The sequence below is a fragment of the Cryptomeria japonica genome, chromosome 1, assembly GCF_030272615.1.
Source record: "Cryptomeria japonica chromosome 1, Sugi_1.0, whole genome shotgun sequence".
Lineage (NCBI taxonomy): Eukaryota > Viridiplantae > Streptophyta > Pinopsida > Cupressales > Cupressaceae > Cryptomeria > Cryptomeria japonica.
Genome location: NC_081405.1, coordinates 64,990,766 through 65,134,944, shown reverse-complemented (window position 1 = coordinate 65,134,944; position 144,179 = coordinate 64,990,766). Strand labels below are relative to the sequence as shown.

At 34.4% G+C, this 144,179-nt stretch overlaps 2 protein-coding genes across 2 annotated transcripts; both read left to right on the top strand.

Annotated features, from left to right (window-relative positions):
- Positions 1-110,019: 110,019 nt before the first annotated feature.
- Positions 110,020-110,838, top strand: LOC131065280 (putative receptor protein kinase ZmPK1). Its single transcript, XM_057999744.1, has one exon. The coding sequence runs from the start codon at positions 110,020-110,022 to the stop codon at positions 110,836-110,838; it is 819 nt and encodes a 272-aa protein (XP_057855727.1).
- A 382-nt stretch (positions 110,839-111,220) lies between these two features.
- Positions 111,221-112,492, top strand: LOC131065273 (putative receptor protein kinase ZmPK1). The gene has a single exon (XM_057999739.1). It carries the CDS (start codon positions 111,259-111,261, stop codon positions 112,360-112,362), a length of 1,104 nt encoding a protein of 367 aa, XP_057855722.1. The 5' UTR covers positions 111,221-111,258; the 3' UTR covers positions 112,363-112,492.
- The last annotated feature ends 31,687 nt before the right edge of the window (positions 112,493-144,179 follow it).

Sequence of the window (144,179 nt, the reverse complement as noted above, 5' to 3'; positions counted from 1 at the left end):
ATACCATGTTGTTATCACACCACGTGGCAAGTGGTAGAACTAGTCAGCTGCACCATCAACTAGTGATTGAACAAACAATCTCATAGCTACATCCTCATGCTTCACGGCTAATATCCCATAGGCCACATTGAAGGCATTCAAATGTTCATCAAATGCAATTTTACCATCTCCACTAAACTTGGGTTATACATCCCTTGCCCCTTTAGGAAGATTGTTATTTTCTACAAGATTCAAAGGTCCCACTACACCTCCCCATGGATTATTAGCCATCTGTGAGTTACCTATTGAAAGTTTATTACAATTGGCAAAACTATACCATGCAAGGTTAAAGCTAGGCAAATTGGAGATTTGGCTTGCTTTGGAGGAGGAGATGCGGGTCTACTCCTAGATCTACGCGAGGGAGAGGATTTTGAAAAATGAAAGTTGTAATTCTTGAAAGATGGGATCCACCCAACCTTCTCTCCTTTGTGAATGAGTATAAGGTCTAAATTCTAGTGTAAACAACAAATCCTATGAGGAATCAAACTTAAAAAGAACTCATGGCATCAACTGTCTAGGATTTTGATTCTGAACAACAAGATTTTGTACAAAGAAAACCCTCGGAAGCACTACTCACTCAAGCACTAACACTGGATGATTTTCTTGTCCTTCCTCTTCTTCAAGAAACAGACTAATCCACACATACTCAGCTCGGCTACGCCTACTCCTCCAAGCCAATGTGTCTAACTCAGAAATAATATTACCCTGCTCTTCTTGTATCAAGTTAGGATTTGGTTGCAGTACTAGTAAGAAACCTTCATGAGGTAACACCATTTTCTTATATTTCATAAAAATGTAAAAAGGCGACTGCTTTATGCAAAGTCAATAATCAGTTTCATTCCTCACCAGAGTCGCCAAAAAATATGTTAGTTAAAATATTATGCTTCTTTGATTTTTATTCAATTAAACTCCATGCTCTCACGAAGTCACAATTGTAAAGTAACAAATTGGGGAAAAACACAGTTTTTCTTTTCCCTCAGAATTTTAAAACAGGTACAGCTCCCTTATATAATATTCAATGAATTATTCAATATAAATTTGTCCCCACTTTTAACCAAAAAGCAGTAAGGCAATACATTCATTCATAAACGTGCAATGAACATAACATACGTAAATATTTCCTTTGATCGTGAAAACACAGTTTCACAGATTTCAGACTTCACATAAACAAGGAATTGGAAAATCACTATTGCTAGATAATGTTCTTTCTTTGATAAATCATTCACATAAATAGATATGGTTCAGTGATAATTAAACCCACAAAGAGGCAAATTCTCAAGATTGAACACACAGATTCAAGTCTTTCAGCCAATATTTGTTTTCTTCATTCATTCAAAGATAAATAACGATTCAACATGATTATCTTTCTGAAAGAAACATACAACAAACAGTACTAAACTCAAAATGTTATGGATTTCACCAAAAATCCGAACCCTTCTTCAGTTTCAAAACCTTCCTTAAATAAAATCCCTTGTTTTTTTTACCCTTACTGAGTAATTTTCTATGGTAAATAATTACCAATAGAAACAGTTTGAAAATATAACTGTAAATAACAAAAAAAGTCTTTTGAGTGAGATAAAAGAGGACACGTCCTAGAAACGAAAATAAATCCTAACTAGAAGTTGGGGATCTTTGAGTTGCGCCACCTTCCATTTCTTGTATGTCGTGATGAACTCCTGTAAAGATGGAACATTGGAAATTTTAACAGATGTCATCCTCTGTTTCCATGCCTCTTTCTCTAGCCGGATCTTCTTGATTTTATCCATGTAGTTAGTTAACTGATTTGTGTAAATGTATAATATAGCTTCAACTTTGGCAACCTTTGTGAAATCAGTTGTTGTGAGTGCTGCATTCTTCTTAACTTCGTTCATAGAATCATAGAAAAGTTCTACAACCACATTCATGTTCTTTTCTACTTGGCCATCACCACAAACATAAGTGGTATGAATATGTCTTAATTTAGTTGCCAAATTCTTACATATTCCCTTTAATTCTTTCTCCCACTTGATGAATTCCACACATCCTATCTTGAATGTTGCATTCCTCCAATCAATATTGCGCTTACCAATGAACAGGAGTGATTCATCAACTATTTTAAGCAATTTTTCAGTTAGAAACTTAGCCACTCCATACCTTTGAATTTCATAAATCTATAAAAAGGCAAACATCCATTTGGTTTCTTCAATCTCCCACATTTTAACTTGTGACTGAATGTTTTCTATTAATAGTGAGGTTTCATCAAACACTTTTCTGAATTCGCGAATAAATTTACAACCATCATTAATGACTCCATTCACCCAATTGTCAAAAATAGTTGTGATGGCCTTTCCCCTTTGGATTTGACTCAATAATTTTGATTGGCAGGTTATGTGGGATCAAAAGATTTGGAATCTTGAGCTAACAGCTTAGGAGAAGAAAATACACCATTGATTGCATCAATGTAATCCGCCAGCAGTCTGATCATCTGTTTCAGCTCCTTCTTATTCTTCCCATCCTTTGGCGAGCGGGTTATCATGCATTTTGCAGAAAATTCACAGTGATGATTATATGTATCCCTATCAGAAACTCCAAGCTCTACTTTATCCATGTGGTAACTATCGACAGAAAGCTTAGATGCTTCTCCATCAACCTTTGGCTTTGCAACCTCCACCATGCATTTACATGTTTTATCATCAATCCCTAACCTTGTCATTTCCTTTGACCTTTTCTGCTGAGGTGTTTTCGTCACAAATTTGCTCACAACATCACCGATTGGCAAGGCAATGGGAACAATATTTTTCCTTTTGTTTAGAGAAGACACTAGCCATTGGGGAGAACTAACAACAAAATCCATTAAGATTAAGGACTTCTCCTAAGTCTGTTCTTAAAAACCAAGAGAAGTGTCAAGGTTTTCAACAAAATATAGATCAATATTTTCACCAAAATGATCCATCTTTGACAAGTTACTTTCTTTTGGCTATTTATTCTTCTCACCTTTTTTACTCGGGTTTAGATCAATAAAGTGTTATGTAACCTCCAGTTCACTCATACTAGTTTTGGCCCTTGATCTAATCACACGAATAGAAACAGGTGATCTGATAGCCTCTTTAGCTGTAGAGGTGGGTTTCTTATGGTGAGAAGATTTCTTGGTTTTTGTTTTTGTTCCTACAAGACAAATATTTTCAGAAATGTTAGCATCAGCAGCCCTAAAAACAACTTATTTAATCATATGTGATTCTGAACTCTGAGCATCCAATCATCTCTTTCTAGAAAGCCAATGCACGGTTCTTTAAATCATGGTTATTGCCCTGACATCGATGTCATCCTTTTCATACTCAATCCAACTTATCTCATCTAAAGGCTTTGATTTGATTCTATCAAATTTAGGATCAAGGATGTCTTTGTCATGATCTGTAACCCCCTCAACATTCACCTCTAGGTTCCAATAAATAATTTGTTGGATCCTCAATCTGCTACAGTCTCTTAACGCGACTTCAAACTCATCTTTACAGTCCTTTCAAAATAGTTCCAAATGGGCAGAGGGAACATAACTTTTTTCTAATTTAAAGGTCTGAACAACAAAGAGTTTATTATTAGACCTATTTCTAGCTTGATAGAAACCAAAATTGAAATTATTTAAATCAACTCCAACACTGGCTACATCTACAAATGACTTGCAAGAAAAAGAACCTATTTCAAGGGGAAAGAGGGCTTCACGATCACTTAAATCTGCATACTTTTTAATCACATGGGCCAATTGTTTACAAAGCTTTGCTAACACAAAACAATCAAAAGCATACCAAGGCAATTTCATGGCTTCCTCCTTAAAACCACCCACCCTAAGGTAAGTGAAGTGGTGATATTGAATATAGTATCTCCCATATACTTTGATTAATTGTTGAGCCTCTTCATTAATCCTTCTTTCCATATTTCTTGACAATTCTGCAAACATTCTTCTAGTAAAAACATCGTGAGCCCGCCTATAGTTTTCCAAAGCCTTTTCACTCTAAAAACAGGGATAGAATTCAAAAACCTGAATTCCTTCAAATACTGGGGCTCACGGTACTCCTTGCAATTATATTGTGCATGCCAAACAATATATAAGATATGAAGACATGTAGAAATCCTTATCCCTGAAGCGTGCTTGTTTTAATTGATCCTAGAGCACTTCTGCAATAACCTCTCCCCAATCAATGTAGCAGACTCCTTCTAAGATGACTTGGACGAAATGATACATCCATTCGGTGAACAAATAATAATCATCTACTCTATTAACCTTATGCAAAAAAACTATCAAATCCCTAATGTAGGGTCTCACATGATCTCTATTCAAGGATTTTGATAAGCAAGAACCGCCTCTCTGAGGTTTAATCAACCAACTTCTAGCAATAACATTTCTATGCTTGTCTTCCTTCTCATGAAATCTTGTAAGAGAGAGAGAAGGGGTAAATTCGGAGTATGCATCCCTCTCAGGAATTCTAAATATTGAGATGATTGTTTCTTGTTCACTGTTAACAAGACCTGACCATCATCTTTCCTTATACACTGGTGTCTAATATCAAACCTATTGATGCATTCCCTCACCAATTTTGGACAAATGATCACTAAAGGAAAGGTTTCAGCTTCCACCAAACCACTATTTACTATCTCAGTCGTGAATGGTTCTGACATTTGACTTTTTAACCTCTCTAAGAGGTTGCCCATGTCAAAATCTCTTAGGACAGTATCGCTGAATTCAGGATGCACACATTCTAGACTAGCAACATTTCCAAATAAATAAAATGCAGACTTCACTTTCACTAACTCAGCCATTAAAATATAATTCCTCAAGCAGGAAAAACCCAGAAGTAAAAGCCAACAAGAAAATGGAAGAACTGAACTGAAATCCCTATGCTTGCAGAAAATTTTTGCCTCTCTCTACCTCGAGCGTCTTATCAAAAACTGACTGAGTTGTTGGTAAAATCATCTCTTATAATGGTGCCATATATCAAGTTTAAATTCATTGAGAAACAAATCTTCCTCACACATGCCGAAGATTTTGATATGACAAGCATTAAATGCAATCTCTTAACTTTCGTCACCTCACTCATTCCACTCATTGCAACTATTTTGACGCGTGTCATTAACTTAATTTTTGATGATTACAAACATCCAATCATGTGCCTTAAAAAAGTCAGCGCCAGCTCTTGTCTTTGAAAGAAGAGTCCTGGGCATTCAAAATGAATCATAGCATTCCCTTATTGAACACCACAAACCCATTGAACACAAAGGTTCAAGTCAATTCACACATGTTCAACCATATTTATATATTTATCAAGAAAGACTCTCGACTATATTGAAAAGAAAGGAAAAATAACTGACTTGAACGAAAATGAAAAGTACAAGGCATTTCTTGCTGGTTCAAATAGGTTCACACAAGTTCAATAAGGTACACATTTTAGAAACGGCCGACTTTACATTTAAAAATGAGGATACAAATTACCATAGAACTAAATTGCCCAAAATGAACCTTGATCATGACATGAACTAGAACACAAAAATTGAAAGATGACGACAAACCCTAGGATATAGGGAAACTTGTGCCAACATTGGGTTAAATAGTAAAGATTAGATCCAACGAGTATGAATGAAGTTGATGAGATCTGAATATCATTGTTTTCAAGACGAAGCTTTACTACCATGTTTGAAGTTGTAAGAAGATCGCAAATAAAATAAAAATGATTTGCATGTTGAAGATCATTTTTTTTTAGAACAAAAAGCAATCCACAAGAAGCCATGAGAGGATATTGCAAAGATCACAAGCCATTTTTTATGATATTTTTAATATGGGAACCTATCCAAGTTGCATGTGCAAATTATTTTCAAAGCCATCAAATCCAAACCTACTACCAATGTAGAAGCCACCTGTTAAATGAGGTGAAGCTAACCCTCAAGATCAAATCAAAGAGACCTAGCATAATTTGTCAAGTTTGAAATTGCCAGTGAAAAAGGTGAAGCACTCAATTTGTGAGGAAGTCAAATCAAAACCTTAGAAAAGGCCATGGTTTTTTTTTTCTCAAAATAATTCAAGCCCTATATATAGGCGAAGAGAAAGAATGGACTCTTGAAGGAATCATAGTAAATAATTTGTCAGATGGAGATCATCACTATAGTAGGAGAGAATTTTGTTGAAGTCGGATGAAGTCATTGTTTCTTTATGTTCAATCCATTAGTGGTTTAAATTAAGGGGAAGATTGTAGGAATAATTAATTTCTCCCCACTTCACATGTGTTTAACTGAATGAGAGCAATTTTCTTGTTTGTGAATAAAAATAGATTGTTAAACTTTTAATATCCCCCACATGCATGGGAAGATCTATAGTTTGTAGGAATTAAAAATAATTACTCTAAAAATAGAATTTGCAAGAAGATGCTAACTCTAGTTTTCAATGAATGTGCATGAAATTATCTCTATTTTTTGTTATTCCTCATTTTGTCAAGACCTCTATATAATGAGGCTATTGTAATGCATTTAGCAACTCTAATCTTTCAATCATTTGATCCTTGTGTTGGCATTTCAATAGAAGGAGATTGTTGATATTCATTAAGGATATTGAGAAGGTTGTTGAAGATTATTTGATATAACTGAAAAGGGATGATAACTATCTTTATAACATAATTTTGTCATTGATCTCAAGAAATTGATTTTTTGATTCAGTATGATGTTGCTATATCTTAAAAATATTGATTTGAAGAGAATTAAGTAGTCGGTAAAAGACACAGAAAGAATGTGATAAGAAAGGGGAGAAATAAGTTATTCAATGGGCAACTATTACCGAGTTAGACAATGATGAGATCTTGATGTTTAGATTGTTTTGATATCCTACATATGTTGTTGATTGTAAGGTTAATACAATACTATGTCATCGAGTAAAGAACCTAGTCGGTAAACCCTAAGGTTATCAATATCGGTTAATGAAGGTAGAATGTCTACCCAGTAAAGTTTAGTATTTACCGAGTTGCAACCGAATTATAAAAGATCGCATTGCATGGATAAAAGAATTATCTAATAAAGGACAATGATGAGATGGAGATGTAAAAATGATTGGTATGTCGTGCATGAAGTTTGTTAAGGATCTATGGCAATAGAAGATCGGTAAGAAGATCTACAATGTAGATTGAACCGCAATAACCTTGTGCAAGTTCCAAGAAAGGAATGCAAGTCCCTAGGCAAGGTAAAACATTTTCAGATCGAAGGATGCATTGAACCTAGTCAAGATTGAAGATCTGATGGCTAAGATTGATCATGGGAAATGTGATCAAGGAGATTCAGCTGTTAGAAAATTGTTTATAAATAAGAAATTATTAATGAACAATGTATGTGGGCAAGTGTAAGCATAGGGATGCTACATAGTGATTACCGAGAATAGAAGCTTGAAGACCTATTTGAATAACAGAGTAAGGAGCCCAGCAAAGGGACAAGATAAGTCCTATGATAGGATTGTTTTGAGGAAATAAGAATCTGCTTTAGCATTTTAGATGTGAAGTTGCAGATATATTTTTTACTATTATTTTGTAAGTGACAGAAAATCTCTTAACTGAGTGGACTTAACAGTCTTATTTGTAAATCCTCTAGCAAGGTGACATTCTAAATGAGTGTTTGAAATCCTTTAACAAGGTCACTTCTAACAAAGTGAAGATCCTAACAGATTTGAGGGAAACTCCTTAACCGGGTCACATCTAGTAATGTGTTTGTAATCTTTAATAGGATTTGCTTTCAACCAAGCATACTCTAGAAGAGTATATTTCCTAGTGGGTCCAAAATCCCATAGTGGTTTTTCCCTATTTGGGTTTCCACATTAAATCTGGTGTTATATGTGTTGTGATGATTATGTGTTTATGAGTTTGCATGTTTAGCAGTTTTTGGTTATATTCCTGAAGTATAAGTTAACGAGGTTGAATCTGTTGATTTTATGGAAGATTAAGTTTGTATGATTCACCCCCCCTCTCATCTTGTTAGCTATTGGCATCAGAACTTTACAATTGGTATCAGAGCTTTGGAATCCGGAGGAAAAGTTTAAAGGTACTTGAGGCAAAGATCCAAAGATGTATAAAAGGGATGCACCAAAGCTGAACAAGTCAAGTTTCTCCACATGGTAGAAAAGGATGAAGCTGCACCTATCAGGAATTGGAGAATATGCAACATATAATTTAGAGAATGATTTCATACCACCAAGCACCAACCCGATGACCTTGGAAGAGAAAAGGGCAAAGCAAGAACATATTCAAGCTATGATTGAAATAACATCAGCATTAACCGACTCAGAGTTTAATAATCTAGAAGGTTGTAATGATGCAAAAGCAATGTGGACGAAGCTCATATCTGTGTATGGCGGTGATGAACATGTTCAAAGAGAAAAATTAGATAGTCTAAGAGGACAACTTGAATCCATGAGAATGAATGAAGGTGAGAACATAACCCAATACAGTACAAGGTTAAAAGAGACTATCAATCAAATTAAAGGACCAGGAGGAACTATTGAAGAAAAGGATGTAACAAGTAAGTTGTTGAGAACCCTTCTACTTGCTTATGCCATTCAAGTCTCTACAATCAATGAATTAAGGTCTGTACCTAACATGCTAGTTTCTTTGGATGCTACTATTGGTAAGCTACATGCATTTGAGCTAAGTAATTTTTGATAACAGTGGGTCTTCGGTAATTAAAGTAGAATCTGCATTTAGTTCTTTTCATATTGGTGAATCTGATGATTACAATGATAGAATGAGTAAGTACTCTGAAGGGAATCACAGTGGAGCAAGTGAAAGATTTCGCAAGAACATGGAAGAAGTGCACAAACTGTATGAGGAAATCAAGAAGCAGGAAGAGTTTGAAGCATTATTAGCCAGAAGGTTATCGAGAGGAAAAGGTAAGTATAAAGGAAAGCTACCTTTAAAATGTTTTAATTGTGATAAAATAGGACATATGGCTTCTAACTATCCTAAAAAAGAATCTAGTGAAAAGAGAGAATACCGAGATAATAGGCAGAGTGACAACCAATACAGAGGACATCGAGACTTCAAGAGGAGGGAAAGAAAGACATTCCTAGTAGCTGATGAGAAATCCAACGATGATAAATCTAATGAAACTAATACTGGGGAAGTTATTTATGTGGCTATTAAAGATGGATCAGATGAAGAAAGGTATGAAGAAAAATCCCTAATAACTCACATAAATAATAATGATTATTGGATCATAGACAGTGGATGCTCACATCACATGACAGGTGATAAACACAAGTTTGTTAAATTAGAAGACTATGATGGAGGCTATGTAAGATTTGGTAATGATGCACCATGTTCGTTGAAAGGTAAAGGATCCATAACACTTCTTGACAATGCTAAATGTGATGATGTATACTGGGTTGAAGATTTGAAATACAATTTGTTGAGTGTAGCATAGCTAAACAATACATGATACCGAATAGAATTTTAGAAAGGAATTGTCAAAGTTCATGACAAGCATGGAAAGTCAGCTACTACTGAGACACAAACCAAAGGTAATACATTTCATCTTGACTCAACTCGAAACAAGTGTCTTTATGCTAAGATAGATGATACCCGATTATGCCATAAAAGGTTTTGTCATGTAAATTTTGATAATCTGATCAAAATAAGTAAGAAGCACCAAGTAAAAGGTCTACCGAGTCTTGAAAAACCTAAGAATGCTATATGCTAAGGATGCCAGATGGGTAAGATGACAAGATTAAGCTTTACAAGTAAGTCCTACACTTCTAAAGGAATTTTAGATCTAGTACACACTAATCTTTGTGGTCCCATGAAAGTTCAAAGTTATTATGGTGATAAATATTTCATATTATTTATGGGTGATTACTCAAGGATGATGTCAGTTATGTTTTTAAAAGAAAAATTAGAAGCTTTTCAAATGTTTAAATGGTACAAGGCAAGAGTTGAAAATGAAACAGGAAGACAACTGAAATGTCTTAGATCTGATAGAGGAGGAGAGTTCACTTCTGATGAATTTAACTTATTCTGCAATGATCATGGTATAAAAAGACAAGCATCTACACTAAGAACACCTCACCAAAATGGGATAGCCAAGAGAAGAAACAGATCAGTTGTAGATTGTGCCAGAACCCTAATGATAGAAAAGAGGGTACCTCAAACATTTTGGAGAGAAACAATCAGCACTGTAGTTTACACCCTGAACTGAGTTCAACTGAAGAAAGGAACTATGAAGACACCATATGAGATCTGGTATGACAAGAAACCTAATGTAAGTCATTTTAAAATCTTTGGAAGTAGATGCTATGTTCACAAAGATGACAGAAATGAAAAGTTTGATCAGAAAAGTGAAGAAGGAACATTTCTTGGTTATTCTTCTAGAAGTAAAGCATTTAAATGTTTGATCAAATCATCTAACAAAATAGTAGAAAGTGCAAATGTGAAAATTGATGAATTTTCATAAAGAAATGATGAAGGAAATTCCAAAGAACCAGAAGATTATGAAGAATTTGTTTATGTTCAATCGAGAAGTCCTACCGAGAAAGTTGTTGCAGAAAATGAAGATAATGTCCAGTTACCGAGTGATGGAGAAGATCATACAGAACCTACCAAGCCTATATTAGCCAAATATGTCAGAAGACATCATGCATCAAGTCAAATTATAGGAGATAAGGATGATCTAGTGATGACAAGGAACAAACTGAGACAGAACACATGTCTGATATTTGAATTTGAACCGAGAATAGTAAAAGAGGCATTTAACAATGAAGATTGGGTAAATGTATGATAGAAGAGATTTATCAAATCAAGAAGAATGACACATGGACACTGATCCCAAGACCAAAGGACAAAAATGTAATCGGTACAAAGTGGATTTTCAGAAACAAGCTAAATGAAAAAGGTGAGGTCATTCAAAACAAAGGAAGAAATCATGATTTAGTTCTTTTAATTTTTGGCATTGTTGTTAAACGGGGAGAAGACTAAATGGTAAAGTCCTAAATGAAGAAGATAATAGAAGACTAATGACAGGGGGAGAAGACTACAAAAGAAAGAAGACTTCAGGAGATTTTAACAACTCAAAGATAATAGGATAAGTCTAACAACAATTTGAATCTGAATCAATTTGAATATCTTGTTGGTATTACCATTTAAAAGTTGGTTTTGCCATCAATTCCAAAGGGGGGATTGTTGGCATTTCAATAGAAGGAGATTGTTGATATTCATTAAGGATATTAAGAAGGTTGTTGTAGATTATTTGATATAACTGAAAAGGGATGATAACTATTTTTATAACATTATTTTGTCATTGATGTCAAGAAATTGATTTTCTGATTCAGTATGATGTTGCCATATCTTAAGAAGATTGATTTGAAGAGAATTAAGTAGTTGGTTAAAGACACAGAAAGAATGTGATAAGAAAGGGGAGAAATAAGTTATTCAATGGGCAAATATTACCGAGTTAGATAATGATGAGATCATGATGTTTGGATTGTTTTGATATCCTACATATGTTGTTGATTGTAAGGTTAATATTATACTATGTCACCGAGTAAAGAACCTAGTCGGTAAACCCTAAGGAACCTTGTCGGTAAACCCTAAGGCTATCGATATCGGTTAATGAAGGCAGAATGTCTATCGAGTAAAGTTTAGTATTTACCGAGCTGCAACCAAGTTATGACAGATTGCATTGGATGGATAAAAGTATTATTTAAAGAAGGACAATGATGAGCTGGAGATGTATAAATGATTAGTATGTCGTGCATGAAGTTTGTTAAGGATCTGCGGCAATAGAAGATCGGCAGGAAGATCTACAACGCAGATTGAACAGCAATAACCTTGTGCAAGTTCCAAGAAAGGAATGCAAGTCCCTAGGCAAGGTAAAACATTTTCAGATTGAAGGATGCATTCAACCTAGTCAAGATTGAAGATCTGATGGCTAAGATTGATCATGGGAAATGTGATCAAGGAGATTCAGCGATTAGAAAAAATTTTATAAATAAGAAATTATTGATGAACAATGTATGTGGGCAAGTGTAAGCATAGGGATGCTACATATTGATTACCAAGAACTGAAGCTTGAAGACCTATTTGAATAACAAAGTAAGGAGCCCAGCAAAGGGACAAGATAAGTCCTATGATAGGATTGTTTTGAGGAAATAAGAATCTGCTTTAGCATTTTAGATGTGAAGTTGCAGATATATTTTTTACTATTATTTTGTAAGTGACAGAAAATGTCTTAACTGAGTGGACTTAACAGTCTTATTTGTAAATCCTCTAGCAAGGTGACATTCTAAATGAGTGTTTGAAATCCTTTAACAAGGTCACTTCTAACAAAGTGAAGATCCTAACAGATTTGAGGGAAACTCCTTAACTGAGTGACATCTAGTAATGTGTTTGTAATCTTTAACAGGATTTTCTTTTAACCAAGCATACTCTAGAAGAATATATTTCTTAGTGGGTCCAAAATCCCATAGTGGTTTTTCCCTATTTGTGTTTCCACATTAAATCTGGTGTTATATGTGTTATGATGATTATGTGTTTATGAGTTTGCTTGTTTAGCAGTTTTTGGTTATATTGTTGAAGTATAAGTTACCGAGGTTGAATCTATTGATTTTATGGAAGATTAAGTTTGTATGATTCAGCCCCTCCCCCCCCCCCCCCCTCTCATCTTGTTAGCTATTGGCATCAGAACTTTATTCCTTGATCTTATGATCAAGACATAATATTGTGATCTCATTAGAAAGAATGAAAAAAATTATCTATTGTTGAGCATGTTTTGTGTACTTTTTTGAATTCTTCAATTGGTATCAAAGATATTTTATTCTTCATAGTTTTCATTTCCTCTCTAATCTCTACAAATTTCCTATTCTAGGTAAAGAAAATTATGTACTTCGTCCTTGTTCTTATTTCTTTAACTTTTGTGATTTAGAATTCTCTACATTGAGCTTTTGGTTAAGCCTTTTTTTAACATTCAAATTCTCTACAATTATGCTGTCAAGATTAGTAGGAAATCCCCTCTTATAATAGTGTACTTTAAATAATAAGAAAATTTATTTTCTTTTTTATGGATACTCCATCGACTTTTGTTTGAATATTATGTATACATTTAAATATGTAAAATAATGTTATTCTTTTTCAATTTCATTTTAATTATTTTGTCCTATATTTTATACTAATATTTAATCTAGATATTTTTATAATAACCACTTTTTATAAGAATTTGATATGCACATACACATACACATACACATACACATACACATACACATACACATACACATACACATACACATACACATACACATACACATACACATACACATACACATACACATACACATACACATACCCATACACATAGGCATACACATATGCATATGCATACACATACACATACACATACACATACACATACACATACACATACACATACACATACACATACGCATAGGTACATATATCTATAAATGATTGTTTTTCCCTTATATTTGTATATTTATAATTTTTTCAATAACAATTTCCTTTGTTTTTAAATCAAATTATATATCAACTATTATGATTATGTCCTCTATACTTTTTTCTTCCAATATTTTTTATACAATTGATTTTTCCATTAAAATGAATTTTAATGAGTTGTGCATAGAAAGTGTAGTAGTCCCTATAACTACTTTCTTATTCCCTAAATTTTTCAAGAGAAAATAATTAAAATATTTGAATGAAATATTTAGTTCTTTCACTTATATCATTTATGTAGGGCTAATTAACATCAACCCAAGAGGAACCTCCTAGTTATATCAAAATTAGCAATATTGATGGGGAAACCAAGGGGAACCTTGGGCCCACTAGCTGTGGGGGAGTGTCTCAAGATGACAATGGTAGGCTTGTCTCAGCAGTGGCACTCCCTTTCTGAACCCAGACAAACCACTATGTTGAGGCTATGTCCGCCTAAATTGGTATAAAGATGTCTATGAGGGAAAACTACAGAAGAATTTGGTTGGAAAGTGATTCCTTGAACATTGTTAAATGCCTTCTTGGGTCAAAAATCCCTAGTTGGACTATAAAGACCGTAATTGAAGATTGATTTGGGATGCTTAAGTCCCTTGATAATTTTAGAATTTCCCATGTCTTTCAGGAAGGAAATAAAGTGGTTGATGATTTAGATAATCTTGGAGTCAAATAGACTAGGAATAAGTGGTGGGGGACCTATGATCTTATCCCCATTGAGATAAATAACCTTATTTATGATGATAGACATATGTGTTACTTCAAAGGCTAACCAAGTTTTAATTATGCAGTACTTTTGGCATAAGTGGAAGGAAGGGATGAGGTGTCCATATCACAACAACATTGGGAAAAGGCAAGTTTTCTTCTCTTGATAATTCTAAAATATTTTTTTTTCTTGTTCTCTATTATATTTTGTGGTCTAGTGGCCTTTTGTGGGGTGCTCATGATAGATTTGTTTGTATGCCCAATATGGGAGGAAATCACAATATAATTGAACCCACTTCGTATGAGAAATGGAGGAATAAGACTGAGGTGTGGGACAAGGTTTGACGTGAATGCAAAACCCCCTACATTGAAAAACTTCACAGCCATGACCCTAGGGCTACTAGACAATTCATCTATAGTTTGAAGAATGGTACCTTACAAGCATTTGGAGGGAAATTTTTGGTTGATGAAACCCTCATTATCAAGGTTAATGGGATTCTCATGGATGGGATAAAGTTCTATAGGGATAGGAAAGCCACAGAGGATTCCGTTGAAATCTTTTTCTACAAAAATGACAACGATAAAATTCACCACACAAACGATGGAGTATACTTGATCCTGAGGATCTCAAGTCTTCGTGGGTAGATGTATCTTAGGTGATCTTGAGGTACATAACCTTGGATGGTTGTTATAAGAGTATTTTCACCGATACATTTATTATTTTGAGTCTCTTCAGGGATGATAGGTGTATTTATATTCCATTTTACCTACATTCTTCTTTGAACAATAGTCTTAAAGCCTATTTGAAAAAGTAGAATTCCCCTATTCTTCATGAGGGTTTAATTGCTCTGATAATAGAACATGTTAATTCTCTCAAGATTAGGTTGCACCCCTCAACTTCTAAAAAACAATAATATTCATTATGTTCAAAATGTTCATTGGCATTACACTGATGAATCTACCTAGAGTCAAAGTCTTTTGATGAAGAGGCTTCCTTTTACCTGGGTATTTTTTAAAAACCTAACAATTACTTTTCTTGAGGTATTAATGGGTATGAAATTGACAAGGAGAACTCATATAAGGTGGGATTTGACTATACCCTATCTATGGAGTTCATTGCCGACTCCTTAAGACCTGACTTTGTTTGGATTGGTAGAGAAAGAGTGTCCTTGAGATCTTTAGGTTAGAGTAAGAAAAAAGAGAAGAGCTTTGTTTCAAGACGGAAAAGGAAATTAAATTCCCCCCCTACAACACTCAATCAAGAAAATATGGATATAAAACATAAGAAACAAGAGTGAAAAGAAGATAATAGTGAACCACCAATGATTAATGGCGAACAACATAACAGGGATATCTGAATTGAAATCCCATTTGATGTTGAAAAGGGGTCCCTAGTGGGTAAGGACATGGGATCCTCAATGATGGATGCGGGGGATGTGGAAAAAGTGGTGAAGTAAGTGGTGGATGGACAAAACTTTTTTTTGAATGGGTGGTGTTAGAGATTTTGAAGCTAAAATGTAGAATCAATGATTTGACTCTTGGATGGACCATTATGAAAACCCCTTCCTTGGATAATGTGGATAAGCTGCTAGACCTTCATAAGATGCTAGATATGGATGTGAAGGCCATGAAAATTTACCATGAGGATAAAATAAATAACTTGGAGATGGGGATGGAAAAGATTAATGAAAACCTGAGAGCAGTTATTGCAGTCAATAGGATGACCATGACAAATAGGATGGAGGAACTTCAAAGACTAAATGAAAAAGTTCAATCCCTTAATGTCTCCCCCTAGGCTACTAATGCCTCCCTCTCCATATCAGTTTGTGGTAAAGGAAGGAAGGAAAAGGCACTTAATCTAGAGATTTAAATTGGGGCCATTTTGGGATCATCGACTTGCACCTGTAGCAGGGATGAAGGTAAGCTAGTGGGTGCAAGCTTTATTAACTAATCTAAGATTAATAGGAATTTTATAGATAAAAATGATCTCTATCCAAATGTGGAATAATATTATGTAGTTTCTAGGTTGTTGGACACTATTTTGTTTTTTTGTTTTTCTATTGACCCATTGTGGCTTAGTATTTGACTCATCCTCATGACTATCTTTTCTTGGGGGGTTTTCAGGTCCCCCTAAAACTTATTTTACTTAATTAAAAAATATCAACTCAAATTTATTTCATTCTATTATAATAACTCATTTTATGAAATTAGAACACATCCATTATAATGGCTATCTAACTCTCATAGTTTTAAATTCTTAGGTTTGCATGCTTACATAAAGACATAATGAAATTAGAGAGCTTTAATATATTACAAAACCTATATATCTAATGATCTTTAATTAAAATAATGTGTATTGATAGATATATCTCTTGCATGAAACATGGAACTCTATTGAAAATATTTAGGAGTGTGACTAAATATATTTATATATTTAAATGTTCACTTCATAAACTTTGTTTTATCATACAAGTGATCGTATATTAAAAAAATGTTTTATTATCCACCCATGTAAAAATGAAGAATAATTAAGAACAATGTCTCCTTGTAAGTATAAAAATTTATTAGATTTTTTTGAACACCCTCAATAACCTTTATTCACCATTATGGATTATAAGATGTCTTTCATGGTTATACCAATAAAGTAGGTTAAATACATTACAATAATCTTTGTCACCAAAATCTTGATGTATTTAGCAAATAAAACTGCAATCAACACTACAAATTTTCAGCTCTAACAACACTCTTTGTGATCAATTCTACAATTTTTCAAATTAACAACTACCAATTGCACATTGGTGTCCAATGGGTACGTCAAAAAGGTTTGGAAGGTCAATTAAGAAAAAATTTGGTCATTTTTATGCATTCATTTGTGTAGCATACGATGTCGATTAATTTGTCATTTATAAAATGATGTTGTTTATGCAAAAAATGTCTTAGTGGAGAATTAGTAGTTTTAAATCAACTACACATTAGTTAATAGGGATTTAAACATGATTAAAAGAAAAACCTCTAAATTAGAAAGATAATCAAATTTTATTAGCAACCAGATCATGCTATGTTTGTGATATATATATATATATATATATATATATATAGAGAGAGAGAGAGAGAGAGAGAGAGAGAGAGAGAGAGAGAGAGAGAGAGAGAGAGAGAGAGAGAGAGAGAGAGGGGTTGGGGGGGCATAAGAGAAAAAGAGAAGGGGTTTACAGAGAGAGGTATAGATAGAGAGGGAAGAGATAAAGAGAGAGAGAGGGGGGGAAGGAGGAAGAGAAATAGAGAGAGGAGAGAGGATAAGTAGAGAATGTGGAAAGCACAAGTGATGGGGAGAGAGGAAGAGATATGAATATGAAGAGATAGGGATAGAAAGAGGGAGACATAGGGATAAAGAGATGTAAATTGGAGACATAGCGATAGAGAGATTTGGACATAGAGATATAATATTATTTATTATATTATTAAATTTAGTATATTATATTAGTGTTATAATAATTAATGTAATATTACTAATATATTATTTATTATAATATTAAATTTAATATATTATATTAGTGTTTGTAATAATTAATATAATATTACTAATATATTATATATAATTATTATTAAATTATATAATGTAACAACTTTTATTGTATATTATATAATTAATTATATTTGAATTATAATAATTAATGAAATAAAATAGTTATTACTAACATTTTAATGAATATATATTTTATTAAAAAAAACAATGAATACAAATCTATATTTATTAAATAAATTAAATCATAAAATATAATTGAATATAAAAAATCTTATACAATATGTTTTTAAGTTTAATTAATTTAAGGAAGATAAAAATAAATGTGGAACAAATTATGACCACTTGGTTAAATTGTGGTTTGATAAATCTACCTTGTAAGAAGAGACTTATGTTTTCATCCAACTATTGGCATTTATTGTATTTCTCCAAAACTATGAAAATTTGCATATGCTATGGCCTATAGTTATTTGTTTGTTAAAAAAAATTATGTAGATTTCTTTTTGTGTTTTCTCATAGGTTACTAAGATCAAACCCATATTTTTGTGCTTTTCCATTTCAAAATTGTCTTCTACCAAATAAAAAATTACGCAAAGTGAAAATTTAAATGGTTTCTTATGTTTTCCCACTTAAATATCAACAAAGAAGGGAAGTTGAGGGGTTTTTTGTTATCAGTGTATACAATTTATTTGGCCTATATCCAATTTGACCATTGACAAGTTTGGTTTCCACCCACAAACTTGTACATATCATAACCTCTTGCCCAATACATAAGAGGATCATAGATTCAAGTTGTTCTTCATCCAAATTTAAGTACGTTAGTCCCTTAAGTTGCTCTAAAGTGGATAGGGCAATTAGATTTGCTAAAAATAACATGTGTCTTTTATAGAGTAGCACCATTTTATTTGTTGCAAATAGATGTATAGAAGATAAGAAAATAGATTGCTCTTCTGAAATGGAGCAAAACTTGATCATGACACTAGAAGATCTTAAAATTGTAGGCTCAACATTCTATAGACTTGAGAGAAATGCACATAATTTAATTTGGGTAGGTTCCTCTCCAATTTGATGAGATATATTCTTCATCGTTATAAATTTTCTGAAGCTACTCCATGGTGTTACCCCATAAGAAGTTGAAGCATATATTGGAATTTCCTTTACTGGTGGTAGTTGCCCCAAAACACTTAAGGTCATGATTGAGTATCCTCCAAATAAGATGTGGTTATGGATAAGGAATGCTTCATGCAACCTAATATCAATTTGTTGTAGCAACTTTTGACCAATGAAGCTCATTTCATTTATTACGATGTATTGAATGAAGTACATGCTTTCTTGGAAGGTTGCGAGTGTTTGTCCTTATAAGGGAGTCATTCCTTTGATCGGTAGTTAGAGGGAAAATAAAATTTCCAATTCTTGTAGTTGAATGATGTGAAACCTATTGTTGGAAGAAGAAGTAATGGTGGTTGTCCATTTAGTGCTAACCTAATGAGTCCAAACTTTATGCTTGTCATCAAGTGTGATTTTCTTGTGCCTGTAGATCCTTGAACAAACATGTTTAGTGGTTATTGTAAAGTGTTCGAATATAGATGTGAAAGAACTATATCATATGTTTTTTGTTGATAAATAATTAGGTTACTTGAGTATGTTTATTGAGAACATGGTGGACTTGAAAACAAATTTTGTCATACATCAAAATAACTCAACATATGTTGATATATATGTTTATTTGAATTTGATTAGCTTTACATATATAAAAATAGGATCAAATAACTATTTTATGATGATAATTTACATAAATGTTGAAACATAATTTGAAATAATACGGGTAACTATTATACATAATTGTAGGAGATAAAAAGTTGTTAAAATTCATCTTTGGACATAGCAAAAAAGGACATGTCTTCATATATATGTTTTTTTTATGGATAATTGTTTGTCTTGACATATATGAACAATTGAAATACATAATATTGAAGAAGATATACAAAATGAATATATTAATATAATATAAGATGATATATATCTATATTAAAAAATAAATATATATTAAAAAAATAAATATATATGAAAAAAATAAATAAAAATTCATATGAGGATACAGGAAGCTGGCATATGTAGAGTAAAAATAAAATGCTAAAACACTGGTCAAAAGTGAAAATAAAACAATAATAAATATCCCATCCTGAACATGCAGAGTCTAACAGTCAAGGAAGCTACTTGTTTGAGGGCATCCTTGAAAAACTCGTTTGTGCATATACCACAAACATTGCCATGTTTAATATTTTTTATTTAATATATATCATCGAGCAAGGACACAGATAGGGGAGAGGAAAATTCCAACGCTAGCAAATAGATCATCCCCACCACATATCTTACAAATCAATAACAACATTCAATTACTCCCACTAACACCCAGATATCCATATATTTCATTATTTTCACTGTTTTTCAGATTCCTGTCATGATTTGAAGAAATATTTTTTGAGAACTCAGTATTTCTTTGACTGATTTAGTTGTAATTAGGTATTTGGATTTTTTTTCTCTTTTTAGAGAAAAAATTCAGATTCCTGTTCAGTTTTCCATGGCTGCAAATCGAAAATTCCAATTTATGCACGTATTTAAAAATATTGATGGAGACAGAGGAAGGGGATCCACATAGAAGGTGGACATTTGTTTCTCGGCATTTTTTATATTATTGTCCCTGTTCACTCCATTGCTCTATTAATTGACGAGAATTCTTATCTTTACAGTCAATATTATAACCTTTTATATTGAACAACACTTTATATGATTAATACTACTTATTTCACGTGTATAACTTTTTCAACTAAAAATATCACACCTCTACATGGGGCGAATTTAAGTGGCCCTTATAGCTGTCCAAAGTGATGCAGAGTAATCTATATGTTTTTATGATGAAATCTACTCTTGCATGCCTTTGATATTGTAATAGCACCTTCCTTCAAGAAACAAAACAAAACAAAAAAGAAAATAAAGAAAATTTGATATGTTGAATGCAAATAGGTTGGTTAAAATAGTCAAATCATTAAATTATGAGGTGTATCCTGTTACAAGTTAGGGTTGCCGTTGCACCAAAAGATCGACTTGTCAATGCCTGATACAACCACTAGACTTATAGAATCCACAGGAGGTTGTTAAACCATGTCTCGGATCTCTATGAGGGACGCAAACCCACTACCAACACATCCAACTAGTTGATTTTTTAATAAATAAATACTATCGATATTATTTCTTATTATTGATATTGATTTTGTTTAAATATTTGTAGTTCCTAAAGGTTGAGCCTAGATCAATCATGAGTGGTTAAGATTGTAGGTTCCCTTATACCACAAAATCTGGATAGTCTTTTAAAATTATTACAACTTTATGAAATAATCAAATGTTCTCCTCTCTAATAAGTTTTAACCTCCAAACAATTGAACATGTTTACCCTCTTTGTTTAAATATGATGCAAGCTATTTAATTCTTGATAAAATGAATTTCTAATTTACTTCAATACCTTCCTCAAATTTTAGCATTAACTACTTTAACATCCCAAATTATCTCCTACATGTTCAAACATATCCTTTCATACTACTGTTTTGAATATATCAATCAATGGATCTTATTATTAACAAAAATTCCAATAGATTTCTTCAATATTTCAGAAGTTGTCTTGATGAAATGAAATGTGGTATTATTATATTTCCTTCACTAATAACATATATGGCAAGACAATTTTTACACCTAATTCATAGGAAATAGTCATCTATCATCAAAATCAATCATTCAATCATTGAGCTAAGATATGTAACAATGTACAATATACTTGCTTATAAAGAAAAGGAGAGAGAGGTGAGCACCAATAAGAGATGGGGTAGGTATAACCACCTGACAACTAATGACACAATGATCTAAATGGAGATAGGAAATAAAATAAACCTTACACACCTAAGAAGATACTATGATACCGAAGTAAAATTAAGCACAAAGAGTAAATAAATATTTATTCTAATAGAGAACCTGTGATTCAAGTGTCAAGTGAATAATTAAATAAGATAGATAAGGAAATGGAAGGCTTCGAACAATTTATTAGTACAAATTAGATTGATACATGGTAATTCACATGGTGTAGATGTTCTATGTAACATATCTCACATAGTGGATGCAAACACTATGATGATAGCCAGTTGCCCATAAGTACTTGGATATACGTCTCATAAAAACCAAACGGGGAGACAGGTATTGATATTGATGATGATACCCTCTATTACTACATTCACTTCTTCTATCATGTCTAATACTACACAAAATGGTAATGCCACTCACATTATTTTTGGGGTAACATTTGGGAATCCTATTAATCAATATGCTTATGTCTCACCCTCCTCTACTCTCTATTTTGTTTCTCAAATTCTCATCCTTCAATATCACACCATACCACTATCCAATCCCCTCCACCTCTAACATAGCATAATGTTCCACCACTTTTTGTTAGTTCTATTCCACCCTCACATTTGATCTTTTCCTAAATCAATTCACCTTCTTATTCCGTCATAAACAAATTATTACAAATTATATCATTATTTCATCAATAATTACCCAACATAAACCAAAGCCAATCTCAATCAACCCTTACATCATATTGTACTTATAGTCCACTGCCATAAACCATTTTGTAAACCCCCATCCCACAAAACATTGAGATACCACACTTTTGGAAATATAATGGGAAAGGAAACCTTAACACACATGTCTTACCTTTAACCTCATTAATTAGTGATTTCATTTTTGACAATTTAATCCTTGTAAAAACAATTCCTAGCTCATTGAAAGATACAGTCTTAGATAGGTTTTCCTTATTACCTAACAATTCAATTCACTCCTCACAACTTGTTAATGGATTTTTATAATATTTTCAAAATAACATTGGACTTGAAATAACATTAACTAATTTATTGCATTGTAAACAAGTAGTGAAATTAAAAGTGACCTCACAACTTGTTAATGGATTTTTATAATATTTTCAAAATAACATTGGACTTGAAGTAACATTAACTAATTTATTGCATTGTAAACAAGTAGTGAAATTAAAAGTGACCAAATTTATGAGATTATATAAAACTCTTTATTTGCAAATTTTGTATTCTCTTCTAGATACTATTGTAAAATGGGTTTTCATTGGGAACATATAGTCCTAGATACGAGATAAAATCTTGTTCATGAAACTTTCTTCATTTACATATTTGTGGCACAACTCGTAGTGATTATAAGTATCGGTTAGTCAATATGAAAGTTCTTCATCATCAACATCAGTTGATCAATCTGAAGTTGTTCCTCCATCTTATCCACCATTTAAGATTCAAGAATCAATTTTTTTTTATTAAAATAAATTCTTTTCTTATAACAATATCTAAGCACAAGTTGCACTTGCAACATCTCTTCCAGCCCACTTTTCATCTAGAGCAAAGGATCAATATTTTTCGCAGCTTCATCGGTCCTTATATTCCATTTTGATTCAATTTGTAAACACTAACTTAATTAGGCTTCCTCCCATCCATCCGATAGATACTTCCAAATCCTCACCTCTGGTGTTTGACTTGAAGGCCTTTTGTTTGTTTTATCAAACTCATGGACATCATACTTAGCAATGAATGCATCTAAGACCTGAAGTATAGGATCGACCTTGTTCCTTGAATAAGAATGCCTCACTGGTTTGTTTAGTAACCAGAATAATTTAAAAAAATCATACATTCTCTTCATCAGTGGATATCTGAAAATGGGAATGATAGAATTAAATCTAAAAGCTAATGCTGCACTCTGTGGTTCTAAGAAGATCTAATCGAGTTCGGTGAACACTAGAGCAAGATCAAGTGTTCAATGTTTAAAAATAAGGCTAAGTACCTCTGCTAATGTCCTTTGGCAACATTTTTACTTCAGCGGCTTCTTTACTTGGCGGTTTCATCCCTTTCAACTACAGCTCTCTAATACTTGAGTAGCGATTCTCTTTCAGCACTTGCAGCTTCTTTACACTTGGTTATTGGGCTTCTTTCCCCCTTGAATTTCTGCGACCTGCAATGACAGTTATCTCTTTTATCAGCTGTGGCTAGTTTAATCCTCTTAAAAACACAGCGATCCAGGTCTTCTTCTTGATACTCTTTGGCATTGTTCTTATCCTAGTTCTGATACAAAACTCAAAAAGATACAGCTTTCAATGACTTCAATTTTCTTGCTTCCCAAAATCTGTTTACGTGTGCCTCTATTTGTGGAAGACTTCTAAAAAATTACAAAACCCATTCTAGGAAATAGTCCGACTTAACAATTTTTAAAAAAAAAATGTTAAATGTGGAACAATCCTAAACCTTATCTCTATTCTAATTTGTAGAAATTACTAAAATATTCTAACATGTCTTGGGTGGCAAAGTATGGAGTGAAACCTCCATGAAAATTCCAATCTCAACCAAGTTTGTCAAGGAAGAGATTAGTACTGCAAACACGGAAAGAAAGGACAAGTTGAATGACGCGGAGAATAGTCGTACTAAACACAGTTTAAGAGAAAATGCGGGTCAGAGGAGGATTGCCATTTTGTGGCGTGTTTGTTAAAGTCAGGAATTCTATACGAGGGGCCCGTCGATAGAAATTAGGTAGTTAATACTACTTGAGAATAATGTCTTAGATAACTGTCACGCTGATTGTGAAACTATTAACTGTTTGCAATGACGTCTTGTTCGGATTTTTGTTTTACGTGTGGAAAGACAATAGATGCGTATTAGTCCTGCCATATTTTGTAGTGGCCTCAAATTTACTTTTTCCTTCTACGCAATTCCGACGAAGTTTTCAAATCATGAATCAGACTGGACCAAGCTTATTCTGCGAAGGAATCTTTTACTATCTCTGTATCTAGACGATTACAATCACCATGTCACTGATTTCAATTTCTTTACTAACTTCAATCAAATCTTAGAGTTTGAACACATTCGTATTCTACCAACTTGATCCTTGACTAAATGATCAAGAAGTAATTTTGTAATCTCATTTGAATGAATGGAAAGATTTTTTTTACTGTTCAGCTAGTTTTGTGTATTTTTTTGGATTCTTCAATTCATATTAGAACTCTTTTATTCTTCATATTCTTTATTTGGTATTAGACCTTGGTTAGTTGTTTGTTGGGTTAAATACTAACGGTGAGATCAAACCAGTAAGAACGAAGGTTAATGAGATCCGAATATCATTGTTTTCAAGACAAAGCTTTACTGCCATGTTTGAAGTTGTAGCAAGATCGAAATCAAACAAGCATGATTTGCATGTTGAAGATCAATATTTTTTAGAACAAAAAGCAATCCACAAGAAGCCATGAGAGGATATTGCAAAAATCACAAGCCATTTTTTGTGATATTTTTAATATGGGAGCCTATCGCAGCTGCATGTGCAAATAATTTCCAAAGACAACAAATTCAAAACTACTAACAAGGTGAAGCTAACCCTTGAGATCAGGTTAAAGGGACCTAGCATATTTTGCCAAGTTTGAAACCACTAGTGAAAAAGGTGAAGCCCTCCATTTGTGAGGAAGTCAAATCGAAGCCTTAGAAAAGGCCATGGTGTTTTTTTTTTCAAAATAATTCAAGCCCTATATAGGAAAAGAGAAAGAATGGACCCTTGAAGGAATCATAGTAAAGAATTTGTCAAATGCAGATTGTCATTGTAGAAGGACAAAATCTTGTAGAAGTCTGATGAAGTTATCATTATTTAATGTCCAATCCATTAGTGGTTCAAATTAAGGGGAGGATTGTAGGAATAATTAATTTCTCCACACTTCACATGTGGTTAACTAAATGAGAACAATAGTACTCTTTGCAAATAAAAATATATTGTTAGAATATTAATTTCACCCACATCCATGGGAAGAACTATATAAATAAGAGCTCTAAAAATAGAATTTTCATGAAGTTGCCAACTCTAGTTTTTCATGAATGTGCATGAAATTATCTCCATTTTTAGTTATTCCTCATTTTGTCAAGACCTCTATATAATGAGGCTATTGTAATGCATTTAGCACTTTTGATGTTTTGATCATTTGATCATTGATCTTTTGACCAAAATATAATAATGTAATCTAATTTGAAAGATTGGAAATATTTATGTATTGTTGAGCAAGTTTTGTGTACCTTTTTAGATTCTTCAATCAGTATCAAATCTATTTTATTCATCATAGTTTTCATTCCTCTGTAATCTCTACAACTTTCCTATTCTAGGTAAAGCAAATTTGTGTACTTCCTCCATGGTCTTATTTCTTTGACTTTTGTGATTTAGAATTCTTTGCATTGAGATTTTCGTTTAAGCCTTTTTTTAACATAAATCCTCTAAAATTATAATCTCGAGATTATTATGAAATCCCCTTATAATAATGTACTTTAAATAATAGGAAAATTTATTTTATTTTTTATGGATATTCCAATGATGGAATAATATGTATACTTTTTTATATGTAAAATAATGTTATTGTTTTTCTATTTCATTCTAATTATTGTAACATATTTCTTCTAATATTTAATCTAGATATTTTAATAACAGCCACTTTTTTAAAGAATTTTATACACATACACATACACATACACATACACATACACATACACATACACATACACATACACATACACATCCACATGCACATGCACATGCACATACACATACTAATGCAGTCATGACTCAGAGGATCCTCAAAGAGAACAATCTGGATCATGCATTAAGAGTAACACAATGGAAGCAACACAACATGAAGTTGAAAATGCACAATTCAACTTTCACAATATCATAGATTCATTAAAATGATTCTGACAACTTGAAGCCTTATTACAACTTACATTCTAGAAAATGATCCATTTAGATCTCCTAGGAGGTTCAAATTAAAAATCATAAATCTCAATCATCATCTATCATCACTTGTCTACCAAAGGATCAAATACAAGAATCTATATAGCATCCATGATACATCTGGGTCGGCCACAAAAGATTACATTCTCCAGGATAGGAAAAAGAAACGTGTAAAATAGGTCCATCCAAAATCCAAAGATCCCCTCTGCCAAGAATGTAAATGAAGTGCAAACCACCAAGAAAGGTCGCCCAAGGGCCTAAGAACATCGAATGTGGTGCCAAATAGATCGAAAACCCAAGAAATCGCTGCATATGAGAAGATACCTCTAACTAGTTATTAAGCTCAAAACTACTCCGGTAACGAAGAAACAAACAATCCAGAAGCAATAACTTACTGGAAAAGAATCCAAATGAACTCAAAATATGGAATAAGAAATAAGAATATGTCTAAAAGTGAATAATATGATCCGTAACAAAAAAGGAACAACTACTGGAGAATTCCAGAAGTAGCACAAAAATTTCAACACAGAACAAGAATAAATGAAAAGTAAATATATATTTTTGGTTGATGATGTTAATGTTTTGTAGCTTCTGTCAGATAATTCTGATCGTCAAAATTAACTGCTTAAGTGGCCAATTTGGCTTAAGAATTTGATATTTTCTTTATCCTTGCAAGTTATGTTAAATTACCTTATATGTATTGTCACTGAAGTATTTGTAATTGATGATTGGATTTAATACTCATATATTAACATATATTACAAATGTATATATGTATCTATATATCTATATATACAATAATGTTTGTGATTTACATTATTGATATATTGCTGGATATTTAAGGCATATGATGAAATGACATGATGATATGACGATAATGTATGTTTTCATTGATGTCAATAAGTGAAAGTGAACTGGTATGAAGATTTATAAGTGAATCGGTGTCAGGGCTTCACTAAGTGTGACTACCGGTTGGTAGTCTGACCTCTAGGGTTTCCAGTTTGGCAATCCAGCCTGTGCGATGCAACCAAAGACATCTTGTGATGAGTTAGCTAAGAGATGAGAATGAGATCGAGGTGCCATGTCAGTTTTGTGCACGTGAAGGATTTCCTTGAGGATCTTGCATGTGAAGATCAATTGCATTAAATTTCTACCTTGGGAATGATCATTCTTCTTAGTGGTATCAGAAGAAAGTGTGATGGGTTATTGATTCCCATATGCGGTGAAGAATGAACGATGTAGATTGTCTTGTGATCTATTTAAGATTGTATTTCTCTATGCAAAGTGTTTTGGACGGTTAGGATTGGACCGCTTGTATTGTAAACCTAAATGCTTAGGGTTTAGTGTTTATGCTACCGACCTAAGTGTTGTCTATAAGGTTGATGATGTTTGTTATTGTTTGTTGGAAAATGTTGTGTGTGTATTCGAGTGATGAGATACTTGTCAGACCAGTAAGAGGAAAACTACAGAGTGATTGTAGAAGAGAGGAATTAAAAAGGATATGCCTTGGCATGTAGTGTTGTTATCAGATCAGAGTTTTACCTGTTGTCTTCTAACCTTTTCAATAGTTGGAAAATCCCTTTATCGGGTAGCTTTACCAGGCTTATTGTAAATCCTTTAACCTTGTGACTCAAGATCACTGAGTTCTTCAAATCCTCTAGCAAGGTAACCTTTAACAGGGCTTCAACCTTTAACAGGCTATATTGTCATCTCTTAACCAGGTGATCTTTAATAGGATCAGTTCCTAATAGAACCTTATTGTAAATTCTTTAACAGGACTAGGCTCCTAATAGAATGAGCTTCAAAAGAGTTCAAAAACAAGCTTGTGGGTATTCATCCCCACCGTGGTTTTTCCCATTTGGGTTTCCACGTGACAAAAATGTATGTGTCATGAGTTGTGCATTTTTCATGTGTTGATTATGTATTCTTTATTTGAGTGATTATGCATGAAGAGTTATTAGGTTATGGTATTACTGTTATACCACATTTATATGTTTATGGGTGAATTTGTTATCAAGTATTGAATGTATTTTTGAAGTGTTCAGACTTATCAATTTATGTTGTCTGAAGTCTTACTCTGTTTAACCGGTATTGCCATGGTTAAGTTCAGTAATGAAGACAACCGGTTGATATTGCTTTAACTTAAGAAGTTGATTGAGAAAGTTTTTGTTTGTACTGATTCACCCACCCTCTCAGTACCAGTTAGGGTATCTCTTGTTCATCATTATTCATCATATATATGTATATATAATATATACATACATTTTAAAGAATACATGTTTAAAGAAAAAGATTATTAAATATGTTTATTAAAACCAATAGTTGATATAATCGACTTTTTACATTTAATCACTTGACAAAAATTAGTTGACTTAAAGTCGAATTGGTTAATTATACCATCTTGCATCTTAGCATATTGTCTTTAATGTTTATTGGTCTAACCCTCATGGGTTCGTGGAGACATGTCTCTGTAGAGACAACATGGATGATATTCCACGTAGAGGGATGCCTCTACATAGGCATGCCTCCAAACCATTGTATATATGGTGTATAGATGTGGTTAAGGGACAATATAGAAATTGGAAATATTGAACCATCCGACCTGCACAAAAAATGAACATTGTTGTTATATATTCATTCAAATACAAATCATAAATTCTAATTGTCGTTTCTTACTTGCTTATATTCAAAATAGATCAAATTAATATATTATAAAATAATTACTTTGATAAATAAAATAACCCTTACCATTCTCAAATATGATAAAATTAATATGGTATCAGAGCCAGTTTGGTAAAGGAGCACCTAGTTTTACCTAGTTTTATTGATGCATTTTCAAAATTTTGGAGTGATTCATCATGTTTGGGATCTATGAATGAATAATGGAATTTTTATATGTTAAAAAGTATTTTTTGGATTAATTTGAAGTGATTTTGTCACCAATATTTTCTTATTTTCTCAGTTTTGGCCAAAGTGCCTTTGTAAGCCAAAAATTGGCATCATTTTGCAAAATAGTGTAAAACTCTTTGTAAGGCCTCATAAGGATTTTGGACATTTTATTTTGATGTTAGGGAACCATCTTAGAGGGTTTAGAACCATCTTTGGGGGTTTAGAGTGAGTAAAATGCACAAGTTGAAAAAATACAAAATGGAGCAAAAAATGTCATTATTGCTTTACAACTTTTTGCAACTTTTGGAGCAACTTTTAAAAAATGATCAAATCGGTAGTTGAGGAACCGATGGGTGGTTGGTTATGACCAAGGAGGAATATATAATTCTTTTTTAAATCATTTTAAATGGGTTGGAAGATCCATAAGAAAATGTTCAATAATACTTGAAGGCAATTTTTTCAGATTTTTGCATAAGATTTTGTAATTTTGGGTACAGCAGTCCGTACCAGATGGTTTGATCTTGGTACTGTCCTTTCATGGTAGTCTAATATACATTTTTTTGAATCTTAGGATGTTATTTTACTCTTCTTCTTAGTGTTGGTTTAGTTCTTGTTTACAATTTTTCTTCAACTCCACTACTCTCGTCTTGTGCAAGGGATTAAGACCCTAGCTATGGCTCCAACTTGAAATTTCATTATGTTTACTTAATGGCCCTTGGGATTAAATTCATGGAGACTATTTTTTAGTGTAAATATTCTTCTTAGTGTCCCGGAAGTTTCTTTGAATTCATTTTCCATCATATCCTAGGCGAGCTCTGCCATAGCTCGGCTAGGGATCATGACTGTTATTTTTATCTTTGCTTGTAAGGAAGATCAAATGTGGTTGTGCCAAGTGTTTGGAAGGGAATAAGTAATACTAATGGAGTCTTAGTAGAAGCAAGGAGGTGTGATAGGGTATGGAAATAAACAAACCCTATCGGACAAGTCTCTTAGACCCTTAAACCCTCAATAAGAGCCATTTTGGGGTCCATACTGGTACGGTCATACCGGACAACCTTACCTCATGATTCTCGAAGAGTGTCCAAAAGGGTGTTCAAATCACAAAACATTTTAGAGGGTCCTTTTGGATATTTTTGATTAATTGGGAAAAAAATGGGACGGTAGGGCTAAAAGGGGTTCTTAGGGCTACTAGGCCTAGAAAATAGGAACTAGTGAAAGCGATGGAGAAATGGAGTGAACCCAGTCACAAAACCACATGATGGGAAATGATACACCATTTCAACATCCTCCTAGTCCCTTTCAAGTGAAGGTTAAAATTTTTGACAACTTGATGGGTGAACTTACTCTAGTGAGTTCTAGCCTAGATCTTGAGAAATTGAGCAAACTAGTTGATAGAGAGTTTCCCAAAAGAGCCAAGGTGTTGGAATTGGTTCATGAATGAAGAGTAGGGTTTGAAAAAATATGGGAGCGGACTATTACACCTCTTTATAACCTACAAACTAAAATTTCAACTCTTTTGTGAGATCCTCCCTATCAAATTGATATCAGAGCAAGTTAAGATTTGGGAAGATACCAGTTGATGTTAGAGACTGAGTCAGTAGGTGAAAATAGCCTCATAATGGTGACCAATGCAGAGTTAGCCAAAAGGGTAGAAGACCAAGAAGAAGAAAATAGGCTCCTCAAGGTAAGATTGCAACAAATGGAGAACAAACTAGGTGAAGTAGAATACAAAACTGAGAAGGTAATTATCAAAATCAATGAAGAAAAGCATAAAGAAGTGGTAGAAGAGGATGTCACACCTGAACCAAATCTTATTCTTCCTAAAGAACCTTTCCTTAGAGCCATCAAACCCTTAGGAGGGAAGTCCCTAGGAGTGCCACTTTTTTGAGGAAAAAAGGAACCAGAAGTGGTCATGGAATGGATTGAAGGGTTAGAGAATCATTTTGAATGTGTTGGAATTAGTGAAGCACAAAAGGTGAAGGTATCCAAATCTATGTTGAGAAGAGCAACCTTGACTTGGTGGAAGTTTATCCACGAGGAGAGACAAAAAGAGGGTAAGAACCCAATTTCCACTTGGAAAGGAATGCTAGCCAAGGTGAGAGAAGTCTATATTCCTTAAGAATATGAAATTCAATTAAACAAGAGGAGACAAAATTTGAGACAAAGAGAACTAGATGTGAGGATCTACATTGGAGAATTTTAGAAGTTGTGTTTGAGATTCAAGGTGGTGGAAGATGAAAGCATCAAGGTAGCCTGATACTTGAAATGTTTGTGGAATATCCAAGAAGGGCTACACTTGTTGTGTCCCAATACTGTCCACAAGTGGTATCAACTGGCACTCAAGGTGGAAGAGAAGAGAAAAAAGAAACAAGACCAAAGCAATAGAGGTAGAAGTAGGGGAAGAGATGGCAGAGGTTATAGAGGTAGATATGGTGGAAGAAGTGTAGACAAGATATCCCAAGGGGAATCCAAGTTTGTAGAGAAAAGTGGGGATTCCAATAGAAAGAGCCGCTATGGAGGAAAGGGATCTAGAAACTCTAGCAGAGGAAGGTCCAGTGGATTAGGAAGACGGTTCTATTTCACCATAATGAAGTGCTACAATTGCCATCAACTTGGACACCCAGCCTATAGATGTCCTGAGAAGTATTCTTCATCCCAAGATTGTGAAAGGAGAGTAAGTTATATTCAAGAATATGCAACAAATGTGAAGACATCAGAAGTAAGTTTAGATTTTGAGGTTCGAGAGAATCTCATGATAAGGAGAGTTATGATCAAAGAAACAGTAAAGGAGGAATCTAGTCAAAGAAGATCCTTGTTTAGGATAAAGTGTAAGATCATGGGTAAAGTGTGTAGAGTGGTGGTGGATTCAAGTTCCACTGATAACATAGTATCAGAATAAGTAGTAAGAAAACTCAAATTGCAAAGAATCCCACATAGTGATCCTTATAGGTTTACTTGGCTCAACAAGGGGCAACATGTTTTGTCAATGAACAAACTTGGGTGGAGTTCACTATAGGAGGCTAAAAAGACAAGATCTTGTGTGATATCTTTCCAATGGATGCATGCCACCTACTCCTAGGTAGGCCTTGGCAATTTGATAGGAAAGCAATACACCATGGAGAAAAAACTTCTTATACCTTTCAAAAAAATGGAGTTAACTATAAAATTCAGTCCTTAGGAGATAAAGAAGAGAGTATATATAAAGGTTCCAATGTGATACTAATTGGTGAGAAGGAGTTCATAAACACTCTCAAAAAAGGAGGAGTGGGGTTTGCACTTGTTGTGAAACAAAAAGAGGAAAAGAAGGACAAGAAGGTTTGTATCCCGGTTGAAGTGCAACAGATACTCAATCAGTTGAATGAGATCATAAGTGATGGAATACCTGCAACCTTACCTCCTCAACGTGCCACTAGTCACCAAATTGACTTCATACCTGGAGCCTCATTCCCTAATAAAGAATCCTACAAAATGACACCGGAGTAGAATAAATAAGTATCTAAACAAATCCAAGAACTCTTGGACAATGGTCTGATAAGGAAGAGAATCAAACCATGTGTCGTTTCTAGTGTTTTGGCACCAAAGAAGGGGGGTACTTGGAGACTTTACACTGATTCAAGAGCCATTAACCAGATCACAATCTGGTATAGGTTTTCTATTCCAATAATTGAAGATTTGATGGATTGTTTATAGGGTGCTAAGTATTTTACCAAGATAGACCTCAAGACTGACTACCACCATATTAGAATCAAGGAGGGAGATGAGTGGAAGACAACATTCAAAACCACAAAAGGACTGTATGAATGGCTTTTTATGTCATTTGGACTCACAAATGCCCTTAGCACATTCATGATACTCATGAATGAAGTACTCAAAGATTACATTGGTAAATTTGTTATTGTTTATTTAGATGACATCTTTATTTTTAGTAATTTTAAAGATGAACATCTTAAGAATATTGAGATTGTATTGAAGCAATTATGTGATGAGCAACTAAATATCAATTTGGAAAAATGTGAGTTCATGAAACGGGAGCTAGTATATCTTGGGTTTGTAATCTCAAGTAGTGATTTGAAGATGGATACCTCAAAGGTGGAAGCCATAAACAGTTGGCCTACACCTAAAACAACAAGTGAAGTGAGGAGTTTTCATGGTTTGGCACAATTTTACAGGAAGTCCGTCAGAGGGTTCAGTGAGATATGTGCACCTATGCTTGATACAATCAAAGGAGGTGTAAAGACTAATTTTTAATTAACAAAAGAAGCACAAAAAGGATTTGATCTTTTCAAGACAAAGGTGGCTACTCAACCTGTCCTTGTTCTTCCAAGCTTTGATAAGCTCTTCACCATAGAATGTGATGCAAGCAACATAGCAGTTGGAGCGGTTATAAGTCAAGACAATAGACCAGTTGTATTTTTCAGTGAAAAGCTTGATGAAGCCAAGAAAAGGTATTCTTCCTATGAATTGGAGTTATATTTATCATTCTATGTGAAGTGTACCTGTACTTGCAAACATAATGCACTCAACAAGTTATTACAAGCAATGGTTAGTGAATTAAATCAAAGAAATGTAAAACCATAACTAATAGACTTATTGCCTCCTAGTAAATGCAAGTATGAAAAATGCTCTCAGATCTGATTATGCATACTCCAGTGACTTGACTACACTTAGATGGAGGATTTAAATGATGAAAATGCATGATCTAGCAAGAATAGCATGATTAAGCCATATGCGTTCATGATTATTCTAGAAAATAGGCTAGAATGAAGATGCAATTAAGCTAAAATTGAGCATGATAACATTGCTAAAAATGATAAACTAGAAGCTAGATGCCTATAGTAACAATGCATAAGATGAGAATGAGATGGGATCAATCGATATACAAAAATGATATGAAATTGGGACCCATATTTCTCCAAAATGAGGTCTATTTATAGGATTTTCCAAGGGTAGGGGTGAGGTGGCAGGAATCAATGGTCAAGATTGATCTGAAGATATCAATGGTTAAATTGGAGGAGGTTGGCAAAGGGAGTTGGATTAAAGGGAACATTTGTCATCTCTATGGTGACAAGTGTCTAGAGGCTTCTAGAAGAGGTTGGATGAAAGGGAACACTTAGTGACAAGTGTCACAAAGGTTCTAGAAAAGGTTGGATGAAAGGGGACATGGTGGGTAGGTAGAATGTGTTAGGTTTAGGAGTGGTAGAAGTTAGGAGAATTTGAATTTAAAAATTCAAATAATAAGAAAAGGCTAATTAATCTCAACAACTCGTGAATTTGATTTCTTTTAATTAATTATGGGATTAGAAGAAATGATTTTGATGGAAGGGAATTAATTAATTTGAATTAATTAATTAAAGGGGTGAAATGAAGCTATTAAATAAATCCTTAGTTTTATTAATAAGTATATGAAAGGGGTTATTTAATCAAATTGGTGATGAATTCAATTAAATTAGGGAGGGGTATGAATTATATAATTGCTTATTCAATAAATTATCTTTAGACCACTTTTAGACATTTTGCCCCTCTTTGAAGCAAGGTGTGATGACACGTTGATTCAAATAATAATCTCATTTTGATGATGGTATTGATTTGATAGGATACCCCAGCTCTTGATTGCTAAATTTCGGTATGATGATGCCCCCTTGGGAGACCAATTGAGATAATTGGTCTTCAGAGTTTTTGCGAAATTGATATCTCCATAGATTTGATTTGATTTCTGCAACTATATTTTGATGAAAATGCGAGTTCTCCGATTTGCTTGAATGCTTAGATGGATAAATTTGAAAAATCTTAATTGATTAGATTGATAAGATCAAGATTCAGTTTGGTTTCAGGAAGGATTCATCCTATATAAGAAAATGATGATCAAAGCGTCTGATTTTAGGAAGGATTCATCCTGTATAAGACATGATCATAATGTATGGTTTCGGGAAGGATACATCCTGTATAAGACATGAATCAAAATCAATTAGGTTTGATTGATTTATTTGATTTGATAAGGTTGATAGATAAAGAATTGATTGTTTGTTGATATCAAGTTGTAGAAATTTTTGGATATGTTGATTGTTGATTCTATTGAGGGAGATAACATAACATTTTTGTTGGATCGACAATATCTTAAGAGATATGAGTCATCATTTTGATTGCGTATAGACTTGTGATGATACTTTGATGATTCCTGCGATAGATTTAACCTTGAATAAAAGGAGATTTTATGATCCCATGCAAGAATGAAATGCAAGCTAAAATGCAAATGAAAAATGCAATGGAATGCAAACTATGACCGGACTACTCATAGGATTATTTTGCATTTTTGTCATCATTGAGCTTTTGAAATGTGGGAAGTGAGTGAAAACATCGATGGTATAATTAAACCATGATGACCTGAGCACTTCTTTCCTTAATTTTGATATAGAAAGTTAACACAAGCATCGAGGTATAATTAAACTGAGATGACCTGATTGTTGCTTGCATAAAACAGGCAATATTAATCATTTCAATATGCAAATCAGAAATGTCTTCAATGATACTTTGATGATCATGTCCAGAGACAAATTTGCACATATCATGTTTCTTCTTTGTTCCTCTAGTCAAAGACATCCTGGAGTCACTCAAAAATAATGATAGTGAAAAGCAATTATAGAAAAGTTGAACAATCATGTTACAATCATTATCCAATAGATATTATCTAGTGAAAAGTGTGTGATGTGCTTAGATTGATTTCATGATAGCTTTATAGTTGATAGTTTGATCTCATGTTCAATGTTGGATGTGTCTCAGTTTTCGCTTGATAAGAGTTGTCTAACTGTTTGGTCTACCTGTTTGATTAAGCTCAAAATTGATCAAGAGTTTTGCACCCAGCTAGGTGTAGGATTTTGCCCCAAGCCTAGAAACAAAGTCATTATGATATATCCAATGATCCAAGCCATGGCAAGAAGCCACCTGGGATTGCCTACATATGTACAAAGGCTTATGATGGATATGGATAGCGCTGATGGAAGATGAATGCAAGCGAAAGGATACATGAACTAATAGATGGAAGAGCTAGCAGATAGATAGCATCTGTTTGTCAGGTTTTCAGCGTCTATTTTTATTGCACTTTTTCTAATATTTGATTTTTTTCTTTTTTCTTTTTTCTTTTTTCTTTTTTCTTTTTTTTTAAGGATTTTTCTGCTTTTTCCCTTTTTTTGATTTTTCTGATTTTTCACTGTTTTTTTTTTTCTGCTTTTTCAAACATAGAAATTTTTCAGATGCATGCTATTGATGGGTTCTTCAAGTTGATCGTTGTCTTGTTTTGATAGTTGATATGCTCCTGATCTAAATACTGTTGTGACCACAAATGGACCTAACCAATTTGGTTCAAACTTTCCTTTCTTTTTTCGATCTGCCTAGTTGCGTGGATTTTCCTTTAGCACTAGTTCCCCAATTTGAAAGATTTGTGGTTTAACCCAGTGATTGTAGCTTCATCACATTCTTTGTTGATATACCTTTAGATGATCAAAGGCATTTTGTCTTCATTCATGGATCAATTCTAACTCTTGCAGTCTAGATACTCTTTGTTCTTCATCTGGGATGAGACCTTTTAGTGATACACGTAGAGAGGGTATCTCTACCTTGATTGGCAATATGGCTTCTGATCCATATACAAGAGAGAAAGCTATGGCACCTGTCGGTGTGCAGATACTAGTGTGGTAGGCCCATAGAGAAGGGTTGAATTGAATATGCCAATCTTTCCCGCATCGTTCATTATCTTTTTAAGGATTTTCAGAATAGTTTTGTTAGATGCTTCTGCTTGCCCATTTTCCTGTGGATAATATGGTGTGGAGAATCTGTGCTGGATTTTGAACTTCTCACATAGCTCTTGTACATCTTGATTCTTGAATGGTCGCCCATGGGTATTCCATAACGACGGATGATATAGTTCAAGATAAATGTTGCAATTTGTTTTCTTGTGATATTGATGAGAGGTATAGCTTCAATCCATTTTGTAAAATATTTTGTAGCTACAAGGATGAATTTGTGACCTTTAGATGAATTTGTGACCTATAGCATGTAGTTCTTGTGCTGGTGCATGGATCAAATTCCCATGGATTTGACATTGTTTGCATGTTCTTGCTATTTTAAAAGAATCTCGTTCCATAGTCGACCAATAATACCCCAAGCGTATGAGTTTTTTCAAAAGGGTAAGACCACTTGAATGAGTGCCACAAATGTTGTTATGGATTTCATGTAAGGCCTTCTCAGATTCTTCTTGTTCGAGACATCTTGAGTACCATCTAGACCGTATTTAAATAGGGTATCCGCAACCAGAGTAAAATGAGAGAATTGGTGAATAAAGTTTCTCTTTTGGTTTTTTGATAAGTCAGGAGGTAGGATATTATCTTTCAGGTATGTGCAAGTTTAGCCATAGTGGGAGGAATCGTGTCCAATAAGTTGACAGATGGTTTGGGAATTAGGACAATTAAAGGTAGGATGAAACAAGTCTTCAACCAGGAATTCATAATGTTGTTGATTTTCCCATGTGTGCAAATAGAGAAGCAAGTGTAGCCATAGCGTCTGCTACTTTGTTGTCATTTCTTGGAATCTATTCAAAACTTATTTCTACAAAGTGTTTCTTGATATCATCCACCATCTTTTTGTAAGGCATGAGTTTGTCATCTTTTGTTTGACAATCATCATTGATTTGATTAATGACAAGCTGAGAGTCTCCAAAGACCTAAAGTTGTTTAATGTTCCATTCTACAACCATTTTGATACCTATTACCAATGCTTCATACTCTGCTATATTGTTTGTGCACGGAAAGATTAATTTGTATGCTTTTGGGATTGTATGCCCTTGTGATGTGATGAATAGAATTCCTGCTCCTAATCTATATTGTGTTCCTTTATTGATGCTTTCTCTTGGACCGATATTTGGGTGATGTATTGTAAGATAAGGATCGAACCCTAGAGCGTTTGTATATGAACAAGTAAAATTGACTTGCCACCTTTTGAATGGTTTCAAGTATTTTTGTCTTGCTAGTTCTGATAGAGACATTGTTGGATGTAGATTAGTTGTGCCAATGATAACTGCCTATGCTGGTTCTATTAGGATATATGACCTTTCTTGATAAAATTCAGGTAAAGTGTCAAATCTCCCATCTTCCGGTGCCTCGAGGAGGTTTTCACCATTAGATGCGTCCTTTATTTTTACTTTTTCTCGGTCTAATGTTGCCAGTAAATTGTTTTCAATATTAGACTTGATATTATTTTCTTTATTTTCAATTATGCGTCTAGGAGATTTGACACCCACTTGACTCAAAGATACATTAGTGGAATCCCTGGTGAAAGTTGTTGCGGGTTTGATTTCATCAAGATATAAGGGTATGTCATGATCATTAGGTAAGGTATCAATGTCAGTATGCTCTTCATTTTCCCAGTCCATTGGTTCAGGATAGCTTAAGGATAAAGGATCTTTAGGTTGAATAGTTTCAAAGATATTAGGGGTCATGATAGAGATTCCACAACTTTCAATATGTATTTCCATATCTAGAATGATACTCTCTTCAAAATGACCTCATGTAAGAAGTTCATGATAGTCCTTGGTTAAGTCCATGTCAGTCGAATGTGATTCTTATTCAAGTGGGATAGTTCCTAACATTTTTCCTGCATACGTGTGAACTATATTGACTTCTACATCTTCTTCTTCCCTTTCAATTTCAAGTTGCTCTAGTTTGTTTTTTCATGATAGCAAATATTCTCTGGTCCCTTGATCTCTTAGTTGTATTTTGTTTTTCCATGTTTGACAAAATTGATGCAAATGATTGTTACTTGGATTGTGTGCTTGAAGGTGTTGCCTCTCTGTTATGTGAAATTATGATCTATTGAGCTGATTTCAGATTACTACAACACTACAATGGATTTGAGTATGTTGATATTGTGATTTCCTGTCCATTGTAGGTAAACTTTAAGCACTGATGACATGTTGATGGAATAGCTTGTATGTTGTGAATCCATGATCTCCCCAAGAGTATGTTGTATGGTAATTCCAAGTCTAGAACTTGGCATGCTATGTCTTTTTGCAAAGGTCCTACTCTGAGGGGTAATACCACAATTCCTTTAGAGTAATGTGATCTTTTTTGGGGGATCAACTGCATCTTCTGAATAGCCTAGAGCACGGACAAGATTTATAGAGAAAATGTTCAAGCCAACTCCCCCATCTAGTAGGACACATTTAACAAGCATTCTATGAATGAGGAATTCAATTTGCAAGGAAGAGCTATAGGGATGTTGCAAGGAATAAATTCTTGGATATGAAGGAGATGAGCTTTGAATAGGATAATTTGAAATAGGTTTGATGGAAATTATGGATATCCCTTGGGGAACTTTAGCTTTGGATGTATTGTTTGGCAAGGATGCTTTAGAAGGTTCTTGCAAGCTTTCAAGAGGTGTAGGAATAGATGCCTTTGGAGGATCAATTTTCTTATAGGGGGATGAGCCATTGCTAGACATAGGTGCACGATTTTGATCTTCTTTAGCCAAATCCTTTAGGGATCTTTTTAAGAGGTGCATAAAAGAGACAACTTTCTTTTGAGATGTATTTGAATCCTTATGAGGTTTAAACATAGTTGGATTGTGATTTTGAAATCGTTTGATTGCTCTGATATGTTGGTTTTTTACTTGTATTTTGCTTTGGTATTCCATGTTGATATGATCTTCAGCTATTTCAAATGTTTTTGTTTCCATTTTTGTTTTAGGGGTTTGATTGTCTAAATGTTGTTTTGATAAGTGATCAACTATCAAGGTAGATACGCTAGAATGATAGGACATGCAAAGATAATTCAAGTGTTTAAAAGTTTGCAAGTTTTTCGATCTTCGATTTAGGAGTGCAATGGTGATTTTCAGATAAGAACCAAGTCCAGTAGGAATGATATATCCTACAATGTGGGACAAGATTATCCTAACCAAATGTTTTAGTTTCGTGATAAAGGATGATCAATCCTGATGAGAAACTATGTTTGAGTGATCAATTTATCAAAGAGGGTGATAATGCACTTTGAGATGTTTAGATCCTAAACTTGTTGGGGGTGAGAACTTTGAAAATGTTGAGGTGTTTACCTTCTAGAGTCTGATTTTGACGGGTGATAACTTGACCAAGCAAACCAAGCGGACAATCTAAGAACAGACTGACAAATAACAAGTGTTTATGTTTACTGCAAATTGATTAGGGAGAAATGATAAATCTGAAACAGGCATGCAGGACACAGCTCTGGACTGACAAATGAAGAGTTTCGTACGGTAGATTGTAAAGCCTAAAATGACAAGAGATATACTACAGAACGATAGACTAGTGATTTCATGTGGAAAGTAGTATTTCGTAGGACATAGAATCTTGACTCATATGACAGAAGATCAAGAAATACGACCAAGAATCCTGACTCGTACTATAGGTATTTGAGCAGTGATAAAAAATTGTTTCCTTGTTTGAGTTTTGATCACTGAATTTTGATATTTTACTTTGGTTTTCCAGTTTTGAGTGTCTGATTTATCAATTTAGGGATGAATACATAGAAAACACATGATGTGATATGTGACTCTAAATCAAGCTAAACCCTAAGGAAGTTGGCTGAGAATAAAAACCTTTGCTTGCTAACTTATGTATACACTCAATAGCTAATCAGAATATGGTCACTGAGTCTCATGCAATGGATTCTCAACTTCGTATTATCCGACTCCAAACGCTAATGGGGGCATGATATGGCAAGTGTCCTGGGAGAGTTACTATCTCTCTTGCACAAAGATTATCACCCTTTCAGAGGTGAATTGGGTAGCTTCTATTTTAATCAGCACTAGTAAGGGATCCATTCAGCACGTCAGGGAATAAACTCAAATAAGAGGTCTCCCGTCCTTGAAAATCAAGGTTTGATATACTCGAAGGTACAAAGGGGAGCTATTCTTGAGCACTATCGTTGCTTTGATTTTCATCAAAAATACATTTATTTTATAGTGGGTTGGATTACTTGGCATTAGCCGTTCCCACTTAGGTCGTTCCCCTCTCACCAACCTTAAGGGCTAAGAGTTATTACACCTCGGGAGGATAGGCCTACTAAAGAAATGCACGAAAGAAAGCAAAAGATGAGTCTAGCTTTCTGATCACCTAAGAAAGGCGAGAGCATACTCGCCTATCATCAAAGACATGAAATACATGATTGTTCATTCCTTTAACAAAATTGAAGTGTGCCTAGAAAACTTTAATGAATACACAAAGTTTAGCCGGATTCATAGGCAACCTACAAAATAGATCCATTTGTAGTCATTTGTGTTTTGAATTATGTCTTTGACAAGCATCCTACAAGAAAGAGTTAGGTTGTCAAAAAGCTCACAAACAGATCAGGGTTAGTGTTAGAAAATCTTGGATTAAACTCAGAAAACCCTAAAATGCAGTCTCTTAAAAATTACAGAGACAGAGATTTGTACGACACAATTTTCCACTTAGTACAACAGAACTTTAGATTTCTGACACAAGCCAAAACCAGCTCATATGACACAGAATTACGCTTAGTATGAGTAAAGAATTTGTAAGAAATAGACTCGTACGACACATCTTTAGACCTAGTACGAATAAAGAATTTGCAACATAAACCTCATACGACACAAAATTATACCTAGTATGAGTTAGGATTAGGTGTTGTCCTAGGCTGAAAGGAAGTTCGTACAAGCTAAAAAGGCAACTCGTACGAATTTTTGAACCAGAGTCAGACAAAGATGAAGTTTGCTGAAGATTAAGAGGCCAAAAGTAATGATCCCGACCCCACGATGGGTGCCAAAATGTCATGCTCTGTGAAGTGTACCTGCAAACACAATGCACTCAATAAGTCATTACAAGCAATGGTTAGTGAATTAAATCAGAAATGTAAAACCATAGCTAATTGACTTATTGCATCCTAGTAAATGCAAGTATGAAAAATGCTCTCAGATCTGATTATGCATACTCCAGTGACTTGACTACACTTAGATGGAGGATTTAAATGATGAAAATGCATGATCTAACAAGAATAGCATGATTAAGCTATATGAGTTCATGATTATTCTAGAAAATAGGCTAGAATGAGGATGCAATTAAGCTAAAATTGAGCATGATAACATTGCTAAAAATGATAAACTAGAAGCTAGATGCCTATAGTAACAATGCATAAGATGAGAATGAGATGGGATCAATCGATATGCAAAAATGATATGAAATTGGTACCCATATTACTCCAAAATGAGGTCTATTTATAGGATTTTCCAAGGCTAGGGGTGAGGTGGAAGGAATCAACGATCAAGATTGATCTAAACATATCAATGGTTAAATTGGAGGAGGTTGGCAAAGGGAGTTGGATTAAAGGGAACATCTGTCATCTCTATGGTGACAAGTGTCAAGAGGCTTCTAGAAGAGGTTGGATGAAAGGGAACAGTTAGTGACAAGTGTCACAAAGGTTCTAGAAAAGGTTGGATGAAAGGGGACATGGTGGGTAGGTAGAATGGGTTAGGTTTAGGAGTGGTAGAAGTTAGGAGAATTTGAATTTAAAAATTCAAATAATAAGAAAAGGCTAATTAATCTCAACAACTCATGAATTTGATTTCTTTTAATTAATTAGGGGATTAGAAGAAATGATTTTGATGGAAGGGAATTAGTTAATTTGAATTAATTAATTAAAGGGGTGAAATGAACCTATTAAATAAATCCTTAGATTTATTAATAAGTAGATGACAGGGGTTATTTAATCAAATTATTAATGAATTCAATTAAATTAGGGAGGGGTATTAATTAAATAATTGCTTATTCAATTAATTATCTTCAGACGATTTTGAGGTGTATACAATATGCACTTGTTCAATCACTTAGGAAGTGGAGGCATTATTTATTACCTCAAGCATTTTTGGTTTATATGGATAATCAAGCTCTTAGTTTTCTCAACTCTCAAGAAAAGTTGAATTGTAGGCATATCAACTGGGTAGAATATTTGAAATCCTATACTTTTACCATTAAAATTTATAAAAGGTCAATGTAATAAGGTTGTTGATGCATTAAGTAGAAGGTTGCTAACAGTTCAAGAAGTGTAGCTCAAGAGTATTGTGGTGGATAGTTTCAAAGGCCTATATCAAGATGAAGATTTTTCCGCCATCTACAAGGTTTGTCAAGAGTTTAGGAATCACTTTCATGGTGAATATGCATATTTTACCTTACAATATGGTCTTTTATTTAAAGGAGGACAACTTTGTGTGCTAAGAGGGTCCATGAGAGAAAATTTGATGCAAGAGAAGCACAATGGTTGCTTAAGTTCTCATTTTGGGTTAAATAAGACTTTAGAACTTGTTCAAAGATTATACTATTGACAAAGGATGCAAATGGATATCAAAAAATATGTGAAGAAATGTGTGGTTTGTCAAAGGGAAAAGGGAACCTCTTCTAATGCTAGACTCTATCAGCCATTACCTATTCCAAACCGGACATGGGAGTGTGTAAGTATGGATTTTGTTGTTTGTTTACCCAAGACCAAATCAGGATTTGATAACATCTATGTTGTGGTAGATAGATTTAGCAAAATGGCCCATTTCATTACATGTAAGGTGACTCATGATGCTAGTCATATTTCTCATTTATTTTTCAAGGAATTCATTAGGATTTATGGCTTACCAATCAGTATAATGTCAGATAGAGATACCAAATTGATTGGTCATTTTTGGAAAATGTTATGGTGAAGATTGGCTACTAACTTTTCTTTTAGATAAGCCTACCATCCTCAAACGGATGGCCAAATAGAGGTGGTAAATAGGAAACTTGGGAACCTTCTTAGATGTTTGACAAAGGCGTATGGACAAGCTTGGGATCACATCATCCATCAAGAAAAAATTGCTTATAATGACAGTGTGAATAGATCAATCGGTAAGAGTCCTTTTGAAGTAGTGTATGGGATTAATCCAAGAAGTGTGTTGGAGCTTAGAGATATTGGTAATATGGAACAAAAGAGTGTACATGTTGTTAACAAGGCTCAGTCCATGAAAGAGATTAATGAGCAGGTTAGGCAAGCTTTACTAGACAACTCTCAAAGAGTCAAGGACAAAGTGGATGAAAAGAGGAAGAATGTTCAATTTTTTGTTGGTGAATTAGTAATTGTTCATTTGAGAAAAGAAAGACTTTAGAAAGGTGTCCCTATCAAGTGTCAAATGAGGAGGATTGGACCTTGTAAGGTCTTGGTTAAGAATGGGCAAAATGCCTACAAACTTGATCTACCCAGGGACATGGCTTTATCTCCTATTTTTAATGTTGCAAACTTGGTGCAATACAAAGGAACACTTCTAGAGGAATTCAATTGAGTCTCAGAAGTCTCTCATTCACTTTTAGACCTACCTCTGCCCCCTCCACCTATGCTACAAGCCGAGAAGGTGTTGGATTCAAGAATCCTCAAGAAGACTAGACATACCGCCTAAATGGAGCATTTGGATACTTGGGTAACTGAAGAAAAATTTCCTAAACTTGGAATTTCCCTCTCTTTGTTGACTAAAGGAGTCACTTGACTTCTTCCTCATTGGGGGAGTATGGTGCAGGAGCACCTAGTTTTATTGATGCATTTTTAAAATTTTGGAGTGATTGATCATGTTTGGGATCAATGAATGAATAATGGACTATTTATAGGTCCACAAGTATGTTTTTAAGTAATTTTAAGTGTGTTTGTTACCAAGGTTTTCTCATTTGCTCAGTTTTCGCCAAAGTGCCTTTGTAAGCCAAAAACTGCATCATTTTGAAAAATAGTGTGAAAATATTTGTAAGGCCTCATAAGGATTTTGGACATGTTAGTTTGATGTTAGGGAACCATCTTAGGGGGTTTATAGTGAGTAAAAATCCATAAGCTGCAAAAATGCAAAATGGAGCAAAAATTGTCATTGTTGCTTGACAACTTTTTGTAGCTTTTGGAACAACTTTTTGTAGCTTTTGGAGCAACTTTTAAAAATAGATCAAATCGATAGTTGAGGAACCAATGGGTGGTTTTCTATGAGAAACGAGGCATATATAATACTTTTGAAATCATTGTAAACGGGTTGGAAGATCCATGAGCAAATGTTGACTAATACTAGAAGGCAATTTTCAGATTTTTGCATAAGATTTATAATTTTGGTTATAGTAGTCTATACCAGATGGTTTGATCTTGGTACTGTCCTCTCATGGTGGTTTAATAAATATTGTTGTGGAGATTAGGAAGTGATTTTACTCTTCTTCTTATTCTTGGTTTAGTGCTTGTTTACAAGTTTTCTTCAACTGCACTGCTCTCGCTCTAAGCAAGGGATTAAGACCCTAGCTATGGCTCCAACTTGAAATCCCATTGTGTTTACTCAATGGAACTTGGGATTAAATTCATGGATCCTATGTATAGTGTACATATTCTTTTTAGTGTCCTGGAAATTTCTTTGAAGTCATTTTCCATCATATCCTAAGCGAACTCTACCATAGCCTGGCTAGGGACTATGAATGTTACTTTTATCATTGCTTGCAGGGAAGATCAAATGTGGTTGTGCCAAGTGTTTGGTAGGGAAGAAGGAATCCAAATGGAGTCTTAGTAGAATCAAGGAGTTATGACAAGTTGTGGAAATCAACAAACCCTACCGGACAAGACTCTTAAACCTTTAAACCCTCAAAAAGAGTCATTTTGGGGTCTGTACCGGCACGATCGTACTAGACAACCTTACCTCCTGATTCTAGAAAAGTGTCCAAAATGGTGTTCAAATAATAAAATATTATAGGGGGTCCTTTGGGATATTTTTAAGTAATTGGGCAAAACCCGGGAAGGTAGGGCTAAAAGGGGCTCTTAGGGCTAATAGGCCTAGAAAATAGGAACTAGTGAAAGTGATGGAGAAATGGAGTGAAACTAGTAATAGAACCACATGATGGGAATTTATAAACCATCTCAACATCCTCCTAGTCCCTTGCAAGTGAAGGTTAAATATTTTGACAACTTCATGAGTGAACTTACTCTAGTGAGTTCTAGCCTGGATCTTGAGTAATTGAGAAAACTAGTTAATAGAGAGTTTCCCAAAAGAGACAAGGTGTTGGAATTGGTTCATGAATGAAGAGTAGGGTGTAAAACAAAATGGGAGCCCACTATGACACCTATTTTTAACCTACAAACTAAAATTTCAACTCTTTTGTGAGATCCTCCCTATCACAGTCTAAGGAAGATCATATCAGATTTAAATCAAGAATAGAAGTTATATTGAAATCACATATAAACTCCCCTATATCTTACTTACATCAAAATGGAAAATAGGGGTAGATTTGAGGACTATCTTGGAGGGGCATCAAATTTCGTTTCATGGAAATTTAGAATCATGACTACACTAAGAGAACATGAATTAGAAACCTTGGTGCACAAAGATTCATCCATGCCAGAAGATGAAGATGAGAAAAGAATATGAATTAAAAAAAATAACAAAACTATGAATATATTGGTATGTGCAGTGAAAGATCACATAGTTCCTATCATCTCCAAATTGGATACAACAAGCAATAAATTTTCAATATTGGAAAACATGTATAAAATTAACAACACCAGCAGGGTACTATCCTTAAAACAAAAACTTCATCATATAAAGATAAATAAGGGTGAATCTATCACCTCATATTTCATAAGAATTATGAAATTAAAAGAACAACTCTCTAAAATTGGTCATGCCGTATATAGTAAGGAGCTAATCATGTTAGCACTAAGTGGACTACCATGTTCATGGGAAGGATTCATACAAGGAATCAGTGCGTGTGCCAAACTACATGATTTTGATAGATTAAAGACTGATTGCATCCAGAAGGATTCAAGACTTATTGTAAGGGGAGATAATCAAACCACTTCAAATGAAGACATTTGTGTTCTAAATTCTTCCTCACATAAAAAGGGAAAGAAAAGAAATTTTAAAGGGAAGGACAAAGAACCTAAAGGAAATAAAGGAAAATATTCTCACAAAAGGAAACGAGATATGACCAAAGTCCAATGTTTTAGATGTGATGAATATGGATACTATGCCATTAGTGCCCAGACAGATTAAAGACTCAAGTCTCCATTGCAGAAGTTGGAAAATCAAGGAAAGATGAAAAATCAGGAAAGCTTGTTCTCTTCCCTTTCAAGTTAAGTTTCAACTAACCCTAATACTTGGGTAATTGACAGTGGAGCATCCAGGCATATTGAAAGATTTAAATAATATCTCGATGACTTAAAAGAAAATTCAAATGAATAAGTAACCATTGGGGATGATTCAAGCTACCCTGTGAAATGGATTGGGACCTGCACCATAAATATGAAATTGGGGATTTCTCTTTAACTCTCAGGAGTACTATATGTACCAGGGATAAAAATAAATATAGTGTCCATTTCAGCACTTGAAGACAAGGGTTATAGAGTCACCTTCATGGAAGAAAAAGTCTTGGCTTGGCCAAAGAATTCAGCCATAAAGAAAGCCTACACAATTGGAGTAAGGCATGGATGCCCTTATAAACTATGCACGTCTCTCCCTCAAGACTTGTTACATGAATCACAAGACTCAAATCAAATTTGGCACAAGAGGTTAGGGCATCTACATTTCCGAGCTTTTCCCACAATTGAAAAGTTGGTGACTGGTCTACCCAAATTAAAATAAAATTATGAAGGTATGTGCAAAGGATGTGCTCTTGGAAAGAACAAAAAATATATGTTTCACACTAGCACTAGAAAAACTACACATATATTAGAAATTGTTCATTTTGATTTATATGGACCAATGTCTATAACATCCTTAGGAGGATTTTTATAAATTACATTATTTTTGTTGATGACTATTCTAGGAAGACATGGATCTATTTCCTAAAATGTAAAGGGTCAGAAAAAATCCTTATGAGATTTAAGGAATTAAAATCCCTAGTAGAAAATCTATCTTGTAAGAAAATAAAAATCTTAAGGATAGACAATGGGGGGGAATACAATTCAGAAATATTTAAGATTTTATGTAAAAATGCTGGGATTAAGAGGGAATACATTGTTCCCTAAAACCCCCAACAAAATGAGGTAGTAGAAAGGTAAAATAGGTCTACTCTAGAAGCTGTTAGAGCCATAATGTATGACCAAAATTTAAACACCTTCTTCTGGGAAGAAGCATCTAGAACTGTTGTATATATTCAAAACAGGAGCCCTCACTATCTCCTAGAATATAAAACCCCAGAACAAGCCTTCTTTGGTGTTGATCCCGACATAAGCAATCTAAGAATCTTTGGTTGTCCTATATATATTCATATACCAAAAGAAAAGAGGACCGAGCTAGATCGCTCGGGCAGAAAAGGCATTTTTGTAGGTTATAGTGAAACCTCCAAAGCTTATAAGATTTATATTCTAGGTCAAAAGAAAATTCAACTAAGTACCGATGTGATATTTGAAGAAGATATTTCCTTCATGAAATCTAAAAGCTCTCAAGATTTAGAAGACCCTCATCCTCCTCAAAACATGAAAGAAGATCTAGTTCTTGGGATTCAAAAGGACACTCCAGAAACTATAAACAATGATGATAATGAGAATAACTCAGATCCTTAAAATATTGTCCCCCTTGAGAATTGCAAAAGGCCTCTTTGGGCCAAAAAAATGATTCAAGAAGCAAAAGACTATGCAGCACCGCTAGGGACATTCAAGGAAAGAAAAAGATCGGCCCCATTAGTTCTCCAGCTATACTACACTAATGAGTGAAATCATAAACTCAAAACCATCTAGTGTAAATGAAGCCTTAGAAAGACAAGTGTGGAAGGATGCTATGTATAAAGAATATTAGTCTATCATTAAAAATGATGTATGGGCTATTGTACCTCATCCCCAAAAAAAATCAGTAGTATCCTACAAATGGCTATTTAAAATCAAGCATGCAACAAATGGCAATATTGAAAAATATTTAAGGCAAAATTTGTTGCCAGAAGATTCTCTCAGAAAGAGGGAATAGACTATGAAGAGAATTTTGTCCCTATTTCCAAATATACCTCTGTGAGAACCATCATTGCCATAGCAACATCCAATGGATGGAAAACTCACTAGATGGATCTGTAAACATCATTTCTAAATGGTATTATTGAAGAAGAAGTTTACCTAGAACAACATGAAGGGTTCATTATACATGATGAAAAATCATATGTATGTAAACTAAAGAAAGCCTTGTATGGGCTCAAACAAGCTCCCTGAGCCTAGTATGAAAGGATTGAAAAATACATCTTGGGTCTAAACTTCTTCAGGAATGATGTAGATCCAAACTTATACTTCAAAGTAATGAATGGAGAAATGTTGATTCTTATTCTATATGTTGATGACTTGTTAATCACAAGGGAAGATCACTTGATTGATGAATGCAAGAAAGACCTTACCTCAGAGTTCAACATGAAAGACTTGGGTCTTTTACATTACTTCCTTGGTTTGGAAGTTTGGCAACAGTCTGACAGTATCATCTTAAATCAAGGAAACTATACTATTAATATTTTGAAGAGGTTCAGTATGATGGATTGCAGGCCAATGTCCACACCTATGGAAATGAACTTACACAAGTTAAGAGAGGCTTCTTCAGAATCAGAATTTGCGGATCCTACCTTGTATAGGAAAATTATTGGATCTGTAATGTATTTGGTTATTAACAAACTAGAAAAATGTTACCCAGTTAATGCACTTAGTTAGTTCATGTGTGAACCAAAGGAGATACATTTGATGGCTGCAAAATATATTCTAAGATATCTTCCAGGCACTATTGGTTATGGACTTAAATATGCTAATGTTGAACTAAATCTACATGGATTCACATATTCAGATTGGGCTGGAAGTGTGGTAGATAGGAAATGCACATCAGGGTGATGTTTTAGTCTAGGATCAGCTATGATATCCTGGATAAGTAGGAAGCAATCTTCAGTGGCTCAGAGTTCTACAGAAGCCGAGTATATTGAAACTTCTATGGGGACCAGAGAAGCGCTATGGTTAAGGAAACTACTTGTGAGCCTGTTTGGTCAACCTCTGAATCCTACTCTTATTCATTGTGACAACCAAAGTTGTATAAAGCTATATGCTAATCCAGTATTTGATGATAGATTCAAACATATTGAGATTCCTTATCACTATGTTAGAGACATGGTTGAAAGGAATTCTATCCAGCTAAAATATGTGAGTACAGGCAAGCAGACTGTAGACATTCTCACAAAACCTTTGTCTAAAGAAAAGCTTGAGTACTTTCATAAGAAACTTGGCATGGTTGAAAATGTAAGTTAAATTGAGAATGTAATTATTGATTTGTTCTACTAGTTCTTATCTGTCATGTGTGAAACTATATGACTATTTAATCTTTGTGTGACTTTGAAAGATGACGATTTTTCAAAGTTTCACTTATTTTGGTTAATATTGTAGAGTGACGAATTCACAATACTCTAACCTCACTATCATGAATAGATGTCATGAGACTTGATATCTGCAACTTTGTCATGATAGTCTGCATGTTTGCAAGCATTATGATTGATATCACGAGACTTGATATCTTGAGAAATCATAATGATTGAGATTATTGTGGTGAATATTATGAGACCTAATATTCATGGATAGGTCATTATTTATATCCCCATGATAGGTATCATGCGACTTGATACCAATGGACATATCATGGATCTTGGATACTCTTTGAGAACCATGATAAAATATCATGAGATGTGATATTTGTGGTTATGTCATGATTCTTTGGTATCAAGAGAAGGTGATGTCACTTTTTTGGGATAGAATTAATCCTCCCTAGCTAAGAGGGGGTGTTAATGTTGTGTAGCTTTGGTTAGATAATTCTGATTGTCGAAATCAAAATTTTAAGTGGCCAATTGGCCTTAAGCATTTGATAGTTTCTTTATCCTTGCAAGTTATATTAAATTAGATTATATGTATTGTCACTAAAGTATTTGTAATTGGTGATTGGATTTAATACTCATATATTAATATATATTACAAATATATATGTATCTATATATCTATATATACAATAATGTTTGTGATTTAAATTATTTATATATATGTATATGTAATATATACATACATTTTTATAATAAAGAAAAAGTTGATTATTAAATATGTTTATTAAAACCAATAGTCGATATAATTGGCTTGTTACATTTAATCGCTTGAAAAAAATTAGTTTACTTAAAGTCAAATTGGTTAATTATATCATCTTGCATCTTAGCGTATTGTCTTTAATGTTTACCAGTCTAACTGTCGTTGGTTTGTGGAGACATGTCTCCGTAGAGACATGTCTTTATGTGGATGCTATTCCATGTAGAGGCATGCCTCCACACCATTATATATATGGTTTATAGTTGGCGTTAAGGGAAAATATAGAAATGAGAAATATTGAACCAATCGATTTGCAAAAAAATGAACATTATTGTTACATATTCATTGAAATAGAAGTCATAAATTTTGATTGTTGTTTCTTACTTGCTTATATTCAAAAGAGATCAAATCAATATATGATAAAAGAAGTACTTTGATAAATAAAATAACCCTTAGCGTTCTCAGATATGATAAAATTAACAGATGCAAGATTTCTCATCGGTCGGGAATGCTCCTGCATCAAATACCCTAGGTAGAAAAATATGTTCCATGAAAGGGAACTCATGAACATCGAAAAGGATTCAAGATATAGATCTCATGCTCATTTATGATCTAAATTTCCTCTTTGTCTATAAATTTCTTCCTCCTTACCCCTTCCAGTAACCTAGTTGAATTCTCACTTCTTTTCCACTTATCCTCTTTCCCCATTTTTCACACTAGTACTCTATCTCTTATTACCACTCTCTTTCTTCTGCAAATCTGATTAAATTCTTTGACCATAATTCATCTTGTTTGCTACTATAACTCTAACCTTATTGTCATCTAGTACTACCTTTCTAATAGATCCATCCATAAGATCCTTCTTCAAATCTATACCATCATCTTGTATAACCTCTCCAACCTATTTCTGAGCACTACAAATCTTCACAAGACTCAAATTCTTCACTTCCTTCTCTTTCTCATTCAAAGAAACCAAAGTGAAATTTTGCCCATTCTTCTCAATAGTGACTAGGTTTCTTCTACAATCATAAATAGCTCCTATATCATACTACCAAGGTCTACCTAGCAAAACATGACAAGCACTCATATGCACAACATCATGCAAGACTTTATCTTTGTAAGGCCCAATATTAAAATTTACCAAATGCTTCTCTCTCACCTCTTCTACATGATTATCTTGCAACCAAATTACCTTGTAAGGAAAAGGATGCTCAAGCCTCTTCAAACCAAGTTTTTCTACCATCTCCTATGATACCAAATTTTAGTACTACCACTATCTACAATAACCTTACAACACTTACCACCTGATTTGCAAATAGTCTAGAATAGATTCTTTCTTTGAGTAGGTCTAGTTTCTTCTTTTCTTTGCTCCATCAAGACTCTTCTAAACATAAGGGATTCTCCCTGCCCCAGTGCTATCATTCTCTCACCACCAACTCCAGCATCCGGTTCCTCACGTGCCATAAAATTCCTTTCCATTCCTTTGTTATCCTGAGAACACTCATAATATCTATGTCCGATTTCCCCACACTTGAAACATGTACCCAAGAAATTTTTGCTGCTACTACCATTTCCTTTTATTTATATCTTCTGCTCCAGTTCTCTACTCTATTTAGATTTTGGTCCCTCAGAAGCCTGCTTCTCTATACTGCAACTCATATGCTCTCTATCCACTGCATATGCTCTCTATCCACTGCATGTCTCTCTCTTCCCTTAGGGTTATTCTATTGTCTTGTCTTCAATTTATCTTCTACCTTCAATGCATATTGAGAAGGCTTCTCAACTATAGAAATATTTAGCATGTACTCATCTCACCCTGGATGTTAAATCAAAGTCCCATTTATGTATCTAGCCACCACCTCCCTATCCATCTCTTGGTGACTAGATCTGATCATTACTTTGTATAATTCATCAGTATACTCCTTCACACTCATGTCCTTCTACTTCAGGTTCTATAACTAGTTGAACAATTCCAACTCATAGTCTCCTCGAATGAATTTAGCCTTTAATCTCAAAACCATCTACATCCATTGAATGATTTTTGTTTCAGCATTCTCCACTATATCTCTCTACAACACTCTCCACCATAAAGCAAAATGCCCATTTAACTTAGTTTATGATAACTAGACTCTCTATGGGTCCTTAACATCTTCAAAATCAAAAGTATTCCTCCAATTCTTCGATCCAATTTATCAAATCTTCCAGATTCAACGAACCCAAAAAGTTAGAAACCTCAACTTGATGAATTTTACTTACTTGCACCACTTCTCTAAGAATTATTTCTTCTCCCTCACATGTCATTCCTTCAACTTGTTTATCATCTATCTCTTCTCCTGCATCTTCATACTCATCCTTTGATTTTGGATTCCTCCACAAACCAGCCAACATGTTTCAAATCTCATTGCTCATCTCATTCTTGAAATCCTCCATAATCTTCTCTACCCTTCTAGGGTTCATCCTTCTCCATGACATCTCCTCCTTTGATCTGGTGCAACTGCCTCAACTCAATGATATGAATACAAGGTTTCAATTGCCTCTACTCGATGATCTATTGAACACACAAGTAGTCTTCCTCAAATCAGTGATTTGTTCACCCAAAGGAATACCTCAAGGTTTGCAACCATCTCTGATACCATCTAGCATAGCTATGATCCAGAGGACCCTCAAAGAGAGAAATTTGGATCATACAAAAAAGAGTAACAAAATGGAAGGAACAAAAAATGAAGCATAAAATGCATAATTCGACCTCTACAATATCACAGGTTCATTAAAATCAATTAGGCAACTTGCACGCAACATACAAGGTTACAAGACTTATTACAGCTTACATTCCAAAAAATGATCCATTTGAATCTCCTGAGAAGTTCAAATTACCAATCATAAATCTCAATCATCATTTATCTTCACTTGTCTACCAAAGGATCGAATAAAATAATATATAGAATCTAGAATACATTCAGGTCGACCATAAAAGATTACATTCTCAAAGATAGAAAATATTAAAACATGTAAAATAGGTTGGCCCAAAACGTGAAGATCTCCTCTACCAAGAACATAGATGAAGTGCAAACCACCAAGAAAGGTCAGCCAAGGGCCTAAGAACATTGAACATGGTTCCAAATAGACCCACAAGCCAAGAAATATATCTACACGAGAAGATATGTCCAACTAGCTCTTAAGCTCAAAATTTCTTTGGGAACCAAGAAACACACAATCCGGAAGTGATAAATCAATGTAAAAAGGAATCCAGATCAATTGCAAATATGGCGTAACTAATAAGAACACTACTGGAATCAAAGAATCTGATCTGCAACTGGAAAGGAACTATCGAGGAATTCCAAAAGTAGCACAGAAACTGCGAGTCAAAATAAGAACAACTAAAAAAATATATATATATATATTTAGTTGATGCAAGATTGCTCATTGACTGGGATACTCCTGCATCACACACACACACACACACACACACACACACACACACACACACACACACACACACACACACACACACACACACACACACACACACACACACACACACACACACGTACATGTACACATACACATACATGTACACATATATGTATGTGTACACATACACATAGGTACATATCTATTCATGATTCTTTTTCCATTATATTTCTATATTTATAAATTTTTTGATAACAATTTGTTTATTTTTAAATCAAATTATATAGAAACTATTATTATTATGTATTATATACTTTGTTCTTCCAATTTTTTATGTTGTGGATACAAATTGTAGTAGTCCCTATCACTATCTTCTTATTCCATAAATTTTTCAAGAGAAAATAATTGAAATATTTGAATGAAATATTTACTTTATTCACTTATATCATTTCTTCTAGTTAGATTAAAATTAATATTGATGGGGTGCCCAAGGGGAACTATGGGCTCACTAGATGTGGGGGAGTGGCTCGAGATAACAATGGTAGGCTTTTCTCAGTAGTGTGACTGCCTTTGGTAACCTAGGCAAACCAATATGCTTAGGCTATACCGGACTACATTGATATAAAGTTGGCTATGAGGGAAAACTACACAATAATTTGGCTGGAAAGTGATACCCTGAACATTGGTAAATGCCTCCTTGGGTTAGAGATCCCTAGTTGGACTATAAAGACCTTAATTGCAGATTTCTTAGGCATTCTTGAGTTGCTTGTTAATTTTAGAATTTCCCATCTTTTAGGAACGAAATAAAGTGGTCAAGCATTTGGCATATCTTGGAGTCAAATAGACTAGGAATAAGTCATTGGGGACTTGTGATCTTATCCCCATAAAGAATAATAACCTCATTTATGATAATAGATGTGCATGTTAGTTTAGAGGCTATCTAGACTCTAATTATGTAGTAATTTTTGTATAAGTGAAAGGAAGAGATGATGTCTGCATCATAACAACATTGAGAAAGCCAAGCTCTATTCTCTGGCCAGTTTCATAATCATATTTGTTCTTGTTCTCTATTATATTCTAGGGTCCAGTGGCCTTCTGTGGGGTTCTCACATATCTCTTTGTAGGCCCAATATGGGAGATTGCAATAGACTAGAACCCATTTCGTATGAGAAATGGAGGAATAAGATTGAGGTATGGGATAAGGTTTTTGGTGAAGGGATAACCCCATGCATTGAAAAACTTTTCAGCCATGACCCTTGGGATACTAGACAATTTATAAAGAGTTGGAAGACTAATACCTTACAAGAATCTAGAGAGGAATTTGTTGTTGATGAAACCCTCATTATAGAGGTTATTGGGATGCTTATGGATGGGATAAAATTCTACAGGAATAGGAAAGCCATAGAGAACGCCCTTGAGATTTTTTCTAGAAAAATGAGAGTGATAAAGTTCTCCACTCAAAGGATGGAGAGTACAATAATGAGGACATCTAGTCTATGTGGTGAATTTTGCTGAGGTAATCATGAGGTATGTAACATCAGACAATAATTATAAGATTATTTTCACCTATCACATTACTATTTTGAATCACTTCAGGTATGATAGGTGTATTTCTATTCCATTTTATCTTCTTTCTTCTTTGAACAATAGTCTTAAAGACCATTTCAAAAACCACAATTCCCTTGTTCTTCATGATGGTTTAATTCCTCTAATAATGGAGCATGCTAAGTTTCTTGAGATTAGGCCGCACCGCTCAACTTATAAAAAGAATAGTATTCATTATGCTAAGAATTTTCAATGTCATTACACTGAGGAATCCATGGAGTTGGAATCTTTTGATGAATAGGATTGTTTTCACCTGGGCATCTATAGAAAACCTTACAAGGACTCTACCTGGGGTCATGAGTGTGAAATTGACAAGGATAAGTTAGATAAGGTGGACTCTTACTATACCCCATGTGTGGAGTTCATCGCTAACTCCTTAAGTCATGGCTTTGTTAAAAAATGCAAGGAACAGATCTCCTTGAGATCTTTAGGTTAGAGAAAGAAAAAAGATAAGAGCTATGTTTTGGGAGGGAAAAAGAAATTCAATTGTCCCCCTCTAGTGCTTAATCAAGACAATAAGGCTGTCAAAAAGAAGAAATATGAGGGTAAAGAAGATAATAGTGGTCCACCAATGATTTATGACAACCAAAAAGACATGGACATCTAAATTAAAATCCCGAATGATGTTGAAAAGGGTTCCCTTTCGGGTAAGGACATGGGATCCTCAATGGTGGTTGCAGGGGATATGGAAAAAGTGGTGAAGGAAGTGGTGGATGGACATAAGAACTTTTTTGAATGGTTGGTATCGGAGATTTTGAAGCTAAATTATAGAATCAATGATTTGACTCCTAGATAGGGCACTATGAGTACCCCTTCCTTGGATAATGTGGATAAGCTACCAGACCTCAGTAAGAAACTAGCTATGTATGTGAAGGCCATGAACATTGATCATGAGGATAAAATCAAGAACCTAGAGATGACAATGGAAAATATCAATGAAAACCTAAGAGTGATTATTGTGGTTAGCAAATCAGCCATGACAAAAAATATCGTGGGACTTCAGAGACTAAATGAGAAATCTCAATCACTTAATGTCTCCCCCTAGGCTACTCATGCCTCCCCCTCCATATCAGTCTGTGGTAAAAGAAGAAAGGAAAAGGCACTTAATCTAGAGAATGAAATTGAGGCCATTTTGGGACCGTTGACTCGCACCTATAGCAGGGACAAAGGTAAGCTAGTAAATGTTGGAATTATTGAGAACTTATCTAAGATTAATAGAAATTTTATTGATGAAAATGTTAATTCTATCCAAATGTTGAACAATATTATGTAGTTTCTAGGTTGTTGGACCCTATTTTGTTTTTTTGTTTTTCTATTGGCCCACTGTGGCTTAGCATCTAGTTTGTCCTCGTGACTGATTTTTTTTGTTTGGGATTCAAGCCCCTGTAAATCGTATTTTACTTTAATAAAAAATTATTAACCCAAATTTATTTTGTTATATTATAATACCTCATTTTATGAAAGTAGAACACTTCCATTAAAATGTCTATTCAACTCTCATGGTTATAAATTCTTAGGTTTGCATGCTTACATAAGACATAATGAAATTAGAGATCTTTAATATATCACAAAACATATATATTTGATGATCTCTAATTAAAATAACATATACTGGCTAATATGTCTCTTACATGAAACATGAAACTCTAGTGCAAAAATTTGGGAGTGTGATTAAATATTTTTTTTTCATATTTTAATATCCACTCCATAAACTTTGTTTTATCACACAAGTTAATTATGTGATGAGGGTGATATATAAAAAATAGTTTCATTATCCACCCACATGAAAATGAAGAATAATTAACAACAATGTCTCTTGTAAGTATTAAAATTTATTAGATTGTTTTGAACACCCTCAATAACCTTCATTAACTATTATGCATATTAAGATGTCTTTCATGGTTATATCAATTAAGTAGGTAAAATACATTATAATGATCTTTGTGAGAAAAATCTTCAAGTATTTGCCAATAAAATTTGCAATCAACACTACAATTTTTCAGCTAGATAGCAACAATATTTGTGATCAATGCTACAATTTTTCAGATTAACAATGAACTTTGTAGTTAAAGCTACAATTTTTTAGATTGAACAACAATATTTATGGTAAACACTATTATTTTTTACTTAGAGATGGTCTCTATGATCAATGTTATAAATTTTAATATTTATTAGTTATCTCCACATTCAATATTATAATCTTTTATATTGAACAACACTCTATTTGATTAATGCTACTTATTTCACATATATAACTTATTATCAGTATTATTTCTTATTATTGATAAAGGTTTTGTTTAAATATTTGTAGTTCCTAAAGGTTGAGCCTAGATAAATCATGAGTGGTTAATATTGTAGGTTCCCTTATAGCACAGAATCTAGATAGTCTTTTCAAAGTATTACAACTTTATAGAATAATGAAATGTCCTCTTCTCTAGTAAGTTTTAACCTCCAAATAATTGAAAATATTCACCCTCTTTGTTTAAATATGTTTTCCGTTATTTAATGCTTGATGAAATTAATTTCTAATTTACTTCAATAACTTCCTCAATTTTTACCATTAACTACTTTAACATCCCAAATTATCTCTTATATGTTCAAACATATCCTTTCATAATACATTTTTTAATATATGTACCAATGGATCTTCTTATTAATGAAAATTCAAGTAGATTTCTTGAATATTTCACAAGTTCTCTTAATAAAATGAAACATGGTATTAATATATTTCCTTCACAAATAACATATATGGAAAGACTTGGTTCATAATAGACATCATCTACCATTAAAATCAATCATTCAATCCTTCTTTGATTGGTGTTTTGTTTGGATTAGAATATCAATGATTCTACAAGTTTTGTAACATATTTGTGACTTTTTACTAATTTGATACATCAATCCATCCATAATTAATATGTATACTATCATTTATATGTTTTTATTTACACTCTATACTCCAATATTCTTTTTCCAAAATGATTCTTCAATCATTAAATGGTACAATGATGCAAATCCCAATATATCTCATTTCTATGTCCTCTTCTATTTTCATGAGAATAGTGGAAGCACTGCTTTTCTTGAATTGAATTATTTGTGACTATATTGTCTCTACCATAATTTATATTTTCTTTACTTAAAATATGTCTAAGGCCTTCATTCAATACCCTCACATGATTGAATGGGATCTCTAATTTATTGTCCATTCTTTACCAAACCATTGTCATCATAGTCCATTATTTTTTAAACTTAAAACCAACATTTTTTTGTAAGACATCACTTTTTAGCATCATTGTAACTAAAAATATTTATAGATGAAAGAATATTATTCTCCAACCTTACACTCTTTATATTTACCTATATTACATATATCAAATGATTCATCAAATGAATAACACAAATCTCTATATCACATGAGGCATTACATATTTTAGGTTTACACCTTAGGTACACATTTTCCTTTTAGGTATGCTTAAATTAATTGATATATTACACTTCTCTATTCTATCAATTTATATATTTCATGTTTTTTTATTACTATTATTTTCTAATTCTTCTATTTTCTTTTTAACTTTCACTAGTTATTCTTTTAAAATACCTTTTTCATGAAATAAATAAATAAATAATTCTTCTCTATTACAATATTTTTCTGATAGAAAAAATGATTTTTTCTTTTAAATTAAACCTTTCTCTCTTGAAATAATAATTAAAAAAATCTCACCTTCTAAAATGATCATTTTCTTCCTTTATGATGCCATTAACTTCTTTTGAAAGGGAACATAGGATATTTATTTTGAAATATAGAGATATATGCCAAAATTAATTTCTTAAGGTGATTTGAATAAATAACATACCTAACTACAAGCAACATAGTTGATAGGAAATTGTTACAAATTTAATGGTAAGAAAATATTTCCTTGAAACTATAGGTACGTGGATCTTTCATTTTGGTGACAATTGATATAATATAGAGGTATGAAAATGATTGAATTCGTGATCTTGTGTCTTCTATAATGAGAATTTATCTTATATCATTACTCTTTAGAAGGAATGGTTACCAATAACATATATAGTACACACACTTAAGGTAGATGAAATAACACTTTCTCCATTGATATATGACCTTAGATTTCTACAAGTCATTATTTTCTCTTGTGTTTCATGGTTTGGGATTGGTTGATAAATAATGGAGTTAGCCATGTTAAAATACACTTCAAAATCTTGCAATAAATATCTATCTTATAATTTTTAATCTTCTTGAAAGAGGCTCATATTCTATCAAGCATTTTTAAAAGGATTATGTAAACACCCTTCAAGCTCTTAAAACAAAATCAATATCATACACTATTTGGCTTCTTTAAGACCTTCATACTACTTATCTTGCAAATGAACACTTTGCAACCCAACTTGACATATCTTGGATTTTATTCTTCTACACTCTCAATGGTTTGTAAGTAACATTATTTTCTTATAATATTTTCTACAACAACCAAGATCTAATATCAATTATTAAAATTAGAGAGCTTGAATTCAATCTCTCTATTAATAAACTTATATATATTGTAATATTTAAATAGATAAAATTTGTAGATAGATATGTATCCTACATGAAACATGACAATTCATAACAAATATTTTAAAGCTTTATTAAATATAATTAATAAAAAAGTGATTAAATTATTAATATTTAAAAATAATTAATCATTTTATAAAATAGATCAGTAATATTTTGATATTATTGTATATTGTTTTCATTTTATTTATTACATCTCACCAAAAATAATGGTATCTCTAATATTCATGTACAATTACTCCATAAAATCAATAAAATAAAATAAATGTCATGACAAAACATCATCAAAATTTCAGCCTTGTATTTGGTGCCAAATTATATCTTCCCATCCAAACATTAGCTTGAACAAAAAGCTTTCATAAAATTGGTTATTAATTGTCCTATGAAGGCAAAAATAATGGCACTTGAATTTCTCAATCAAATCATCTTAGAATTAAAATTTTACTATGTAATGGATAAAATTTTTAGTTTATGCCTTTTCTTTCACATCTTATAAGGTAGCAAAGCATAAAATTATGTATGCTACCATGATTTCGTATAGAATCTATATGATTCTAGTGAAAAAAAGTGCTATACTTCAATTTTAACTGACATTCAAACCTAAATGTTTTTATTCACTTTTCTAAATATGATTCTTTTTTTAATTAAAATAAGTGGAGAAGGGCCCTAACTCATTACAATTCTGAGAAAAACCATCGAAAATAGAAAAGGAATAGAACTAGATAGAGAAACTAAAAAAGAGAAACCAATAAAGTAAAAACAAAGCTAGATAAAAATAGCTTACATCCTTTTATAAATCAAAGCTTTGGTCTTTCTTATGTAATATCTTAACCTAAGAAGGTGAATACTTAATAGTGGAATATTTCTTCTTATCTTAAACAACTATCTTGGTAGATCCATTATTATAATTAGAACAATGCCAACCCACAAAACAATGTGGGTCAATAGAAATATAGTTAGAAATTACAACATCATTAGTGAAGACAACACTACCAATAAAAACAAAAAAATAGACTTTGGATCCACTATGATCTTAAAAAACATTTTCTAAATGAGAATTGCCTGGAAAACATCGATTGGATAAATAATAGAAGAAACGAATAACCTAACATCAATAATTTTTATTGTCAAAAGTAGATTTGGACTATTAAACAACACCAACAAGTAACTTTGTAGCAGAATGGAAAGGAGCAAAAGTAATCAGACCAATAATACTTAGGAAAACAAGTTATGCCACGACGATAAGAAACAAGAGTGGGTGGTTCTAAATCTTTTGAAACAACCTTGTCCATAGAAGCACCATAAAGAAAATAGTAAGGTGGTCATGAGTAACATTCTTCCACAAAGTTGAGGAAGAGTGTTTGCGATAACTATGGAAGCACTCATAAGCCAAATGTAGAATAGAAAAACAACACCTATATGAAAAGGGGATCTACTCATAGTCCACTAAAAAATATATATATCACTAAAATGTAGAATGACCTCACAAATACAACTTTTTAAATGTGAACTTCAAATAAAGTGGGAGAAAAGGAATGTTAGATTCAATGATAGTCCCAAAGAAACTGAGAGGGTGGGATGAACCAGTGTCTAACCAGTTTGCTAAATATTTAAACGTATTTATAACTTTGCAATTCAAAATAGTGTATCGTGTGAGGCCCTACCCCGACTCATCCTAGCATTTAAGTGATTTTCATGTTGAGACTATTATGGATGCTTTATTTTTATGCAGTATGGATTTAGAACATATGATTCCATGATTTGGATAACATTGATATATATTGATGCTTCATTTCTATGCATTATAGATATAGAACTCTATATGATTGTAGAATAGGATAACTTTGTGATGATGTATGTCATTATTGGATTTACAAGACTTTACTATGATGATAGAAATAGGATGCATGTCTTCTATATGGATCAAAATTATGAGGATTATGATAATTAATTATGTGGATTTATTTGGATATAAGATAGATTGATTTGCTTAATGTCAAATTGTATGCAGAGTGTTTGATGTGTATTCTTACTCATGTGTTTAAATATTATATGAGGTTATTTGGAAGTACTAATGTGTAATTGAGATGCTCAGGAAAATTATCCATGTGACCATGGAAATATTATGGAGAGCCAAACCTAGACCTATGTATGTTCGTAAAACTAGGGGTTGTCTATTTGGAGAGACAACACCCCATATGTATCGTATTTTATTTGTGAAAGTAAATGTTGCATGTGTGTTATATTGAATTATTAATTTGTGTAAATCCGACAAGACACAAATTTCATGTGTAATTTTGTAAAGTATTTTATTGTGTCACTTGACACGTGTTGATTTATGTCTTGATGTTTGACTTGTCTCTTGGAGGGAGTTTTTTAAACCATATATTTTTCAAACATTTGAATGTTGTTCTAAATTTTCCTTGGGTAGAGAGTCTTTGGAGTAGTCAACTTAGGTTTGACCTGAAAGTTAACTTCAAATGGGTTTATAAGGGGTCAAATGGACTCCTAGGGGTAGTTTAAAGGTGTTTCCTAAAGTCCATGTGTCTACTTCCATGGGTTAGGAGTATTTTTAGGCATGTGTCTACTCCCATGTGACTTTTTAGTCACCTCAAAAAGTGGGTTTCCTAAGGTGAGCAAAAATTAAAAATTAGAAGGTGCCATCTAGGTTAGATAACCTTCCCTTTTGATGTGAGATCCTTTTTCCACTTTCTCTAACTTTTTCCTTTTTCAGTTTTAGAAACTTGTGAGAACTCTCACTGAGGTCTTTTTAGGCAAGGATTAGAGATTTTGTGGGTAATCACCCACTCTCCATTTTTGGAGATGATGTAATTTTGAAAAGAATAGTTTTGGGGATAGAATTTTGGCTAAGTGTAGAAGGAAGAATTGTTGGAATTGGGCTGTTCATCCTCAAACTAGTTCTAGCAAACCTTTGGGAAGATTGAAGGTTGGTTCTTTAAGTTGCATGTTTATGTTGGAAAGATTGTTTGAATGAAAAAGTTGTTGTCTTGTATTTTCTTTTGTAAAAAAATTATTATGCGACCTTTCTTTTATTCTTTTATGCATTTCCTGTGATTTGGGAGTAACCGAGGCCTTCTACTCTTGGGAGAGTAGGATGGTCTTGCGGGTGGTAGGAGTTTGAAATCCCTCAAGTGAGAGACTCTCATTATGAGAGCGAACTCAAGGGGTGTATATGTGACCCTTGCTGCATGGCCTGGTTTATGCATTTGGGCGTCATAAGGGGAGAAAGTATGGCATGAATGTCTTGGGGGCGCATAAGGATGTGGGGTTAATGAACTATGACTATATCTTTGTTTTCCATGAGGTGGATTTGTGATCTACCATTTTTGCAGTCTCCTTAGGGTATTTGGTCCACTCCCACCCATGTAAAAACATCACATTTTGTGATGAAGTGTAGCCTTGGTTGGGCAAGTGTTTGCTGTATGTTTTTTTTCCTTGCTTGTTGTGTTTGCATGTCTATAACCTATCTAGAGCTTGGTTCTCCAAGCTCAGGGGTGCCTTTTAGTAAGCCTAGGCTGGGTGGTGAGCACTCCATGGTCAAAACAGTATGATTTATTTGCAGGTTGCTTGGAAAGAAAAGAAAAAGACAAGCTAGGAGTTGCTAGTTTTTGTACTTGATTTACAAAAAGAGAAAAAGAAAAGGGATGCTATATTTTCTTTTGTAGAAATGTGAATAAAATGTTGCATGTTGTATTTACTTTTAAAAAAAAATGTATCTATTTTTTTTAAGGTCCTCATTTAATAGAAATGAGCGACTAGTTGGGCATCCCACCCACTTGTAATGTTGACTATATTGTATTCTTAATATATTCTAAAGAAATGCATTATTTTATTAAGTTATAATTGCCAAAAAAAATAAAAAATGTGTATTTCTGGATTTAGTTCATATAGTTTTGAAAATAATATTTGTTGTATATGTGTTATTTTGAAAATCAAGAAATTCATTTTATCCCCTCATGCATTTAAATATTGGAAAATAATGAAATATAAAAGCATGTATGTTAATCAGCTGGAAATAAAACATTTAGTCCTATTTAAGGAAGTGCTAAATGCAAATATAGTTTAAAGTTATCCATCTAGTATGAAGCACTAATGTTGCATGTGGTAGTTTAATTAATTTTGTCTTGTTTTTTTTTTCCTTGATTTATTGCAGAAAGTAAATCTAAAAGTGACATGTCTATCCCTAAGATTTATTTCATTGATTTCTAGTCTAATATAGTTGTTGTTTAAATTTATTTAATTCTGTCATTTTACTTAATTGCAGAAAATAAATCTAAAGTCAAATAGTCTATCTCTAATTTTAGCTACATGGTATTTTAAAAAAAAAAAAGAAATACATTGTTTTAACTCTGAAAATTTTGATTAATTTGTTTAAAACCTCAAAAAAAAATATATATATTTGCATAGTAAAGTTATCCTTAGATATCATATGCATCTAAAATATATATATATATATATATATATATATATATATATATAAAATAACACAAACAAAAAAGGGGTTTAAACTTTTTTTTTTTTTTAAATATAATAAGTAAATGGGGAAGCCTTGGGCCCCCCGCGCTGTGGGTGGCGACTCCCAGCGGTGGCCGTAGCCGCCACTATGGGTCGCAACCCATAGTCAGGGAGGCTTCGACCCCCCTGTGGGCAGCGCCCCATAGCAATGGTGCAGTCGGGCTGCAAGGTGCAACTCACAGCAACGGCCAAGGCCGCCTTTGTGGGTCGCGACCCATAGGCACAATTGCGGCCATTCCTACGGGGAGACCCCACAGTCACCACCACCGCACCCCTTTCAGAACCTACGGCTGCCTTGAAACCCTCCACCACTACCTGCGTGAAACCTCTACCATGCCTTCGGCCCTCCTCCTTGCATTAAACATAAAACCCTAACCCGACTTGGGTTAGGGTATTCTGGGAGATATAAAAGAAATAAAAGAAAAATTGTTATAGTTTCTTTTATTTATAACATTTAAATTTTAGGGTTCATGGTTAATTTAAAACTTTAAAACTTTAAACAAAAGATATGTATTGGATATATATTTATACATATATATATATATATATATATTTATATTTATATATAGATATGTATAGTCGAATATATGAATGTATAAATCTAATTACAGTTTAATTATTTTATTTATACATTCATATTTTATATACGATTATTTAAACATTTAAATATGATGTTTTAAATTTTAATTCTTTTGAAGCGTTGCATTTTAGAAAATTATAACGATTGCTTTTGTATGATTTTTGGCCATAGGGGATTAACTTTAGTTCACCTAAATTTAGGCTTGGCAAGAATAAACTTTATAGGGCAAATTTTATTACGGAATTATTTAGCCCTTTAGTCAAATTTTAGCCACTTTATAATTATTGTTAAATTAATCCGTGGGATATAAAAACCTAAGTGCTAGAGTTAATTTAATTAATTCCCATAACGATTAAAAGATTAAATGAGATTGTTAATATTTTTGTCAATTTAATTGAGATTTTTTCTTTATGAATTTATTTCATTATTAATTGTTGTGATAAATATAATTCTTTTGGAGAGTTAATATTCCGCATTTAATTTAAGTTAGTTTCGCTTACTTGAGTTAGTGGTTAGAGTTAACTCAAAACATAGTTAAGACAAAACTTGATTCTGCATTATTTTAATCAACTTAGCTTCATTAGGTTATGAGCTAAAAAAAAATTTATTCCGTTTGTGCCCAAAAGTTTGGGCATGACATATCGGTAAATAAGAATTAATGCAATAAACATAATTAGCAGACACAACATAGAAACACACCATAACACAAGATATTTTACCAAGGAAACTTGGTGTCGAAAAAACCTCAGTGGGATTTGTGACCCACAATATTTACTCACTGGCCAATGAATAAATACTACTTACAATAGGGGCCTGCACATGTAGGAAGGCCAATAGCTTAGAGCTCACTACCCAATGAAGAGTCACACTGACTACAAAATGGATAATTAAATCCAATACAATGTACTTCTCCAAATAGCATGTCTAATGCCAGGTTCAGTATCGGTTTAAGCTCAGATAGATACCTTATATAAAAACCTTCACTGTCACTAAACAATTATTCTCTACCATACATATCATATCCTATCTCTCAAAATGACCTATAAGATCTCATACATATATGAGTCTTTTATAATAGACCATGTCGGCTTACAAAAGATAATTATATTACAATAAACAAAAGTTCATCCCATGTTGGCTATGGTGTCGGTGTCTGCCAGTGTATGAAGTTTGTGATCCCGGGTATGTAGAAACCAATTGCCGGTGAGTTGCCATTTGGTTGCCATCAATGAAAACATCAACTATTCTCATAAGAGTGTAGAATCCCAACAATCTCCCCCTTTGGCATTGATGGCAACACTCATGAGAAAAATCAAAACTGTTATCCCAAAAACTGAAATCTAAAAAAAAAAGCTCCCCTAAGCAAATGATCTTCTTTGTACATGCAGTTTTCTCACTACTACTCCCCCTTTGACATCAATGACAAAGGAAGTCATAAATAATCAAAAGAGTACAAAAATTCTACCTCAAGGTCTGTAACTAGTGTTGGCAATATTACAAGGATATTGAGAAGGTTGTTGATGATTATGGACATAACTGATTAAAGATATTTTACTATCTTGATATTATTATTTTGTCATTTATGTAAAGAAATTGATTTTCTAATTTAGTATGATGTTGCCATATCTTAAGAAATATGATATGAAGATTATAAAGAAGTCGGTAAGGACACAGGAAAGAATATGATGAATAAAGGGATAAGTTATTCAATGGGCAACTCTACCGAGTCGGACAATGATGAGATCTTGATGTTTTAGATTGTTCTAACATCATACATATGTTGTAAAATGTAAAGGTTAATACTATACTATGTTATCAAGCAAAGAACCTAGTCGGTAAACCCTAAGGTTATCACAGTCGGTTAATGAAGACAGAATGTCTATCGAGTAAAGTTTAGTATTCACCGAGTTGTAAACGAGCTATAACAGAATGCATTAAATGTTTACATGTGATATTTAATGAAAGATGCTAATGAGCTGGAGCGGATCAATGATTGGCAAGCCGTAGAAAAAGTTTGTTAACAAATCTAAGGCAATGGAAAGTCGGCAAGAAGATCTATAGCTCAGATTGAACTGCATTACCCTAACACAAGTTCCAAGATGAATGTGCAAGTTTTGAGGCGGGGTAAAACATTTTCAGATAGAAAGATACAATGAACCTGGACAAGATTAAATATCTGATGGCTATGATTGATCATGGGAAATGTGATCAAGGAGATTAAGCGGTTAGAAGATTGTTTATAAATAAGGAACTGTTGATAAACAATGTATGCGGGCAAGTGTATGCACAGGGATGCTACATAGTTATTACCAAGCATAGAAGCTTGAAGACCTATTAGAATAATAGAGTATTGATGCCCAGCAGATAGACAAGATTAGTTCTATGTCTAGAATGTATTTAACAAATAGGAATCTGCTTTAGCATTTTAGATGTGAAGTTGTAGATAGATCTTCATTACTATTATTTTGTGAAAGTGATAGGAAATCTCTTAAACGAGTGGACTTAACAGTCTTATATGTAAATCCTCTAACAAGGTGACATTCTGATTAAGTGCTTGAAATCCTTTGACAAGGTCACTTCTAACAAAGTGAAGATCCTAACAGATCTTAGGGAAATCCCTTAACCGGGTCACATCTATCAATGTGTTTTGTAATCTTTAACAGGATTGGCGTTTAACTGAGCATACTCTAGAAGGGTATATTTCTTAGTGGGTTCGAAATCCCATAGTGGTTTTTCCCTATTTGGGTTTCTACATTAAATCTGGTATTATGAGGTTTATATTGTTCATATGCTTTTGAGTTTGCAAGTTTGACAGTTTTTTATTATATGACTGATATATGTTACCGAGGTTGAATCTGATGTTTTTATGGATGAATAAGTTTGTATGATTCACCCCCCCCCCCCCTCTCATCTTATTAGTTGTTGGATCTGTACTTATAGTAAGTATCAGAACTATCAATTGGTATCAGAGCTTTGGACTCTGAAAGGAAAGTTTAAAGGCACTTGAGTTAAAGATCCAAAGATGTATAAGAGGGATGCACCTAAGCTAAATAAGTCAAGTTTCTCTACATGGTAGAAAAGGATGAAGCTACATCTATCAAGAGTTGGAGAATATGCTATATACTATCTAGAGAATGATTTTGTTGCACCGAGCACCTATCCATTGACTATGGAAGAGATAAAGGCAAAATAGGAACATATTCAAGCAATGATTGAAATAACATCTGCATTGACCAATTCTGAGTTTAATGATCTAGAAGGCTGCAATGATGCAAAGGCAATGTGGACTAAGCTCATATCTGTATATGGAGGAGATGAACATGCTCAAAGAGAAAAAGTTGATAGTCTAAGAGGACAACTTGAATTTATGAGGATGAATGAAGGTGAGAACATAACCCAATACAGTACAAGACTAAAGGAGATTGTAAATCAAATCAAAGGAGCAGGAGGAACTATTGAAGAAAAGGATGTGACAAGTAAGTTGTTAAGAACCCTTCTACCTGCCTATGCAATCTGAGTCTCTGCAATCAATGAATTGAGGTCTGTACCTAATATGCTAGTTTTCTTGGATGCCACTATTGGTAAGCTACATGCATTTGAGTTAAGTAATTCTGATAACAGTGGGTCATCGGTAAATAAAGTTGAATCTGCATTTAGTTCTTTTCATCTGAATGAATCTAATGATTACAATGAGAGAATGTATAAGTACTCTAAAGGAGATCACAGTGGAGCAAGTGAAAGATTTCGGAAGAACATGGAGGAGGTACATAAACTGTATGAAGAAATCAAAAAGCAAGAAGAATTTGAAGCACTATTGGCCAAAAGGTTACCGAGAGGCAAAGGTAAGTATAAAGGAAAACTACCTTTGAAATGTTTCAATTGTGATAAGATTGGACATATGGCTTCTAACTCTCCTGACAAAGATTTTACTAAAAAGAGAGATTATCGAGATGACAGACAAAAAGATAATCATTACAGAGGACACCGAGACTTCAGAAGAAGAGATAGAAAGACATGCTTAATTGCTGGTGAGGAATCTGAAGATGATAAATCAGATGAGACTGATACGGAGGAAGTTGTTTATGTGGCTATCAAGGATGGATCAGATGAAGAAAGGTATGAAGAAAAAGCCCTAATATCTCACATAGACACTAATGATTCTTGGATTATAGATAGTGGATGCTCACATCATATGATAGGAGATAAACACAAGTTTGCTATGTTAGAAGATTATGATGGAGGCTATGTTAGATTTGGTAATGATGCACCATGTCCGTTAAGAGGTAAAGGATCCATAACACTTCTTGATAATGCAAGATACAATGATGTTTATTGGGTTGAAGGTTTGAAATATAATTTGTTAAATGTAGCACAACTAAACAACATAGGTTATCGAATAGAATTTCAGAAAGGAATTGTCAAAGTTCATGACAATAATGGAAAGTTAGCTGCTACCGAGACACAAACAAAAGGTAATACATTTCACCTTGACTCTACTCACAACAAGTGTTTGCATGCAAAGATTGATAATACCTGGTTATGGCATAAAAGGTTTTGTCATGTTAATTTTGATAATCTGATCAAGATAAGTAAGAAGCACAGAGTAAGAGGTCTACCGAGTCTTGAAAAACCTGAGAATGCTATGTGCCGAGGATGCCAGATGGGTAAGATGACAAGATCCAGCTTTACAAGTAAGTCCTACACTTCTAAGGGAATTTTAGATCTTGTGCACACTAATCTTTGTGGTCTTATGAAAGTTCAAAGTTATTATGGTGATAAGTATTTCATATTATTTGTGGATGACTATTCAAGGATGATGTCAGTAATGTTTTTTAAAAGAAAAGTCAGAAGCTTTTCAAATGTTTAAGTGGTACAAGGCTAGAGTTGAAAATGAAACAGGGAGACAACTAAAATGTCTTAGATCAGATAGAGGAGGAGAGTTCACATCTGATGATTTCAACCTATTTTGTAATGATCATGGTATTAAAAGACAAGTCTCTGCACCAAGAACTCCACAGCAGAATGGAATAGCTGAAAGAAGAAACAGATCTATTGTGGATTGTGCTAGAACACTGATGATTGAGAAGAAGGTTCCACAAACATTTTGGACAGAAGCAATAAGCACAGCTGTTTACACCTTGAACCGAGTTCAATTGAAGAAAGGTACTTTGAAGACACCTTATGAAATCTGGTATGGCAAGAAACCTAATGTAATTTATTTTAAGATCTTTGGAAGCAAATGTTATGTTCGTAAAGATGATAGAAATGGCAAGTTTGATCAGAAAAGTGAAGAAGGAACATTTCTAGGATATTCTTCTAGAAGCAAAGCATTTAAATGTCTGATCAAATCATCTAACAAAATAGTAGAAAGTGCAAATGTGAAAATTGATGAATTTGCAAAAAGAACTGATGACAAGAATTCCAAAGAACCAAAAGACTATGATGAATTTGTCTATGTGCAACCGAGAAGTCCTACCGAGATAATTGTTGAAGGAAATGAGGAAGATATCCAGTTATCGAGTGATGAAGAGTATCATACAGAGCCTACTGAGCCTGTATTAGCCAAACATGTTAGAAGACACCATGCACCAAGTCAGATTATAGGAGATAAGGATGATCCAGTGATGACAAGGAACAAATTGAGACAGAACACATGTTTGATATCTAAATTTGAACTGAGAATAGTGAAAGAGGCATTTAACAGTGAAGATTGGATAAATGCTATGACTAAAGAGATTGATCAAATCAAGAAGAATGACACATGGACACTCGTCCCAAGACCGAAGGATAAAATGTAATCGGTACAAAATGGATCTTTAGAAACAAGCTAAATGAGAAAGGTGAGGTCAGTCGGAACAAAGCAAGATTGGTTTGCAAAGGTTATGCCCAAGAAGAAGGAATTCATTATGGTGAGACTTTTGCACCTGTTGCTAGACTTGAAGGAGTTAGAACATTGTTGGCATATGCTACTTTCAAAAACTTCAAGGTATATCAAATGCATGTCAAATCTACATTTCTAAATGGAATATTAGAAGAAGAAGTTTTCATTGAACAACCTGAAGGATTTGTTGAAGACAATAATAAAGATCAGGTATGTAAATTGAACAAAGCTTTATATGGTCTAAAACAAGCACCTAGAGCATGGTATGAAAGATTGCACTCTTATTTGATTAAGATTGGTTTTATAACGACAAGTGAGAACAACAACATGTACATGAAGAATGATGAAAATGGAATACTAATCTCAGCCATATTTGTTGATGATATTATATTTTGTGGAAATGACTCTTTATGCAAGAACTTTGGAAATGAAATGAGCAAAGAATTTGAGATGTCATTAATCGGTGAGATAAAGTATTTTATAGGCTTACAGATACTGCAAATGAAAAATGAAATTTTCATTACTCAATCCAAATACATAAAGGAAATCTTCAAGAAATTTGGAATGGAGGATTCAAAGCCAGTAAGTACTCCTATGACTACAAGCTACAAACTATCAAAGAATGATGAATCTGCATTTGTTGATGAGACACTCTACCGATCCATGATTGGAAAACTACAATATGTTGTTCACAGCAGGCTAGATATAGCACATGTAGTAGGTATTGTTGCAAGATTCTCTACAGATCCTAAAGAAATACACATGATAGCAATCAAAATAATTTTCAGATACTTGAAAGGCACTGAAAATTATGGCTTAGTATATCAAAAAGGAAATGATTTTGATTTAAAAGTTTATACTGATGCTGATTGGGCAGGCAACATTGATGATAGAAAAAGCACAAGTGGAGGAGCTTTCTTCTTAGGAGAAAGACTAGTGAGTTGGCTTAACAAGAAACAAGGATGTGTTTCTCAGTCAACAGCTGAAGCTAAATATGTTGCTGCAACACTGAATTGTACCAACATTGCATGGATCAAACAATTGTTGGAAGGTATAAATGAGAAAGTTACCAAGCCAATAACTATATTCTGTGACAATACTAGTGCCATTAATATTTCAAAGAACCCTGTTATGCACTCTAAGACAAAGCACATATCTATCAAATATCATTATCTTAGAGAAGAAGCTCAAGAGAAGAAAGTGGTGTTGGAATATGTTAACACAAAGGAACAAATAGCTGATATCTTGACCAAGCCACTACCAAATGACACTTTTGAATATCTTAGAAGTAAGTTAGGGGTCCTACCCCTATCTTTTACTCACTGACTGAGATCGGTGAAAGCATCACTTCGATGAATCTATTGAATATCTTTTAAGGAGCCGATGCTGGAGTGATACACTTTAGAATGTTTTTCTGAAAGTGTACTAGAAATAATACTGGGATAATACAGAAAATGATACAGGGAACAGGAATTGTAAACAAATGCTCTGACCGAGACTCAATTGATACACAAAACAACAGGAAATAACTTGTTAAAGAAAGAAATTATGTTTTAGTTCTAATCTTTTTGGCATTGTTGTCAAAGGGGGAGAAGACCAAGGAGAAGACCAAGGAGAAGACCAAGAAGGAGAAGACCTACCCAGCGGGAGAAAACTGAGACAAGACTATAGATTGAAATAAAGACTGAAAACAAAAGAGAAGTCTGATGTATGGGGGAGAGCATTTCAGATTTTCAGAATCACAGCAATCTGAATCTTTAAAGGTCAAATCAATTGGTTTTTCCATCAATGCCAAAGGGGGAGATTGTTGGCAATATTACAAGGATATTCAGAAGGTTGTTGATGATTATGGACATAACTGATTAAAGATGTTTTACTATCTTGATATTATTATTTTGTCAATGATGTCAAGAAATTGATTTCCTAATTCAGTATGATGTTGCCATATCTTAAGAAATATGATATGAAGATTATAAAGAAGTCGGTAAAGACACAGGAAAGAATATGATGAATAAAGGGATAAGTTATTGAATGGGCAACTCTACCGAGTCAAACAATGACGAGATATTGATGTTTTAGATTGTTCTAACATCATACATATGTTGTAAAATGTAAAGGTTAATACTATACTATGTTATCAAGCAAATAACCTAGTCAGTAAACCCTAAGGAACCTAGTCGGTAAACCCTAAGGTTATCGCAATTAGTTAATGAAGACAGAATGTCTACCGAGTAAAGTTTAGTATTCAGTGAGTTGTAACCGAGCTATAACAAAATGCATTAAATGTTTACATGTGATATTTAATGAAAGATGCTGATAAGCTAGAGCGGATCAATGATTGGCAAGTCGTAGATAAATTTTGTTAACAAATATAAGGTAATGGAAACTCGGCAAGAAGATCTACAACTCAGATTGAACTGTATTACCCTAACACAAGTTCCAAGATGAATGTGCAAGTTTCAAGGTGGGGTAAAATGTTTTTAGATCAAAAGATACAATGAACCTGGACAAGATTGAAGATCTGATGGCTATGATTGATCATGGGAAATGTGATCAAGGAGATTAAGCAGTTAGAAGATTGTTTATAAATAAGGAACTGCTGATAAACAATGTATGCGGGCAAGTGTATGCACAGGGATGCTACATAGTTATTACCGAGCACAGAAGCTTGAAGACCTGTTAGAATAACAGAGTATTGATGCCCAGTAGATAGACAAGATTAGTTCTATGTCTATAATGTATTGAACAAATAGGAATCTGCTTGAGCATTTTAGATGTGAATTTGCAGATAGATTTTCATTACTGTTGTTTTGTGAAAGTGACAGGAAATCTCTTAAACGAGTGGACTTAATAGTCTTATATGTAAATCCTCTAACAAGGTGACATTCTGATTGAGTGTTTGAAATCCTTTGACAAGGTCACTTCTAACAAAGTGAAGATCTTAACAGATTTGAGGGAAATCCCTTAACCGGGTCACATCTAGCAATGTGTTTTGTAATCTTTAACAGGATTGGCTTTTAACTGAGCATACCCTAGAAGAGTATATTTCTTAGTGGGTCTGAAATCCCATAGTGGTTTTTCCCTATTTGGGTTTCCACGTTAAATCTGGTGTTATGAGGTTTATATTGTTCATATGCTTTTAAGTTTGCAAGTTTGACAGTTTTTTATTATATGACTGATATATGTTACCGAGGTTGAATCTGATGTTTTTATGGATGAATAAGTTTGTATGATTCACCCCCCCCCTCTCATCTTGTTGGTTGTTGGATGTGTACTTATATTAAATATCAAAACTATCAACTGGTTGGTTACAATCTAAAAGATGTCTGCCAAAATCATATTCAGACTCTGCATAAACGTGTTGTTGTTAGTTAAAGTTGCCTCTGTCTGCTGGATCATACCAGTGAGATAGTGCATTTGTTGCTCCGATGATCACTCTCCTTGAACTGTTGCTTTAGATAGTTCAACTCTCTGAGTAATAAGATTTTCCAACCTCAGACCAAGTTTATCCTTTAGTTCTCAAGCATTACACCTTATTCTTGCCTTCTCTTTCCCAAGTTTTTCCAACTTCTCAAAAACTGCCATTTCTTGCTCAAAAGTTGATATAAGTCCAAATGAACCTATAATATTATCCCCAATGTCATCAATTTGTTTTTGTGTCTTTTTGATCTCCTCATCCATGTCCTCTATCAAATAGTGAGGTTTACATGCTTCCCTATATAACTCCTTATACTCGAAAATTATAGAATTGAGTACTCGTAAAATTTTATCCAAGTGATCAATACATTTCTTTATTGTGTTCTTAAAGAATGTGTTTTTCTCTTTTTCAACTCTCTCCTTTATGGTGTGCTCATTCACCTTATCTATGGTTATTACATTATCTACAATGAATTTGGACAATGTGTCCAATTTCCCTAAAGAATCATTAATGTGATCTATCTTACAATTAGGTGCAATCATCTTCAGAATAGGTAATGTGTTATCAATTGCCTTAAATGTTAAGGCATTGCAATCAGTAATCCTTTTAATTGAATCCAAAATTACCTTTGTAATATTGGTAGGTCTGAATTCACCTGTAGATGTGCTTGATTCTACTATAGGTTTCTTCACAATAGATGTCTGACCAATCACCTTCACTATATCCTCTTTACTCCCATCAAATGCATCTACTTTACTTGCATTTTCTTTTGGTGGATTAGTTTGTGTCTGTACCTCTACCTTTAATAGTTTCTCAAGTTGGTTAAGCTTCTCTGCAACTGTCAGTGTTACAGACTCATTATGTACCTCTTCTTCTAATTGTTTCTCTATCAGTACAACTGCTGGTTGCTCAGATTCTAGTGGCCATGTGCCAGTTGTCTTCTCCTCTGTAGGTTTTTCAGTCTCTGGTTGCTCTGTTTGAGCTGGTATCTCAGTGTTCTGAGAATCTACTGTGTGTGTTGGTTTCTCTGAATTCTTGTTGTTCTCAACACTATCTACCTTAACTTCTGCAGATTCTTTGTCCACAACAATGTTTACCTCCTGAGTATCTACATTCATGATGAAAAGTATCTTATATTTTGGGTTAGTATCATCATGAGTTAAACCTTCAATAGCTATATCTGGTGGATTAGCTCTATGAACCGGTGATGAAGGTGCTAATGGAGGGGTGTCTTGGGTCGGTGGAGGGATGTTATATGTTATCTTTATAGAGGGTACACCACCTATTTTACCTTTTCCCTTGTCCTTTTGATATACCTTAAATGTCTTTTTCACTTTTGGTATTCTTCTTTCCTCTTGCTTTTCCTTCTCTACAAAGAATATGTCCCATTTATCTGCAGTCTCATCTACAATTTCTTTAACTCTTCCAACCATCAAGATCACTTGCTAGTGTCCACTAACAAAATACTGACTGGTTAGCTTCATAAATAAAATCATCTATTTCTTCCTTGGAATTTACCGGATGCACAGCTAAGAGTGCTTCAACTTTCAACTTCTTGTCTAGTTCCATTACGAATAGCCTTTTAGTTTCAAATCTCATGTATAAATCATTTGATAACTCATCAATCACTTCTATCAATACTTTCTTATAATTGTCCAAGTGTAAATTTATGCTTTCTTCAATGGTGTTTTTGTCAGAATCGTTAGACGAATTATACCATTTATTTACATTAGACAAATTACCTTCCTCTATAATCTCATTCAATAGATCATTCAGTGTGGGGGTAACTGGTGTCTATATCTTCTTAGGTGTAAGTTTCTTCTTTGGTTACCTAACTTCTTGTTGCTTCTTCCTTAGTGTTATGGTTTTCTTAGGTGAAGGAGAGGGTATCCGTGAGGGTTTTCTCTCCCTTTCTACTCTCTTAAACTCAACATCCTTACCACTGTCAGTATCAGAATATGTTACAACCGGTGAAACATGTGCTTCAGGTTGCAGTCCTTCAAGATCACTTGCTGATATACCACTAATATTCATGATATTTTCTTTGATTTCTTTGACCTTTTTGGAGGCATCTCATATAAAATTTTCTCTTCTTTGTTTCCTCTTCTACATAGATATATTACTCTCAATAGTTTCTGCATTTCCAAACAATTTCTCAGATGGCTCCCTTGGTGCATCAAGTAGAGCTTTAGGATATGTCTCCAGAACAGATAGGTCTACCTCATAACCCATCTCAGTAACCCAAATATTTATAGGGTTTACTGCTTCCATCCAATTTTCATCATGCTTAATGATAAAACAAATTTTCTTATCATACTTATCAATTATGCTTTGCGGTAGTCTCTCTCTTGCTCTCATCTTAGATTGAAATGTTTTGAAGTAGTGTGCGATGTCCTTAACACTGTCAGTGCTCATATCGGTGAAAGCTTCCTGTATTTGTCTTCCTACCAGGATGTCATAACAAAAATCCTTGTGACCTATGTCGGGTATCTCTTTGGTAAAGTATAGCATTCGGGATACTAGTAGGTATCCAAATGAAAAGTACCTTTCTTGTCTCCCTTAATCTTCTTCAAATTGTCAATTAATTCTTCTTTAAGCCATTCACACACATCCATCTTAGCATTATTGTTCACCATCTCATATGAACTGTAAATACAAAGACTAGAAACAAAATTAAGTCTATTTGCATGAGTTGCTTTGTATCCTAGTACCATACTCACATATCTCACATTTATATCCTTAACATCATTCACTCTAAGTGATCTACAATCAGATGTGGCTCTGGTTAAATACATAACTCCCTTGTTAGGTATCTTCTTGGTTTTATCAGGCCTACTAGCGGTTGAAGGTAAACCAGTAACTGCCTCAATGGATTGCTTGGTTATCATGCAAACTAAATCTAACCATATGAACTCTCCATGGACTCTCCTTAGTACAAGTCTTACAACTCCTTTTGGAAATTTGGGAATGTTCAAAATTTCTACAAAACCTAAGTCTTCCACAAACTTATGTTCAGGTTTAATTATACCATTTCCATTAGTAATAAACTCATTAAATATTTTCTTCAAATCCTCAGTCCCTAGGTTTTCTATGTTGCAATGTATGTAGATTCTAGGGTCTTTAGCAAATGCTACACCCTTTGGAATTTTTAAAAAAGCTCCAACAGTATCATCCTGCTTTGGAATCTTGGGGATAATCTTAAATACGGGTCTAGGGCATTTGACATTTTCCACAATAAACTTAGGAACAAAAGATGAGGATACCATTTCAAAGATAAATACCTCTTAACCAAAATTTTGAATGTCTGAAAATCACTTCGCAGCTTTGCCTTATGATTCCCTTGCTCATTTTCACGCTCTCTAAATAGTTGAATACTCGGTGAGTTAAAAATGAGGGTTCTTCAATGTTATATAATTAAATATCTTTCAACAACTGCATTAAATGCTCGCCAGTTAAGTGAAAAATTAACACATATGTTGGCAAAGAGGAAACATATCTTCTCACCATCAACCGAGGGTAGAATGCATAATTTTCAACTTGCTGCAATACCCCCTAAGGATTATTCCTTAGTTTGATGAAGTATCTCCTTCTGGTGGAGGATTACTATTTTCTACCAGTGCACAGATAGTTTCATCAACTTTTGGATCCACCTTCTTACCATTGTTTTTAAAATTATTACTTTACTTCATCTACCTTTTCTTTGCCCTTCAAACTAGATCCTTTATTGTTCGCCAGTGCATTATTGCTTCTACATAATTTTGCAATATGTCCAATCTTGTTACATGCATAACAAGTTACATTATTCTTCTGAATAGTCTTTCCATATCCTTGACTGGTTTGTGATCTACATTGATTAGATAAATGCCCAAATCTACTACAAACATAACATTTTACATTCATTCTGCAATTCTCTGAATTATGACCAACTTTGTTGCATTTGGAGCATTGACCAGTGGGTGAGTTTGTATTCTAATTATTTCTAAATCTATACTGATTTTCTCTATGACCATATTTGTTGCAGTTAAAACATTTCCCATTAAATTTATAAGCATTAGGTTGTGTTACCGGTTTGTTATGATCATGATTATTTGTAGTATCGGAACTTTCTCCATGTTCAAATCCAGGTCCATTTGTATCTCAATCAAGTTTCTATCTTTTAAGCATGTCATCAAGTTCTTCTGAAATGTTCTTGAATTTGTCTTTGTGTTTGTTTATAGTAACCAACTCATTTTCCAGAATTCCAATTTGTCTCACAAGCTCATCTTTATCATGTTGCATGTGAAACAGATTTGTCTTTAGTATATCATTTTCATGACCAAGTGTGGGATTTTCATTTCCAAGATCATGAAGACTCCTAGCCAAGTCTTTTTCATTCTTCTTTTTGTCTTCAATATCCTTACATAACCTTATAGTCATATCTTGCATTTCATTCTTCATATTAGTGTTCTCTTGTCTTAACTTATTTGCAATGTCTCTAAGAGTTTCCTTTTCATCATCGTCATTAGGCATCTTCTCATGAAGTTATTTTCTTTCATTTTGTGCTCTAACAAAGTTCTCCTGAAGTCCTTTAATGAATTCCTGTGCAAACCTCAGATCATCTTTAAGTTTGATATTCTTTAATTTTTTTGCATCAAAATCTTCAAGAGCTCCTTCCAACTGTTTTCTTAAGTTCTCCATTTATACCTGTGTCAGAATCTCCCTCGAGTTGTTAGGCTTTTGCAAATAGAGGACCAGGCAGTAATACCAATTGTTAGATTCAATGACAGTCCCAAAGACACTGAGAGGGGGGTGAATCAGTGTCTAACCAGTTTGTTGAATATTTAAACTTATTTATAACTTTACAACTCAAAATGGTGTAAATGTAAATAAGAATTAATGCAGTAAACACAATTAGTAGAGGCAACATAGAAACACACCATAACACAACATATTTTAACAAAGAAGCCCGGTGTGGGAAAAAAATCAGTGGGATTTGTGACCCACAATATTTACTCACTGGCCAATGAATAAATACTACTTACAATAGGGACCTGCACATGTAGGAAGGCCAAGAGCCTAGAGCTCACTGCTTAATGAAGAGTCACACTAACTACAAAATGGATAATTAAATCCAATACAATGTACTACTCAAAATAGCATCTCTAATTCTAGGTTCAGTACCAGTTTAAGCTTAGATAGATACCTTATACAGAAACCTTCGTTGTCACTAAACAATTATTCTCTACCATACATATCATATCATATCTCTCAAAATGATCTATAAGATCTCATACATATATGAGTCTTTTGCAATGTACCATGTCAAATTACAAAAGACAATTATATTAAAATAAACAAAAGTTCATCCCATGTTGGCTGGGGTGCCGATATGCTTTGTTGCCGATGTAATCTGAATGCAAGTGAAGTGCCTGTTGGTGCTGGTGTCTCCCAGTGTATAAATTTTGTTATGCTGGGCATGTAGAAACTTATTGCCGGTGACTTGCCAGTTGGTTGCCATCAATGACAACATCAACTATTCTCACAAGAGTGTAGAATGCCAACAAGGAAGTATGACCAAAGATGTTAGTCACAAATTCCAACTTCATGAATCCACCTAACTTATTAATTACCAACAACCTCATAGGCTTCATCATACCATACATGAAAGAAAATGTAAGTCAAGCTTACCTAAACAAATAAAACATTTGTTGAATATTTCAAAGGATTAAAAGAAGAAATGCAAGAGTGCACAAAGAGGGAATGTGAATCCCTCCATCAAGCATAACCTACCATCCATCTTCACAATTAAGGAAACCTGCAAAAAAACCTTGGCAAAAAGGAAAAATTCCATTTTACCTTTGACTAGAGGAGACCAAACCTCTTGAATCCAATAGTGCAAATCAAGCAGAAAAGACCAAAAGTAAAAAAGCCTATAGATTATGTACTATTTAGAAAATAATCCTCACATTCTAGCACTAATTTTCCCACAAGTGTCACAAGTTTTGTAGAAACACAAAGGACTATTGATTCTACCAATCCCTTCAATTTTATGAAAGCACTAGCAGTGGTAGTAGATGACAAAATTTTCATTTACAATTTTGTTGTGGAATTTAAAATACAAATGATGGTTCTCAATGCACATTAAAATATTTTATTCAAAATTCATTACACTTTTTATACATTTCCAAAAATTACAATTGGTAACTTTTATAGAGGCTACAACCTCTAAAATTGATTGTATCAATTAAAGGAATACAAAAAATGCATTACATAGATCTTTCTCCCAACTCATTGAAACTGGTAGATGAGCATGCAAAACTGAGTCTTCTAATAATTACTTGAAATTTACACTATCTCTAATCTAATTGTCTAAGCATTGCATGTTAATGAACATGAACATGATGTGAAAGGTCAAGCACATGGAAAATCTATGATTGAAATAATAGGAGGATCAACATCAGTTCCCAACATACTCACCCTTAATGCTGAGTCTCATAATTTAATTATGAAGTCTTCAAAACTATAATTTTGGAACTTGATGTGATATACATCCACACATTATTTTGGCCACTATCAATTTTAACACAAACAATTAGGCTTGTACAAACTTTTGAAAATATTTGATACCTTTTGCCAAATAGATCCATCAATCCATGCATAATCAATTTGCATACAATATTTCTTAGATTGTCCATTCCACTCTCTATTCCAACATGATTTTGTAATCCACAAATTGAAGAAGGGTAGAGATCTCGACACTTCTCTTCTTTTAGTCCTTCCAAATGACAATGAAAACACAACATTCTTTTAGCTGATCTGTATGAAACAATAAAACTAGTAACATCGGATCTATCTTTCTTACCAAATCAAAGTTGTTCACTTTGTCCTCATAACTATTTGAATGGACTCTCTTATACCTTGCATATTTTTTCCTAGTCTTTTTTCTTTATACCTCACTTTTGCATGATCTTAAAATCAATATCATTTTTAAACCAACCTTTGTCAATAACATCCAAGATTACACTTGTACATACAAACACATATTTATCTTCAACTTGATACTCTTTCTCTAAAGAAACTTTAGCTACATCATCTATATCAGATGGACATAATTCACTTGTATCACATGCAACACCAAACATTGAAGACGTTCACCTTAGATTTTTATTTTCATTTTTGCATACTACAAGAACTTGATCTAACTCTATCTTTTGTTATTTCAACTTTCCAATTACACCTTTTTGAAAACTATTTTATTTTACAAGAAATTTCAATTTTTTCTAATTCTACATTTCTTACTCTGCCATTATCAATTTCTTTCTCACGATTCTAAATTTCACATAAATATTATCATCTATCTTTTGCAAACATTTCTAAAGTTTCTACCAATTGTGAATTACATTTTATTTTACCAATTTTCCCATTTGAAACAAATTCGAATTTACTTGATACTCTATTGGCTATGTCCTCAAAATTTACTTTCACCTCATGAATTTTTTCATACTTGTTTGATCTATTGGGTAGGTTGGGAAAATTGTTTCTATTTAATCAAATATATGACATCCCAAATGTTATATTTAACTTTGAACAAAAATTCAATTTTTCATGAAATTGAGAAAAACCAATATAGAGATTACATTTGATTTTTTGTATAATGCTTGTATACAGTAAAGTATGATCTCATTATTAAAAATCAAAAGCTTATACTATACAAAATGAACATGGATCCCTCTTTGCATGTCATATTGGGAAATTTAAAAGATCATGATTTAATTTTTGCAATAGCATCCTCTAATGAACAATGACTTTGTTTATGAATGTATCTATTTAATCTCCAACTTATGGGATATTTAATTCTCTTATTTGTGATAACTTCTTTATCTTGTCTTTATAAAAAAAATCAATCTTGTTACATCTTCATAATCTTCAATATTGGTGGCCAATTCTATTCATAATCTCCAAATCTCTTGCCAGTGGATTCATCCAACATTTCTACAAGCTACTTTACAATGTTTAAATCATTCTTTGCAGTGACCTAGTTCCTTTAGTGCAAAATCAAATTTTCTCTTCCTTTCACAATAATTTTTACTCAAATAAACCTTTCTTGTAAGGAGCCTTAAGAACAAAGACAATGATCTACAACTCAATCTACTTTCTGCAAACACAATAGACTTTCTCCTTCAAGGATTCCACCACTCTAATACAAATTGAAGAATATAAAACACAAAAAATTATTCTCAACAAATAAAAACATTTTATTCAAAATTTATCAAAGTTTTTAGACATTTTCAAACATTACAATTGGAAATTTTTATATAGGTTGCAATCTATGAAACTAATTGTATCATCTAAAAGAATACAAAATATACATTACATGCATCATTCTCCCAACACAATGAAACTAGCAGATAAGAATAAAAAATAGTCTGCTAATATTTATTTGAAATGTAAAATATCTCTAAACTAATTGTCTAAACATTCAATGCCAATAAATATGAACATAATGTGCATGGTCAAATGCATGGCAAATCTTTCACTTGAAGAACTAGAAGAACTAGAGATGATCAACATTAATTCCTAATATCGAGATAGAATGTTGGTTGTTTGGAGCTAGAGGATTTTGGAGTTAATCTCTGAATTCCCCATCTACTCCTCTACCATAGATTGACTCTCTCCTACCACTTACTATCTTGTCTACCTCACCTTGCCCTCATAATCACTCCACACCAGACAATTTTTGAAATGGAAAAACTTGTTTCATAATCTCCTTTGAAGATATTTTATACAACCATTTAATATTTTTTATATTTTGTTGTTGTCCTACATTTTCTGGGAATACAAATAGAGGGACGATACTTTTGAATGAAATCTTAAAAAAAAAGGAGAAGAAGAGTCTAGAGTCTATATGGCAAAGGGTAGTTTTTATATGGAGATATATGTAAGAAATTACAAGTTTGTAGTGTCTTTTATGGGATGTGAAAATAGAGAAAACAAAAAAATAAAGGATGTTTCTAGGTATAGCAATAAAAACAACAATCTCAATATTATTACCTGTAAAAATAGAGGACTTTTCTTATAATCTCTGAGTAACAGTTTAGTTTATGAATCAAACAATTGTATGTTTTTTGTTAAGAATAAAGAAATATAAATATTATTTTTTATTTATATCTCTTTTTATTTTCTATGTTCTGGTTTAATTGTGTTCCTTTGTCTCTCTCCTACAAGTGGTATCAAAGCTTAAGGTTATTGAGTGAAGTATTTGATAAATTTTCAAACGGTTAGAAGGGTTATTCATAGTCAATATTGGCAGCTCCAAGCATAAGTTTGACAAATCTAATGACTCCATAGTTCAATGAGAAGAATTATGATTACTAGACAATCATAATGAAGGCATTGTTTTGCTCTCAAGATTTATGGGAGTTTGTTGAGAATGGCTACCCCAAACTAGCAGATGCAACAACATATTGTTGGATTGTTGGGGAGATTGTTGGATTTGGTTGTTGTCATTGCTTCTTCAAGGATATGTTGTGATTTATTTTGGTGAGTTTGGAAAGAGTTTCTGATCCAGTTTTGAATTTTTGTGTTGCTAATCACTATTTTGCAAAATCCGGTATTTCCTCTGGTATATTCCGGTGTGATCAGATCTTGTGTTAAGGTTTTGGGATATTGTTTGGGATGATCTTGTGTATCTTCATTTCTCATGGTTCATGATTTCATGCTCGGGAACTTATCTTTCTTCGTGACAGTTATCGATTGTTTGTGTTCTTGAGCCTTCTAGATATTGATTGATTAAGATTTGAAAAGTGGTGTTGGTGCAGCTGATCTGAATTGTTCTAACATTCTTGCTAGCATTTACTTGTCATTTCCTCTTTGTTTTGGTGATTTGAATTGATAGTTGTGTGCTTTTGTGGTGATTTCTATGAGCCAATGATGATTTTCATGTTATGCAGTAATTCTAGTGGTGTAGCATGTTGCGGTTGATCTTTGCATGATTTTCGGTGGATGTGATCATTTGGGAATTTGAATTAGGTCCATGTTATGTAATGAAAATCATTATATTGGTCCATTGATTGATCTTTGTATTGCATAATATAATTTTTATAATTATGAGTTGAGGGTTGAGGATTTAGCTGACCTTGTTATCAAGGTTGATGATTTATATTTATAGGTGAGATACTTATCATTCAATGTGGTGTTGAGGTGAGATTGGTGTTGCAGAGAAGACAATTATGCTTAACCGTAATTGTCATCACACATTTGTAGATGCTATCATTGCAGTTCATTTCTTTTGGATTGTAGTCTGAATCATATTATAAGCCAGTGATACTTCCCCGAGGGTTGTAGCCTTTCGGGAATATATATTTTGAGTAATGAGCTCTAGGTAGTGTGCCTGAATGCATGTGCATTCCCCATTGTACTATTTTCACATACTACTACAGAGTATCATCTTACTGTCAGTAGGTTCCCACCATGGTTTTTCCCTCACCTAGGTTTTCCACTTCAAAATCTTGGTGTTGTGTGTTGTGCTATGAATTTTCTTATTTGTTCATTTCTACAGTTTATCAGTTTTGTTTTGGAGTTTAATTTTGTTGATCCAGTGAAGACTAATTCACCCCCCTTTCTCAGTCTTCCTTCTTAATTGCTACTAAGAATTGGTATTAGAACTAAATCCTTCGGTAGAAGCTTAATTGCTTGAAGAGATTTGGGATGGCATCTCAAGGTATTCTTTTCAAGAAGGATAGTTTGAGGTTTGATGGAAGTAACTATACTATATGGAAAAGTCGAATGGAGGTGCATTTGAAATGTCCTTGAGAATATTACTAGAAGATTGCTAAGAATGTCTATGTTGTTCCTCAGAATGGACTAGTCACTCTTGGTGAGGTTAAGGAAGCAGAATATAACATTAGAGCGAAGGAAGAATTTCTTAGTGCCCCGACTGATTCTAAAATGACAAATATTATGGGACTTCAAACCACACATAAGATCTGGGAAAAGCTTGAGATCATGTATAAAGGTGATAGCCAAGTGAAAGTTGCTAAGTTGCAGAGATTGAAAGGAAAGTATGAGACATTGAAGATGGGAGATGATGAGAACATACATTCATACATGGCTAAAGTGAATGAACTTGTCCTTAGTATCATTAATCCAGTGGAAAGAATGAGGAAGCTGATATTGTTGCTAAGGTGTTGTGATCTTTGCCTCCTGCTTATAAACACAAAGTTGTTGCTATTGATGAGATCTGCAATGTGACTTCAGTGACAAGAGATGTGTTGGTTGCAAAACTTGTTACATTTGAGCTATGCAAATTTGAAGAATCACATGGAAAGTCTGAGACTGCCTTTAGAGCATCAACATTGATATCTGGTAAGTAGAAGTATGATCTCGAGGAATGTGGGATATCTAAATATGATAGAGAAAGAAGAGAGATAATAGAGCAAGAAAAATATCTTGATGAGCTTGAAGCACTGATTGTTCAGAGATTGCCTAAAGGTGTTTGTATGTATGATGGAAATTTTCCCTTGATTTATGTTTTTTTGTAATAAGATAGGACATATTGCTTCTAGATGTCTGAAGAGAATGGCTAAGTATGACATACATGATAAGTTTGATAAGCATGATAGGAATGATAGATATGAGAAGCATAAGAAGTATGATAAGTCTTACAAGTCTAGCTGCAATTTTAGGAACCAGAAGAACTATTTTTATGTTGTAGATGATGGTTTTATAGATGATGAATCAAAAGGAGATGAAGCTAAGTTTATTACCATTAAAGAAGATAGACCTATACCTGGTGATTCCATAAGCTTTCATGTTGAGGAGGAAGCTTTGGCCACTAAGGTAGAATGAAAGGGTTTATGGTTGATTGACAACAGTTGTTCACATCATATGATTGGCAAAAAAAGAAAATTTGTAAGCATGGAGAGGTATGAGGGTGGTATACTTATATTTGGAGATGACAAAGCCTATGTAATCCCTGGGAGAGGTTCTATTTCTTTTCATGGTAAGAATAATACTGATGATGTCTTGTATGTTGAAGATTTGAAACATAATATTTTGAGTGTTGGACAGATGGTTGATAAGAGTTATGATCTATAATTCAAAGATGGTAAATTCAAGATCTTGAATGCCTCTAATATAGAGATTGCATCTCTGACTAAGACTGAAGGTAACATTTTTCATTTGAATGATGGTGAGAATATTTTTTTCATTGCTAAGATAAACGAGAGTTGGTTGTGGCATAGAAGGATGTGTCATGTAAACTTGGATTCATTGATTTAGATCAGTTCTACACAAGCTGTTAGAGATCTACCTAAAATTATTAAACTATTAATCTAGTATGTAAGGATTGTCAATTGGGTAAGCTAACAAGGATTTCTTTCAAGATAAAACCTTATACGTCTGATCGGTTGATGGATCTTGTGTACACTGACCTATGTGGACCTATAAATGTTAGAAGTGTGAAGGGTGATAGATACTTTATGCCGCTAATTGATGATTATTCCAGAATGATGTGGGTTGTCTTTGCTAAGGAAAAATTAGAAGCATTTGAAAAATTTAAGATATTCAAAGATAAAGTTGAAACTAAGTATAGATTGAAGCTGAAGTGTCTGAGATTTGACAGAGGTGGAGAATTTTATTCTGCTGAATGCAATTCATTATGTGAGATGCATGGAATCAGGAGACAGCTATCTGCTCCTAGGACTTCACAATAGAATGGGATTGTTGAAAGGAAGAATCGTATTGTTTTTTATGCTACAAGAACCATGTTGATTGAAGGAAATGTTTCAAAGGTTTACTAGAGATAAGCTATTAGAACTGTAGTTTATATATTCAACAAAGTTCATATCCAAGGTGATAACGGTAAGACCCTTAATGAGCTTTGGTTTGGTTGTATTCCTACTGTGAAATATTTCAATTTTTTTGGTAGAAAATGTTATATTAAGAGAGATGAGGATCTTGAAAAGTGTGATGCTAGCAGTGATGAAGGTATCTTTCTGGGATATTCCATAAAGATTAAAGCCTAATGAAGCTATAATAAGAGACTGAGAAAAATAATTGAGAGTGCAAATGTGAAGGTGGATGAGAACCTTGGGAAGGAGATCAAAGCTTATGATGATGGCCAACATGTTGTTTTAACTCCTATTTAGCTTGAAGACCCTAAGCATAATGATTTGGTAGAAATAGTTAATCTATATGTTGCTATTGTTGGTGATCATGTGCAAGAACTTGAGGATCAGAACAATCAGAAGACTTCGAGGTATGTTAGATTGAATCATTCTGAGAATAAGATTATAGGTGACAAGAATATGTTGGTATTTTGGTATGGTTTTGTCATTGATGTCAACACCTACTAAAACACTACCACTTTGGAGATCCAGCAACATTCACCGGCAAGCAAGTAACTATTGCATAGCTACTGGTATATGATACACCGGGATCACCGGCACTTGGAATGGCATGGAAGACACTTGGTAATATCGAAGACATCGTGTGGACATGTTGTCTTAATGAATTGATCGTTGGTATATTCATATTTGCATATTTGCTTTTACTGGCAAATAGGTCCAAGGTTATCTAGGGTTACATTGGCAGGTTTATCTTTTCCAGATCAGCATGGCACACAATGGAGATGATTAATTATTGTTGTAAATGCATTAAGCCGACATGTTCAATCAATTATTGCATCAGATATTATATTGTTTGCAAAATATTTTTATTGTAATATCTTGTAGAGCCGACCTACTAAAATTGGTTTTAGGTTATGGTATAAATGTAAGATTTTATTTAGATCAATAGTGAAATGCGAAGAAGGTTTTGAAGGTATATGCGACATTAAGAAGAGATATACACACAAACATCATTGAAGGTGAAGCTAGGTTTTTGTGAAAGCATATTAGCATTACACCGGTACTGAATCCAGCATATGAAGATGCTATTTTGAGCAGTACATTCTTATTGGATTTAACCATCCAATTGTAGTCAGCGTGACTCCCATTTGTGTTTGAGTAGTGAGCTCTAGGCACTTGGCCTTTCTGCATGTGTAGACCCCATTTATGTACACTTACTATCTGCAGTAGTATCATCTGATTGTGGGTAAGGTTTCCCACCATGGTTTTTCCCCTTACAAGGTTTCCACGTACAAATATTTGTGTTATGTGTTGTTGATGACTTTGTGTTTATCTTTCATGCACTAATCCTTATTGGTATAGCAATTAACTGTTAAAACTGTCTACCGGCATATTAAACTGGTTTACCGGTATTAAGCATTAAGTTGGTTAAGTTGTTTTTAGTTTGAATTTATTTGACAACTGATTCACCCTCCCCCCTCTCAGTTGTCTCCAGGACCTAACAATTGGTATCAGAGCTTAGTCCTCTTTTGCAGAAGTTTAACATCTTGAGGAGATCCAATGTCTACTAATTATTTTAGGAAGGATAGTCCTAAACTTGATGGAACCAACTATGGCATATGGAAGATTAGAATGGAGACACATCTAAATTGCATTGGAAAGGACATCTAGGATGCTACAAAGAATGGTTATACTATTGTTGTACAAGGTCAGCCTAGTCCAGCTAATTTGACAAAAGATGAGGAGAATGATTGCAAAGCAAGAGAAGCACTTTTGACCGCATTATCAAATCAACGAATCATGGGACTATCAGATAGGTCTACTGCTAAAGCTTTTTGGGATCATTTGGAAACACTGAATGAAGGAGATTCCACAATGAAAATTGCAAAACTTGAAAGTTTCCGGGTTAGGTATGAACATCTGAAAATGGAAGAAGATGAAAGGATTTCTGCTTTTATAGAAAGAGTAAATGAAATTGTTTTGGGTATTAAATGTTGTGGAGGAACCTTTAGTGAGGATGAAATTGTTTCAAAAGTTTTAAGAGGATTGCCACAGGTAGACTTAACAGAGAAATCTTTTATTCCGGTCCTTGATGGGAAGCTACTTCTCAAGGGGAGTAGTTGGTATATTGATTTAATTGGTATTTTGTATATGAACTTGGTTTTGTTGTAACTTTGGCATTTGATGTCAAAGGGGGAGAGATTGGTATGGAAAAACTTTGAAAAACACAAGGAAAACACATGTTTCTCCCAGGGGGAGAGATATTTGTTTAGGAGAGATTATTACTCTCTATATGTATTTTGATTTCTAGTTGTAGACACCCAAAATTGTCATGTCTAATTAAATAAATATTTTATTTATTTAATTATCTAAGCCTAATTCTTCTATTAATTAAATAAATTTTTATTTATTTAATTAATTCATTTATCCTCTTCTAGCCTTATTTCTCATTTAAATAAATACATTTATTTATTTAAATTATCCCTTTCCTAAATTAAATAAATATTTTATTTATTTAATTGTCCTACTTCTTCTATTAATTAAATAAATCTTTATTTATTTAATTAATTCATTATCTTTTTCTACACATGACACATGTCATTCATCTCTTAATTCATACACTACCTACCCCTTTCATTATTTTGGTATTTCTTATACCTACCCTCTAATCCTAGCCGACCTCTCTTTTTACACCTCTCAATCTTAACCCTCCATTTCTTATTGTGTCTTCTATTTAAGGAGATGCTTTCTTCATTGACAAACCCTAATGACACATCCTAATGACTGATTTTGGAGGACTTGGCTACACTACAATTCTACTTGCAACCACATTCCGTTCTTTATTGAGCTCTTGTGCATACAAAAATCTGAGAGCAAGCATATCAAACAAGATCAATGGAGATAGGAAGAATGGAGATCAAAACCCTAGTGGACATGTGATGGTATAATCTTTGTGATTTTGAGTTATTTTGCATTGTCTTAGGTTATCTTCATATGTTATGGTGGATCTTTGTTCATTGTTAGGCTAGGGTTTAGTGGTTGAATCCATTTTAGTCTTTCAATATTGTTGTTTATTGCTATCCATTTTCACCATATACATTTTGGCACGCCCGGTGGGACTCTTGTCCCTTTGCATTTAACATTTTTGTTGCAGATTTCGCATTTTTGAAGTTGCAGATCGGACGATTTCGACGACATTTTAGGTCTTTTCCGCGTCTGCGAGTGTTCGGATCGCGTTTCTGTATTTCAGAGGCGTCTGCGATATCTTGGATCGCGTCTGTGTTTCTGTCATTTTCTATTTTTGCAGGTTTCCGAAAGTCGCGTCTGTGATTCCTAATCGCGTCTGTGCATCATCTTATCGCGTCTGTAGAAGAAAGAGGCGTCTGTGTTCTTAGATCACGTCTGTGTCGGACAGACGCGTCTGTGTCTGGTATAACAGCGTCTGTGTATTCTGTTTTGCAAATTTTTCAAGTTTTTTGATTCGGGTTTTTGGATTTTGTATTTAGGGTTTCAGATCTGGTTTATTTTCGGTTAACCTTTGCAGATCTAGCTAACCTGGTTTGTGCAGCTTGCTTTGGAGGCAAATACGTTTTTGTTGAAGGCCCCTATTTCACAAAGTCTTTTGGATCTAAAATTTACCTAACTTGTGTGCTTGCAGGAAGGGGTGATTATTTCAAACAATCCAAACTACTAATAAATCTTTGTTGCAGATCCTTGGCAAGGGTTTTTGGATTTTTATTGTGTGCCTTGTTTTCATAGACTAGCAAACAATTCCATTGGTGCACTAAAATTGAATCATTGTCTTTTGTGTCTTGAGCAATAGGCTCTTTTTGTTTAATCTTTAGAGGGCCTGTCTTCCCGTGTGGTCATTAGGACTACTAGTGAGAAGAGAACAACCCAAGTGGTAGCGAGGAAAACCCACCTCATCCGAACCACTATAATCAAATGTATTCATGGTGAAAACTATGAATAACGTGTGCTGATTAGTTCATACCGACACTATGTCTCCCCATAAACCCGTTTGATCAAATTTATTTGATCAGTTGTAGGGCGTAACCCCTACCGGCTGGGAGCCTTCTGTATTTACAGAGCTGAAAGTGCCGCATGTATGGCCACACGAGCGGATGCCCTTACTAGCACCTTTTTGTTTTAGAAGCCCAAATCCTTCTAGTTGTTGGGGCAGGAGGTCGGACCTCTGGTAGCGGCCCACACACATACGGTTCTTAGTAGAGATACAAAGTTCGCCATGGGGAGTTTTCATGGGGACTGATGCTTGGCTGACCCGAGAAGTGAGTGCCGAGGGTGGAGCCAGTGAGGTCAAGCATCTAAGTATCCGCTCTGAATAGCGTAGCCTCGGGGGTAAAACCCCATGTGGGATCAACAACTATTGTCTTGGCCAGCCACAAGAATTGTGCTTGACTTATGTTAAACATTCAAACAATCAAGACCAAACAACAAAACATTGTGTCTTTTTTGTTTTCAAGTGTATGCAAAACAATTTTACATCAAACAACACACTTTCTTGGAGTCATTGTCAGTCTAAACACTTGCAAACATTGAGTCCTCATCAACACTGTGTCCTCTTGTCACGAAAAACAGTCGAAAAATCAGATTTGGTCACAGCAAAACAAATTCACAGATAGGAAAGATTGCACTAAGGTTACAGAAACGCGTCTGTGTCTGTTTAAACTGCGTCTGTGTCTGATAAACGCATCTGTGAAGTACAGAATAGCGTCTGTGTTTTTATCAGCGTCTGTGTCGAACAGAGACACGTCTGTGTCTGGAAATCGCGTCTGTGAAGTATACAGGCGCGTCTGTGTCCACAATTGCAAAAAAAAAAAAAACTGTTACAGTCCCGGCAAACATCAACAGGAAAATCTCAGAATCACGACTGTGTCAAACAGAATAGCGTCTGTGTCTTAAAATCGCGTCTGTGAAGTATACAGAGGCGTCTGTGTCAGGATTTGAAAAATTTCACAGTCCAGCAAACAAAGAAAATCAGTTTCGGCATACTTGAGCTTCCTAGGTTGTCTCTTCAGGTTTCATCTAGCATTCAGCCTGTTCTAAGGTCTTACGCAGTCCATCATTGCTTCATACCTCATTTTACATTCATACTTGTCTAAACTTGAGTCAAAAGGTCACTTGCTTGTCCTCACTATACTTTGTCAACACACTACATACAACTACACTTTGCTAAGTGGTCCCTCATCAAGGTTTCTTACCTTTGGGTCTCATTTGGTCTTACTTAGAGTCAAGGTCAACTTACCTCATCAAGAGAAACTATCCTCTCTTTGGAAGTCACACCTACTCTACTATTTACATACTTGGTCTTACACTTTGGACATTGCAAGTACACTCCAAGATTCATTTACACTCCATACAACTCTTGGTCTTCCATACTCTTTTCATATTTTTCATCTAGTCTCTCACATATTGGTCAAACACCTAGTTCATGGTTGAAACCCGCCTTCAAAAATCTAGGAGAATAGCTAAAGAAGCTCAAGAATCCGCAAACATGAGTTCTTATGAGTATGACAATGATCTATTCTACAATCCTGAGCACACTACATTACCAGACATGAATGTTTATAGAAACAATCCAAATGTGGAAAGCGCAAACGCTATAAACAATAATACTACACACAATGACAATGTTGACAACTCTTCAATACTATCAGCAGACATACAAGAATCCATAATGGATCCTCAATTCAATAGATTGGTTGAAGAGATAATGAGGAGAGATCGTCAATACTTTTTAAACATGATGGCACAAAGTGGAGCTAAAATACCACATGATTTTGACTTATCTCAACTTATGGAAAGTCGACCCTCACAACAAACTCAATCCAACATGGATCAAAGGAGACCAAATAGTGGAGGAAATAGAGGACCGAATATGATGCCTGAGTCACCATCAGTTTTGCTTCAAAAACTAGCAATCCCACATACACAAGCTCAAACATATGATACTTACATTCAAAGACCATCATGGAGGCCTTATGCTCAAACACATGCTCAAGGTATGGATCAATCAAGACAAGTGGATACTCAAGGACATCCTCAAAATTTCGACACAAGGAGACCTCATGTCAAAATTGGGGGCAACACAATGGAAAATGAAAGGCCTATTGAATATGGTTTATATACACAAAACAGATATGGGATCCCTCAACAAGAAGTTATGCCAAGTGCTCCATATATGCCACATCAATATAGACCTCCATATGGACATGTCTACGATCAGTATCATCCATACATGCAACAAGTTCCTCCTCAAATGGGTGTTACAAACATGGGGTATGCTACAAGAAATCAATCTCCTCCCAAAAATAATTTGGAGCAACAAATTAGAGATCTACAAAAGAAAGTGGAGGACATGAGTACATCCAAAACCCACATATACTATGAGAGATATATGCCCTTATCCCTTTGATAAGAGAATTCCAATGCCTCCATTTCCTCCACCATTTGCAATGCCGAAATTTGACAAATATAGAGGGAGAGGAGACCCCAAGGCACATATAAGACAATTCTTCATAGCTTGTATTGAGGTAGCAGCAGAAGAAACATACTTAATGAGGTTGTTCCCACAGAGCTTAGGAGATCAAGCGATGGAATGGTTTTTTCAATTACCTCCCGGTATTAAGTCATGGGGCGACTTAGCAGAGGCATTCATTCAGCATTTCTCTTACAACATAGAAACAGATGTCTCAGTTACTACCTTGTGCAATACGAAACAAAAGGAAGGAGAATCTTTCGCGTCATTTTTACAAAGATGGAGAAACTTAGCTAGCAGATGCTCTTGTGAGATCCCGCAAAAACAAATGGTGGAGATGTTCACACAAAATGTTAACAAGGCTATTGGCTATGATCTCAGAAAAGCTTGTTTGTCTACATTTAAGGATGTCATTGAAAAGGGACTAGCAACAGAAAAGGTCTTAATTGAACAAGGAGTAATCAAGCTATTCAAAGAAAACAAAGAGGACTTTAAGGGAAAGGACAAACCAAAGTTTTGGAACAAGAACAAGAACACAGTTAGTGATGGTGTTGTTGATGCCAACACAGTGAGACCAAAGTTCGTCTTTTCTGGATCAAGTTCTACCAACAATCAAGTGAACAATCAAACGGCTGCTAAACCACGAAGGAAATATACTCCATTGGGAGAACCACTTGAATCAGTATTCAAAAAGCTTGTAGCAAACAAAGTGATCACGGTCCCAGATTTTCCTCCATATGAACCAAAGGTAAAACCGAATTGGTGGAATGATGATGAATATTGCGAATTTCATAAGAGCAAGGGTCATAAGACAAGTAATTGCCATCGATTGAAAAACATTGTACAAGATCTCATTGACAGAGGAGATATTGAGATTGAGGGACATTCATCTAACCAAGAGCATGAGGTGTTTAAGGAACCATTCCCAAAACATGACAAGGGAAAAGGAAAAGTCACAGATGATCAAGCCAATTACACCAAAAACATTTGCATTTCATATAGTTACACCTGCATCACCACATATAAGCATTCCATACATACATATAGATATCATAATTGCATCACATCCTGCATACAACACATGTTAGCACATCTCACATTTTCATTATGTAAATAATCATTTGCATTATCATATTCATTTGCATCATGCATTTCATATACAACATAAAAGAACAAAAATATGGCATTGCATCATATAAGCATCCATATCATAAAACATGCATCACATAAGAACATTTCATCACATAAGGTACACATGCATATAGCTGCCGCAAAATGGATCATCTCTCATATATAATCAAAAGTGTCATGATACAATGATGTCAAAAGAATCATATGGCTACAAAAGAATCACCCGCAGGTGTCTACAATACAACAATGGTACATATACTGATACAATGGGAGCCCACTATAGCTATGAGGAACTCCCTCCCTCGGAGCCGCCTCGCCTCGACGGAGTCTGAGCTGTAGATGGCCCTGCCCCTGGATCCCCCTGTCTCTCTGGTGGTGGTGGAGGCCCCATGACTCCACCGCTGGATGCCTGTCTCCTGCGACTCCCTCCCGTAGACGTCGCTGTGCGCGACGATCTCTGGAAGCTCCTAGCTCGCTGATCTGCTGGCACGGCTGCGTAGTATAGATCCCTCCAGTAGGCGATCTCCTCTCCAGCTCGCAAAACATATGCGTAGCCTGCCCCTGCATCCTCTGCTGCCCGCCTACCTGCCCTCAGAGCTGTCTCGGCCTCTGTGTATCTCTGGATGGCCTGATCCCTCTCCCGCTCTGTGTCTCGGACCCTGATCCTAAGGTGGTTCCTCTCTCGAACCAAATCCTCAATCTCATCTGCCTGGCCCTGGCAGATCTCCCGCAGCCTCACCACCTCATCCTCATCAGAGTCTCCGCTCTCCGCCTCTGCCTGTGGCTCCTCCTCTACAGGTGCCTGTCCCTGTGCCTCTGCCTGCACCTGTCCCTGTGCCTGTATAGGTACCTGTGGCTGCACCTGTCTCTATCCCTCTGGCTGCACCTGTCTCTGTCCATCTCTGGGACCCTGTGCTGCTGGCACCTGTAGGGGCAGTCCACCCCGTCCTCTCACCACTGGAGCTGCTCTCTCCTGTCCTCCCTCCCTCCGAGGTGCTACCCGCCTCTCTCCCACCACTCCCCTCCGCCTCCGCCGGCCCCTACCTCCATCCCCTCCTCCATCATCATCATCTCCTCCACCCTCTCCATCCAGTGGCTCTGCCGGATCTGTCAATCTGGGATATGGATGCTCTGCCCAGTACGCAGAGTACTCTGCGTCCATCCCTGCATCATCTACCTCTGGCCACATGTCCCATGGCATCGGCATCATCTCCGCTAGCTGCATCACTGCCTGATCATAGGATAGCAGTGGGCCAAACTGCACCTGATCTCTGACCGTACGGGCATACATGCCCGAGCCTCGTGGCATCCTCTGGATCCTGCCAAACTGCCTGCATACCCTGTCCACCAGCTGTCTCTCTAATATATAGGGCATCCGCCCAATCAGGTACCTACTCCGGAAGGTGTACGGCAGCTCCACTGCATCATCCCCCCACTCCTCGCACCCCAGGTACGGCCTCCAGATCACCATGTCAATATCATCAATAACTCTCCTCCAGTGCTCCAATCTCCCAATCCGAGGCTGGGATGTAATCATGGCATACAAATGAACAAAACTCTGTCCCTGTCCTCTGCCTCTGAAATGAATCGGCCTCGTCACTGGCAGATGCTCGTAAGCCCAAACCTGCAATAGTGTCACCCCGCAGCCCAATCCCACTGACCCGTGGTACACAAACTGATGCAGCTCATAATACAAATGTGCTAGGACACATGGCCCCCATGCATACCTGGTGTGCTCTGCCATCAGTGTCTCCAAGGCCCCTCCCTAGCCCACTGCCAATCCTCGTGTGGCCCTGTCTGGACACAAATATCCACTGATGACTCCCCCAACAACTGCCGGCAATGCTAATCCTGTGGCAGTCATGGTGTCCCAGGCTACATGACCTGCTCGCATCTCCAACTCAGGATCCTGAAAAACCCGTCTCAATGCCTCCCTGTCACCGTCACGGTCATAGGGAATCAACTCTCCATCAATGGGAACATGCAGAATCCTATATACATCCTCTAATGTCACTGTCATCTCACCCATCGGCAGGTGAAACGTGCACGTCTCCGAGTGCCATCTCTCGGCCAACGCAGTCAGCAACCCCATGTTTGCCCGAAACTCGGGCACATAGAGCATATGTGTGAGACCCATCTCCTCAATGGAAATCATGTCCTGAATAGACAACTCTGGTCGCAGTCTCTGAGTCGATGGGAATCTCTCCCGTGACTCCAACATAGGCAAATACTCCTGCAGTCACACAATCAATCTTGTTAGTTATCGTGGCATTCACTGTTTATCACAAAATGCTACTTGCTACCTAAATGCATCTGGTTATCTACCCTAGTGACACTCACTGTTCATCACAAAGTGTTGCTATCTACCCTAAGTAGTGCTCCCTGTTCATCACAAAGTACTACGTGTATGACATTCCCTGTTCATCACAAAGTGTCACTCACATTCGCACTCCCTGTTCATCACAAAGTGCTGCCTATCCTGGTGCTCCCTGTTCATCACAAAGTGCCTTGATCTATCCTAGTCTTCCTAGAGGACCTGCTTGAGTGTATCCTCTCAGCAGCTTATCCAATCGACAGCGTATGTTCATCACAGAACTGCCGATTTGACCTAACAGACTAAAACCATGCATTTAAACACACAAACGCACTCTTACAACACACACATGCTTTTAACTCATAAACGCGCTTATGGACTGCACAAACGCGCTTCTGTGACACAGACGCGTTTTCTGAACTCAAACGTGCCTATGCCAGACACAAACGCGACCAGGGAACACAGACGTCCCTACATGACATAAACGCTCCTATAAAGCACAGACGCTGCTACATTTCACAAACGCGTCCGCATTCAACACAAACGCGGTTCCAGGCACAGACGCGCCTGGACCCGACACAGACGCGCCTATTGGACACAGACGCGCCTGGTGCTGACACAGACGCGGTTGCGTGTTTTTGCACTTTTTAAATATCCTATTCCTAGCACATTTATTGCTCCTAAACATGCATTTATGACAAAACTCGAAATGCGTGAAAGTACGAGGAGGTTTTCGGGTACTTACCGGCTCTCCTGCATCGGCTGGTCGCTGGAATCGGCGGACACGGTCGAATCTATGAATGAATGCCATCGCTGCTGACTGCTGCTGCTCTTTTCTCGCTCTGCACTATGATCTTCTATGGGTGTGGATGACGATGAGGATGTCTTTTGCCCATGGTCTATCTTACAGCCTAGCCTAGCCCTCGCCTGCATTTTCCCGCGTCAGTCTTCTTCAGTCCGTGACTCTGTCACTCTATTCGCTCAACCCATTCTATCCCATCTTTCTTATCGAGAGATTGTCTGCAATCTTTTCAGACATTTTCATCCAATCTCTTGAGGGGGCATATAATTCCCATCTTGGGGCAACTCTGTATCAGTTCATCTTATCTTCTTTAAAACAACGCGACAAGCCGCATTGTCTCAAAGAGGGGCAAAATGTAGACACCCAAAATTGTCATGTCTAATTAAATAAATATTTTATTTATTTAATTATCTAAGCCTAATTCTTCTATTAATTAAATAAATTTTTATTTATTTAATTAATTCATTTATCCTCTTCTAGCCTTATTTCTCATTTAAATAAATACATTTATTTATTTAAATTATCCCTTTCCTAAATTAAATAAATATTTTATTTATTTAATTGTCCTACTTCTTCTATTAATTAAATAAATCTTTATTTATTTAATTAATTCATTATCTTTTTCTACACATGACACATGTCATTCATCTCTTAATTCATACACTACCTACCCCTTTCATTATTTTGGTATTTCTTATACCTACCCTCTAATCCTAGCCGACCTCTCTTTTTACACCTCTCAATCTTAACCCTCCATTTCTTATTGTGTCTTCTATTTAAGGAGATGCTTTCTTCATTGACAAACCCTAATGACACATCCTAATGACTGATTTTGGAGGACTTGGCTACACTACAATTCTACTTGCAACCACATTCCGTTCTTTATTGAGCTCTTGTGCATACAAAAATCTGAGAGCAAGCATATCAAACAAGATCAATGGAGATAGGAAGAATGGAGATCAAAACCCTAGTGGACATGTGATGGTATAATCTTTGTGATTTTGAGTTATTTTGCATTGTCTTAGGTTATCTTCATATGTTATGGTGGATCTTTGTTCATTGTTAGGCTAGGGTTTAGTGGTTGAATCCATTTTAGTCTTTCAATATTGTTGTTTATTGCTATCCATTTTCACCATATACACTAGTTATGATCTTTTTGGAGATTGTTGATTTTGGGTATTTGGCATTTCTGTTTTGGCACTTTGATGGCTTTTCCATCTTGTGTTGCCATCAATGCCAAAGGGGGAGATTGTTGGTATTTTGGTATGGTTTTGTCATTGATGTCAACACCTACTAAAACACTACCACTTTGGAGATCCAACAGCATTCACCGGCAAGCAAGTAACTATTGCATAGTTACTGGTATATGGTACACCGGTAGGATATAATGATCACCGGCACTTGGTAATATCGAAGACATCGTGTGGACATCTTGTCTTAATGAATTGATCATTGGTATATTCATATTTGCATATTTGCTTTTACCAGCAAATAGGTCCAAGGTTATTTAGGGTTACACCGAAAGGTTTATCTTTTCCAGATCAGCATGGCACACAATGGAGATGATTAATTATTGTTGTAAATGTATTAAGCCGACATGTTCAATTGGTTATTGCATCGGATATTATATTGTTTGCAAAATGTTTTTATTGTAATATCTTGTAAATCCGACCTACTAAAATTGGTCTTAGGTTATGGTATAAATGTAAGATCTTATTTAGATCAATAGTGAAATGTGAAGAAGGTTTTTGTGAAGGTATATGCGAGATTAAGCAGAGATATACACACAGACACCATTTGAAGGTGAAGCTAGGTTTTTGTGAAAGCATATCAACATTACACCGGTACTGAATCTAGCATATGAAGATGTTATTTTGAGCGGTACATTCTTATTGGATTTAACCATCCAATTATAGTCAGTGTGACTCCCATTTGTGTTTGAGTAGTGAGCTCTAGGCGCTTGGCCTTTCTACATGTGCAGACCCCATTTATGTACACTTACTATCTGCAGTAGTATCATCTGATTGTGGGTAAGGTTTCCCACCATGGTTTTTCCCCTTACAGGATTTCCACATACAAATATTTGTGTTATGTGTTGTGGATGACTTTGTGTTTATGTTTCATGCACTAATCCTTACCGGTATATCAATTAATTGTTAAAACTATCTACCGGCATATTAAACTAGTTTACCGGTATTAAGCATTAAGTTGGTTAAGTTGTTTTTGTTTGAATTTATTTGACAACTGATTCACGCCCCCCCCCCCCCTCCCTCTCAGTTGTCTCTGGGACCTAACAGAATAAAGGTGTGATGAATAGAAGAAAGTTAGCTATAGAAGAAGCATGTCTAATTTCTAAAGTTGAACCTAAAGATGTTGCTAAAGCCTATAAATATGAAAACTAGATAAGAGTCATTGAAGAAGAGTTGGATCAGATTGAAAAGAATAAAACTTGGGAACTTGTACCTAAACATAAGGATAAAAATGTTATTGGTACTAAGTGGGTTTTCAGGAACAATCTTAATGAATCTAGTGAAGTAGTTAGAAATAAAGCTAGACTGGTTTGCAAAGGGTATTCACAGCATGAAAAGATTGATTATGAAGAAAATTTTGCCCTGGTTGCCAGAATTGAAGTTGTTAGACTATTACCTGCTTATGCTGCTTATAAAGATTTCAAGGTATATCAGATGGATGTCAAATATTTTAAATGGTGGCCTAGAGGAAGAGGTTTACATTGAGCAACCTGATGGATTTTCACTATCGGATGATGAAGACATAGTATGTAAGTTGAAGAAAGCACTTTATGGATCAAAACAAGCTCCTAGAGCTTGGTATGCTAGATTAGAGAAATATTTGCTGAAATTGGGACTTACCAAAGGTGCTGCTGACAGTTATTTGTACTTTAAAATTGAAAATGATAAAATTTTAATTGTTGAAGTCTTTGTTGATGACATTATCTTTGGTGGTGATGATGATATGAGTATGAAGTTTCCTGGTGATATGCAAAAAGAATTTGAGATGTCTATAATTCGTGAGATGAATTTTTTCTTAGGTGTGTAGATTGCACAGACATGAAAATGTATCTTTATATCTCAAACTAAGTATGTGAAGGAACTATTAAAAAAGTTTGGACTAGATGATTTCAAACCGGTTGGAACTCCTATGGCTATCGGTTATAAACTATCCAAAAATGATGAATCTCCTAAAGCAAATCATAGTTTGTATAGATTTATGGTTGGTGGACTGGTATATCTTACTCAAACTAGGCCTAACATTATACATGTTGTGTGTATGGATGCTATATATCAAGTTGATCCAAAGGAGAGTTATATCACTTATATTAAGAAGATATTAAGATATCTAAAGGGAACTATGGATTATGGTTTATGGTATCCGAAGAATGATGACTTCATGCTATGTGCTTACAATGATGCAGATTGGGCTAGTGATGTTGATGACCAGAAGAGTACTACCGATGGAGCATTCCTTTTAGGTAAGAAGCTGGTTTCATGGGCTAGCAAGAAACAAGATTCAATATCTTTATCTACTCCTGAAGTTGAGTACATTGTTGCTACTAGTAATTGCACTCAGATAGTTTGGATGAAGCAAATATTGAAAGATATTAGATTTATTCATGATGAGCCTACTGTTATATATTATGATAATTTCAGTGCTATAAACATGTCAAAGAAGCCAGTGCAACATTAAAAGTCTAAGCGTATATCAATCAAATATAACTACTTGAGAGAGCAAGTCAGTGAATGGAAGGTAAAGATGGAGTATGCATCTACATAGAAATAATTTGCTAATATTTTCGTTATACCTTTGCCTATAGATACATTTGTCTATTTGAGAGACACGTTGTAATGATCTTCCAGAGCCTTATTCTTTTATATGGATTGATGAGTTGATGTTTCTCCTCTGCTTGAGTAGTCTATTGATTTGCTTGTGTATCCCAAGGGGAGAGAGATTCATGATTCTGTATTGGGAGAGAGTTTGATTTTATGTTTTGGAGATCTTTGGTATTTCTATCAAATGAGAGAGAGATCATTTCAAAAAATGCTTTATTTATTTTTATCTTAGGGGGAGTTTTGCTGGTGATATCTTCTTTCTTTGCATTAACTATTTTTGACATTCATATGTTGCCATTAATGCCAAAGGGAGAGATTTTTGGATATAGTTATTTTCAATGCTGCTGGTAGGATATGTTGTTGTCATTAATGTCAACATATTTCTATGATTTATTCCGGTGAGTTTGGAAAGAGTTTTTGATCCGGTTTTCAAGTTTGGTGTTGTTGATCACTGTTTTGAATAATCCGATATTTCCTCTGGTATATTCCGATATGATCAAATCTTGTGTTGAGGTTTTGAGATATTGTTTGGGATGATATTATGTATCTTCATTTTTTATTAATCGTGATTTGGTGCCCCACAAGTTATCTTTCTTCGTGATAGTTACAGATTGGTTGTGTTCTTGAGCTTTCAAGATGTTAACTGACAAAGATTTGAAAAGTGGTGTTGGTGCAACTATCCTGAATTATTATAACGTTCTTGCTAGTATTCCCTAGTCATTTCCTATTTATTTATGTGAACCACATTGATCATTGTGTCTTTTTGTGGTGATTTTTATGAACCGATGATAATTTTATGTGGTGGTATTTATAGGTGAGATGCTTATGTATTTTAGGTGTTGGTATTGTGTCTACATTATTAGAGAGAGGTGATTGTGAAAACAAGAGACTTATTATTCAGTCTAATATTGAGGTGAGATTAGTTTTGCAAAGAAGACAATTGTGTTTAATGCGAACTGTCATCAGGCATTTGTAGATGCTAACATTGTAGTTTATTTCTTTCGGATTGTAGTCCGAATAATATTGTAAGTCAGTGAGACTTCCTTGAGGGTTGTAGCCTTTTGGGCATATATTTTTTGAGCAGTGAGATCTAGGCAGTTTGCCTAAGTGCATGTACATTCCCCCTTGTAATATTTTCACATACTACTATAGAGTATCATCTTACTATGTTTTCCACATTAAAATCTTGGTGTTGTGTGTTGTGTTGTTAATTTCCTTATCTATTCATTGCTACCATTTAATAGTATAATTCAATAGTTTAATTTTGTTGATTTGGTGAAAACTGATTCACCACCCCCCCTCCCCCTCTCAGTCTTCATTCTTGACTACTACTAAAATATATAATGCATGAACTCAAGAAAAGAAAGATGTATTGAAGGACAATAGGAAGAAGGATTCAAAAGATATCTTTTTTATCTTTCAAGTAGTGCATGAGAGCCTTTTTCCAAGGATTCAAGCAACAACAAATTCAAAACAAGCATGGGACATTCTTCAAATAACCTACCAAGGAATGGTTAAGGTGAAGACAAACAAACTACAAATACTAAGAAGAGATTTTGAGAAAAATCTCCATGAAAGAATCAGATACAATAGACTCATTCTTCACTCAACTCAGTCAACTAGTAAACCAAATTAGATCATATGGTGAAACACTTGAACAGAGGAAAGTGGTTGAAAATATTTTGTGAAGTTTGTCTAGAATATTTGAATACATTGTGGTGGTTATAGAAAAGGAAAAGAATCTCTCATAGTTTTCAGTGGATGAGATTCATGCATCACTCATTTCTCATTATCATAGGTTGAGCAGGTCAACAAATTCAAATTTGGAGCATGCACTCAAGACACAATTCTTTATTAGCCATGGTAGAGGTATGGGAAGAACTAATTTCAGAGGTCATAGGTAGAGGAAGAAACTTATATAGAGGTGGAACAAGGAGTCCATCAAGATCAAGTGAAAGAGGCAACTTTCAAACATCACCCCAAAATAAGCCTCGAAGCCAAAGGTATGATAAATATTTAGTCCAATATCATTACTAAAACAAATTTGGGCATTATTTAAGTGAATGTAGAAAGAAACAATATGGTTCTAGACAATAAAGTGCAAATTTCACCAAAGAAAACCAAAATCAGGATAACATGTTTATACCTTGTAATGTAGCATAAGATAATCAAAAAGTCATATGATTTTTAGATTCAGATTACACTAATCATAAATAGGAATTTAGAAATGATTTCAAGTTTGTATGAGAGTATGAAATTAGATGCAACATTGGGAAATGACAACAAATTTTAAGTTATGGGTAGACGAAGTGTCAATATTCTAACAAAAATGAGGGAGAAAAGTATATATAAGATGTGTATTTTGTCCCAAGTTTGAAACATAATTTAATGAGCATTGGATAGCTAGGTCAAAAGGGGTATAGGGTCTTTTTAAAAACTGGAGAATGCGCAATCCTAGATAAATTTCCATGTAATGAGATTATTGCAAAGATAGAGTTTTCTCAAGAGAACCCCTCAATGAACCCACAAGTGTATGAAGAAGAAGTTGCAATAGTCACACAAACAATCTTTCAAGCAAAAATAAAGGATGAAAATTGGTTATGGCATCTAAGATTTGGGCACCTCAACTTTGGAAGTTTAAACTTTTGCATAAGAAAAAAAAGGTGAAGGGGTTGCCACTAATAGAAAAACTAGATCAAATATGTGAAGGTTGCATTTTAGGTAAACAACATAGAGAATCTAAAGAAGGGAAAAGGCAACGAAGCGTCATTGGGTACTACCAAGAGGACTAAAGGGATAATTTGAAGTGGAAGGTTGATAGACCATTGCAGGAGATCTAGGACTTCAAGAAAGTTTCTTAGAACATGAATTATCTTGACGTAGAGATTGCAAAGACTTTAAAGACTTTGGCTTAATTTTCCTCGGTTTCTGTCTGGTCTTTTATAGGTGTTGGGTTGCCTTTTTCTCCATTTTTCTCTTTTGGCAGCATTTTGCTTTTCTATTTGGGGTTTCATGTCTTATCTTAGTTTTGACCAATTGTAAAGGATTTTGAGTCCCTTCAAAACCTGTTTTTATCGTAATAAAAAACAACATGGAGAATCATTTCCAATAGGAAATTTCATAAGGGCAAACAAACCATTGGAGATTATTCAATCAAATTTGTGTGGACCAATGCACCCTCAGTTGGTGGAAGCTACTACTTATTGACATTGATTGATGACTTCAAAAAAAAGATATGGGTCTAGTTTCTAAAAAATAAGCATGAGGTGTTTGATTATTTTCATCAATTCAAGGCTCTTGTTGAGAAGTAGAGTGCGCATCACATCAAAGCATTGAGAATACACATAGTTGGTGAGTACATTTTAAATGACTTGACAAGATTTTTTAATAATCATGGTATCTACTAAAAAATCACTACAAGTTATACCCCTCAACAAAATGGTGTAGTTGAAAGGAGAAATAGGACTATAATGAAAATGGCAAGAAGCATGTTTAAAGAATATATTTTCTTAAATGAATATTGGGTTGAAGTTGTAGCATGCGCAAAACATACATAATTAATAGATGTCTTATGAAAAGTGTCATCAATTGCTATGATTCTAGAAGAAGTGTGGAGTGGAAGAAAATATAATGTTTCACATATAAGAGTATTTGGATGCGTAGCATATGCACATGTGTTTGATGAATTAAGAAGAAAGTTAGATAACAAAGGAGAAAAATGTATATTTGTAGGATATAGTGATGAATCCAAGGCTTACAAGTTATACAATCCAATTAGTAAAAATGTTATAATCAATAGAGATGTGCAGTTGTAGAAGATGAAGCATGAGATGGAAGTTTGGATAAAAAATAATCAATATTGCAGCCAACTTACCACAAGAAGAAAATGAAGATTTTATACTAGCAGGTATTCCTCCAAATGTGACTCCTTCCACACACATTCAAGGTCAACAAAGTGGTCAAATGATACTATCATCAAGCATTAGGACATCCCCACACACTCAAAAAAATACTACATCAAATATGCAGCAAACACCATCCTCAATCAATATTGTTGGTGCTAGACCATCAAGTCCATGTTCTACAAGTTCAAGTGATATGTGAAACCCCACATTAGCAGGCTTAAGGAGGAAAAAAAATTAAAAAAATAAAGGTAGATTTATGAGAAAAATGAAGTAATAATTAATGTAGGTGAGACTTCTCTTTTTTCTTTATACTCACATGTAAGTGATCCAATTCATTTTGAAGAAACAATTAAAGAAGAAAAATGGGTGGAAGAAATGGATGAAGAAATAGATGCTATAGAAAAGAATCAAACATAGGAGTTAGTGAGTCTTCCACAAGGAAAAGAGGTGATAGGAGTAAAGTGGGTTTACAAAACTAAATTGAATGCAAATGGTGATGTGCAAAAGCATAAAGCAAGGATTGTAGCAAAAGGTTATTCACAATGCAACTTGGGGGAGATTACAATGAGACATACCCACCAGAAGCCTATTTAGACATTGTGAGAACAATATTAGTCATAGCAGCTCAAAACAAGTGGGAAGTAGATCAAATGGATGTGAAATCAACTTTCTTAAATGACATATTAGAAGAAGAGGTCTATGTGGACCAGCCACCTGGGTATCAGATGTTGGGCCATGAAAAGAAAGTTTACAAGCTCAAGAAGGAAATCTATGGACTCAAACAAGCCCCAATAAGCATGGTATAGTACATAATTAATTCTTATCTTTTACACAATGGCTTCAATAGTTACAGCAGTGAGCCTACTCTATACACCAAGATGAATGAACAAGTTGAGGTCATAATTGTATGCTTATATGTTGATGAATTCATATTCATTGGTGATTTGTCAATTGGCATGTTCAAATCAACAATGAAAGAGGGAATTTGAGATGATTGATTTGGGTTTAATGAGGTACTTTCTTGGCATTCAAGTAAGTCAAAATGATAAAGGTATATTCATATCACAATCTAAGTGTGGAAATGATATTTTAAAGAGGTTCAATATGATAAATTGTAAATCAGCTCCAACACCAATAGTGACAGGTTTGAAGTTGAGTAAGGAAGACAAATGATCTAATATAAATCCAAATTTGTATAAGGAAATTGTTAGTAGTCTCATGTATTTAACAACCAAAAGGCCAAATATAATGTTTGCCATTAGTCTGATTTTAAGGTTCATGGAATCTCCAAAATTTCTCATTGGGGAGCTGGGAAAAGAATTTTGAAATATGTTAGTGGAACAAGGAACTATGGAATACTTTACACAATATCACATGAATTCAAGTCGATTGGCTACATTGAGAGTGATTGTGAAGGGAGTATAGATGATAGGAAGAGCACTTTGAGCCATGTTTTTTTAATTTTGGATCAGGTGTAGTATAATGGGAGTCAAAGAAACAACCAATAGTTACACTTTCATCAATTGAAGTGGAGTATGTAGCAGCTACAAGGGTAGCTTTTCAATTGGTTTGGATGAGAAGAATGTTGAAAGAATTGAAACATGAACAAGAAGAACCAACAAAGATCTATTGTGGCAACAACTCAGCCGTAGCATTGTCAAAGAATCAAATTTTTCACAAAAAGAGGAAACATATTGACATGAGGTATCATTTCATCAAAGAGTTGATCAACAATATGGAAATCTTTTTGAAGCATTGTAGATCTGAAGATCACAAGCACATTCACTAAACCACTAGGAAAGGAAAGTATTATGCATCAACGAAACAATTTGGGTATCATAGAGAGTAGTTGTGATTAAGGGAAAGTGTTGGAGTTATTCTCCAACTGCCCAATCTACTTCTCTACCATAGGCTGACTCTCTCCTGCCACTTACTATCTTGTCTACCTCACCTTGCCTTCCTAATCACTCCACATAGGATAATTTTGAAATAGGAAAACTTGTTTCATAATCTACACAACCATTTAATTTTTTTGTATTTTACTACTGTCCTAAGTTTTCTAGGCATACAGATAGAGAGAAGGTACTTTTGAATGAAATATATAAAAAAAAAGAAAAAGAAGAGTCTGGAGCCTATATGACAAGGGGCAGTTTTTATATGGCAATATATGTAAGAAAAATCAGAAGTTTGTAGAGTCTTTTGTGGGGTGCGAAAATGGAGAACACAGAAAAACAAAGGAGGTTTCTAGTTGTAGCAACAGAAACACTGGAAGTCTTATTAGCAATAAAAATAGAGGATTTTTCTTAGGTAAATGAACAGCTCAGTTTATGAATAAAACAATTGTATGTAATTGTATGTTTTTTTTGTTAAGCATTAAGAGATATAAATATTATTTTCTGTTTATCTCTGTTTTTATTTGCTCTGTTCTAGTTCATTGTTTTCCTCATACAGAGGAAACATGGGGAGTAGTGGCTCCAACACAGCCAATCAACATCTCAGGAAAGGATGTCCCACCCACAATCGGGGACAAAGCACCCAAAAGGGACCCAAAACTAGAAAATCTGACTTAGGAGGCTCCACAGTCTAAACCCCAACCACAACCACCACATGGTCAATAGCAGGCCAAGAAAAACCAACACCGGGAGAAGAAAGATCCACCACCAGATCCGATGGAGGCAGATCCGCAGCAAAGGATTGAGTCACAAGGAGGGGTGTGAATGTGGAATTTGAAGACAGCAACAAGCAGGAAACATTTTCGAAACTATGACTTTATTATGCTACAAGAAATAACATTATAGATTTTCTCTCCTAATTTTAGCCTAATACTTTGTTAGAATTAATACTTATGATTATGCATCTTTCCGTGTTTTGCACGCTGCCAAACTAGATAAATATGACTTCAACAGTATTAAACTCGACTTCTGGAAAACGCACCATTCAAAAACTATGTATGCTATTTGTGGACTTTCTCACGGAAGAAATTTCTCCAAGGAGAACTTCTGATTGAAACATTGTACACATTTATAGGAAATCGGATGTCTTGTCCGCTCCCTCTGTTATATCAATATATGAATCAGCTACTCTACATTGTATAGCAAGACCACAATGGAAGGAAAGCAAAATGGTCTGTGTCTGCTAGTTGCAATTGTGTTGGAATGCCTCTTTCTGTGTGCTTCACAAATTTCTGCAGGTGACAAGATGGTAGAAAACAATTCAGATAAGCTGAGCCTCGGAGGATTTCTTATTAGTCAACAAGATAGATCTTGTTTGGTGTCTCCCAATCAGACATTTTCTGCCGGATTTTATGAAGTGGGTGACAATGCATATGCTTTTGGCGTGTGGTACACTCATACGGCGAATCTAACAGTTGTTTGGACGGCAAACAGAGATCAGCCCGTGAACGGAAGGGATTCCCGTCTTGATCTGCAAACCGATGGAAACCTGCTTCTGTATGATGCAAATGGAAGGACTGTATGGGAAACACACACGGCCGGCAACGACTTGAATGTTAAAGAGGCTGTTCTACTGGAAACGGGAAATCTTGTTCTGCTGAACTCATCTGGAGGGAGCGTTTGGGAAAGTTTCAAGTTTCCAACAGATACTCTTCTTCCCCATCAGCCACTCATAGGGAATTCTCAGTTAGTATCTAGGTTGGGCACAGATCCCATTACCTCAGGATACTATCGTCTCTATTTTGACAACTACAACTTTCTTCACTTAATGTTCCAAACATCGTATGTGGTCTCCAATTACTGGCCTTCCGTCTACGATGGATTATCGGGATTCAACCTTAGCCGTTATGCAGTTTTGGACGAGTTTGGTGGCTTCAAATCAAGCGATAACTTTAGTTTCGCCGCCTGGGATTATGGCCTAAATCTTAAAAGAAGATTGACCTTGGATCCCGATGGCAATCTGAGATTATAAACATTGCAGGAGGATAAAGGAGTCTGGACCATTTCTTGGGTGGCAGTTCCCAATGAATGCTCCGTTCATGGATTGTGTGGAATCAACGGATTATGTATTTACAACCCTGAAGCTACTTGTACTTGTCCCCCAGGTTTCCACATAAAGGATCCCTCCGACAGATTCAAGGGCTGCCAGAGAAATGTGGCACTTCCGAACCTTGGATCCAGTGCTGCAGAGTTTATTTATCTCTCTCACACAGATTATTGGGCTAACGATCTCAGACCGTACGCGAGTGGGAAAACTACTGAAGAATGTAAGAGATTGTGCATTAATGATAGTGAATGTGCAGGTTTCAGCTACGTTCCAGACGGCCGGGGAAGATGCTACCAAAAAGGCCTACTTCTCAATGGATATCAATCTCCTGCTGTAAGCACACAAATGTATATTAAGGTCTCCCGCAACGATTTCTCCCTTCTAAATTCCCCAGTTACTAGCGAAATCGGGCTTAGATGTAGCAGATCTGATAGTAGCGATTTCAGGACACCCAAGAAGAGGAGTGTTATCAAGTATCCGCTGGGATTCGCTGCTGCCGTTGGACTGGTAGAAATTGTTTGCATCCTGTTGGGGTGGCTGTACATGTTCCGAGTGCATAAAACTAGCTTTGATTTTGACAGTCAAGGGTATTCCGCTATCCCCTTGGGATTCAAGAAGTTTAGCTTTGCAGAGCTGAAAAAAGCTACAAATAACTTCACGATAAAGCTCAGAAAGGGAGCTTTCGGAAGCGTCTACAAAGGGGTTTTGGCTGACGAAAAGGTCGTGGCGGTGAAACGACTGGAAGGAGTATCTCAGAGCGAGGAGCAATTCTGGGCGGAGGTAAGCATGATTGGCAGAGTTCACCACATGAATTTGGTTCGCATGTATGGCTTCTGTGCAGAGGGGCATCACAGGTTACTTGTTTATGAGTTTGTTGAGAATGGGTCGCTGGACAAGCATCTATTCACAGGAAGTGAACCCTTGGGTTGGAAGGAAAGGTTTGCCGTTGCAGTGGGCACGGCAAAAGGATTGGCTTACCTTCATGAAGAATGCTTGGAATGGATTCTTCATTGCGATGTGAAACCTCAGAATATACTTTTAGACGGGAAATTTAGTCCCAAGTTATCTGACTTTGGACTAGTAAAGCTGGTGGACAGAGAGAGCGCATTCTCCTTCTCTAAAGTTCGTGGAACTCGGGGATATGTAGCTCCTGAATGGGTGATTAACCTTCCCATCACAGCGAAGGCTGATGTGTATAGCTTTGGGATTGTGCTCTTCGAGATTGTAATCGGCCGAGATACATCCGATCAATCAAGAAATTTGGTGCAATGGGTATCTAAGAAGATGGAGGAGGGAAAGCTTTTAGAGGATGTCGTGGATGCAAAATTGAATGGAATTGTTGACATGGAAGAGTTGGAAACTGTGGTGAGAACAGCATTATTTTGTGTTGATCAAGACCCGAGTTCGAGACCTTCGATGAGCCAGATCGTCGAGATGCTTTCTGGATAGACCAGAAATGGGAAAGCCGTGAAAAATGGAGTTTGAACAATTTACAGCGATAAGGCACTTGTAGCCACTCAATTTGTGTTGGTACGTGATGCTGGCACAAACAGTTCGAGAGCACTTTTTTTCCTTTCCTTATGTTTTAAAAAAAAAAAAAAAAAAAAAAAGAGTTTGCTTTCTTGTTTAAGTGTTTAAATTAGTATGAATCGCCCAGTTTTAACTGATATATAATAGATGTATGTTAAAGGAATTTTTAGATGTCATTTTTCTCTCTTTTCTAAGACTGTTGTAATGATCAGAAGCAAATTTGAAATATTGAAAAAAAATATTTTCATATTTTTTTTAGTTTTTCTACATGTTAGTAATTAGTGTTTTTGAAGGTCTTTGGGATATTTTCAGCCCTTGAAACTTTGGTCTGTCCCTCAAAACGTTGTCGTAAGCATGTTCTCTTAGGACTTCGCCTTCAACTTTTGGAGACCTTTCCAACGAATTAAACGGCTCACGATTTCGAGTCGCGAGTAGAAAGTTATGTCTAGTTAAAGTTAAGACACAATTTCATATAATTTTTTGAAAAATTCATAGTTTTGGATTTTATCATATAAATAAACAAATATAATTGTTGGGTTTTAATTCTCAAGGGGTTTCGGTTACCCTTGGAATCTCATGAACCGTTATATGTTGGATTTTTGAATTCAATGGATTACTTTTTGGCTTGCTTCAATTCTATGTTTACCTTGTTCATGTAAACAAATCCACAATACCGCAGGTTCTCACTCAGGTGTTGTCATCCGAATCCATAATTCGGATCATGTAAGCTCCATAAACAGTCTTTTTGGTCGCAATTTCAAGATACGGAGTGTGTAATTATGCAATTCAGAGAAGATAGTTCAGTATATAATGGTAAAATATTTTGCGTATAATGAAGATGTATTTTGCTTACTCTCTGCAACTATTGTATTTGATATACAAAATTCTATTTCTTGCAACAGACTATTTATATTGTGTTGCAATTATTTGGTTAGTAATAGAGTTTATTGGCAAATCTTCATTTTGTATAAGAGTAACTGATTGTTTTGAGTTATAGATTTGGTATAAGAGTAGCTAATTGTTTTGAGTTGCAGTCTTTACCTTCGGGTGGTAGGAATGGGAGAGAAGTGCATTCTTTCTCGGGGAGGGATAGGTGGTAACAAGAGTGGTGGTTTAGATGGATGACCGGAACATGATCGGAATAACGACTTATCTTTGTCGAAGTAAGGCTATTCTGAAACTAAGGTCGATAAAGCTGCAATAATCATTAAGAAAATAAAATATTTGACTAATCTTAAGTTTGATCACTTATTTGGTTGTCTTATATCTCATGAACAAGATTGAGAAACGCTTTTTTGAAAAGGTGATGAGACTTAGGTTTTCTCAGAATTATAAATCACAAAAAATGAAGATGTTAATAATAATAACATCTAAAGATAAAGAAAATACACGAGTTAGAATTATTCTAGAGGTAACAAAAATATTAAGTTTTTTTTATTCTAATAGGCATGGCTACTTTGAAAGTGAGTGTAGATACAGAAAAAATAATAACAAGAAAAACATGAATTATACTAACGAGGATGAGGAGACATCTCCAAGAAATTTATTTTCATTTTATGAAAATGTTCAAAATAGTTTTAAAGAGTTTTGCCAATTAGCTTTGAGTTATTCTAACCATATTTCTAAAAATAATAAGTTTTTTCTATAATTGATGAAAGTTTAAAAAGCAAAATTAAGCTTGTTGATGGAGGTTGTAGAAGCTATAAAAGTATCGGACAACTAAAATGAAGTTTACGAAGGATGTGCTAAAAGAAATATGTAAGACAAAAACTTTTAAAATTTATTGCATGTAGGGAAATTATCCATTTCAATTAGTTAATTATAATTTTTGTGATCATATGGAAATAAAAAGATTTGGTAAGTCATAATGCTTCATTACCTTCAATGATTGATTTCCCTAAATGTGTTTGAAGAACAATGATGAAACATTTGATACGTTCAATATTTTAAAATACATTATTAAAAATGAAAGTGGTAGTAAAATAAAGTTCTTAAGGAATAATCATGGAGGATAATTTTACTCAAGAGATTTTACAAGTCATTGTCATCTTAATGGGATAAAAATACAGCTAGCTAATACTTAAACACATTTACAAAATTTTGTCATTGAAGGGAAGAAGCATATAATGGTAGAAATGACACAGAAAAATTCTCAATTGTATTACATCTTGTCTATCGTCACATACTTGAGGGATTCAACTAGGTGATCTAGTTTGCCCTTATCTCTTCATTCTCAATGTTGAAGGATTAGGAAGGTTTCTTTCAAGGAAGGCATGTGGATATGGGTTGTGACTTAGAATCTTACCTTAAATTTGATTACGATACTACTTTGATAGTGATTCCGAAAGTATAGGGGGTAGTTCAATTACACATTCATTTGTATATACAATTGGTTGTCTCGAGTCTATTTATTTCCATCCCTCTCCTAAATAAGATCTTCAAACAAGAAAATGTTGAAAGAGCATATTTATTTTTTGGTGAATAAACTATATTATTTTATATATTATTTTATACATATTTGTGTTTACGTATTCTTCTATCTCCCTATTGGTTTCAAGGATTGGAACCCCCTATGACAAGCTACAAATCTAATATATATATATTTTAATAATCTCTCTTGATTTCTTTATTTTTTTATTATGAAAAGGTGATTAATTTTTTTGTTTATTTATTAATGTTTTTGTATATTTATATTTTTATGCTAGTTTTATTCTCTAAAACATTGGGTACGAGGGTATGACACCTCTCCCTTACAAGTCATGGATTTAGTGTTTTTGGTAATTTAGAAACATTATGTAGCCTATAAATTTGTATTATTCTACTCCCAATCAACAACACAATTAAAAAAAAAAATTCTAGTTGAACCAAGGGAAAATCCACAAGAGGGTTAAAGGTTAGATTTAATCAAAATAAACATAAAACACATTAAAAATACCATTATACCTTCATGAAGACAATCTCTTGTTCCTCATATTAGACCTTTCATGAAGTGAAGAATGCACACCTTCTTTACTTGATTGGATTGGTCCTATGGAAGGATTATGGATTTTTCTCCACTAGACAACAAGATTGGATAATGCTTGATAGAGGGATGGATTGGATGATAATGGCTAAGTGTGGGATGATTTTGGCATTATGATGGAATTATGGATGATTTTGGATCTCAAATGGACAAGATAAGATTAGATGAAAAGTGGATGATTTGTGAGGAGATGAGACTCCAATTTAATGAAGGGTTGAGATTGATTTGAAATGGAGGAGAGGATTGAGAGGACAAGGTGTGGGATTGAAGAGATATAACATAAAGGAATTTCTTGTCTCAACATCTCTCGAAGTACATGGGGAAGAGCTCCCAAGTACATTGGGAAGAGGAAAAGGAATTAAAAATTCCTTAGAGAAAGTGCAGAGGAATTAAAATTTCCAAAATAAGAGGATGTGTGGGAAGACTAAATGGATAAAGGAATGAAAAATTCCTTGTGATGAGGAGGCATGGGGTGATTCAAAGAATTTGAATTTCTTTGGAAGGATAAAGGTGATTAGGGATTTGCAAATGATTAAGGAGATTGATTAGGTGGCTTAATGAGTGATTAAAGTGCAAGTGGAAAAATTTGGAGGATGTGACATGAGGAGAGAGAATAAGTGGAGGAATTTAAAATTGGAGGATAATGATAAGTATGATTAGAAAGTGATTAATTAGTCTAGATGATAGGATTAGAAAAGTGATTTGTAGGAATCGTATGATTAACTTATTTAATTGAAATTAATTAACTAAGTAGGGTTTAGAAGAAATAAATGATATTTGAAATTATTTATTTAGAAGAGTGGGAAATAATTAATTTATTGATAAATTAATTATAAGGTTATAATGACAATATTTATTAAATAAGATATAGTCAATTTTAAGATGAAGACGACTAACACAATTAATAGAATTATTATGTGGAAATGAATAAATTAATTAAATATTAATTTAATTAATTTTAGGTGTCTACACCAATGATAAAAAAATAATTAACAAATGAGAACAAACGAGACTTGGAATTTATATTTGCACACTTTCAATTTTTTTTTAAAACTTGATAAAAATGAGATATAGATATATTATTATAGGAAGGGAGATCATAAAAATGCATACACAAAAAATATATGAGGGCAAGACGAATTATTTTGAGCTACCTAGTATTTTTGAGCTATTTGGTATTTTATCTTAATCTTGGCTTTAGAAGTTGGTGTAACAAGTAAGTGATTGATGTAAATATTATGTTAAAGTACTTCTTTCACATCCACCCAAAATATGTGAGGATTGCATATATTATCATTAAACTAAAGAGATATGAAAATAAAATAGTCTCACTAGAATAAGGGAGTACATAAGTAGTAGGGACTGCTACCCATAAAATTCCCAATGCTCCCTCAGTATGCCTATTATACTATAATTTCTAGCTCTCTTTAATTTTCTTTGTAGGTAGAAATTCAACAAGATAAAACTAATAATAGTGACACTTTGATAGGAACATATATCTTTTTTTTATCACAACAAAAGTTATTCAAATACTAAGGTTTCATACTTGTTACATTGATAAGAGATTTATTACTCTTTCTTTGTGTAAACTATATCCAAGACTAACATATATTATTTTCTCCCTTCATACATGCACATATTTTTCTTTCATAGAGTTATAAATGAGAACACTATCTTACCTCCTTAATTTAATAAAAAACTCTATATTTTAGTAATTGAATCATATCTATCTATATGTATTGTAATCTTTATGTTGGTGTAAATTATGTCTCATAATTACACATTACTTAAGTTGACTTAGTATAGTGCATTCATTGTAGTTTGCATATGAGACCCTTAGGGAAGTAAGCATCTAGGGAAGGTAGTTGTAGGATAAATTCCAATTTTTTTTAGCATATCTTGTTATCACATTCCACCTTCAAAGGGCAGTCTACCTTTTGTGAAATATCTTATTATTTCTCCTACCTACCTTTGTATCTTATTGGGTCACATGTCATGATTGTGTTCTTTCATATCCATATGGCCTTGTTTTTATAAGAACGTTGGTCTTCAATGTATGGTTTATCTAGTTAATCCATTTTTGCATCTTGATGAGAACACAATTTGTTCCTATAAATATTTATCTCTCTTGTAATATGCTATTGATTAGGTTCTAGATCTTGGTTATTATTAGAAAATTCTTATATGGTACCAGAGTCATTGGAGCTCTATTGGGTAGTCATTTTGGAGAGATCTTGGTGCATTTCATATTCAGATTTGAGGATTTGTGTGATTTGGGAGCATCCTATGCCAAATCTAACATCACCATTAAGTTAGAGAGGCTATTTCAATAAATTTTCACTATAAAGCTACCACTATTAGGAAAAATTCATCTTCGAGGAATTAAGAAATTTGTTTTCCTATTAGGTGGTACAAACAATTTTTTTTTTTTTAAAAGGTTTTAAGAAAATTGTATGGATTATTTTAAAAATTCTCTATTTATTAATTTCATAATTTTTAATTTGTTATATTATTAGGTTTTTTAGAAGAATTTATTTTTTAAAAATGATATTTTGTGGGGAGTCTATCTTTTTTCTCCCACATTGTACCCTTCTTCCGCTACTTTCCCACATATCCTTGTACTTCTCGACAGACTACTCGTACACTATCACTGACTGCCACCCATCACTGCCCATACTCTCCTTGGCATCCACCAATCATGGTTCATCATACTTCGATCAATGCCCTAAGCTCCATCGATGAGCTCCTGTTGTTGTATCTTTGGTTGCATAACAGTTGATTCTTTTGGCTCGTACATAGGTCTCCTACCCTTTGCCTAGTCTTCCTCCCATTGGTAGCCTTTCCTAGACCTCACTCCCACTGCCAAAAACAAAATCACTTGTTGGCCAACTAGGATTCTTCGCTCAGGGCCACCACTACCAAGGCCGCCACACAACTTTTTTTTTTCCAATTGAACACATGTCGCATTTTGAATGGACAAACATCACACAAGTCTACCAGCTTGGAGGCCACATCATCAACACATGCTAGTCAAAGATTGAGCCGTACCTGTAGCATCACCAAACATGTCAAGACCTAGTAGATGCCACATCATCCTAACATGTAGGCTATTCATACTACCACACAATCAGACAATAAGTACATAGTTATCTTTTGTGTTTCAAATACATAAGTGCTTAGTTGATGCCATGCAAATTCTATGTCGTAATAGTTGTCACATCACCGAGTCTATACCTAGCACATCAACATCTATACAACACGTGTTAGCCCAATTAGCTGCTGACATCATCGTCGATATAGTTGACATCATCATCCCTATAGACATGTAGGGTTATTTTTTGACATGATGGCCATACAACTATCAAATTTAACCTAGTGTTCTTCTTACATCAGCACTACATCAACACTTTTTGAAAACTTTTGACCCCTTACTATTAAGATTTTTTATTTTTCAATCCAACTTCGAAGGCTCATATCATGGTCATTTTGAGGCTTTTTTCAGTGCAATTTTTTTATTTGGACTATTTTTTCATGCTCTCCATAGTGGTGTGGTTACTTTATGATTTTGGTGGACAAATATTTCAATTTTTTTAGTTTTTCACAATTGTACCTATCCAATCCTCGATTTTGCATCTTCTTGGGCTTCGTTTGGGCTCATATGACCTCATTTTCAAGTTCCCTTTTTTTTATAGTGCATAATTTTTCATCTAATTTTATGTGGTGCTATCATTTTTTCACCATATTGAGTAGAAATTGTACTTTCAAAATTAGGTCCTTTTTGGCCTATTTGTTATTAGTAATTTTCTTGGATCTCAACTTAGATCTTTTGCATAATTGGTTTGAGTATTCTATAGCCTATTTGAGGTAGTTGTAATCTTTAAATGAAAAGTCCACTTTGCCCCTGTTCGCAAGTGGCTCATTATACACACACTAAGTATAAAGTGCAAAATCATCATTTTGAGGGGGCTTCTTTGATTGAGTGAATTTGAGGGGGTGTCTTGAGTGATTGTGCCTCTCCCTACCTTGTTCTCTTTCATTTTGTTGCTATGGGCTCTCTTAAGTTTTCACTTCTAACTCCACATAATTATGTATCATGGAAAATTAAAGCATGGAGTAAATTAATGTAAAAAGTACTCATTCATTAAATAAATTTGATCAAAATGATCAAGTTGAATGGCTCATGAAAATTCTATGTCTCTTGGAATATTGACAAAGTATGTATTAGATGACCTCATTTTTCACATTGAGAGGTGTACTACAATTAAAGAGGCTTGGGATATACGTATCAAAATATATGGTAAAGTTGATGAGATTAGTGGCTACAAGCTTGGTAGTGAACACACAACATTGGATACCAAGGATTTTGATACAATCCAAGATTATGTCAGTAAAGCAACTAAGCTAAGAGAAAAAGTTGAATATTGTGGCATTGATAAGAAGGATTCTCAATTCGTTTTTAACTTGCTGGACAAGCTTAAATATGTGTTTTTAAATCCTTTGTTTCTAGCTTTCATACCCATCAGTTATCTTCATGTTCTTCATTCACTCCACCATCATTCGATACATTGATGGAGATTTTGATACTTGAGAAATCAAAGTTGATCAAGATGGGGATGATCAATTCTTGAAAGTCTAAGGCTTTGGAGGATAATCAAGGGAAACAAAGGAATCAAGAGAAAGGAAAGAACCAGAAGCAGTCCAAGCCAAAGCCATAAGAGATAGAGCACAATCATCATGTCCACATCAAGGTAATGTTATTTAGAGGACCCAGTTAATACTTAGAGGGGGGTTGAATCAATATTAACAAAAAACTCAAATCTTAAACCAAGCTGATAAAAAATTCACCAAAACAAATCATAACTAGTACCAGTAGCCACTGAAATCAATCTGCTAATCAGTTTTAATAAATTGCTCATTTAAGTGTTCCATATCATGCATGCAATAGAAATATATCAACTTAACACAAAAACAAATCGATCACCATATGAACACTATGATTTTCACGTGGAAACCCAAATGGGAAAAACCTTGGTGGGAATTGGTACTCACAAGATAATGCACTCTTTCGGAATGCGCCTTGTTAGGAGCCTGGCTCGATTAGGAGCTTACAATGATGCCCGGTTAGGAGTCACTCGGTCAAGGGATTTACAATATGAGCTCTATTAGGAGACTTTCTCTATTAGGAGCAACCTCATAGGAGGATTTAAACTCAAGTTGCTGAGTTGCCCGATCAAGGGATTTACATGAACAAGGCCTATTAGGACCTACCCAGTTAAGGGATTTTGAACCTGTTGCAACTGTTAGGGAACAGTAGATGAATGATGTAGAAATAGTACTTTCTACTTGCTTGTTCAGATGCACTTCAGCTCCAATTTTCTTCACTCTTGCAGACACACACCTATGGTTCAGCTACCCAATCTTTTCTTAGATTACCGACACAATAAACTTCATCAAAACTGGCCTAAATACAGTTTACATCTTTATCGATTACAAAAACTAGATACATCAAGATTCAAATGAATTTTCATCATAGATCATCACAGGTCATTACAAATCATCATACAGGTCATTACAACAACTATCAAGACAATTACAATCATTGAATACTCATAACATGACACCGCACATCGATCTCATAAGAAATCAAACCCTTAAAACATTCTTCTATGCTCTTCGTTGTTTCCCAAGAAACTCCATCCTTAATTGCACCAAAACAACATTTTAATTTCTCACATGGCTTGTGACACGTCACCATCAAGTTATGAACATGATGAAATTCACCGTCAAACCATAAAGCATCACCAGTTAGGAGATCTTGTTACCAGTTTTGAAACCCTGCTAAAACCCTATTGATAATACAACAGTAAGTCATAAACATGACTTTTAGTTATCAAAACATGATGCAGCTCTGGTAATAGACTTATTGCAATGATATAAAAGTATGTTTCAAACCGCAACACCTAATTCTTTATCAGTCTTCAAAACTAATAGCTTAAGTATAACATTGTTTTACGTTTATAGATGAAAGTCCTATTTTCTAGTTTTTTGTCAACTACACAGTTCACTTCACCAACTTAATCCATTACTGGTTAGGTTACACCAGTAAACCTAGATGACAAAGTAATCAAGAATAAACATTTGTCATAGTTGCCATCAATGACAACACAAATAGTTGATCATGAAGTCACTAACCAATATCTCAACTATACCGGTCATTCATCACCATGCCATCATTCTCCTCATTATATCAACTATATCATCACCAATAGACCCTCAATATATCATCACCAACAGTCCTTATATCGGTATATCAACATCATCATCAATTATGTCGTTCATGCTAACATTCTCCCCCTTTGGCATTGATGGCAACACCATAATATTCACACTCATCATGTTGCACTGATCAGATCTTCACATTCTTCACATGTTCTTTCCTTTTTTTTTTCCTCACTCTGTCATAATATTCTCCACCTATCTGTTACAATTCTTCTCCCGATCATATTACTTCTCCCCCTTTGCCAGTAATGCCAAAGGTGCAAATGCATCTTCTGACATCATCGCTATGACTACTATCTCCATAATCTCTGCTAACCTCATCTTAGCTTCTCCCCCTGAGGAGTAGCCCACATCTCATCAATCCATACTAAAAAATATTCAATAAGTCCACTGGATTGATGCATCACCTGCATCTTAGTTGATCTTGTGTAGGGGTCTAACCCCTAATTTACCTCTGAGATATTCAAAGGTCACATTAGAAAAAGGTTTAGTGAATACATCTAATAACTACTCTTTGATAGATGCATGTTCCATTCTCACGTTCTTCGCATGTACTCTCTCCCCCAGAAAGTGATATTTCAACTCAATATGTTTAGTTCTTTCATGTAACACCAACTTTTTAGAAATATTTATAGCACTAGTGTTGTCACAATAAATAATCACTGGTTTAGTCATATCCTTCTTAAAACCTTCCAAACCATGTCTCATCCAAATATCATATTGTACAATTCATGGATGTAGCCACATATTCTACTTCTACAGTTGATTGTGATACACAAGTTTTCTTTTTACTAGTCCAAGATACCAGTCTACCTCCATGAAGAAAAGATCCACCGATTGTGCTTTTCAGGTCATCAACATTTCCTACCCAATCTACATCAGTAAAAAATTTCAAAGAAAATTTACCTTTGTAAGGATACCACAAACCATAATCAACTGTTCCTTTTAGATACCTAAATATCCTTTTTACTCGCTACCATGTGCATCTCCTTAGGACTCTTTTGAAATCTTGCAACTAAACCAACAACATGTGCAATATCTGGTTTACTGTGAACAACATAATGTAACTTTCCAATCATAGACTTATATTCTTTCTCATCTATAGAGGGTGAATCATCCTCTTTTGATAATCTACAACCTGTCACCATTAGAGTACCGGTTTGCAGTCTTCCATCCCGCAGGTCTTCAAAACTTATTTCACATACATAGTGTGACAGATAAAAAATCCACCTTCTAGCTGTTGGACCTACAACCCAATGAAAAATTTTATCTCACCGATCAAAGACACCTCAAACTCTTTCTTTATTTCATCAACAAAAGCGATACACAAATCATCATCTCCACCAAATATTATGTCATCAACAAAAACTTCTGCAATCAACATTTTATCTCCTTCTGTCTTTAAATAGATATTATTGTCCTCACTGATTTTCTCGAATCCTATCTTAATCAGATGTGCATGCAATCTTTCATACCATGCTCTCGGTGCTTGTTTCAATCCACATAATGCCTTGTGTAACTTGCATACCATATCTTTATCCTCTGTCAAATCAAACCCATCCAATTATTCTATGTACACTTCTTCTTCATAAATATTGTTCAATAAAGTTGATTTAAAGTTCATTTGACATACCTTAAAACCTTTAAAATCTACAAAGGCAAGTAAAATTCTAACACCTTCTAGTCTTGCAACTAATGCAGAGGTCTCACCATAGTCTTCACCTTCTTCTTGTGCATACCCTTTGCATACAAGTCTTTCCTTATTTCTCACAACCTCGCCATCTTCATTTAACTTGTTTCTAAAGACCCACTTTGTACCAATCACATTTTTTTCTTCTGGTCTAGGAAAAAGAAACCATGTGTTGTTTTTCTTAATCTGATCCCATTCTTGATTCATTGCCTTAATCCAGTCATCATCTTTCAATGTTTCTTTGACTGTCTTTGGTTCAATAGTTGAAATCAGACAAGATTTTTCTCTGATTTTTCTTCTAGTTTGCATGCTAGCATTTTTGTCACCTATAATTTGGTCTTCTCAATGATTTTTTCTTACATATCTTGGGATTACCAGTTCTACTGCAGTGACTTCTTCTTCATGTTCATCATCTTCGTCATCATCTACCAGTTGAACACCTATTTCTGCATTTTTTTGTTCATCATTTTTATGCACTTTCGATTCAATAAATACTAGTTTTTCTTTATCATCCGTAGGCTTAGATTTTTTGATCTCATTAGGTTTATCATAGAATTCATCAACCTTAACATTCACACTCTCAACTATCCTCTTTTTCATTCTATTGTAACACTTAAAAGCTTTTCTCTTGGTGGAATAGCCAAGAAATGTTCCTCCATCACTCTTTGCATCAAATTTACCAATAAAATGATTTCTTTTGATAAAACATCTGCTCCCCAAAACTTTAGAGTAACTGACATTAGGAGTTTTCCCATACCAAAATTCATAAGGGCTTTTATCATTACTTTTCTTTACAAGTACTCGGTTCAATGTATAAATAGCAGTGCTAAGTGCTTCTCTCCCAAAACATCTTCGGTACTTCTCCTTGTATCAGCATAGTCCTAGCTGCTTCCACAATTATCTTGTTTCTTCTCTCAACAATTCCATTTTTTTGTGGAGTCCTAGGTGTAGATAGTTGCCTCTTTATTCCCTACTCATCACAATACTTCACAAACTCATCAAAAGTAAATTCACCATCCCGGGCAGATCTCAGACATTTTAGACTCTTTCGGGTTTCCTTATCTACTAAGGCTCTAAAGACCTTGAACTTACTAAAACCTTCAGACTTTTCTTTCAGAAAAGTGACCCACATCATCCTTGAAAAATCATCAGTAAAAATCATAAAATACTTATCACCATAAAAGCTTCTAGCCCTCATAGGACCACATAAGTCAGTATTCACTAAGTCAAGAATATTCTCAAAAGAAAAGAATTTACTCTTAAAGGATGTAGAAGTCATCTTACCCATGTGATATTCTTTACACATCACATTGTCTAGTTTCACAAGTTTTGGCATACCTCTCACCATACTAGATTTGTTGACCTTTATCAAGTTATCAAAGTTCACATGACAAAACCTTTTGTGAACCAGCTATCCTCAATTCTAGCCACCAAACAACAATTCACATTAGCATTCAAATGAAATAGATTACCTCTAGTTTGTTTTTTAATAGCAATTAAATCTCCTTTGCATCCTAAGATCCTACACAATCCATTCTTAAATTCAAGGTGATATCCTTTGTCATTCAAAGTGATATAAACTTGTTTTTATCACCAGTCATGTGGTGTGAACAACCACTATCAATTATCCATTCATCACTAAAGTCAAACTGAGATACCAAAGCCTTTTCATCAAAAAAATATTCCTTAAAAGCAATAAAGATAATCTCTTCCTTGTCATCATCTTCAAATTCCTCATCAGTCACTCCTTCATCAACTGCAACATAATATTGTTTCTTCCCTTTTCCTTTATATTTCCTAAACTTCTCCTTTTTATCACTGTTAGGGTAGTTTGCAGCTATATGTCCAATCTTATTGCAAGAGAAACACTTAAGAGGTAGTTTACCTTTATATATACTAGTTCCTCTCGAAGGTCTCTTAGATAGAAGAGCTTCAAACTCCATCAGGTTGTCTTAATCCTCCACATTTGCCTTGCTACCACTATGACATATGTCTTTTGCTTTTCGCATAGGTGTATTGGTTACAGATGCCTTAAAAGCTGATTCAGATGACTTAGAAACACTATTATCAAAACTATTCAATTCAAATGAAGTCTGTTTACCAATAAGTGAATCAACGTTGACCTTATCACTACTCACTGACCTTAACTCTTGAATAGCAGAAAATCTAATTGCATAGGTGAGTAAAAGAGTTCTAAGCATCTTACATACAATAGTGTCATCTTCAATCTTTCCTCCAACACTTTTAATACCACCAACAACCTCTTTAATCCTTTGTCCATACTGAGCTATATTTTTACCTTCTACCATTCTTATATTTAGCTTTTTGACAATGTTTATCACCACGATATATTAGTTCTAATTTCTCCCAAACTTCAAATAAAGTTTCTAATCCTTGTAGATTAATGTATTCAGTATCAAACAGTGCACTTACAATGGCTTTTAGTACTTGATTGTTTTCCTATTTCTCCTTAAGCTAATATAGAGTTAGAGGACTGTTAGGAGGAACATATTTAGCAATAGCATGCTACCAAAATTGAGAACCCATACCTTTGATATAAATCTTCATTCTATATTTCCATATTGTGTAGTTGTCCTTAATAAATATTGGGCACTCCTTCATCATTTTCTTCTGGGTATCTTCCTCAAGCTATTAATGTTATGCAAACAGAGGACCTAATGATCTGATATCAATTGTTATTTAGAGGATCTGGTTAATACTGAGAGGAGGGGCGAATTAGTAATAACAAAAAACTGAAATCTTAAACGAAATTGATCAAAACTTCACCAAAACAAATCATAACCAGTACCGGTAGCCATTGAAATCAATGTGCTAATTAGTTTTACCAAACTTCTCATTTAAGTGTTCCATATCATGCATGCAATAAAAATATATCAACTTAACACAAACATAAATCAATCACCATATGAACACCAAGATTTTCATTTGGAAACCGAAATGGGAAAAAACCACGGTCAAAATTGGTACCCATAAGATAATGCACTCTTTCAGAATGCACCCTATTAGGAGCCTAGCCTAGTTAGAAGCTTACAATGATGCCCGACTAGGAGGAGACCCTATTAGGAGTCCCTCGGTCTAGGGATTTACAATATGAGCTCTTTTAGGAGATTTTCCCTATTAGGAGAAACCTCACAGGTGTTAGGTCCTGGGAAGGATAATTGAGAGGGGGGTAAATCAGTTAAGAACCAGTTGTCAATAAATTGTAATCCAAATGCAAGTTATTCCAATTTAAACATAATGTCGGTAAACCAAACTTAAGTGTCGGTAAAAGAGATTAACAGATGTAGCAGTAGTGGTTTAACTTAATGCATGAAACAAAAACAAAAACAATATCCACAACACATAAAACATAGATGTTGATGTGGAAACCTGGTAAAGGAAAAACCACAGTGGGAAACCTTACCCACAATCAGATGATACTATTGTAGATAGTATGTGTATACAAATGGGGTCTCCACATGTAGAAAGGCCAACTGCCTAGAGCTCACTACTCAATCACAAATTAGGAGTCACACTGACTACATAATTGGATGGTTAAATCCAATGATAATGTATTGCTCAAAATAGAATCTCTAATGTTGGATTCAGTATCGGTTAAGATCTGAACACGAGTGTCAAAAACACATTCATAACCTTCCTTCAACCTTTGAATAATGTCTATGTGATTCACACAAGGATCTGCTTATTTTTCGTTATTCAATATTCAAATACACTCATCATTACCACGATCTTCAATAAGATCTTACAATCATATATACAAAACCTAAGACCAAATGAATAGGTCGGCTTACTAAAGATATTACATTTAAATCAATTACAAATAAGTCTTGATGTGATACAACATGTCGGCTCAATACATTTACCACATTAACCAATCAATGTAACAATCTTCATAATGTGTCGTGCTCATCTAGACTACCGGTCTATAACCTAGACTTATCTGTCTGTAAAGGAAAATCTATTAGCCCAATTAGACCAATAATAGAAACACCAAAACCACACTTCCAATCCATGTCTTTGACATAATCAAATGATATATGTATGAAGTCATCATCGTTGTTGGTGAACAATATAACCTGTTGGTGAACACATACCGGTGACTGTGCAGAAGCCACTAACCATATCGGTGAACATAATGTAAAGCTCGATGAGGACAAGTATTGACATCAATGACAAAACCAATGCAGCACATGACAAAGTCATCCATAATACCAACAATCCCCCCCTTTGGCATTGATGGCAACACTAGATGGAAAAATATCTAAGTGCCAAAAATAGAATGCCAAAACTAGTAAACCAATCAATCTCCCAAGGATAGATCAATACAAAGTTTTGTAATAGAAACATAAACCAAAACTAAAATACATATATCTCCCTTAATGAATAATCTCTCCCTTAAGGAATAATGTTTTTCCATAGATATCTCTCCCCCTATGACATCAAATGCCAAAGTAGTTAAGAATTCAAATCATAACAATCTGCCAACTACTCCCCTTAAGAAGTATCTCTGCTCCATCAAAGCCAGAAAAAGATTTTTATGTTAGTTCCTGTCAGTTTGATGCCAATCTTCAACATCTAAGTCTTTGCCGGCGGGGAAATTACCCCAAGCTGCTCTCTTAGATATTCAAATGTTTCCTTAGGCAAAGGATTTGTAAAGATATCTGCAATTTACTCTTTAGTATTCACATAAACCAATTTTACTTCATTTGCTTCAACATTCTCCTTCAGAAAATTATACTTAATAGAAACATGCTTTGTCTTAGAGTGAAATACCAGATTCTTTGATATATCAATTGATGCTAAATTATCACAATAAATTATTATTGCTTCTTTGCATTTTACCTTTATATCCTTCAACATTTTCTTAATCCATAATACCTGAGTACAATTAGTTGTTGTTGCAACATATTTTGATTCTGCTATTGATAATGATGTACAAGTCTGCTTCTTGTTGATCCATGAAATCAATCTGCTACCAAGAAAGGATGCATCGCCAGAGGTACTATTTTTGTCATCTACATTACCTGCCCAATTTTCATCAAGTATGCACATAAATCAAAAGTTTTATACTTAGGATACCATAAACCAAGATTTGTTGTGCCTTGTAGGTACCAGAAAATCCTTTTAACTGCTAATTCATGATTTTCTTTAGGATTGCTTTGAACTATTCAAATAATACATATTGCATTCATTATATCAGGTCTTGTTTGTGTCAAATACAGTAAACCTCCAATCATAGATTTGTACCTTGCTGGATTAATACAAACTAAATCATCCTCAATGTCAGTTTATCAGTTGTAGTCATAGTAGTACTTACTGGTTTGGAATTTTCCATAACATATTTCTTCAAAAGTTCCTTCAATTACTTTGTTTCACATATGAATATACCTTTGTCTGTTTGTGAGTTCTGTAAACCTAAAAAGAATTTTATCTCTCCAATCATAGACATTTCAAATTCTTTTTGCATCTAATTAGCAAAGTCATTACATAATCCATCTTCGCCTCCAAAAATGATATCATCTACAAAGACTACAATAAACAATATATCATCATTGGTAACTTTGTAATATAAATTGTTGTCAGCATTACCTTTTGTGTAACCAAGCTTCAAAAGATATTTATCCAATCTAGAATACCAAGTGTTGGGTGCTTGCTTTAATCCATATAAAGCTTTCCTTAACCTGCAAACCATATCCTTATTATCTATCAAAGAAAATCCATAGGTTGTTCAATATAAACTTCCTCCTAAAGATATCCATTTAGAAACACACATTTTACATCCATTTGATAAATTTTATAGTTCTTATAAGTTGCAAATGCAAGAAATAGTGTAACTACCTCAATTATGGCTACCGGTGCAAAGGTTTCATTATAAACAATTCCTTCTTTCTGTGAATAACCTTTACAAACTAATCTTTCTTTGTTTCTGATTACTTCTCCATCTTCATTAAATTTTTTCCTAAATACCCATTTAGTTCCAATTACATTTTTGTCTTTAGGTCGGGGAACCAATGTCCAAGTGTTGTTCTTTTCAATTTGTTCCAATTCATCTTCCATTGCTTTTATCCAATGTTCATCCTTACATGCTTCAATAACAGATGCTGGTTCAACTTGAGAAGTTAAACGTACCTCTTCAATTGCTAGTCTTCCTCTAGTCATAACACCTTGATTCTTGTTTCCAAATATCTAATTCTCTGAATGATTCAATCTTACATACTTGTGTTTGTTCTAATTAATATTCACAGGCTGTCGTTCTTCAGTCACTGTTGAGTTTTTCGATGATGTCGGTTTGACTAGGTCTTCAACCTGTATCAATGCAGTCTATGCCAGTTCATTTATAATCATTTCAACTACTAGTTCAACAGATCTTGAATCTCCTCTAAAGTGTTCATCTATCTTCACATTAGTACTCGCAATGATTTTCTATAACCTTTTATTACAACATCTATATGCCTTGCTTTTAGATGAATAACCAAGAAATATTCCTTCATCACTTCTAGGATCAAATTCGCTAATATACTCATGTCTTCAAATATAACATTTTCTTCCAAATATTCTGAAGTACTTAAGAGTAGTAATATGACCAAACCATAGTTCATAAGGGGTCTTACTAGTTTCACTTTTGATGTGAACTCTGTTGAATGTATAAACCGTTGTATTCACTTCTTCTCTCCAGTAAACATGAGGTAGATTTGCTTCCATTAACATTATTCTTGCTACATCTAGAATAGTTTTTGTTCTTCCTTTCCACAACTCCATTCTTTTTGGGTGTTGATAGTTGTCTTTTGATTCCATTCACTTCATAGAATGCATTAAATTTTTTAGATGTAAATTCTCCTCCTTGATCTTATTTTAAACATTTGATTTTCTTGATGGTTTCATTCTCTACCATTGCCTTGAATATCTTGAATCTTCCAAAAGCTTTTGATTTCTCCTTGAGAAAATTAACCCAACACATTCTAGAATAATCATCAATTATTAGCATAAAGAATCTATCTCATTGTAGACTTCTTGTTCTTGCAAGACCACATAAATCAGTATGAATTAAATCAAGAATACTATTTGATTTCTTAGCAATGGTCTTAAATGTTGTTCTAACTTGCTTTCCCATTTGACATTCCTTACATACTAGATTATGAGGTTTCACAATCTTAGGTAAATCCCTTTCTGCCTTAATTGAACGGATCTTTACAATGCAATCAAAATTCACATGACAGTCTTTTATGCCATAACCAACTTTCATCAATGTGTGCAATTAAACATATTTTATCACTAGTATTCAAGTGAAAGATATTACCTTTAGTTTGATTACCGGTTGCAATCTCTAATCCAGTTTTGTTTATGATTTTGCATTTCCCATTCTTGAATTGTAACTAAAATCCTTTTTCCACTAACTGACCAACACTCAAAAGATTATGCTTTAAACCTTCTACATAATAAACATTGTCAGTATTGTGCTTACTATCCAAAGATATAGTGCATTTTTCTTTGATTGAACAAGCTTTATCATCTCCAAACCTTACTAGACCTCCATGAATTTCTTTAAGAGATAAGAATTTGCTTTTATCACCAGCCATATGATGCGAGCATCCACTATCTATAATCCATTCATCTTTTTCTTCAATTTTTGCTGCCAGTCCCTGCTCTACTAGTTTGAAAGTAGGTGGTGGTTGATCTTCCTTTATTGCAACAAAATCCCATCCACTATCTACTAGATCTTCATCTGAATCATCTGTAACACCTTCATTTGCATAGTAACATCATTTATCTCTATTTTTCTTGAATCTATATCTCTGATATTCAAGGTTAGGTTTATATGATCTTTTTGCTTCCTCCCTTAGTCTTGCATGTCTATCAGGACATCTAGATGCCTTATGACCAACTTTATTGCAATTAAAACATTTGAAAGGTGTTCTACCTTCATACTTACTTCCTGTTGGACCTTTAGGCATTTTCTTTGCAAATAGTGCTTAAAGTTCTTTAATTTCTTCATTTTCTCTTCTCATATCTTCAAGTTCTTTTGCATAAAATACTTTCCAATCAGTTTTGGCAGATGATGATGATGATGATGCTTTGAAAGCTAAATTCGTATTTACAATAGCAACAAGACCAAATTCCTCAAGTTCAAACGTTGAAAGTTTTCCAACCAAAGTATCTCTAGAAACTGAAGTATTAGGCATTATTCTCATTTCATTAATAGTAGTCACTTTCATTTTGTAAGCCGATGGCAATTCTCTTAAAACTTTAGACACAATTTCATCTTCACTTAAGGATCCTCCACAATATTGTATTCCTAAAACAATTTCATTAATTGTTTCCATAAATGCAGAAATTCTTTCATTTTCTTCCATTTTTAAGTTTTCATACCTGACTCGTCAATATTCCAGTTTTCCAATTTTGACAGTGCTATCTCCTTCATTTAGTGTCTCCAATTTATCCCAAATAGCTTTAGCAGTAGATCGGTCTAGTAATCCCATGATTTACTGATCTGATAATGTGTTCAGAAATGCTTATCTTGCTTTGCAATCATTGTCCATGTCCTTAGCCAATGTTGGTGGATGAGGTTGATTCGGAATAGGAGCAACATAGTCAATCTTTGTAACATCCCATATATCTCTTCCAATGCAGTTCAAATGTGTTTCCATTCTGATCTTTCATATATCATAGTTAGTTCCATCAAGCTTCGGACTGTCCTTCTTGAAAATATTTGTTTCCATAGGATCTCCTCAAGCTGTTAGGCTTCCTGCAAAAGGAGGACTTTGCTCTGATACCAATTGTTAGGTCTCCGGAAGGACAACTGAGAGGGGGGTGAATCAGTTGTCAACCAATTGTCAATAAATTATAATCCAAATGCAAGTTATTCCAATTTAAACATAATGTCGGTAAAGTGAACTTAAGTGCCGGTAAAACAGATTAATAGATGTAGCAATACCGGTTTAACTTAATGCATGAAACAAAAATAGAAACAATATCCACAACACATAACACAGAGATTTTGAAGTGGAAACTTGGTAAGGAAAAAACCGCGGTGGGAAATCTTAGCCACAATCAGATGATACTACTATAGATTGTATGTGTACACAAATGGGGTCTACACATGCAAAAAGGCCAACTGCCTAAAGCTCACTACTTAATTACAAATTAGGAGTCACACTGACTACACAATTGGATGGTTAAATCCAATGATAATGTACTGCTCAAAATAGCATCTCTAATGCTGGATTCAGTACCGGTTAAGCTCTGAACATGAGTGTCAAAAACACCTTCATAACCTTCCTTCAACCTTTGAATAATGTCTGCATGATTCACACAAGGATCTGCATATTTTCTCTCTTTAATATTCGAATACACTCATCATTACCATGATCTGCAATAAGATGTTACAATCATATATACAAAACCTAAGACCAAATGAATAGGTCGGCTCACTAAAGATATTATATTTAAATCAATTACAAATAAGCCTTGATGCAATACAACATGTCGGCTCAATACATTTACCACATTAACCAATCAATAAAACAATCTTTGTAACGTGCCATGTTGATCTAGAGTACCAATCCATAACCTAGACTTATCTGTCTGGAAAGGAAAATTTGTCAACCCGATTAGACCAATAAGCAAAACACCAAAACTAAACTTCCAATCCATGTCTTCGACATAACCAAATGATATCCAGATGATAACAAGTCATCATTGCTGCCAGTGAGCAATATAACCTACTGTTGAACACATACCGGTGACTGTGCATAAGCCACTAACCATACCGGTGAACATTATGTAAACCTCCATGAGGACAAGTGTTGACATCAATGATAAAACCAATGCAACACATGGCAAAGTCATCCAATATACCAATAGCAGGAGGGTTTAAACTCAAGTTGTTGAGCTACCTGGTTAAGGGATTTACACGAACAAGGCCTGTTAGGACCTACCCGGTTAAGGTATTTTGAACCTGCTGCAACTATTAGGTAACAACAAATGAACAATCTGGAAATAACACTTTCTGCTTTCTTGGTCAGATCCACTTCAACTCCAATCTTCTTCACTCTTGCAGACACACACCTCTGGTTCGGATACACACTCTTTTCTTAGATTACCGACACAATAAACTTCATGAAAACTGACCTAAATACAATTTACATCTTTCTTGGTTACAAAACCCTATATACATCAAGATTCAAATGAATTTTCATCATAGATCATCACAGATCATTATAAATCATCATACTAATCATTACAACAACTATCAAGACAATTACAATTGTTGAATAATTTTGTTATGAGGGTAGTTGTACCTACTCCATCTCACTTGCCTATATAAGCAAGCTATCTTGTACATTTGTTATCATAAATTCATTATTCATTCAAGCATTACTTCTCAATCTCATTTAATGCTCATTATTCACCTAAAAACTTCTCTTTTGTGTGGTTAGTAATTGCTTGGTTGTGAAGCTTGCCGAACTTCATCATGAGCATCTAATTTCTTCAGCATGATATTAGAGCCAGTCCAAGTTAATTGCTTTCCTGGTCAGAGGATTGAGTAATCATTTGAGATTCGAAATTCGTCTTCCTACAATCCAATTTGCAGAGTCGATATGAGTTCGGCATTGAAATTCTTCTACAAGTTGCCTCACTACTGCTATTCTTGATTGTGGTGATATCACAATTTTGTCTCCTATTTTCGTCTATTTGTTGTAGTGACATGAAATATATATGCCTGCAGCGACCAAAGAGAGCGATTTATCATTTTATTTTCTTGCATCATTCTATCTTGGACATCATTAGCAACGATATATATACCTCATCACAGCATCAATGGTGCATATTACCTGTAGTAATTATTTGAGTTTACCTACAAGTCTTGTTATATCTCCGACCGATATCATTTGGCTGCATATCATTATTGATTTAGTGGCAGTGTTTCATCATATCAGGCCTTCTTTCTTATTCATATTACTTGCAGAGATATACAAATGCAGCGACCGTTGATTTAATTGACAGTGTTTTTTCACTATTGTCCTCCTCGACCTTTTTTGTAATGATCTCTCTTGTTGATACATATTTAGCATCGACTATTATAAGGTCGACGATTCCTCTATGTTGGTTCGTGGCATCCCTTGAAGCGATATTAATCTAGTACTATTTTTCATTTACTTCAGTGATATACAAATTGCTTGCAACATATATTTTAGATTGTTGCAATACAATATGTGCTCTTATTTGATGTTTATTGGTATTGCTAATATATTAACGGAGGAGTTTTAATATTTACTGGTTGAAATACAAAGGAGGCTGATATTGCTATGTAAGGAGCTACTGTGTATAATTTTTTTGGATTGAAATATTTTCTTCAAGGCTACAAATATCTAGAGGAGAGTGCAATTTGTTGACCGACTATCCAACGTACATATGCCTTCTGATGTTAGTCGATCTTCATCGACCACCTCCCACTAGCCGAGTTCATCCAATTCAGGTGCTTTGTTTCAGCTTAATCATTTTTTGTAATTTTTCATAAGTGTAATTGTTTGTTCACTTGGCAAATTCGATATTTGGGAATTATACAATTATCTTTTCTGGGCGGTTTCTCTTGCAATTTCATCCTTTTGTACTCTTCTATATGATAGGAATATTGGGTATATGAAGCCCAATAGTCACATGGCTGTTTGTCTTCCCCAAAAGACTCTTCATTTCATATTTGATATGTTTATATAAATAGTTGTGTGCAGCCCATACATGATGTACTATGTAATTGGATATTGGTTAATAAGAATTCTCCCTGTGTTTCTAGTGGACGTAGCCACTTAGTGGTGAACCACGTTAACCTTGTGTCTTGAGTTCTTTGTAGTGTCTATTCTTTTTTCTGCTATTTTCTGTTCATTATTATGTGTTTTCTCTACTCGTTTTTAAACTAACAATTGGTATCAAAGCGATGGTTGGCTTGAGTAGTGATGGGATCCGATTGGATAGTTGATCTTGGAGTTGGGTGCTTTTATGTTATCAATAAACAAGTTGAAGTTTCAGATGATGAGGTCGAATCAGATGATGAAGCCGAATTAGTCATCAAAAAATTTCTTGCAGTTTAGACTCAGTAGAGAGTAATGTCCAAGTGGAGGATGAAACCAAACATCATTGTTGGGATGGCTGGACAAAGGAGGAGACTTCGGCTGAAGAAGAAGAGGGTTTGTTGTATTCATTGATCGAAAAAGAGATTGGTTTGTTTCCCTTCCAAGATGAGGAGGATGCCTCTTGAGGTGAGGAAGACGTAGTCTCGAATCTAGCGAATGAGGATGACCCTGAAGAAGAATAGGCAGATTGCAGAAGTGATGATTTATTGTTGCAGATTGCAACAGTGGAGGCAGAGTGGAATGCATTGATTGCAGGTACTAGACAAGTTTATGCACAAAATACAACAAATTTATTTATTGAGGCAACTGTGACAATTGGGAGTGATATTTGTAGGCTATTCGCACCTCTACGAGATTTTTATATTTGGGTACTAAAATTTGATAATGGTGATCTTCTAGATATTCTATAATGGGGCAGCACAAGAGCAAGAAACTTTGATGGAGTAGTGTATTATACATCTGTAGATAGTAGTCTTCCTGATTATGGATTACCAGATGAAGTAGTTAGAGAATATGTTTTTAACTCTGATCTAACTTGGAGAAGATTAATTCACACTATTCATGAACAGTTTGGCGATATTAAAATCTTCTCAAGAGCTGGTTGTAGTATGAGCCTTGGAATGGAGATGCAGGGAATGTTACAGGCTGTGCCGGTTGGACTTCACAGGGGAGATTGTTGGGTATATGAAGCCCAACAGTCACATGGTTGTTTGTCTTCCCCAAAAGACTCTTCATTTCATATTTGATATATTTATATAAATGGCTGTGTGCAGCCCATACATGATGTACTGTGTAATTGGATATTGGTTAATAAGAATTTTCCCTACGTTTCTAGTGGACGTAGCCACTTAGTGGTGAACCACGTTAATCTTGTGCCTTGAGTTCTTTGTTGTGTCTATTATTCTTTCTACTATTTTTTGTTCATTATTATGTGTTTTCTCTGCTCATTTTTAAACTAACAAGGAAGACCTAAGGATTAAGTTGCTTGGAAATAAAATTCAAGTTTCATGACAATTACTGAGGTTGCATAACATTTCAATTTTTTTTTCATAAAAAATGTCTTGATTGCAAAAGAGAAAGTTATGCCTTGATTATCACTCATATTCTTAAGAACATTCATTATGATCTTTTGGAGGTTTTCGCCACTTCGGTAAAAGTTGCCTCAAAGGTTCTTAAGTCTTCTTCAAAGTCCCTAATTGTGTCTTTCATCATTCCTGACTAGTCAGACCATTGTTCCATATCAGTTTCCTCATAGTTTCACATTATCACCTTCTTGTTTGTTTGATTGGATTGTGGTATCACTGTATTTCATGGACAAAGAGACATATGAGAAGGTTTTAGAGATGTCATCTTCATTCATCATGCTTCAATATTTCATTTCATATCCGAAATGGGAAGCATCTTTGCATCTTCATATGGGTTTTGTTCCTTGCTAAAGGGAGACAAGTGGTTTGTATGTGTCGGATCATGTTTTTCTTCAACCACTTACCATTCTTGTAGGTGTTTATTCATTATGGGGGGCTACACAGTCTCTCACTTTCCCTCTTATGGTGGAGTTATTGATTAGATTTTTGTGATTGATTTCATTCTTGGGAGTTATTGATATTGTGACCTCCACACATCACTTGTCTTTCACTTGTAAATATTTGTGTATCTCGTTTTTGGAGATTCTTTTATTCATTTGTGAAAGATTAGTTGTGCATGGGTATCTAACATGGCCTAGTTATTGGGACCCATATATTGCATCTTCATAAATAGTCTTGCATCATTTTCATAATAGTTTTTCTCTTTAGGTTGCATTTAAGGGGTGGTGTTGGTGTGAGTAAGGATATTTACTAACTAGTTATTAGTTAGCACCTATTCACACATGTTAAGTTTATTTAGGATAGCTTAGTTGTCACATGACACAATCATTTTATATCATTCATGTTAGTTATCTTAGGTGTCCTAGATAGAGTTGAGTTAACATCTTGCATTTAATTTTGTCATGAGGGTAGTTGTACCTACTCAATCTCACTTGCCTATATGAGCAAGGTATCTTTTACATTTCTAACCAATAATTCATTATTCATTTAAGCATTAATTGTCAATCTCATTTGGTGTTCTTTACTTAATTGCAACATTCTATTTTGTGTCGTTATTAATTGCTTGGTTGTGAAGCTTGGCCAGCTTCATCATGGACATCTAGTTTCTTCAACATTTTGGTTTCGTATTTTAACCCTCTCATGTAGTTGTTATATTAGATGTCAATTTGAATTCAACGCTTGAATCTTCCCCTTCATTTTTGGTGTGATTCCTACTATATTTGTATTGTATTGTATTGAAAACTTTATAGGACACTTCATTATGGTTGATCAAATCTTCTACTTCTTTCTCTCACATAGCTTATTCTTTTATTCCCACAGAATTATTATTTTTAATCTTCTCCCAATAAAGTTTATTTTGCAACTTGTTGACCACTCGTGGATTCAAATTTTGGATTAAGCAAACATCTCATTTTGATGTAGGTGGTGCTTTAACATAGTCATTGTTAGCAATCTACATTCAATGTTGTCATTGATGTCAACCTCATATATGGAAACTTAACATGTAAACATTTGGAAATGAATGTTTAGATGTTGTTATGGTGTCTAGTGGTGATACTGAGTGCGTATGTGGTGTTTCTGGAAGGCGATAGTAGTGGAAGTTGAAATCTGTAGGAAAGAGTATTTAAAGTCTTTATGGGAGAATGCTTCACATTCCTCTAGTTTTGAAGGTGTTGGCTTGCAATTTTGGAATTAATTTCTATGTTTCATCGATGTTGCATTATTAAGTTTTTCAGGTCCTTAGTAGTTCAGGTGTTGAAGTTAGTTGTTGCAGTTTGTTGATAGTGAGGTTGTCTGTCAGGACTAGTCTGGCGAATTCTCTACATTGCTTCACTTAGTTGATTCAAGTGTTGCATCTTAGCGGACATGTTCATAATGTTTGTGCAATGTTCTAGTTCATAATTCAAGTATTAGTTTTCTTTATAATGAAGTTATCTTGTTCTGTTGTTTAACATTATCATTTGTGTTGATCTCTAGTTGACTTAGCTGGTTCATCTTATTTGGATCATACTCTTTGATTTTGGATATATGTATTAGATTTTTCTTTAAGTTGTTTTCATGGTTCTCACTATGGCATGTGAAGATTAACATTAAGTAATTTACATTGAAATTATTTTTGGGCTGATTGGTTAACATACTTTATTGTTTACCTACATGTTTGGTTTGATGCCGACTTTGGAGGATGTGTTGTTGTGTGTGGTTTTTTGGAATCAACATAAGAATACATGTTGTGGACCACATTTAGCATAATTGCTCTTGGTGGCTAAATTTGTGTAAATTATGTTTATTCTATTTATGGCCAACCTAGTTTAGATTTTTGGTGAATAAGGTTATATAAATTGATGTATGGATGTGTGTATTAATTGAGAGAATTCTGGAAGCATATGTAGGAAGCATAAGTGCAAATATAAGTTTGTGATGAGCTTTGATGATGATATCTTTCTGTGTGATAGAGTTTTAAGGCAGCAAATGTGCGAGTTGCACTTTCCATGATATTGATCACTTGAATTAGATGTCCAATGATTGTTTTATGATTAGATCTTTGTTCATCTCAATTCATCATTCCTCTACACTTTCTAGAAGAAAGGGATTCATTTTAGTAGCTTGTGCATGTCTATATCTTGCCTTGGAATAATGTGTCTCAACATACAAGTATATCGTATCTTTCCCTAAGGTTGTGCGCCTTAGCCTACAAGTCCAAATTAGGATTAGTGAGCTTCCATGACCTTATTCCTAAAACATTGCATTTATTTATTCATATAGTGAGTTTTCTTCTCATTATGGTTTTTCCCATACTATGTTTTCCACGTAAAAATCAGGTGTTCATGTGTTTGGTATTTTTTGTTTATCTTCCACCGATTTTTAGTTGGTTAAGGATAATCAATAAGTGTTTGTGATGGAAAAAGATTGAGGATTTTCTCAAGACTACTCACCAACCCTCTCTCAGTATTTTGGGTGTTCAAGAAATTGGTATTAGAGCAAGGTTCCTTTGACAAAATCTGATGTGCTTGAGGAAGGTCCAAAATCGCACAAGATAGTGGTCACAAAAATAACAAAGTTTGATGGTTCAAATTACTCTTTTTGGAAGGAGTATATGGAATCTTATCTAGATTCCATGTCATTTGGATTCTGGGAATCTATTAGGGATGGTTATATTCCTCCATCTAGTATTCCTTCTACTTTGAATTAGGTTAGGCTTGTTGCATGAAAATAATGGTAAGGCAAGAAACACGTTTCTCAATGGTTTGAATGATTTTGTCCTCTTGAAGATCATGTCCCTCAAGAGTGTGAAGGAAGTTTGGGGGAATCTACGCATAATTTATGAGGGAGATCAAAAGATCAAGTGAGTCAAAATGTAGAAGGTGAAGTATAAATATGAGACTCAAAGGATGTCTGAAGATGAGAACACTAACAATTATCTAGATTAGGTAATGAGATAGTAAGTGCAATTAAAGGTATTGTGAGAAAGATGGAAGAAAATAAGATTGTAAGAAAAGTAATGAGAACACCACCTAGATGCTATAGACTTAAGATGTATGAAATTGAGGAAGGTCATAATATGGATATGTATACCTTAGACCAGATCGATAGATTGATCTCTACCTTTGAGATATTAGAATTTGGAGATCAACATAATGTTGAGATACTAGTTTCCTTCATATATCAGAAACATAAGATGTACATACATTATTGCTAAGATGACACAAGTCTTGCCCCTTTATCAGGATTACGTATTGCGTACAAACTAATCTTTGTGATTGTATATCAATGTTAATCCCCTAAAAATATCTAATCCTCTTCTTCAACATTCTATAATTTAATCCTCTTTCTCTACATCATTTTTACTCTCATTTCGCTACATTCTATTTTACAAAAGACGAATCAAGAAAAGGGGATACTTATCTTACCATAAGTGATAAAGATAAATAGAACTGGAAATCTACAAGCACCCAACTTAAAGTATCATATATTTCAATAAGTGGGGTTGTTCACTCCACTTTTCACTGAATGTACGAAAAGCTAAAGATGTTTTGGAAGTGCCTACACCTCTCAAATTCTTCTCTGCACTGCCTTTCTTCCATAAATGTCACGTCTTATAATCACCAATTCCTCCTCTCTTTGACTCCTGTACTAAATGGGTCGACTTCTTCCATGTTTCCCAGCCGCCGAACAGATCACACTGTATAAATCTTTTCTGGACGTAACAAGAAAGGTATTGTTACTGTTTCTGAATTTGACTTCAACAGCTACAGATGAACGGTTGGATGGAGCGACGGAATTCAAAGCATCCCAGTTCATAAAGGCTTAAGTAGACATTGCTACTAGGGAGTTTCTGGCACATTTAAAAAAAAATTGAACTCAAACATTTAGTGCTTTTTTTTACTTTTGACTGTTTGAGGATTATTACAGTTTTATTTCTTTGTGTTTATAATGAACTGTTTTCTGAGAGGTAAATTTTCCAACGGTTAAATCACACACATTAAGATGAATATTTTCAATGAATTTTGTATCTAGTTGCATTATAGATGTGGGTCCGACTTCCTCAAAGCACTGTGCTTTGATACTCAATCGTTGGACTAATTATCTAGATTTGTGTCTACAATGATTTCCTCTTGTAATTGGTGATCAAGACTATTAGCTCGCCTTTCTATTTTTCCTAGCAACGCAACTATCTCCCTATACTCTACAAAACAAGTTTGTTGCTTCCAAGAAAGAGCATATAATCCAACGATAATATATCCATGCTCATTTCCTGGCCAATTAAAATTAGGGTTGATTACAGGGCAGAACCTGAGAAGAATAATTCATTTCTAAAATATGTTGATATGTTACTTCAGCCAACTTCAAAGACCATAATGAGCAATTGGAAACATATTAATTACCTTATGCAAGAAATGACATCATTAAATACTATAACTCTTCCATTACCTTTGCATGTCTTTTACCATTTAATTAGCGATTATGGAGATGTACATGCAAATCTTAATAGGATTAGGTCTTCGAAAAAGTGTAATGCACGGTTTCGTGAGTTCTTGAATCTCCTGATACCCTAATTTAAACATGATTGCCTTCATTTCTTGCCTTCATTTCTTGGAGTGATCTACCATCTTTAAAGGAGAATTGACAATCTTGAAAAGATCGAGCACAGTTGAACATAACTAGAAGTGATGTTGGAGTTACCACATCGACTGATGGGCTGATTAGATACTGATAATCATTATAAGGATCATGGGATCGAGACTCTTGAGAATTCAGGAACCTAAAAGACAGTTCCAAACACTCAGGTTTTTCGATCAAACACTTGCGTTGGCACAAGGATAAGGAGGAACGAGAGATCGGGTTTCCGGGAAAGCATGGAAATAACAAAGCTTGGTTTCGAAGTTTCGAAGGAAGGTTAAAGGTTGATAGTGTGACATAAAATTCCATAAGGTGAATTTGAGATCGAAGATGGTGGGGAAGAGTGAAAACAAGGCAATAAACAATATAATTTCTCTAAAACCACTTGTGAAAGTAAAAAATTTAAACCCAATAAATTAAATAATATTGTAGCACAAAATAGTTATAAAGAATTATCAACAAAATAAAATAGGATAAAAAAATAATAGGTAAGACATAGATTAATGTGTTAAAACCTTAAAAACATGCCAAGGAATTATACATGAGAGAAGTATCAATATTTTAATTCTTTTAAGCTAGAAAATCTATTAAATTTTAAAAAAAACAGTCATCATAGAGTTTTTAAGAAAACAAACAAAATATGTGATCGAGGTAGATAAAACTCCCATAGAAGATCATAGATAGAATCTTATATAGATTCTATGTCATTTAGATTCTGGGAAGCTATTAGGGATGGTTATATTCCTCCATCTAGTATTCCTTCTACTTTGAATGAGGTTAGGCTTGTTAAATGAAAATAATGGCAAGGCAAGAAACACGTTTCTCAATGGTTTGAGTGATTTTGTCCTCTTGAAGGTCATGTCCCTCAAGAGTGCGAAGGAAGTATAAATATGAGACTCAAAGGATGTTTGAAGATGAGAACACTAACAATTATCTAGACCAAGTAATTAGATAGTAAGTGCAATTAAAGGTATTCGGAGAATTAAAGGTATAGGGAGAAAGATGGAAGAAAATAAGATTGTGAGAAAAATAATGAGAACACCATTGGGTGTTATAGACTTAAGCTGTATGAAATTGAGGAAGCTCATAATATGGAGATGTATACCTTGGATCACACTATATAAATCTTTATACCTTTGACACGTTCTCCTATACAGAATGGGTCGACTTCTTTCATGTTTCCATGGATATGCATTTATTTATTCGTATAGTGAGTTTGATTCTCATTATGGTTTTTCCCATACTATGTTTTACACGTAAAAATCAGGTGTTCATGTGTTTGGTATTTTTTGTTTATCTTCTATCGATTTTTAGTTGGTTAAGGATAATCAATAAGTGTTTGTGATGGAAAAAGATTGAGGATTTTCTCAAGACTATTCACCAACCCTCTCTCAGTATTTCGGTGTGTTCAACAAATTGGTATTAGAACAAGGTTCATTTGAGAAAATCTTATCTTCTTGAGGAAGGTCCAAAATGGCACAAGATGGTGGTCACAAAAATAACAATGTTTGATGGTTCAAATTACTCTTTTTGGAAGGAGTAGATGAAATCTTATCTAGATTCTATGTCGTTTGGATTCTGGGAATCTATTAGGGATGGTTATATTCCTCCATCTAGTATTCCTTCTACTTTGAATGAGGTTAGGCTTGTTGCATGAAAATAATGGTAAGGCAAGAAACACGTTTCTCAATGGTTTGAGTGATTTTGTCCTCTTGAAGGTGATGTCCTTCAAGAGTGCGAAGGAAGTTTGGGGAAATCTAGGCATAATTTATGAAGGAGATCAGAAGATCAAGCAAGTCAAAATGTAGAAGGTGAAGTATAAATATGAGACTCAAAGGATGGCTGAAGATGAGAATAGTTACAATTATCTAGTTCAGGTAATTAGATAGTAAGTTCAATTAAAGGTATTGTGAGAAAGATGGAAAAAAATAAGATTGTGAGAAAAGTAATGAGAACACCACCTAGATGCTATAGACTTAAGATGTATAAAATTGAGGAAGGTCATAATATGGATATATATACCTTAGATCAGATCGATAGATTGATCTCTACCTTTGAGATATTAGAATTTGGAGATCAACATAATGTTGAGACACTAATTTCCTTCATATATCAAAAGCATAAGATGTACACACATTATTTACTAAGATATATAAGATGTACACACATTATTTGCTAAGATGACACAACTCTTGTCCCTTTGTCAAGATTATGTATTACGTACAAACCAATCTTTGTGATTGTATATCAATGTTAATCACATAAAAAAATCTAATCCTCTTCTTCAACATTCTATAATTTAATCTTCTTTCTCTACATCATTTTTACTCTCATTTCGCTACATTCTATTTTACAAAAGACGAATCAAGAAAAGGGGATACTTATCTTACTAT

Bases quoted from the DNA above. Each gene is read 5' to 3' on its own strand.
- LOC131065280 (XM_057999744.1), top strand. From the start codon at position 110,020: ATGGAAGGAAAGCAAAATGGTCTGTGTCTGCTAGTTGCAATTGTGTTG.
- LOC131065273 (XM_057999739.1), top strand. From the start codon at position 111,259: ATGTATATTAAGGTCTCCCGCAACGATTTCTCCCTTCTAAATTCCCCA.